The sequence below is a fragment of the Meleagris gallopavo genome, chromosome Z (genome assembly GCF_905368555.1).
Source record: "Meleagris gallopavo chromosome Z, MGAL_WU_HG_1.1, whole genome shotgun sequence".
Taxonomy (NCBI): Eukaryota; Metazoa; Chordata; class Aves; order Galliformes; family Phasianidae; genus Meleagris; species Meleagris gallopavo.
The window spans coordinates 21,826,235-21,962,982 of NC_139435.1; the positions used below are offsets into that span (position 1 = coordinate 21,826,235).

Consider the following 136,748-nt stretch of genomic DNA (forward strand, 5'->3'; position numbering starts at 1 on the left):
GGCTTTGGAAATTCAATACTTTCCATGAACTTTATTTCATCTTTACTAACATTATTGGTGTCAAACGACCAGCAAATGAACTCAGACACAGTTAACAGAGTAACTTAAAGAAAGAGCATAAATACTGAAGTAAGGCTAACAATAAGGATTCATAAGCACAAAAAACTAAAAATGGTATATTCTTTGCCTCCGTTTTTTCATCAAATTCAGAAAGAAGGCATGAAAAGAGTTTTGCTTAGCAGGGAAAAGATCTGCGACATTTTCCACTGAAACGAAAAAAAAAATCAGGCAAAAGGGAATTTCTTATATGTTATACATTCAAAGCAATACTATTTGAGAACTGCTGTCACTCCACAACGAGTAAGAGTGAAACCTCAGTACTTCTCTTCTGCTCAGTGAAGCAGCATCAATGTGATATCTGATGCATGTCCAGTTAACACATTTGTACTTGAACATCTATATATAGCAGCCTATTAGCAGTTTAACACCATTTCAAATTACTATGAGTCTGAATGAAGCTGTTTATTTTCAGTCAGTGACTAAATACTTTGTATAGAAGTCAATGAAACCAGTTTAGACTTGCTGAGAATTTGCCCTAAAACTTCTAAGTCTCAGCTACTCTGTAGCTATTTTCAGCAACAAGTAGGCTGAAAAACATAATAAATAAATAACCCTTGCAGTAACTATGTTTAATCCGAAACACAAATAAGGTAACTTCCCAAAATTGCATAATTAATTACAAAGGCAAAGATATGTCATTTTTTTCACAAAGTAATCCAGACTCCTAATATGGACCCAGCATATTTCCTTCCTGCCAAGCTTCTTGCAGAGGTAAGCCCATTATAATACTAATTTCAAAACTGTTCCTGGTTTCTGCAACACAAAGCCTCACCAGAGCTTACCAGATCCTTGGAAAACAGGGTAATAAGAGCAAGCTATAAGGAAGAAAAAGTTCTCTTCACAAAAAGGAGTAGGAGTAACTCTGTTTACCTCAGCACTGCTGTGTTGCTGGGAGTAGGCAGGCCCAGAGACCACCTTTTTAAAGGGATCTGTAGCTTTGAACAAATGCAATACACATTTTATCTGTCCATCTGCAGGATAATGCCTGAAGCTGATCTGCACTTGATGTGCAAATGGTAGGTCTAGCATTTGCATGCACAAGTGATATGCTGGGACCCGTTTGCACTTACATATGTAGAAGATGACATTTGAAAAACTGGCTCCTAGAATCATTCCTTCTGTGAATGTTATGCAGCCATCTGTACAAAAGTTAGCAACCAAATACTTTGCCATCAGCAGAGTGTTACCCTTTCAGATAGACTAGTTAAGAGCTGTTTTTTGGTTTTTTTTTTGTTGGGTTTGGTTTTTTTTTGTTTTTTTTGGGGGGTTTTTTTTGGTCTAAACTTCTTTTCAACAGAAAATAGTTTTTTCAACTAATACAATTTTCCAACATAATATAAATATGTTGTTAGTTTTCAGCTGAATCATTCCTTTTCACACCATTGCCAAATTTGATTGATCTGATAGCTGCTAAGCTTGACTATGCCCTGGAACTTTAGCTTTCTCTGTTGTACCCTGATCAGAGATTCTCGAGTCAAATCGTAGCATCTCAGCAACAGAAGTGTGATCTAATGAGGGGCTGCAGCTTGCAGAAAGAAACATTACCTCAGATAGCACCAAAGCATTTTGGTGGGTGGTGAGGATTAAAAGGTGAGGAGGCAGAAATCAACATTTTTTTTCTTACCCCACTTCCACAAGTGTAAAAAAATCCAACATGGAAAGAATTATTTCCCCAGCTTATTTTCAGTGATTCTGAAAACCCTAACTTGCCACAAAATGGTCCATTGCTCTTCCAGGAGTGAACTATTCAAGGACAAAGGTCTTTTCTACAGGAATTACTGGGACAATCTGTCAAATAGATTCCTTTACATTAAGATCAGTGTAAAGGCAGCTGCTCACAGCCAGTGCTCTGTTTTCAATGAAATATGCTGCCTCTTGATCAATGGTGTGGGTGGACAAAGTGTGCAGCAGTGGGAGAGGCATGAAGGCCAGGGCCTCGAATGATGAGAACCACACGTGGAATCCATGGGTCATGCACTGTGCAAAATGCTCAGTATGTTAAATCTATCAGGAGACTCTGCAGCATGCCCAGTTACAGATATTAAATACGCGTGTTGCATGTTAGATTACATCTGACTCAAATAACCTAGACACAGGTGATAGCCAATGACAGAACCCATCATAGAGTCATGAAAACAACAGTGTGGCAGTTTTCCAAGATATGCTGAAACTGCACACATGCTAGGACAGGTGTTCTCTACTTCCACACTACGCCTGAGAAATTAATTAGGAAAGTGGAAGAGCAGCCTTTATTTGCCTTGTGTTAATCTTTGTAAATACTCACTCCGTTTTCGCCTTCCTTAGTACTTCAGTATTTTGTATGAGACCGAAGTCGTGTGTGCCCACATGCACACAGGTCAGAGAGAATGACTGTCAGCTTTATACTTTTTTCCAATTTCTTCTGGAAAAAAAAAAAAGGGGAGGGGGGGGGGTAGGAAGTGCGTAGGGGGGGGTGAGAAGCCTGTTTCACTGTATCTATGTATTTAGGACAAATTTTGCTTGCATTTACATGAGAGCAAAATTGGCATCTATTAAATCAAACAGAATTTTAACCACAAAACTGAATAAAAATAAAAAAAATTCCTCCCCCAAAAGCAAAGCAACATCCTTTCCTCACTTGTAAAGCCTCTGAAGATCCAAGGTGCCTGACAACATTTATCCTCTTCTTATGAGGAGATGTTTTTAAATTCCCTTTTTTCTTTCAAAGTCCTTTTCTATACAAGAATACTTAATGTGGGAGTAAAGTCATCTTACCTCAGTTTGGTAGTGCTTTATCTTCCCATCCTATTCTCATATAAGCTACGTACAGTGTAGTATTACACAGGAAAAAAGACAATGACAAACTGTGATCTAAAAGCCAATGGACTTGGTATTTTGTTTTGGATTTGTTTGAAAAATGAATGTTGGTGCCCAATGCTCTACTAACAATTGAAACCAGTTGGCAGTGCTTTGTTGTTTCTACCAGAAAATTTTCTGAATCACAGAAAAAAAGACATTAGATAGTTGACAGCTTTTATGAAATACTTAAAACCATTTCCCTCTCACTACTGACGTCCATTTCCATAGGTGGAAATGGAGTCAACTTAAGTTATTCATACTTAAGTGGTCAATTTCTATCACTGAAAAAGACGCTGAATTAGTGAAAACGGGAGTTCTAAAATGACCCCTAAAACAATCTTTCCATGTATTTTTCAGTACTAACCAGGCTCAAACTTTATGGAACAGAGCAACAAAGGCACTTGTACCAAGCAGGGAAGCAGAGGATGAGGCTGAGTATTCCACATCACATACAACAGCTGGAAAAATAAAACAAAACAAAACAAAAGGCAGCTGACATGTTGGGGTTCTAAAGCCCCTAAATTGAATTGGGGCTTTCAATTCATTTAAAATTGCATAGACATGTTTTTTAAATAGTGGCTATTTCATAATTTTGTTTATTAAAACAAATTCTTGACTTCCTTTAACAAGTGCAACTAGACTCTTCAGGAAGCCACTGTCCCTGGAAAGGTGCAATTATGAGAGAGAATCAGGTATATAGGTAATGAGGATGTCTTGTTATAATCATATATTCTCTCATACGTTGTTTTTACCAGTGCAAGCCATTCCTGATTACATAAAAGAAGCAATTCCAAAGCATCTTGTGGTATATACGTAATACATAATTGTGAATGCTGACCTATAAGAATGTTCGACTTGTAGCATGGTACAGATAGAGAACATAACTTTTTTTTTTTTTTTTTTAGTGCAGCACCACTGCAATTAATGACATTGCTCCTGCTTTCTAAACATGAGAAGCTTACTTTGTGAGAAATCAAGGCAATCAAAACCAGTTTTGCAGTGGTTACTTTCAAGCCTAAGTGTGCATACGTTGTGCTCTATTTGCACATTACATCAACCACAACATTCAACTGCCATTTTTGCTCATGTCTGTCTATGCAGTTAACAGTTTATGTGTTCTTCCGAGAGCTGAAAGGCACCTCACAAAACTTTAAAAGCATCAACTAGGAGTCTGTGCTGTAAAATTATGCTTCTACCTGAAAACAGAACAGCAACATTTCAGCATGGCAGTTTGGATGCCTGGAGTTTAGTAGCTTTGCATCTCCTTGGACGAGTTTCACCCCCCTCCCCCCCCACAGATGGTTAAAGGATGAAAATTACAGGCTTAGTTTTTTTTCTTCAGAAATTCTGTCTGATTTCTACAGTGCATTGATATAAAGGTCAAATTCCATCAGCTTCTGCCAGAGAATTCTCTGAATTTTGTTATTTTTTTCCCAAGACACATAATAAAGTAAAACACTTGCCTTAAAAATGCTTCAACTTTGAGGGTTCTGTCAATTTCTTGTCTTATAAAAGAAATTACCTCTGTATACTATTTGTTAATTTCAGTATTTAGCTCCTTTACTTCAGTATTTAGTCTTCAGCATTGGGTTGAGTCCTTTTTTTTCTGTCTCCATAGCTCTCAGAAGTGAGAAAGAACATCGTGTTCCTGCAGATTGCCCAGGACACATGCTTCACAGCTGTGCCAAGTTTGCAGCTGACCAATTGGCCTACGTTGCAAGAAGACTCATTTTCAAAATTTACAATCGTTTTTTTTAATGTGTGCCAGATAGGCCAATTCACTGTGAGACTTCTTTGATTTTATTGACGTTGAGAGCCTCATCCAGTTCCCAGTGAAGTCAATGGATGTCTTTCCAGTCCTTATAGCAGGACTTGGATGAATCCCTAAGTGGGCAGAACCGTTTCCTGTCACCTATTTTGCCCACTGAGACATTCAAAAGATCACTGACCGCCCCATTCTGTAAGACTGGATAAAGGCATCTATCCTGAAATTTAAGGGAAATTCATGATCGTCAAAGGTAGCTACCGAATTAAAGGTTGCAAGTCACTTAAACTAGCACATTCACCAACATTAAAGCTTTCATGGAAATGGCAATACTTATGGCATTACTTTATTTGATCTGTTACAGAAATAATATGTACCTTTTAGAGTTCCAAGCCCTGTTTGCTGGAAATGGCAGCTTGTCCAGGTGAAGGAAATGCATGAACAAGCAAACGTCTAAAATTATATTACTATTTCATTAGTAGAAATTTTATAACAGTGGAAGCAGGCATAATTCAACCATAAAATGTTTTGATTAAGAGTTTAATGTCTGAAACTATTTCAGACTGAACATTTCAGTTTACAGAGCATATAAACAGACTTCTGAAATTCAGCATTTGCAGAGATGAAATCATAAGCTGGAAGACTCCAAATCCAGATGACATTTGAGTCTGTAGCCAACAATAGCATCCACTCTGCAAAGTAAAACCAACAGGGGAGCAGTGATGTTAGTATATGCACCTTAAGCACAAGAAACTTGTGTACTATACTGGCCTGATGCGACTTCCCTGCTAAGTGCAAAAAGAAACAGAAAAAGTACCAAAAGAGCTGTGCAGTTTAAGGCTTTACATTGCATTCACCAAAGTATTAGGAGGAAATGAAAGAAAATGAAGCTGATTAATTCTTTTCTCTATTTGATGCAGAAATTCTAGCACCTTCAAACAGCACCTTATCAGTACAGTGTACATAGGAAGAAAGGAGGGAGGCAAGACAGTTCACTTGCTAAAAGAATAGAGTATTTGTAGCCCCCTTTTCTCTCCCCTCCTGGCTTTCATCTTCTTTTTCTTCTAGTCATTATAAGAAAACATAAAGAGTCATAAACTGAAAAGATCAATTCTTACAAGAAACTACAAGAATATTTGTCCTTTAAAGAGTTTGTGTATAAAGCTCCTCCTCCTTCTGCTGAAAGATCATAAAGATCCAGCACAGATGAAGTTATCACTTCGTGGTGTCTGAATTCAGGGTTGCTTCAGGCCCTAGATTCCTTGAAATTCTAGATCTTCATGCATGCCAATTTGGCACAGGAGAAGCACTCCTGAAGAAAATAACCAAAATCAGAAAGTGGCCTATCGTAGGCACAAACGGACATGGCTTGTCTGAAATTGAGCTAAATTACGGTGAAATATTAAGAAAAGTTTTTAGTAGTAATGTCTAAAAGAAGATTAAATGCTACTCCAGATGTAAGAGTAGGAGAAACACGGAGTCAGAGAATCATAGATTGGTTTGGGTTGGAAGGGACCTTTAAGATCATCTAGTTCCAACGCCCTGCTATAGGCAGGGACACCTACCTCTAGTACAGGTTGCTCGAAGCCCCATCCATCCTGGCCTTGAGCACCTCCTGGGAGGGGACATTCACAAGGGCAACCTGTTCCAGTGTCTCACCACCCACGCAGTAAAGAATTTCTTCCTAATATATAGCCTAAATCTACCCTCTTCCAGTTTAAAACCATTTCCCCTTGTTCTGTTGCTACATGCCCTTATAAAACATCCCTCCCCAGCTTTCCTGTAGGCTCCCTTCAAGTACTCCCAATGCTATTGCTCAAGGTGCTTGAGAACATGCCACAGGGAATCATTTTGGTATGGAAAGCATAAATTGGAAATATAATCTTTTTCATCCCTACTTTCTCTACATTCTAACATAATTGAAAGTACACTGTTAGAATGTCTGGCAGAACGTACGGAAATGATTTTCTACTCTTCAGTAGAAAGAAATTGCTATGAAGTCAATTAAGAGAAGAACTGGAGCTAAAAACAAGCAATTATGGAAGAGGAGATATTTGAATGCAAGAATAAAAAAATCTTCCCCCAAAAGACAAGCAAAGACAGGATAAAAATCTACGTCACTGTAATTGTTAACATTTTCACTCTAAAATTGTTTTCATTTCCAATTGTATTATTCCCTAAAGAAAACAAAGAGGTCAGTCATAGAAAATTGATGAGAACATGCTGTCTCTAATAAAATGTCAAGTCCAAAATTAGAAAAAGCAAAAGCGTAAGATACCTGGACATGTTTCTTCTAAGACAGTTTAGAGTCATACAAGGACATTAAACCAATTTTCCCATTCCCTTTGCCTTTGCTGTCACGGCTCGCAACACACCTATCTCCATTCCCATCTTTGCCCTTACGTAGGAAAAAGAAGATGAATATAAAGAGAAGTATCAAGAAATTACTTTTCATGAGCCAGTACATCTGGGGCTCTGGATTTTGTCATTAGAACAAGAATGCAAAATATGAAAAGAAAGGAAATCTGCCTCAGCTACTGGAATTAGTCCAGTGGCTAGCTAAGGTAGCAGTCATTGTTTATTTATACTACAATATCACTCAGCAGGCTTGTTCAGACTGAAGTTTTGTAATCTAAAGTGTTATATAAGCACAAAGAAGGGTACCCTTTCCCAGGACAGGAACTGTAAGGCAAAATTAGTGCCCTGAGGATTTGGTAACCAGTAAGGCACAAGAGAAGAATGAGGAGGCAGCAGCTACAACACATGCCAAAGAAGGGGCTAGCAGGACTCAAGGCACTATTTCTGCCTAAGATGATAATAACTATTTCTCTTTGACAGCTGATACTGTACATGGGTCTCACAGCACACTCTGGCATTCAGCCTCCTTGTCTGAACAAAAGAGGCTTACACAATGAGTGAATCTGAGCACAAGAGCTGCAGAGTGTGAAAGCAATGCAGCACTGAACCTGGGGAATAAGGCAGGTGCCAGAAGAGGTTGTGTGTGCATTGTGCACGTGTACACGTAGTGTGGGAGAAGCCATGTCATCATCCTTCTTGTGTTCTGTTACAAAAGTTTCTTTGCTTTTTCTTCCATTTCTTTACTAATAGCTCACCAACAATTGTACCAATCGCCTATGAGGCACAGCACAGTAGTTTAAGAGTAAGTTAGGTTCATAGATCCTGTACCACATGCTTTGCCTATTTTTTGAAAGGGCTGCACATCTGGATAAGACAGCTAAGACTGCTGGAGCTGACCAGGGCTTCATACCTCTTTTCTTTCTCTACATCTACAAAAAGGAAGGACACATTCAAATAGCCTCAGAGTGTGCTACTGGTCAGCTTCCATTTGACCCTACAGTCACCAAGTGTGCACTTAAACCACTGATCTTTAAACAGAAGCATGAACTGAACTGCAGAACACAAGAAAATGGCCCCAAAACCAGCTCCTCTGAAGCTCTAGCTGAAGCAGCCATGATGCTACCACTCATGAAATCCCCTTTTTAGAAATATTTTTAAAAGATGAGACAGAATTTCCCACTTAGCTTATTTGTAGCAATGGTCTTCTGAATACTATAAGCAGATAAATGTACAAAGAATAAATGGTCGCATTTTGGAAATGATGCTAGATTTCATATGGGCTAACAATTTGCTTGGAAAGTGGCTGATAAAAGTCCTAGACGCAGGAGGGGAAATCGTAACTTGTTCCCTACTCAATTATTTTTACTTTCAACACTGCCTCAGATAATATGCATACATTGCCCACTGAACAATTCCAGCTCTCCTCAAAGATAAGCATACCCGCAGCCAAGATGTTCTCATAAAAGATTAAAATTCCTTCCCATATCAACAACAAATAGTCATTCATTTTCACAGTATTGCACTCTGGAATCTGAAAAAAAATATAAATTATTAAATGTTCTTGTCTTCCATTTACAAAAGCAACTATTTTAGTTAATTGCTAATTTGGGCATGGCTTAAAAACAAATGAGAAAATATATTGTAAATGTTAGCACTCAAATATATAAGGTGAGTTCTACCAGGATTATGCCAGCTCTATTATCAGAGCTTACCTGGGAAATCTGGTGGAATAATCCTTCAGAGGAATGACTGCTAATGTAAAAAAGAGAGATTTGCAGACTATACTTGGTAGTATAAAAATGGATCAAGATACTTAAGATACTATTTAAGTTAAATATGGCTTAGAACAAAGATTGTGTTTTCTTTCTTCCTATAGCAGAGTTATTTTTATTGGCAGATACAGGAATATGGTTACATGCACTTGTGACTATTTCAGAAACTTGTGTGGTAACCCAGGGATAAACTCCAATGAAATCTTATCTATTGACAAGATGAATAATTATGACAAGACACTTCTCAAAGTAACACTTTAACTTCATAACATTCCTGAAAGGAAATTCTTCAGACATCTATCTGCATCACACCCTTTTACTAGCAATGAACCCAGATACATAAATCACCTACTGGCATAAATAAAAGTTGGTTCACCTCAGGTGAGGACTGACAAGTAGGCTTCATCAGGACTTGACACCAGGACATCAAACTATGTGATTTGGTTCTTTTGTCCAAGTCGCTATTACAGTGGTGCTCTAAGGAAAAAAATGTCCTGTCACACAGAGGATACATCCTGAAATTGCAAGTAATGTTCACTGGAATGTATTCCATCCACAGTTATCATCCAAAGCAGTGGACATGTTAAAAAAAATAAAAATAAAAAATACTAGGCAGCAACTTTGTGGCTTGACATGAAAGGCTCTTAAAACAATCTGTTCTATGAATTAAACAAATATATTCAAACATCAAAGCAATCCCAGCGAGTGTGTTTTTTTTTTTTATGCCACTCTATGCAAACTGCTACTGTACTGAACTGGGTATCTGTCACTGTACCACTGCCCTCCTGCAGATGAGAAGGCTCTGCTACACAGGCTATGACCAGGCAGGATGAGCAGAACAGTCTGCAAGCACCATCCATTGTACTCCCCCAGAAATACTGAGGCTTCAGAGTGAATACTGGCAAGGGAAGTGAAATCTATTTCAGAAAACCTCCAAAAATTGCCTCCCTTCAGCTTTTTCTTGCCAAGACTCACTAAGATTCCACGCAGTGCTGATACTGCATGAAATATAGCACTCTGCAGGAAATAGGCTCACCACATTTATGGGAATGACTTAATTATCACTTTAGCTGTTACATTATTATATGGGACTCAGACATACATTAATCAGACATCTATCCAGCCCGTTCTTGCTCCCACTACAAGTGGTGGAAGAAAATCAACTTTGTATCACAGTTCTTAAACAGAAATGACATTTATTAAAAATCCAGAGTATGCAACTCTCACTAAGGTAGGACTCCCAACCCACAGTGTATCCATAGGCTCCTTGATTTTTCTTTTACAGGCTTTTCTTTTCAGCTCACTACTCAACAGTACAAGAACTGAAATGATAATTTAAATAGTCCCTGAATCATTTTGCAAAACAAGAGCAAACATGGGAAAAAGAAAGAAAGGAAGGAAGGAAGGAAGGAAGGAAGGAAGGAAGGAGAAGGAAGGAGAGAAGGAAGGAAAGGAAGAAAGAGAGAAAGAGAGAAAGAGAGAAAGAAGAAAGAAAGAAAGAAAGAAAGAAAGAAAGAAAGAAAGAAAGAAAGAAAGAAAGAAAGAAAGAAAGAAAAGAAAGAAAGAAAGAAAGAAAGAAAGAAAGAAAGAAAGAAAGAAAGAAAGAAAGAAAGAAAGAAAGAAAGAAAGAAAGAAAGGAAGGAAGGAAGAAAGAGAGAAAGAAAGGAAGAAAGAAAGAAAGAAAGGAAGAAAGAAAAAGAAAAAGAAAAGAAAGAAGGAAATAGAACACAGGGAAAACTTCCAGTGATTGAATAGTGTGACAGTGGGACAGTGGACTGTGAATTCCCGAGGCCGTGCCTTCTTGCATCTTTTCTGAGCACAGCACATGCACAACACAGCACATGGCTCACCCATGCCTCCTCTGCCTTTCCTTGTTGAAAGCAGAAACACTAAGAACAACTGCTTGCAGCTTATCTCACAGGTGAATCTACCACATGTGCTGCTATAACTCATTTTCCACATAGTTTACATTAGCTCTCCAGCTTCTTTCATTTAGCCATTACCAAAAGCAACCGGTAGCCAGCTGTGTCTATAGCACAGTACCTAACTGAGGCAAAGCCTGTCCTGGAATCGCCCAGCTTGGAGATTCTCCGGGCGACACTGAAGACATGAGTATCTGAGTTACTGTGGCATGTAAAAGTCTGTGCCAACTGTACAAAGGCTGAGAAAAGCCACCCTTGCTCTCTCTGGATCCCCATTTTCTGCCTTACCACCTCAAATTGGATGCAGGGACTGTCTTCAAGTGGGTGATCTAAGATGGGGGTTTTCTTCCCACAATCCGTTCTCCTTGGCAGTTTTCAGTTACCCCATACAAGGCAGATGTAGTTTCTGAAAACGTCACAGTGCTCTAAAAGCACTTCCTCCCATGAGCTCCCAAGAAAAGGTTTGCTGTACCAGCAATTCTTATGTTCTGCATCTTACTGTGATGCCCATTACAGTGTACCTAACCCACACTCCGCTTACAGCCTATACACTTTGGTTTTTATTTCCCATAGTCAAACTATCAGCAGCTTCTGTATCTTCTTTAATTTTACCTCTAGAAAGATCTATGAAAGTCAAACAATTTTTTGTGTCACATTCATGACTTTTTTTATGTTGGCTGCTTTCTTAATCCATTTTTATACTGACTTCAGGCTATTTCACCTTCAAGGCTGTCACAAGATCCCTGTTAGATTTGACTTATGATATGACACAGCTCATGAATTCAAGTTCCCCAAATTCCTTTACTTTAAAAAGTGATGCTTCAGGAAACAGGCCAGAGGGCAGTCCCGTCTCTTATGACGCTGGTGACCCTACCACAAGCCACAGTTGCATCATATGAAAGGATCTCTTTTCAGCAGCAAGTTACATCAATAAACTGCACTTTATAACACAGCTTCTGCTTTGGGGAACACGCACAGGCAAACAAGGACTGTGACAGAGCAAACTCAATGCCAGACAACATAACTCACTTCTGTCATGATCTGAAGACGACCCTGGTATCTTGGCACCAGCCAACTACTTTATTTTGCCATTCCAATCCATGCCCATCCAATAAAAAACCCCAGCACCAGTAATAAATATTCCCAGAGACTATACCGCTCTGTTACACGTTCATTTCCCTCTCTCGTAAATGTTATTGGCAAGTTCTCCTTTTCCAAAATGCACTGCATTGCCAAACTGATGTGGAAGAGAAACGCTTGCTTTCATATGAAACATGCTACCACAATGTACAAATTGCTGGGTTCTGGGCAAAGACTACCACCTCTACTTTTGAACTTTCATTCTTTTCCTTAGACCCCAAAACTTTACTTTGAAACTGTAGCATTCTCTCTCCCCACCCCTTTTCTTTGTGGTTTAACAGATAAAGTCAGAAAAGGAGGAGGTTTCACCACTTTTGCTACCTACAAAAACATAACATTATTCTGTTTTTCTGACACTTGCTGATAGGATGAATACGACAACTGAACTCCAAGGATAGCATTTTTTTGTTCTGCTAGTAACAGAGTTACTTTCACTGTGGGCTTTGGTTTTATTGCATTGGGTTTTTGTTTGTTTGTTTGTTTGTTTCAGTTTGCAATTTGATAGCAGTTCTATGAATTTTTAGCTCCAAACTTTTCCAACAATATTTTTTCTATTATTTTTGCAAATAAAGTAATTTCTATTGAAATATACTAACTCAAATGAATGTCAAATATTATTCTTATATTACAATGATGTCTCAATAGCATTTACCAAGTAAGTATTCTTATAGAAATATCACATATAGTACACTGACTATTACATTTCAGATTAGAATAAAGCCAATTCAACTTTTGTAGAATCATAGACTTGTAGAAGCAACCAGGTTGGAAAGGATCTCTAATGATCTCTCTAGTCCAGTCTTTCCAATTTGCTCCAAGCAGGGCTACTTAAAAGTTAAATCACATAAATGATAAAGAGTTCCAAACACCAACTTGTCAAATAATTGCATGTTGTACACTGACATTCATTTAAGAACAGTTAAAAAGAATTGCTAATTGCATGTGCATGTGTGTTAGTATACATGTGCACTGAGGACTGCCATGATAAATCACTCCGTCCTGCAGCAACATGGTGGGACTGGCATTGTCAGTATCCTTCTGCTGTTCCTACCACAGAAGAGATAGGAAGAAGGTAAGAATAGTAAAAGCAACTAGCCACTATGCATTCTCACTTAAAAAAAACGTGAGAGGCAGATGTTCTCAGCCTTCTCAATTCTTGGAGAATTAATGAAGCATCTCTTTCTAAGGTGCAACACAGCATTTACATGATTATTTCATGATTGCTAGAATGACAGCTGTCATGATGTGATGTTACAACAAGTGGAAGCTTTGTTGCTGTGCAGTCAGTTGGCAACAAAATACCATCAAACAACTAATTAATCATATTTAAATTTCACCCCAAAAATATAAAAACAACTCTCGCCCATTAGATTAAACAACAAAGATTCATTTGTTCATTGCTGCAATAAAAAAATAAGTACCTTCCTTACCCAACCACAAAAGAAACTGAATATGCTTTTCTTTTGGTCCTGCTAGCATCACAGGATGAGACCTAGTTTTATATTTGCTTCCCAGTACTGTAATTGTTAGAGATGTCACTCAAGATGTATTTTATGTAGGAGCAACAGCACATGTTCCTGCCTGGCACAATTTGGATTATTCATGCCCATATTGCAGTGAATTTTGCAGGCTCTACAGAAACACATTGAAATTGGCAAGCTTTTCAAGGCTTGATCTTACATTTTTTGCTCTTTGCAAAAGAAGGGAAGGTACCCATACTGAGACATCATGAACAGTGACAGTTATGAATAATTGATGTAATGGTCCAAGATATTCCAGATAATCGGCAATAACGAGTTATCTCTTCTACTCTGATGTTACTGGAAGAAATTAGGACAACTCTTCCTCTATACAAACTGATGCAAAATGACTAGATGATCTCAGCTTAATTTAAACTTCTGCTTCTCAGACTGAGCTCACTACAGCAGGATGCAAATTTCCCTGTGATGTCAGTACTGAAATCTGCAAATGGCTTCTTTAGGGAAACAAATCTCAATAGAATACACATCTACAGATAGCCATGAAAACTGTGATTGATTATTACTCATGGGAGTCTTATTACTACTGTTGGTCATATTCAGAGAGTGCTGATAAATATTGGGTGCACAAACAATACAGCACACATGAGAACTTCTAAGATTTCTGTTCATGCTGCTTCACTCGTCTACACAGAAGACATGAGTCTTGCACGGCTGTCAAGCCTAGACTTTTCTATCACTTAGCATACAAGCACTGAGAGAGCGAGGAGGAATTACTCATAGATTTCATAAAAAGCAGAATCTATGTTTATGTAATTTTATATGGTTGAAAGATAAACACAGATGTTGCATTTGCAGATATCATATTTATAACACTATTTTTATCAATTACACTGTGCTTCAAAGATAGAAAAACATTGTCTAATTATTTGCCTTAATACCCTGTAGATCTGAAAAAAAAAAAATTCTTTTTAATTTAAAAAGGATTCTCCACAAATGTAAATTTTCATGCAAGCAAAAATTATCAGACCAGAGAAGAAGATTACATAAAAAGTCAACTTTCAGATGATTAAAAATAGTTTGGTTTTTAAGCCAAATATTTTGAAGACTTTCAATGAATACAAAATACTTTCAGGCTGTCATCTGTGCACAGAAATCTTGTTTTCCACTAGTTCTGTGTTTTGGATGTGTTCCAAAGCAAACCGGATAGACTCCTTTCTAACTGATGCAATGGAATGACCCTCAGCTTTTTCATCTATGGTAATCTGGTGTTTTAATATCATCTGGGGGACAGAGGAATCGTTTAGAACCCACCTCAGTTGCTGGTGAGAAAGCTTACCTCAGTGAAAGTAAGATTTGGTACAGTTTGTGTCTTCTTCAGAAAATTACTGTGCACAAGCACTTCCAGAACCATGGAGGACTCCAGTGATCATCTATTCCCAAGGCAGCTCAACCAGAATCTAAGCTAGGCAGCTGCTTGACCAGTTTGTTCCTAAAAGCCTTCAGAGATTCTACCATCTTCTTAGTTGCCCTATACGCTGAAAAATAAATGAAAGCCTTAGATGTTCACCACAGCATGAAGTGAATAATAAATTGACAATAAATTGGAAATATCTGTAAATGGAGATTTGGCTGATTAGCTCAGATACAGACATCTGTTGCTGATGTTAGCTTTTTTGGTCAAACAGAATCCATTCTAACGTTCCTACAGAAATGAAATAAAATACAAATCAAATTGCTCTGCTATGCCTAGCATGACCAGCACACAGTTAATCTGTTTTCTTCCAGCTCTAAAATAAAGGTTGTCAGGCTTATTTCCCTGATACTTAACTGATTCAAGGTTTGTCTCCTTCTTTCCTGGATTCCTCTATTTTTAGCTAATTCTTCTCCTTCATATGCTAAAATTCTTCTAGGCAGTGAAATAACTTGTATTTCATGCTAATATTTTGTCTTCTAAAGCACACTTGAAACCACAGTTCTAAGCAGTAACATTTTATTTGTCCTGGCTATGACAGAAGAATATCACACTTTTCAAGCACTGGTATTTATGCTTCTTGTGATCTATTTCATTTATTTTGTATCTAATTCGACTCTACAATAACTATGGACATTTTTTTTCCCCGCTGTTTTCCTTACTCCCCACTATGGTCATTCCTTTGGGAATTCTACATGAGTAGTTTGGCAATGTGCTAATAGAACTTACTCTGTGTGAATTCATTTTCATCTTTAGGAATATGAAATACTCCTAATACAAAATACTCCTAAAGATAAAGAAAGATACATTAATTTTCAGCTGGCTGAAACTGCGCTGCTGCAAGACATTATGGTATTATGTCAAGAGTGACAGGAATGTTCTGACTCATCTATGACATAAGTCATTAGCATTCATCACATGTAAGGTATATTCCAATAAAGATCTCTGTACTGCCTTGTCTACCTTTGCCCATACTACTACAGGAAATCAGATTCTGCAATGAGAAAATCCACTAATCTAGGTATATTATTTTTCACATGGATTTGCCTTGACAGATCTTAGAAAAAACAGAAGGAATCTCCCTGCTTAACATGCCAATAAAGAAGAAAAAGTGGGTTTGCCAGTGCTAGTGACACAAATCCAAATTTTGGAGAACTGTGCTTTCCCCACAGATTCTCTTTGATGCCTGTTTGCAGTTTTTCCTCTCTACTCAATTTCTATATTTTAATTTTTTTATTTCTGAAAATCAAGCTGAACACTTTTGGTAGAGGGAAGAGAATTTTCAAGATATTTTATCTCTAGTGCTGACGACCTTTACTACAGAAAGCCTGCTCAGAGGTCATATGTAAAAGCTCAAATCACCTAACCTCTACTAGTACTAAACAAAAGACCTGCTCATTTTTATATTGCGTTCCCCAATGCAGTCTGTGTCAGAAATGTTCCTCAAGCTATCCTGATGGATAGACACAAAAGTTGTTTTCCTTGGCAAGCATAAGAATTTGTCTTGTTGCCCAATAATCCCACACTCTACCTGTATTTTACCTGTTTTCATTTATCTCCATAGATTTACAAGCAGTCCTATTTATGTGTTGCCACAATGACTTTCTGTTGGCCAAAAAATAGCCTTTTCAAGAAACATGTATCCAAATCAGGCATATGTATGTGTCTTACTTCAACTACAAGCTTTATATAGAAAAGCTTTACACAGCCCTAGGACTTTCACAAAAGTAGCTGATTGAAAAAGGACACAGCTTTTGAATCTGTGCATCTTCCTCTCTGCCTGGTGAGATTTACACTATAGTACTGGTTCATAACATTGCCAGAGCAAACCTCACTGCACAGCCTTCACCTACCAAGATTAAACTTGGGAAATGGTGTCTGAAGACACTGGCATAATGATGAGGTTTGTGGGAAAGGAAGGTGAGGGAGCTGGAGACATCTTAGGAAAGGAATCACAGCAGACCTAGAATGACAGCCAGCAAGCAGTGTGACAAAGCAGGCTACTGCTACCACCTGTTTTCTCCTCTTGGGTTCCTTTCTCTCTGCAGTCAACAGAAAAAGAAGCAAGCCATGTGCCTGTGGTGAACTCAAAAGAAAAATTCAGGGAGGAATTGTGGCAAAGAAAACAGATTTCAAGATGCTCTGTTGCTGCAGAAAGGAAGCAGGCAGGAGGTCTATCTGACCCTGCTCTGGGGAGGGAGTGCAGCCATTAGCTCCAGCTCTGCATTTCACCTGTGAGACACATCTAGTTGCACCGGTCAGGATCCATTATTCCAAAGGTTTATAGTTCCCTTAAATACCCACTGTCAGGCCAGTGCCCAGGACTGGCATTCCAACCAGCTAGTCTGTCTAATCCTCTCCAAAATCCATGCTGTTTTTGCCCTCAGCAACAGCAAATGCAAGAGACAGTAGTCTGGACAGAAGAAATGGAACACTTTCTCAACTTTGCTTCTGCCTGCATTTTAAATGCAATTTAAATCACAAGAGAAACAGTAAGAGATGAGAGCCAGCATTTCCCTCAGCCTTCCACTTTACTATACAGTAATTAAATCACACTGATACTTTTGCTTGCATAAAAACACCAGTCTTTATTCCAAAAGGAGTGTTTAGTTTAAAAGTTACTCTGTGTGCTTGGATTGTCAGACCATGACATGAGAGCATTTTTTGTTTTCCAGGGACTGAACTCCGCAACCTCATGGCTGCAGCCTTGCCCTGCTATCACACCTTTGTGTAGTCAGATCTGCGTTCCTGCTCCAAGAGGTGCTGGGAGCTCTCATCTTCTCTCATCTGAGTTCTGAAGGGAAGCAAGTCCTAATAAATCAATGCAGAAAGGGTTAATGGGTGTCAGGAAGCATGCCAGTGCATCATAGAGGCTTGCAAGTCATTGTGGGGAAAAAAAATTGCCTCCAAAGTAAAAGGAAGAAGTTGTGGAAGAATATGCTTTACAGAAATTATAACTGATAAGAGATTTCAACTTCTTCCCAACACTCCAAATTTCTTGTTTCAGAACATTTTTCAGCAAAAATACCTCCAAAACCTGAAGATTCCAGAAACATGCATATTACCTCTACTGCACTTCATCAAAACATGTCAACACCATGTTGCAGTAGAGCTGTTCTTGCTTTTTTTGTTACCAGACCATAAGCTAACTTGCTGTCTAAGAACACCCGGCCACCAACTAAAGCCAGGCAGACTCTTCCTTTCCCCCCAGCCAAACTGTGCTTCTTTTTCCATTGTAAGGTTCTCTTAAGACTTCACCAGTCTTAGCATCCTATATGGTATTTAAGGAACTGATAGATACTTGTGTCCTGCCTCTACAATCGGAATCAATTTTATTCACACCTCTCTAACACATAAAGTGCCCTCCTAAAACTCGCACTAAACACAGCAGAGAAAGATAACTCTGCAGTGCAATAGAAAGTCTGACCCCATCTTTTTCTAACACTCCACCACAGCTGCACCCATTTGTACCACCACTGCAGGCACAAATACTTTACTTTTCAAGGCCTATACATCTCTCATCCTTATTTAGCTACTGTCAATTAGGACACACTTGTATCCACCATCCCATGGCACTGGTCTGGATGGCTCCTTAGCTTGCTTCTGGCACCCACCTTCCATTTCTGTGTGCCATGTACTTGTGCCTACTGCGCTTCTTCCTCTTTCACAGCAATATCTACAAGAACTGACTCACAGTAACATATGTACCAGTATTTATTACCTAAAGACAAATAGAGACCTGTCCAGACACAGTACACACATCTCAAAAGCATGATTCTTTTGCTGCAGCCTCGTAGTGTCATGTCACACCCTCGTGTTGGCAGAACCATCTCGGGTTGTGAGCTCCTTGGGGCAGGGAATATGTCACTTCACTCTGCACTGCACAGAGCTTAGCACGCTCCGACACCCTAAGAGACGGTACTTTATGGCGTCAAACGAATATCGCGGCTACTTCAGACAGCCGCCACCTTCACCCAGCGCACTGGGTTTAGCTGTGAGGCCGGGACTGACAGCACCGAGGGGAGACGCGGGACTCCAGACGGCCAAACCGAGGGGAGCGCAGGGCCGGGCTGGCAGCCCCGGGTGGCACCACACGAGCTGCTGGGGCTCTGCTGCCGCCTGGGTAGGGCCCGACCCGTCCTTGCCGCAGCGGGCAGCACAACCCCCCAGTCCCGCATCACGCGAGTCTCGTCCTGGGACCCACCGCACTGCTAAGTGGGGTAGGCGGCGACGGGCACCTCCCCTGATCTGTCAGCGGGCGGGGCTCGGGGACGGGGAAGGGGGCGGCCGCCGACAGGGTTGGAGCCCGCGCCGGAGGCGGGGCCGAGGCAGCGCCGGCGGCGGGCACCGCACCGCCTTAGCACTGGGTCGGGGAGCGCGGCCGGGGGAAGCGGAGCTTGGGCGCTCGGCGGAGAGCGGAGTCGAGGCAGCAGCGTGGAGGGAGGCGGCAGCGCCGCCGCTGAGGTAAAGCGGGTGCCGCTGCAGCCGCCTCGCGTGGAACTGCCCGGGGGGAGCGCGGCGCTGCTCGCGGGCGGAGGACAGAGCAGTGCAGGGCCGTGTGCGGCCGGGCGCCGGCGGGGGACTGGCCGAGCGGGAGCCGTCCCCGCAACTTTTTTCCCCGTCCGAAGCACCGGGTTGCCGCCGAGCCCCGCGGCGCCGCAGGCGCAGGGCAGGGCGGGCGGACGGACGGCGCCGTGTCCCGGCGGCGGCGGCTCTTCTCCCCCCGCGGCTCCGCGCTTCCTGGTTGAGCTCTGCCGGCGGTGCCGGGGCGCGGGGTGAGGCCGGGCCCTCCCGCGGCTCCGGGTGCCGGCAGGAAGCGGCCGGGAGGTCAAGCCGGTGGCGCCGAGCGCAGCGCCGGCCCGGCGTTCGGCGGCAGTCTCCGCGCCGGGGACAGGCGGCCCCTGCAGAGGGCCGTCCTGCGACGGGGCTGCCCCGCGGCTGCACGAACCGCGGCGGCGTTGCCCTCCTGCCCGGTGTTGCTGCTGTTGTGAACGGGTTCCCTGAAGCGGTCTTTACGCTGCCCGCTTTCTCGCGCAGCTTTGTAGCCCCTTTGGCGGCTTTGAGATGCTTCAGAGTGGGACATGCTTTGTAGGATCCTGTGTTAAGTTAATGCCTTAGTTGTCTGCATGTTGTTCAGCGGTAGGGTCTCCACGGGCTTTAAAGCTGTATTTAAAAGGCTGGAATTTGCTTACGGAGTTACGTGTGTATTTTTCCTAACACTTCACTGGCTGTCTCGGGCATCATTTTCTTGAAGAGAATGCTGCTCGCTGTGGCATTGCCGTTGTTACCTCCTTTTGGAGAGCGGCAGCATCGCTAGAGATAGCCGCGGTGTTACAGGTGTGTAGACACCTAGTGGGGAGAGCAGGCGGGCTCCAAGCGCGGCGGCAGCAGCTGCTACTCCAGTGCCTCCTCTAGCATGCTAGTACGTAGTCTTAATTTAAACCATGTAATAGCTTTGGAAGGAAAGTTTCTACTTTCCTGGAAGTGTTTGGAGTAGGTATTAGGGGACCAACAATGAAGAATGAGAGACGACAGTACAGCTAGGTATTGATCATTAAATGTGATAATTGAAAAGTAGAGAAAGTCCTTACTGCCTTACCAGCGGTGCACAGTCTGTGGCACGCACACCCCTCTGGCTGGACAGCAGTAGTGTGGATCCATGGAGCAGAAGCTGTTTTTCTTCTCTGTCCCCAAATGAATGCTAGTGTGGGAGGAAATGCTTGGGTACCAGCCAGGTGGGAGCCAAACATCATCTTAACAGGGAGAGAACCTTTTGCATCTTGTTCCTTTTCTACTTGAATTTACACAAACCTCTTGCAGCTTTCTGGTGAATGTTAAAGACTCTGTCTGTCAGCACGCATGACATAAATCATTTCATTGTGACCAGAATTCTGCCTGAAGTTGGGAATCTTTCACTGAGATCAAGCTCTTAGTAAATAGAAACCAAATGAACACTTGATTCTTTTACAATGCTTCCTCCTCCTTTTCGATTCCACCCGCCAACTGGAAATCCAGTAATACATCATCTCAAATATAACAATGTTTCTTGCCTAAAGTGTTTGGGTTTTTGTTTTTTTTTTGGTTTTTTTTTTTTGTGCTCTACTTAGGATGGTCTCCAAGCTATTTATTTTAAGAGTAATTAGCTTAAATCAGTTTGAGTCAAAATGTCTGAGGGCAAAGACCGTGTAAGCCCACTCGGAGTAAAGAGAATCTGTTTATACAGAGTCTTAGCAGAGCAGAAGAGAACAGGAAGAACTTTCCAACAGGGATTTTTGGAGACACTACAGCGTTATTGCTGGAGGAATGCTCCTTATCCATCCATGTACCATAGGGCTGTCTGCAAGGTTCTCAGAGACACCAAACTTCACAGGCGCTGATAATATAAAAGAGTGCATGAGCACTGGATCAGTCAGAGGTTGGGATGTGGGGACCCTGTACCTGGGGCAGTGCTGAGCAGTGTGTATGGACCAGAGCTGTGGCTCTGACTCTTTGGTTTGCTGGATTTGGGGAAGCTTTGCTGCCATCATTGCATGGAGTTGTTCTGCCATGCAAGTACGTCATGCCTTTTGTTCTCATAGTTTTTGAATTTTTAAAAATATGCTTTAAAAATGTCATAAGCTCTTTCTTCTGTTATTACAGCATTTCAAATTCTGCATCGTCAGACCAAATGCAAGACATACAAGTATTCATTTTAAATATCTGTCCGTAAAGTTGCTATGATACATTTGATAATAAAAGATCAGAGGAGTAAGTCAAGTCAGTTAAATTATGCAGTGTTTAGACGACGTATTTGGTTAGCAGCCAGAACGCCTGTAGGCAGTAGGAGTAAAATGAGTACTTGTAGCAGGGCACTTGTTGAACCCTTCTTAAAAAGAAAATATTTCAGAATATTTAGCATAGTAGAATAAGTAACTTTCCAGCAGGTCTTGCTGTGCGTTGTTGGTTTTGATTGGAAACATTTGCATTAGTTCCAGCATTTAAATCTGAGGGGAGAAAGTGTTTTTTGTTTCTTTGCTTTACGGGAGGAATTTGTGCTTTTGAAAAGATTTCTGTACAATTTAATTGATACTTGTGCTGTTGATTTTTGTTCTTCCTCCTTCCACTCTTTTTTCCTTTTTTTTTTTTTTCTTCCTAATTCATGCCTATTCACTTTCTCCTAGTAGGAAAAGCTAAAATTAAATATCAGTGAAGCTCTCCTCATGTTAATTTCAGAGTCTGTGATGTGTGGTGGTATGTGCTAAGGCACATAGTTTGGGTTTTCAGAAGTGGCTACAGAAATTTCTCATTAAAATTTTGGTGGGAACTGGAGGCCTGATTCATGTGACTAGATATGCAGAATTTTAAAACAAGTACTTGTGTGTAGGCTTTTTTAAAATGAGAAGTCTAATTGAGACTCATGTAATTCTTCCCTATAGCAAAACTGGTTGCAGTGGATGATAAGGAAGTTCTTCAAGAACTTGCAATAGTTTCTTATGTGTTCTCTTACAAGAGATGTTGTGCAATAAGCTGCATGGAATTATATTTAGACTCAACAGACTTAAGAGAAGCCACATACAAGCTAGGGATCGGACCATACACTGAAAAAGGAAGCCCGTGTGCATTCTTATAAACACTTCTTAGCTTTTTCAGACAGTGTTCCTAGAACCTGCTGACTGAGACTTTAGAGAAAATGGTGTGGAAAAGAGAGGTCAGAGGTTCCCTTTTCCATTCCTGTCTGTTGTTGTCCACGTGCAATGTGAAGAGAAGTGCTACACAAAGAACTCCAGCTTTCTGTAGCATTAAGCATACAGTATGCAGTTAATATTTTACCTACTGGTATTGCATAGTTCCCTCAGGTCCTCTATTCAGCTGTAGTTCAGGAGTTTCGATGCACTTTTGAATAGTTAGCACTTTCTGGTTCCCAGTGTAGCATTTCAAATTATGTGTGGGCTTGACTTTTCAAGGAGAGGAAAATGAGTGGTCAAAATGATGTTTAGAGAACTTTGACTGTGTGCTTTTTCTGTGTGCCTTTAAGGTACTGTTTCCTAAATTTAATTTTTTAGTCATATTTTTCCTCTAAGTCAGGCAACCTTGAGTCAAACAGGCCTGTAGTCTCTTGCCTGTAGTGTAATTTAAGCGTACACCCTGGTACCTTTTTCCTCTAGTGCTGCTTAGGTGGTCCGGGCGTGTCTGTTTCAGTTGCTGGTTATTTTTCCAATATTATACTATAAACACATTAAAGAACATCTGGATGATGGGGGAGTGGTAAAGCCCGTCTTTTGTAAGAAAGTATAAGTATTGTATCCATCAAGTAAAATAATTTCAGATGTATTGTTGCTCCTGTATATTAGAGAAAAGTACTTCCCTCCAAGAGCTTTTGGGGATATAGGTTTTGGGTTGTGAGGTGATGCTTGCTTTCTGCATAAACAGCAAGAGATTGAAAAGCCCAGCGCTGAGTTCTGAGTGCATCAGCACTAATTACAGTGAGCTCCACCTCTGTCCTGACCTTTTGGCATGGGGTTGTGGCGTTGTGTCTTCAGGGAGATAACTAGTAAAATCTTGCCGAGTTAGATGCTGCATTGACAGGATGCCTTATGGGCTTAGACCTCTCTCTGTCAGAGCCATCAGCCACAGAGAAGAAAGACAGTACATAGCAGCTTGTTTAATACTGTAGAAATAGAGATTTGGTTCGATACATTGGACGTATCTTTTACAAAAGCACAGATTCCTGTATGTGTGTATTTATGTATGTATTTGAGGTTGCCTTCTTTTGTGGGATACACTATCTCTGCCGGGGTTACAGAAAGCTTAAATCATAACCAGAATCCCAAGTTCACAAATGACTGTATCATTTTTCTCTTTTCTTTCCAGGAAGAGCATGCGTGCAGTGTTCAGTGACAGAATATTTAAGGTACGTGCACGTCTATGGCAAGTTCATCAGATGATGTGACTGGCTATGAGCATCAGCTGAAGTTGAGCATGGAGATTGGGAAGTTACAGCAAGCTGAGAAAAGGAACTATTTGGAAGAGTTCTGCTAGACATAGAAGAAGTGGAACACATTCTTCCGCAACAGTCACTGACTCAGAATAAATACACGAATTAAAAATCATCAGCAGTGAAATGATAGACCCTGGTGCTTTTTGATTCTCTGGTGGATTTTATTACTTAGGCATTGCTATTGACATTTTAATTATCCCATTTAGAACATCTTGAATCTGTCTGTAAATTAGAATATAACTGGACAATTGCATTTTGATTCTGTTTAATAACACTTTGAATGTTAAATAATTTGCCAAGATGAGTGCTGAAGGATATCAGTACAGAGCTTTGTATGACTACAAAAAAGAGCGAGAGGAAGACATTGACTTACACTTCGGAGATATATTAACTGTGAATAAAGGTACCTTACTAGCCCTTGGATTCAGTGAAGGGGAAGAAGCAAAGCCTGAGGAAATCGGTTGGTTAAACGGCTTTAATGAAACCACAGGGGAGAGGGGGGATTTTCCAGGAACTTATGTAGAATACATTGGAAGAAAAAAAATATCCCCCCCAACCCCGAAGCCTCGTCCTCCTCGACCCCTTCCTGTAGCACCAAGTCCTGCAAAAGCTGAAGCAGAGAGTGAGCAACAAGGTTAGTACTGACTTCAGAGGGTGTGTGTGTGTGTGTGTGTGTGTGTGTGTGTGTGTGTGTGTGTGTGTGTTTGTGTGTACATGCCTGTGTCATATTTTTCAGATATTCTTGCTTCATTGCTTATATGACTATGTGTTTGCATGTCTAACACATATTGGTCAGTTTTTTTTAGTGCCTACATCCAATCAGACAATTAAGAATTATGTGTGCTTAAAATAGTTAGCTGGTAAAATCTGTGGTCTCATGTGCTTTGTCTCAGTTACTTGTCACTGCGGTGCCTTACCGTAAAGTACATCTTTTGGGTTTAAAGATATACTTAAAATTCACAACCACAAAGGCTAAAACAGAGAACGAATGAGCAGGATAGCATTTATTTAAGATTTCGAAGATGCTGATTGAAGTGGTTCCTTCAGTTGTTCATCAAACTCACTATTAAAAATTTTCTTGGTCAATCTGATGGTACAAACTGCATATAAACATCAAATTCATATCATATTATCTGCTGTTAGCAAGAGACTTATGAACTTTGTCACAGAGGTTTTCATCTGGCACTAAAGTAAGAGCAGGTGTTTAAAAATGAACTGTAGAGTGATGAAGAGAAATTTGGATTTAATTTCTATTTCAGGGTAGGGCATGCAGTAGAAAAAATAACCCTTATATAAACAAGGGAAATAACTTCCTTTGTATAAACATAATTTGCTTTCTGACCTACATTTGCTAAGTATATTGGGCAGAGCTCAGGCAGGATTTGATTGGAATTCTTTTGCTAGTAGAAGAAAGTCTTAAGAATTGCAAAAGCGGTAGATTTAAAAACAAAATGAGAAAGCCTTCATCAGTCTACTTACATTCAGATATTAGAACTTTACACAGAAACAAGCCACATCTATCTGAATATGAGTTGTACATTGGTCTCTCACTTCCCAGAACTCTAGAACGTTTTGTATTGCTTCAGCATCTAATACTTTAAATTCTCAGAGTTTGTAACCTTTGGGAATAAAAGTTGAAGTATGTGATCCTGACTTTCACACTGTCCTGAATAGTATTGTTGCATTCTACCTTCTTCAAAAAACAATTGCAACATTTTGCAAAGCTCTGTTGTCAGTTTATCAGCTTCCATCCCAATTTACTTACTGTGGTGTTATATTCAGCTGTACTGATAATCAGCAAAGATAAAAGTAGCATTTTTAAAAATTGTGTGTGGCAACCAAGCGGAAGCCTGGAAGAGCATTTTAGGTTGGTGAGGGATTAATAATGAGTAGACCAGAATTGTTTTGCATAGCAGTAGCCTTAAGTACTGAAGAAATGCTACTTAGTGTATAGTATCTACATATACATCATCATTAGAGCAGAGGGAGGGGTCAGCTGGGTGTGTGGCTACATCTTAGGTCGCACCTCCCTGAGCACACAGCCTCTAGTCACACAAGTCTCATGGTTTCTCATTCAGTTACTTCTGAATGTGAGGTCCTTGCACTGGAATGATTTTTTTTTTCTTCTTTGATAATTCCTTTCTTTAGATGCTACTATAGATTCTTTCTCTAGATGCTAAGATATTTCTTTTCTGTCTTAAGCCACTGGGATAGATGCTGAGATAGTTGTCTTCATCACATATAGCTGCAGAATAACCACTGCTTTATGTGTAGACACCTTGGTGTTAACAGGTTATTCTGAGAGGCAGAGAGCGGATGGAAAATCTGATTGTTCACATGTGCGCTGCGGTGAAGTAACCATCACCCAAGGCTCTGATGCACTTAATGCTTTAAACATCATTAGTGCTTTTAACTGGCTTGATCTCTGTGCTCATGCTTCCTTGATGCTCGTGTGCCACAGCTCTGTGTTGAGAAGTCTTGGTGTTAATCTTGCAGTTTCTGAGCTCCTGAGGATTGTGTTTGTAACAGGCTGAGTTCGAGGCTCTGGCTGCTGAAGTCTGAAATCCTGGTGCAGGTTTGGGGGAGGCTGTGCTGAAACGCTCTTCTGATTCCTTGGGTTTAGATCATGCCCCCAGCCTTAGAGACAAGGTCTCTCCTAATGTGAAGTTTATTCCTTCAGAACAGATTAGTGTTTTCATGCAATATGTTTATTTTTTAATAACTCTACAGAGTTTTGAAACAAGAAAGTGTTCTAATTTACCTGAAATTTTTAACCTTAAAGTCCGTCTGGAGACATCATTGTGTTATGCACTGATGTTTTTAAGGATGAGCTTACAATCTAAACACATATTTTTCTGATTTAAAAAAAAAAAAAGTTCCTATACTCTTTTTATGTTCAGCACCAGGAATTAGAGAGAAACACTGAAATTTGAACTCCAAATGGCTGAAGAGATGGAGTAGATTGTTTCTAAGATTGTGAATACTGCAAAGAAATTGGGAAAACTTAATTTTACCTGTGTCCTTTCACGGTTCTTTTTGCAGGAAAGAACCAAGGCAGAGAGTGTTCCAAATACTATAAACAAGTGTGGCAAGTACAATGAAAGAATACTATAAAAAACTCAAAGAAGGTGGAGTCTTTAAGTAAGAATGGTAATAATAATAAAAAAAAGATACCTACAATAGCAGAAGTGCAGGAGGAAATACAGTTCAGTTAAAGATAAGAATAATACAGAAATGCGCATCTGACTTTCAAAGAGCTTTGCTGTTTCTGCATTTGAAACTTGGTGCAGGGATCAGCACAGTTAATATTGTCTGGCAGTCAGTGTCATGGGCAGTGCGCCAGAAGATTCTTCCCGGGATGTTACTTGCCTCTACACCCCAAAAGTGTATTTCAAGTGAATTAATGAGTAGTATGAAACTTGCTTGACCAAATACAGTCAAATTTACATTTACAGCATGTAATGATTTGAAACTGCTGTGTATGAAAATGACAAATTAATGGGAAACTGGAAACAGACTCCTTAAATATATCTCAGTTATTTGTAATCCTTATACCTTTTTCCTTCTGTGAGAAGACGATACTGTACATACCATGTGTGCATATTTTGAATAAGAACATTAGGAAATGAATTGGGATTTTAAAGATTTTGTATACAATTCTGTGAGCTTTTTTAAATTTTACCATGTGCATAGATTTTTTTTTTAATTATTTTCTAATCATTTCAATCTCCAGGACTTCAGTTATTCTGAATGTTTCTTCCCAGCCTTGTTAATTGTGGTTACTTGCTCATCAGTATGCAGATTCTTTAGTGTTAGATCAAACTTGCAGTACTTATCACCGCACAGCCAGGTGCTGCAGATACTGGGATACAAATAACAGTAGGTATCTAAACATCAGTGGGGCTGGCAGAGCTGTCCATCAGGCTAGTGTCCTGTGTAGTCATAGTCCTACTTACAAATTGGAAGGTCTTTTAAACATTGAAAGCTAATTTGAAAACAAATAAAACTGCTAGTCAAGTTATGTTAAAGCATTTCCTTATTACAGCACCTAGGTCAAATCTTTGTCTATGCTTCTATTTTATCAGTAACACATTTAAATTGCTAGAACCACTGATCGAGACCATAGCAGAGAACATTTGAATGATATTCAAGAGCTGTTGCGTTTTGTCCATTTTTCTTCTACGTTTCTGAGTGAAGAATTAGAGATCATCTGAGTTTGTTTTGGTTTTCCTTGCTGTTTTGTGTGATGATTGCATCTGAAAATACATGAAAAAGCAGGGGTTTCGGTTTCAGACGTTGATCAGGGCAGAGCTATCGAGAGGCGGACTTAACCCACAGTTGGTGCGAGGCCATTGGCGCCTGGCTTGCCGTTTCTTCCCAGGCTGCTGCCTGCACAGACAGACACCCAGCATAGGATCATCTCTGCATCTCCTCCAGACCCCCGGAGTTTATGTAAAGCAGAACTCAGACTTGATGTGGAAAAACTCTTCATCTCTTTTTTTTCTTTCTTCTTTTTCCCCACATTGCAGCTGCGTAGTTCTGATTCTTGTTTCCTCTGAGTTCAGCTAAGCCTTCTGAACTTTGATTAAGCTGATCTGGTACAACTGTGTACTTTGGTTCATACAGTGGTGCTTCTCTACCAGGTGGATTTTAATTATTGGATTTTATATATATATATATATATATATATATATATATATATATATAAATATAATGATTTAATTAGTGGATTTTAACCAGACTTCAGTGTATAAAGCTTTCATTGACAAATATTTTTCTTCACTTGAAATGCTAAATTCCCACTTGCAAGTGAAGGTCATTTTTGCAGACCAGAAATTTATGAGTAATTTGTATGTTCAGATGTTTTGGAGCTTTCTGCTACTTCCTGTGTAACTTAAGATGATTGTTTATGTTGACAATACAATTTCAGCTGTTTTAGAGCCTAAAAATAATCAGAAGTTCTTCCTTCTTATGATGAAAAATAAACTTTAAAAAAAGAAAATGACAAAACCACCAAAAAACAGCAGGTTTCCTTACCTTTCTCCTTGAACAGATACGGATCAGCAACTTAGACAAAGATAATGACAGAACATTTGGAAACTCTTTTCTATCAGAGACCAGGTTGTGCAATGTCTGACAAGGATCCAAACTGACAGAGAGGAGAAAACCATTTGTGCATGCTTGAAGTGAATGCGCTGTAGAATTTGTTTCTATATTTAATTTTCCTATAAAATCAGTATAGAGATGGAGTTTATGAAAAATTATTTAATTTGTTAAGTAGGGGATATAATAACAAGTGGAATGTAGCAAGCTGGGAGACTTAGCTGGGAATGGAAGAGTCATCATCTCTCCTGATTCAAGCAAATGGAAAAGGAAATCAGGGGGTGAAGTGATGAGTCGCTATCTCATTTGGTGAATATATTTGCCACTCAATGCAGAGCCTTGGCTTGTTCTAAAAGCCCAGTTCGAGAGCAAGTCTTCATTTGGATAGTGTCATCAGAACGCCCTGCAGTCACTAACTCTCAAGGCTGGTTGATTTTTGCTTGCAGTGAGAAAAGGGGCAAATTAATGCCAGAAATCCTCACTATCTACTTCATTGTAATGTTTCTCAGTGTATGAGGCAAATTTATAACTGCCAAATTACCACATTTCTGAAAACAAAACTCTCACCACTTGCTTTTACCACTAATGGAAAAAAAAAAAAAAAAAAAAAAAAAAGATTTTGCAAGCTGTATTGAAGTGAGAAAGAGCTCTTTTTTGTTTTGCAGTGGTAAGTAGCAATTAAAATACTTTTTTTGTGAACGCTATGCAGAGCACAGGGTGATGCATACAAATGCTAGTTTGTGCTGCACTTTTGAGACCTGGGCAAGTTCTTGGCTGATGCTTGTCCCCATCTGCTGGTGGAGGAGAAGGGAAGCAAGAGGAAGGAAGGAGCTTTACAGCCTTTGTCTTCCATACCGAAAATTGTGATGGAATACCATGTGAGAGAGAGTTTTTAGGAAAAATGTTTTATTTTACTTTGACAGTTGTTATTTCTGAAGAAAAACATACCACTTGGATAGCAGAGAAGCTCCTGCTGGTCCTTGAGGATGATCAGATCTGGAACTGCTTTGTGTGGCTGATGCATCTTTTTTTTTTCCTTCAGTTGTATCAATTAGTCTCAAAAAAAAACCCCAAACCCACCTTTCTCCACACACTTTAAGAAACTTGAAGCAATACACTGTATAATTTTGTTGCTATAAGAAATGTTTGTCTGTTTTACATTACGCTCATTTTGATGCACTTTTCTATAGTTACAACAGAAGCATCATGTTGAGTGATTTCGTTTGCGCTTCTTTAGCCTTCTGTAATACAGACGAAGTATTTTAATATATCTTACTGACATGAATGATCCTGGGGCAAGATGCAGAACAAAGCAAAGGTAAAATAGCCTGCTCCTCTCAACTGGATTTATCTTGATCTTTCTTTTCACTGTGATCCAGGAACATCTGAAAAAAAGTAACTGGCTAGCAAATAGTTCTTACTTAAATTTGCATATGATAACATCAGTTTGTGAGTTTCAGTAACACATGGTGCTTTGTATTTGCCAAGAATGGATCACTCTGCACCCTGAGCAAACAGCCATGCCCACTTAAATAGTTGTGTGATGCCATATAAACATACAGATTTTCTTGTGTGAAAGAACACAGGTGTTGTAACTACAGCTGGCTGTGTTCTCTTTCACATCTGTGTCTTGCTGCAAAGCTGCTTTCCATGATGAACATCCATGAAATCAATCTGAAGGCTTCAATACAAAGAACTGCTTTATTTTAATAGCTAAGAATGATGAGGGGAATTACAGGATTTTAAAAAAGAATTCAACTGGAAAAGGATGTTAAGTCCTGAGAACAATTTGGTGAGACTCTAGATACTTATGAGAATTTAAAGAGAGAATATTTGGCTGTATAAAAAAAAATGACCAAGGATAAAGCTTAACTTCTACTCAAGCTTTCAGCAAAATACACTTCTAAAATCAATTCTAGGTTGTCTTTTCATCCATGAAAGTACTGATTTTTTTTTTTTCCATGTTATATATGCATTTATTATTTATACTTTGTTGTAGAAATTCTCACATTCCTGACCATCACTTGGAGTGCTGACAAGGGTAAATTTTTATGCTTACATATCTCCTTTTTCTTGTTGTATTTTAATGCTGTCTGAAATGGTCTAGAAACAATATTCTTTATATTCTATTTTATAAAGAGTTTGCGTGGTTTACCTATAAGACAGCGTCTGATAATAGTAAGTAGGTTCACACCTTTTTAGGTAATAAAGATGTACAATCAAAGTCCTCAGGACAGTTTTCAAAACACACTACAGCTCTAAGCCAGGGAAAGATGTGATTGCGTATGGTTTGTACTCTTAAGTATCCTTTAGGACTATCTTGTATGTCAAAACTACTGTGTAAAATGTAGCATGAATGATGAAAAAGGTCTTTAACAGTTCAGCTAGCTGTCAGGCAGTGTGCTTTTATGATTCTCTGCATTCATTCATACGTGCTTGGCATTATTTGCAGTAGGCAGACCTGGAGGCCAACTGCTAGTTCTATGCTCTGTGATCCAGCTCAGAACCCTTTCTGGTTCACCCATTTTCCACTAGTTCTTCAGCAGCTATTACATGTTTCAGTAAATAAGCAAGGCCTAACCTAGGTTGATTTTTCTGCAATTTTTATTGTGTATATGATGTGACATTGCACTGGAAGACCAGATGTAAAATTAACTTTTGTTACCTTTTGAGACTTCCGTCTTTAAAACAAAAAACAAAAAACAAAAAAAAACCACACACACCCAAAAATACAAAGATGTTGCTCAGTTTCACTAATTTCAATTTAGAACATCATGTTGGTAGTTCAGGAGTTTCTTCCTTGCTCTCTTGGAATTGCCTGATGCAGCATGTCCCAGCATTACTGTGCCATGGCTGGACTGGGAAGGGAAGAGAGCGGTACAAGGTGAGCTCTGTGGTGCAAGGAGGGAATACACCTTCCCAGAGTCTTGACTACTTGAGTTTTCTAAGTCTTGTTAACAACTATAAGTGCAAAATTTATTTTAGGGAGTAGGAGAGAAAAGTTTAGCATCTTCACTGATTGCATCCTAGTTCTGTTCATCCCATCTGATGATGAGCTGATGAGCATGGAGGATTAATCTTGGTGTAGGGCTTCTAAATGTTATTGAACACTGCAGATCTGCGTTTCAAAGCACACCATGCTTGCTTCTCAAGCAGTCTGTGTCAAAGGTGGGGCTTTTAGTTTGTGTGGTTACCTTTTAATTTCCAAGCCCTCATCCTAAGCTGCTTCTTGCTCAAGGTAGACCAAAGCACTTAAGTTATAAAATTAATGAAAGAAACCACTAACTATGCACAGTGGTAGATAAGATTTCACAGCTGTGGGGCTTCATTATCTCTCTATGCAGAACCATTCCAGAAATATGCACTGAAAGGCAAAGATTTGCACTAATTTTCCTACTTTGACATGGTTTTTAGCACTTTGAAGACACATTCCAGTCCTCTGTTGCTGACTTTTTTTATTTTTATTTTTTAATTTTTTAATAATCTGTGCTTGAATGGAGAAGTGAAAAAGTCTGTTGCGTTTATGAACACAGCAGTGAATTGTTTCCTGGCTGCTACACAGCTGTTTGGTGCAGGTGAGGGCTGGCAGAGGCAATTGCAAAGCCTGCTGTGGTTTCCTGCTTCTCTCCCAATTGACTGGTGTGCAGTTGAGGGCTGTCTAACCTGCCTTAGTCTTAGAGCTGAAAGACACCGGGGCGGGATGCAGTAAGGTGTATTCTGTGCACTGTTCTGTTGCCTCTGTCAAGCACAGGTCCCAGAACGGCATATGTGGGTGATGCATGGGTCTTCAGTGATGACTTAGTGACATTTGGGAGCTCCTCTGCAGTACAAATTCTTGGCTGACCAGACTTGATTACTTTGTGACTTTAGTAGTAGAACAGTCGTTTATTCTGTGTCTTGTATTCATTGCATTGTTTGCAATATATTCTTTCTCTTGAGAGAAATGTCAGAAAATGTTATCCCTTGACATTCTGAAATGACTTATTTTGAGTGTGTTGGAGTTGAATCCATACAGATGTTCAAGTACAGTAGAGAATATATTTTTGCCAGTCCAAATCTATTCAGTTGTTCTGAAGCCATAATAATGTAGTTGCTCAATAGCCTACATAAGCAATTTTCTTACAGAGGGCAAGTTCCACTGTAAGCTACTTCTGAGACCAAAAGTTTGTTTTTTTTTTTACTGGATCTCACATCTGGCTTCTTCCGTAGAGAAAGTGTTAAGGAACTCATACTCAAAACAGTAAGTAGCAAAATCTTCATATCAAATATCTGCAGATAAAGGACTTTTGTTTACTTAGTTAGGAGTCTGCAAGAGCACAGCAGGATGAATGTTTGAATTCTCCTTGCTCTGCTGAATTTATAATTTATTACTGTTTGTTGAAAGATCAGTGTGCATTCCCCACTTTCAACTGCTTTTTCTAACTTCCTCTTGAGTTCAAACTTAGTGTGGACAACTCCAAGACCCTTTTGTTAGCCTATGTAAGCTGCAACCTTATCTCTAAAACAGGAGACTTTTACAATCCAGTACTATCGAAACATTTTTTTTGTTACAGTAAATCACCTGGAGTGACTAGCATGAAGTCCTTCTGGCTTTTGGTAGAATTCTGACCGTCTGCTAGAGGAACATTTGGCACTCATCTGTTGCATATAATGCTAATAATTGCTTCAAACTGCGCTGGTCTCTGTGCTAGTGAAATATCTTTTATATCCCCGATGTTAAAACTTGCACTGACAAGGATACTGGTCTGGGGGTTCATTTTCAGTGATTTAAGATTCAGGACTATTGAGTTCAGCAGTTTAGCAAAAAAGGGGAAGACAGTTACCAACTGTTGTTTTTTTTCTCCAGATGTTTCCTCTAAGACAAATATCTAGGGTTTTATTATGACACAGAAAAAAAACATGCCAGTAAGATGAGAATGGTTTGGGTTGTTTTTTTTTTTTTTTGTTCATTGTTAGATCTAACAGCTAGTCAATCAAAAACTGTGGTAGATCGTCTGGTAGTTCAGATGGGACATGCCTGTGCTTGTTAATGTGAGCTGCTCTCTTCTAAGCAGAGTTTTAAAGAGTTTTATTCTTGCATCTTTGGATGCAAAGTAAAAAAAATAAGATTATTTTAAAGTAATCTTCTTGTAAAGTACTCTTGTAAATATTATACATAGGATTTTTGTTTACTTAAAAGACTTGTTCATACAAGAAGCAGCAGGCTTTTCTTCTGTTTTCCCTAAAATTGGTGGCAAAACACATTCTGACTTGAGAAGGTCAGGATCAGACCTATAGTCAGGATTTAGCAGCAGTGGGACAAATCCCACAGCTGTTATTCTCATTTCTCTCAGGCAAAATTCCCATTGCCCTCAGGGTCGGGAGTAGAAAGGCTATAATTACTCCCAGCTCTGTTCTGAAAAGATTCTCCCTTTTGAGTATACCAAATTGCATTTAATATAAATGTGTGTAAAATGCCACACGTTAAAGGCTGATGTAAAGTAGCACAATCTCTGTTTCTTTTCATGGATGTTGAAGACATGGAAATGAAATACTGTTAGGATCATCTTGTGTGAGCGCAATCACAGGGCATGGAATTTCACTCCATGATTCCTGGGTTAAGCTTATAACATCTAGATTATTTTAGGCATGTTTCTAATTTGTCCAAACTTCTCTCTTTAGTATGTACTTAATGGAGGAGACTTAAGTTTTACCTACTTACATGTCTGTTATAAAATAAGACTTGCAAATTTTGTAGCAGAAATGTCTTAATTGGGGGTGGAGGGACAGACATTTTGTAGTATTTGGTTAGGACAGTACTGAGATTATTTTCACCAGGTTATTTTCTGCCATTAAATTCAGTCATCATCCCTAGTGCAAATGAAAGATTAATTCCATGCTGCTTGGCAAAGATGATTTTTTTTCCAGAACTGCCAGTTTGGCTATCTAGTGCGATGATAATTAGCGTCTTATAAGTGAGAAAATGATATGGTGACAATTTTAATTTGATATTCTGTTATTGTAACAAATTACTACACTTAAGATAAATATAGAGTTTTATAACCCTAATATATGGGCATACATACACACTTTATTAGCCAATCATTAAGATTACAAAGCTATGCATTTAGAACTTATGTTTGTAGATGTAATTACACCTTCTCACAGTGTACAAAGTCAGATTCAGTTGACCTGTTTTCCCTCATGTTTGCTCATTTTAGAGGTCTTTGTTGCTTAGTTTGACGGCTTAGACCACCTTCACAGCATTTAGATTCACCTTTGGAAGCAGAGTTCCTCATTACCTCTTGTGCTTGGTAGTGGTTTTGCTGATGGTACCTTCAAAGAGCCTCACAATTATTGTCATCGTCAAGACACTGTTGTGACCTTCGTGATTCCTGTGAGGAACAAATTGGCCCAAAAATACAATGACAAAGCAATTAAAATTTTAAGATAGCTTAAGGTTGGTCTCTTTGTAATAGGGAGATCATGTGGAAAACAATTACAGAAAGCTGAATCTGAAGACAGAACTCAAAATTTCAGTTAAATGTTCACAGAGGTAACTAAAACCAAGAACCAGAATTGCTTTAGATTTGATGGTTTGAGTCTTTGTCACAAGCAGTGCATACCATCTGCTTTTTCTACCACTGGCTTCAGCTGCTGAGTATTGGAAGTCCAAGACGATTCTGTTTAGAGTAGGCACATCTTACTGTCATACCTCTGCCTGCATCATACAGCTTCACCAGCTGGAATCCAGCTATGAACATCAAAAGCAAAAAAAAAATATTAGAATGTGAGTGCATGCATTGAACAGATGTGATATTTAATCTTTTTCCCCAATACTGAGAATTTATAGTTTCAGATTCTCCTTTGTTGTTAGTGTGTTATAATAGAAATATACATATTAGAGGGATGCGTACTTTAAGTATTTTTTTTCTTTATAATTTTATGATGCATCTCTAATAGTTTCTTTCATTGTGTTGTAGTTGTGATTTTCTGAAGGACCACAGGGAGTTTTCTAAATTATGGAAAATTATGATCGGAAATTACAGTACTTGAAACTTGATGGTAGTTGTCTGATACCAATTAGTAACTTGTTTACTTAAAAGATGCTTTTGCTACCATCTTTATTCTGCCATGCCATAAACTGTATTTTTATTTCACTCAGAGGTGTGGCAGTGCAATTTCATCCCAGTGTGACAGACAAGAGATTTTTTTTTTTTTTTTTCTGGATTATTCTATTGCAAGATTTCTGTCTAGGAATATAATAGCTTAAAAGTTTGAATTTAAGAAAGTGTCAATATGGATGATAGATCAGTACTGGGGGAGATAGGAAAAAGGCTCTTGACACTGGAACAATAATTCAGTAACTTACCAGGCACACAAGGAACATGGGAAGGCTGTTCTGCTATGGAAGAATCTGTGCTGTCTTGCACCAGACCTCTCTGCCAAATTTGAAAAATTGAAAAATGTACTCCATACATTTCCATATGAAGTTGCCTGTTCACCTTTTGTATTCTTTTTTTTTTTTTTTTTTAATTTCCACATGTCTTCTATATAGTAATATGTAAACTGTGGGACCATTACTGTCTTAAGTACAAACAACTCACAGGACTCTGATGAACCGTGGCATTTGATCTTTGAAAACCGAGGGTATATGAATGCATGCTCCTATGAAAACCTCAAATTGCAAAAATCATTTGTAGTGGGCTGTAAAAGCAGTTGACAGATTACGTGCAAGTATATACATGTGTGTTTCATTATTTGATTGCCTTAGGAGACTGGTGTTTTAGTTGGCAGATCTACTTATTAAAAGCAAAGCTCGTCAGTTGGCAGGATTACAGAATGCCAGAAGGAAAGGGAGAACAAATGCTGAGAGTAAGAGAATAAGTAATGCACATAAAGCATTGAGAAGCTGTAAAGACAGGATAAAGTGGGCTTCGATGTGGTTCTGATTTGTTCTTTTGGGCTCAAGTTGATAGCTGGTATGAAGTAAAAGCATGAAGTTATCTAATTTGAAGACAAATTCAGTTTTTTGGAAAATCTAGAGTTTTCTGTCACTGTAAGTACAATTTGGTCACCTGTTTGTGGCCTGTCAGAAATCTTTCATCCTTGCTTCTTTTTTTGGCTGTCTCAAATGAAAACGAGGGCAGCTTCCTCTGAAACTTTACAGAGTGCTGTCAGATGATGGTGTAAGTGGACACTTTAAAGCTTCGAAACTTTGCTCTTAGTGTTGATTAGTTTGATTCAGAACTGCAGTATTGATTCCCAGTATATGTTAAGCTTCTGCATGTAATTTGATGATACGTAATTTGTAGCTGTTCTGCAAGGAAAGAAGCAACAACAGCAACAACAAAAAAGCCACCACAGCCTTTTTACATAGCAGTTTAGAATATTCCAGGGTTTTGGAGACCAAACAAGCAAATTACGTGCATCTCCAGAGGAGTCTGGACCTGTGGCTTACCACTTGCTCCTTCCAGTCACATCCCTTCACATACTCCTGCAGCACAATCAGAATATTCACTTAGTGCTTCGCATTTTTTGTTCTTGACTGGATGCTGTTAGAATAACCAGTAGCTTTGCTTTGTCTCTTAAGACTTCTCAGTTTGAGAGCGATGTTTGAAACGTGGGAAGCTGACTGGTGGAAAATTGACTTGACTGGTGGAGCGAAACACAACAAAAAGAGAAGCAGAAGGGCTGTCTCCCCTGAGAAAGTAAGAAAAAAACAAAGTGTTTCCCTTTAAACTGGATCTAGGTTTTGATGATTGCTCAAATTGTTCTATCTAAAAGAGGCAATTAGTGGCACATTTATGGCAGGTTTACTGTGAAATATTACAGTGCTTTGTGAGGCTGCTATGTAGGGGTTCTGCAGGAATTACATACGTGCAGGGAGTAGTGTTCAGGTGAGAAAAACCAGTTGTCAATTGTATTTACTGTTTCTGAAGAGTTTTGCATTGTCTCAGTAAAGTTTAGTGAAAGTGGCTGAGCTAATTAGGACACGAGTCTTCACTGATGTAAGCACTAGTTTAGAAGGGTAAAGCTAGAAGGAGGAATAAGTAGAAAGGTGCTGATTCTGATGTATCAGGCAAGTCATGTGAAGTACCCTCAAAAACAGGGAGTCATAAGGCTATTACAAAAATCAGGTCAGTTTAAAATTTATTCATTCCTCTTCCTTCTGTTCTCGGTAGGGAGCTAGCTTCTGGAAGGATTCTCCATCTGGGAATCAAGTGAGCCATCCTTATGCTTCTTGGCATGGCCCACATTAACAAAAAAAAAAAAAAAGAGAAGGAAAGAAAGATATTCTTCTAAAATGTCAAATAAAAAAGGAGAGAGGTCTATTTTTCTGTTGGGCTCAAGTAGAGGTAACTGTAACTCTGTTCTTTCTTTTGGCATGATGAAGATGGAGGTATTCCTCTGGAAAAGGATAATAGAACAGACATGTAAGAGTTCATTTGTTTTGTTTTATTTTAATTTTATTCTTTCTACCCCAGCAGCATAGCAGGAAAACAACCAGTATGATATACCTGGCCTTTGGACAGAATAGCAACCAGTTCCCAGTCCTTGCTGGCCAGCGCTAAAGGCAGCATACTCCTTCCAGCCTTTCAGCCTCCACCCATTCCTTACTGAATCATAGCTGGAAGACTTTTTTTTTTTTTTTATCACATCTTGTGCAACTTAGGCAAGTATTTTTACTTCTTTGTTGTGTCCCATAATCAATGTACTGGAACAACTGAGTGATTACAGCTTTAAGCGTTCTCTGTGACTATGTAGAAAAACAGATTTATTGGAAGCATCATCATATTTTCAAATGCAGATAGCTTGTCTTCTAACTAACCTGACTTCTTGTCAGGAGCAGAGTGGTGGACAAACTGTTTTGTTGTTTTTTGGAGGTGGTGGCCTTTAGAAATGCAGTATACTTGTAGCACTTAAATACACAGCATGTTAGTGGCATGTTCATTTATTCATTCAGTACTGCCCCAGGTTTGAAGAGTCAGCTCGAGGCTCAATCCTTCAAATTTCTTCAGTGAAGTTGGAGTATACCCACATCAGCTCCACGGTTTCGCTTGTTACAGAAAAGGCTAGAGCTGGGTGGCTGCAGGGAAGCAAAGGGAAGCAGTTGCTCAGGGTGCAGCTAGCTCACATCTGAGTATTTGCAGAGGATAAAATGAGCTGCTGCCTGCCTGGCACAGCTTTGATTTGATTACCTTGGATGATAAACACTGGGAACATGTCAGTTCTCAATCACGTGCATTCATTTTTTTCTATGCACAGCTCTTCTTCGGCTTAGGTATTCCAAGTTCTTGTACAGAATATTTTTTGCAGTTAGCTCAGCCTCTTCTGTTCATCCTCACTCCTTCACACCATACTTATTTTCAAGAGGGATATATTATTTTTTTATTATTTAAATCTTAAGAAATGCCTTAATGCTGTAGGGTTGCATGGAATTTGCAAAAGGATTCATCTGATTCAAGTGCTTTGTTAATTCTACAGGTTTTCTTACAGAGATGCTTTGCCTGTTTCTTTTCGTTTATTTGCAAATGACAACTACCAATGCAAATTGAAATCCTGCACTGTACCTCGTTACCCTTGACTTAAGTTAGTCTTTGACTTGCAGATGAAAAGGTAAAACCATAGTAAGGTTTTCGTGCCAGCTTTTCATTTACACCATCTTTGTTGTTCTTCTCAGTTAAAAAAAAAAAAAAAACAAAAAAAAAACTTCCTATAAACGCATTTTTTACTGTATGTACTGTATTTTTTTTCCACAGCACAGTGTGCTAGGCAGTACAAAAATAAAGTTCTTTGTCTCCCTATAGCCAGTTGAGTCTCTGGCTGCTTTGTAAAGGTCCATGAAATTAGTTCACCACTTTAACTGCTAGGATCTAAATTATAGTTACTTTAACAGTACAGTGTGAATAAAGTTTGATTTATAGAAAAGAGGCCTATAAGTTCATCCATAAAGCATCTATACTGCATATTCCATAACATCTTTTTTGTATCTTGATTGCATGAACTAATGGGATAAGAAATCAACACTGGCATTACTATGCAGAGAAATATAGACAGGTGTATGACATGGGTCAGAAAATCTATTATGAACAGACTGAGAGTTCTCTTCTTTATACGAAATTAAAGATGATGGTGGGATTAATTCTCTGTAGCTCCAGTTCAGGAATTTCCAAGTAATGTTGTTGTTTCTGTATCTGTGTCAAATCATTGAATGGTTTAATGGCAGTAAGGATTAACCCAGTTTTACTTTCTTACAAGATTACATTTCATCTAGATCCTTTTTCTTTTTTTTTTTTTTTTTTTTTTAAGGAGGAAAAAAATACTTGATTTGAAATATTTTAGTTTCCAGAAGTAAAAGAATTCCTTTTGATGCTGGATTACTGTTACCATTGTTTGCTTTTTTCTTTTTTTTTTTTTTTCCCCTGGGTGACAGCTATGCACTCATTATTTTTAACTTTGTGTACTTATGAATGTTTCCCATAATTCCCAAAAGATGAAGGAACTGTTTTGGCTTTTATCTGTCAACAGCTTCTGCCAGTACTTTTATGTAAATCTTCCAGATCTAAACGACTTCTCAAGCACGGTAATACATACTATCTTTTTCTTGCCGTAATGAAGAGCTTATTCTTTCCTTCTAGACAGCTTTCCAGCAGATAGTTTGAGAGTGTTCTGTATCCCCACCACCTTAGTTTCTCCACAGCAAAAAAAAAAAAGTAGCAAAATAAAATACTATTTCAAAGCAAAAAACATACTGTCCTGAAATTTATTGTATTTGATTACTGTATAAAAATAAAATTAAAAGATGCTTCTCAGACAGAATCATTATTACAAACCAGTGACAGCCTTGCACAAGAAAAAATACTGACGGTATTAAAAAAAAAAAAAGTAGGAAAGAGTAAGAAACAAGGATCTGGTAAAGGTGGGATAGGTTTTTTTGGAGAGAATTCCAGCTTCTTCACTGAATGTCCATCCAGCAGCTGTATTCCTGTTACAAGGAAAAGATGCTGCAGGAGTACTGATATTAACCATCACTGTGATATGTGAAAAGGGAACGGAGATGGTAATTTTGGTAGGTTTGTACTCAGGTGTTCAGAAGAGATTAGGGCAATGCTTTTTAGGTGAAGAGGGTGAAATGTCTGAAAATAGGGGAACCTGGCATTATCATTGAAGCTTTCCACATGGAGGTCTTTGATGTAGTCTTACCATTACATTCTCAACAGTCTTGCCCAGAAGAGGTCAAAGGTGATACTGGCTGGACAGAGAATTTTCAATTGCTTCTTGACATGGACCTCAACATTCCTTCCCTTAAAAGATAGGCAGCAGTCTCCTGTGACAGGAACAGACAAGTACCTATTTCCTTTTCCACTTGCTATGAAGAGCTAGAGAAGAAGGTGTGGAACTAAGTGCTCTTGCATGATGTTGAACGTGAAATAATGGAGGACTCGGTTTTGAAGAGGTTTTGAACAGGAGAATAGGTGCTATCTAGGAGACCGTATGTCTGTATATAATCTAGTTAATGCTCAAGATAGAAAATACCTCAGTTATTCAAGTGGGCTCTATGCCTTGAGAGCACTAGACTCTGCATTTTCAAGCGGAATATGTTCATAGGAAAAATGCTGAATCTTGATGTGGAAAGAAGAACTGGAATTTCACATGAAACCTTGCTTCATAGCTGTCTTAAGTTTTGAGTTCTTGACATTATGATACATATGCTTCTTTCGTGTAGTTTTGTTTCTGCCTGTGCGGTATAAAAGACAGAAAACAGGGAGTTATCTTGTGGAGTGACTGAAGTAAAATACTGGGTGAATCTGTGAACTTAACATATTGTTTAAAATAAAGCACCCTTTTACTATAGTCTAACCTTTTTTAAATAGAGAATGCATAAGTTACTAGAATACTACAGCTTTATATCTTTGTGAAAGTTTGTAGAAGTCAGTAGAGCAGCTGGTATGAGTTCTCAGAGATTTCTTAGTTAATCGTAAGACCAGTAAAGTAGGCTGAATGATCACAAGTTTGTTCGTGTTTTGATAAGGGTTTCCAAGCACTCCCATTATAGTACAGTATTATACCAGTTTTGCAATCTAGGTGCTTACTGACAATGATAAACCTGAAAGTTGTATGAAGAGCCTATTAAGTAGGTTCCAGGTGCAGATGTCAGTGGAACATGCTATCTCCCCTCACACCTGTGCTGTCCACAGTACACCTGACTATTCAGTGCTTTATTTTTTCCTTCTTGATGTTGTGTACGGTTTCATATGAAATCATTACCGTAAGCTGGAATGCTAGGTTTTTCATTGCCAGTTACAATCTTTGAGGAGAATTTGGCAGAACTACTCAAATTCTTCTGGAGCTCAGCTGTTTTCTAGCTATGGAGCTACTGTCCTGAAAGACAAAGGAATGTACACAACCTTCCTTTGACAATAAAGACGGTGTTTGGAGCTTTGCTGGGTCTAAATTCTTGGCTGTCCTTGTACCTTCCTCTCCTTGCTGTCCCCTGATCTTACCCTGCCTTGTAGGGGTGCAGTAACTGAGTACTGTTCTCTCTAACTACAGACTGCTGGCCTGGAACCTGAAGATACCCACAGGACGCAAACTGTGTGTGTTGTTTTTTTAAAATGTTTTCTCTGTTTTCAGAATCATGCTGTGCCTCTCTCACACTGGCAGTAAGGAAGGTCCAGTGCCTGTACACAGCTCCCACAGTGCTTGATCCTGGCTTCCTGGCTTATGGTGTGCTCTGTGCTTAGAAGCAGGAAGGCAGCTTATATTACTGCATTCTTATTTACTTCATATATTACTGTTTCTGTTTATCTGACAACACTTTAAAAGGCAGTTTAATAAACAGGTATTTCTCCCATCCTGTTCTTCAGTTGCTAGGGGGTTTGCTTTTGCAGAGCATTTCAAACATTGTGTGTGGCATTACAATGCAATCTTCTGCATGCCAGGAGATACTGCACGTAGTATTTTTTTCATAAGCTGTGCAGTTTTTCTTCAGCATAGGCTTCTTGTTTCTCTAATTTTGCAAATACAAATTGGAAATAGTTGCCACCATTTTAAATCTTGAAGGCGGTTTGAAAAGAAGTACTGCAAAAGCTCACCAGTAGAGGGAAACAAAGTACTGTCTTATAGAACAGTGCTAACTACTGGCTTTTTAAAAATTATCTGTGCTTCAGTTGAAGCCAACAAAGAACATCTGTTGCCTTATTTATAGCTCCAATTTCTAAGAAGTATATTCTGTGGCAGATGAGAAAAGTGCTTGACAGCTCATAATTCATAAATTTACTGAGGTTTAATCTGATAGAATATTATGTACAGAATTCCTGCCCAGTACAAGCAGTATCACTTCCCTTTCAACAGATGATAGAAATAGGGCTTTATGAAACATTAAATTAATGGGTGTGAAACATGATTAGCAGTCAGTGTTAGATGTATAAACTGTTGTGAAGGAGTAAAGTATTCTGTACTTCAGTTACTTGGTGGTTTTATATTTTCCACTTACTTATGCAGCTGAACCAGTCAGATGTAGCTTTTTTTCTTTCCTTTCTTTCTGAGCTTTCATTTTGTTTTATCTTATATGAATCTTTTCAATTATCAGAGCAGTGAGTATTTATTTTCTTGTGTCAGAGGAGGGTAAGGAGACCTCAGATTTCTCATGAGAGATCAGCTAAAGTATGAATTTTTATGTCAAATCAAAGTTTTGTGCTGTCTAGTTCTGCCATCTACTGTTTACAGATAACTTTATTGTACTAATCTGAAAGTGCCTTCGGCTATTTCCCCCTGGTTCCAGTAGTTTCCCCTTGTTCTCCTTACCTCTGAGAGTGTGGTTGGTTTGACATTACAAGAAAGGGATGAGGAGAGAAATTTATTTTTCCAGCTCCCCGAACTTCTTGCATAATCACCATGCATATGGTATTTTTATCAGTCAGATCATTGCTTGTATGTACGTGCTGATAAACCTAGAAGGTATCTAAGTATGTGACTTGTCTAGGCTAATGCTCTGATTTATACTACTGACTATGTATTTTTCCACATATTTTGTTTGAAGTGAGGTAACATTGCGTTTTTATTCCAGCGTTTGTAGATTCAGTGGGTTGAATTATAAGTGGCCTTGATCGCAATATACATACATTTGTCTTCCTGGAGAAATGACTGCCTCATTCTGTTAAGTGCTAAGTGCTTTGTAACAAATCACACACATTTCTCTACAAGAATTGGTTTGAAATGTCCTTTTTCAGGCTTGTAAATGGTGTTTTCAGTACCTGCCTCACACACACGATTCTGCAGATGCTAGATTTGTATTTTGATTGGTGTATTGGGATTGGCTGAAGTTCAGAGTCATGTTAGGAAGAATTCCTGCTGTTACCTTTTGGAATAAAACCCTTCAAAAAAATCTCAACCCTGTATGTTAGTCATGTAGGACCACAGAGGAAATAGGAATGTTTTTAAAAGTGATTTAGAGTCCAGAAGCATATTAATGAGTATTGTTTCTCCATAGAAGTTTATTGTTATCATTGAGATGCCCAGAAAATATATTCTGCTTTTTTGGTATTTCTTCTTTGCAGATGAAAGAAAAAGAGGACTGACCGCAGATATGATAAACTATTTTTCCAGCACCAATCTGTATTTTTTGCAGTGGCTAAAATCTCCATTAGCATACCACTAGTATTCCATTAGCAGAGAACATCTGAATTAAGTTGTCACTCCATCTTCTGACACATGATGAATGCTTGCCAACCAATGGAAGAAGAAAACTGGGCAGGCAATATCTTTTAGATGAATTTTCTGACAAGTTTTAGCATCAGTATTTTTATCACTTTTCCTAGTTGTACTCCAGTCATGTAAGGTCAACAGCAGACATTTTCTCCATTTGTTTTCATAGCTTTATGATCATATTTACAGTAATAAGTCTTGCAGACATTTTTCTGTCTATATAAAAAATGAGCTTCTTGTGAGCCTGTGGGCTAATAGTTCTACTGGGTCAGAGCTTTTCTTTTTCTAGTGCTGGGATAGCCTTCATCTCTCTGCGTTTCTCCTGGATCTAGTCACCTCTAGCAGTGTTGGCTTCTGTGGTATTCTGAGTCCACAGAGTCTGCCTGGTTGATTGCATCTGATAAAAATAAAAGACAAGTAACAGTAGGCAGGCTTACTAAGCTACTCATAAAAACATGCAAAATTCACCAAAGCCTAAAACTTTATTTCATATTTTGCTCTGAATATTGTTATTTAAAAAAAATATATCTAATTGTATAAGTACTGGAAGAGATGGCTGAGCACTCCTGCCATTTTCAGTCATGTGTTCAGCACCTAGAGTAATTGTAGTCAAACTTGAACTATCTCAGGTCACATGGAGCATGAAGAGAGGTCTTTTTCTCCTCCAACAGTTGCGGCTGAATTTACTGTCTATTACAGTGCTTGATTTATCTGTGACACACAGTGACATAAAATTCCTGGTCTTCACTATCACTTTCTTTCATCCTTCTTCAACAAAAAACTTTTCACTAGTAGCAAATAGACAGTTCTAAATACTGTATCTGTTTGCTCTTTTGATAAATGTCAAAATTATAGGTACCAAATCCAGATTACAGTCATCAAATCGCAGAGTGAATTTCTCTGTGGTATTTGTAATTTGTAATACCAGACTTGTCTTTTCCTGTCTTGGTTGAACCCAAAGCTCAGATCCATATGAAAACTTTCTCTATAGCATTTAGATTGGTAATTTTTTTTCTCCTACATGTTCTACCAAAAATTTCTGCAGAGGCAGTTGTTTCCTAAGACTATAACCAAACATATAGAGGACTGTGAAATGCCCCCATGCTAAACATTAAGTGTTTTGTATCCCTGAGTTACGTTTCATTCCCTTTGGAATCTTCCCATAGGAAGCCATGTCTGTGCTTCCTGTGCTGATGAAGGCAGATGCTGAGGAAGGGGTAGAGCACACTGTGGCCCTGTGTTGGACATCTGTGTGAAGCATCGAGCTTCCCCATCAGCCTTTCAAAGGCACCTTCTGGTGCTTCCTAGGACTACAGGATCTTCGTGGTTGTTTCCCGAAATAACAGCTTTTCAGTCAAGAAAGTAAGCTCGTACCTACCCCAAAATTTTCAGTTGTGAGTATGGGTACTGACTGTCCTCATCTTGCTGTACGTTATGCCATAGACAGTGCGGCCAGAAAAGGTATTTCATGTTTTTGATAAGCCATTTTTTCCTTGTTTGCTAATTGATCTCACTGAAGGACGTGGTCACAACTTGCTCGATGATGGCTGTTACTTCTGCATTTCTTATTCTATGCTAATTTTGCAGTTCTTTTTTTCCAGTTCAGTGCTGGTCAAAGCATTCATATTTGGACGAATCTGTGATTTGCAAACAGGACAAGTGAAAATCTTATGAATGTATACTTTAGTTTGTTAGTGAATACAGTTGCACACATATAAGCCGTTTATGATCATCTGAAGACCTGTGCTCTGAAATGTTAGACTTTTATGGACAGCTATGTTGTCATCAAATTCAATGTGTACAAATAGCTTTAAATGCCATCTCTTGAAAAATAACATACATGGAGTAATCTTGAGTCAGCGCTAAATTCAAATGTGTTAGTATATAGTTTCTGTAAAATATCCAGAAATTGAACTCCAGCTCTTTATCTGGTATTCATATTATTACATTTTAAGTTATCATTTCTGTGGTGTTTTTATTATTGTACTTAAGCCGTATATATTCTTTAAATGTATTCATTTTCATTTTTCTTTCAGCGGTAATGAAGGATTTGGCTCAGAAACTTCTAAAGCCAAATTCCAGCTTTAAATTTCCACTTGCCATTGCCAGGTACTAATGCTAAAATATCTCTTTTTACTGAGGACCCTTCCAAAAGGTGCAGCTGTGGGCTGGTTTCATCTTGCACTTTGTAGCTGTGTTGGCAACCCTTGAATGTTAGGTATGTTCTCATCTCCCACACATTGCGATAGCCTTAATGCTGTTCAAGCCTGTCTGTATCAAGGAGAGTGTAGAGTTCACAGATTGGAGAGAACCCTGGCTTGTGGTTCCTTTCATTGGTTCTCACTATGGCAAGGTAAAAATAGAGCAAGTGGAAAATCCAGCTTTTATCATGTGTCATCAGAAGCTTCCTTACTATCTGGAGACATACTACTGGACTTGTGACTAGAAGGAAGACATGAAAAGTGTATGACAGCTTTTTGGAACCCTAATATTTTGAAGAAAAAAAAATAATAAAGTAGTTGATTACAGGATTTGAGGAGGAAAAAAAAAAAATGTTTGCTTTAAGTGAAAAACTGATACTGGATTGTAGTAAAGGGATCTACAAAATTGCTCAGATTCTTAAGAGTGGATTTGGTTCTCCAAACCTCTGCGCTGTGCTACAGCATGCTTCAAAGCAGAAGATACTTTTGAAATCAGGTACTGACTGCAGGTTGCACGTTGGATTTATTTCCTTGCCTTTTACTAGAAGTGACTTATGTGAAAAATTTCTTTTCCAGCTGTAAATCTTCAAATATGCTGTATTTTCTTCATCTAGTCTACTTTAAAAGTTTCTTGTATTCTGACTATAAGATTCAAATTCTTTTTACAAAACTAGTGTAGTTTTCTTCACTTTAATCTCTGCCATTTCCTGTTGACATTTTGAAAATGAAGGGCATTTCCCAAATTTGGCTGTATTTTATGTAGATGTTGTAAATTGACTTCAGTTCTACAAATTCTAGGTCTTTTTTTTTCCTGTCAGATCTGTGTTTTGTGAGATCTTCCAACTTGAACATCATTTTCAATTTTCTTCTAAGTTGTGGAGTTTAGAGTAGAAATCTGTGTGATGCAATAACTTAGTTATATGGGCAATGACAGTAATGAGTAGGAAATCCTAGAGTAGGTAGGAGATTAGGTAGTATTCATTCATTAATAGCCTACATGCTTACAAGGAGAAAGTTTATTCATTGCTGTTGAGCAGTGTAATTGTATCTTTAGATGCATTGTTCTGACATTGCAGTGCTGAAGGTGACTAGATTGAGGTTTGTTTGTATGTGTTTGTGTCCTTTTGCTACTGAGCTTTTAGTCATCAACTTAGTATTACAGGGAGGTGAATATCCTGGATTTTTAGTAAAATATGTAAAATTTGTAAATATTTTATGCTTCATTTATTTATGGAATAGATTTTCTTTATTTTAAAAGCTCTCTTAATGTCTAAAATTTCAGCAACATCCCTGACGGATAAAAATTTCCAGTTTTGGAGAAAATGGATGGGATATAGGAAAGAAGAGAAGAAATCAGAAATCTTGAGTTCTATTTTAAAGTTTTACTGCTACTTGAATATTTTGATAGGTGTGTATTCTAGGGTGGCAGTAGGAAATTCTTAATTTTAACCAATGTGTTTACTCCATATTCATGTCCTTGTAGACAAACTGTAGATTTTACATAAATATGAAGGTAAATGTTTCCAAAAGCTTTTCATTGTCATCTAAGAATATTATTTAAGAATACTGTGCAATAGAGGGATTCAGTAGCAGATGATGTATATGAAAACACAGGGATGCAGAGGCACCCCAAGATCTGTATTCGCACCATTCTTTATATCCCGTGGAGACACACAGTATTGTGTGGCATCTTTCTTCACCCTGCAGTGACTTCCTCCCATGGGAGGAACTTCACCTGGGATTAGATCCTCATTCTGGTTTCCTTCAGTGATTAAACTTCATTTATCAGTCATAGCCCACCCCTCATGTGAAAAAAAACCAAAACCTTAAATCTAGTGGCAAATGGAATTATCTTTCTAAATACATCTTGTTTATGTCTACTTGCACAGTATCTCTTGCCATCTTTTCAAGGCATGTTTTGCTACATGTGAGAAAGGATAGTTCTCCCTGCTGCCTGAAAGGAAGGGCAGCAGCTGATTATGCAGGACAGACCATCCTTGAGCTGCCATGCTGTCACCTGAAAGGTTTCAAGTATCTGTCAGACTGATTTCCATTCAGTGCAAGTCGCTCTTTCTCCTTATTTTTCTCTACTTTCTTTTTGCAGTTTCAGTTTAGACTGAAATTCCTTCAGCTGGAATTATGAGATGTGCATCTTTGTCCAGAGATGATGCAATTTCTTTGCTGTTACTTAACAAGTAGTAGAGTACTTACTGTAACTGGCTACCTATGAGAGCAGAAAGTTAAGTAAAAGTATATAAACTGTTCTTGAATCCTTGCTTTGCTGCCATGTAAGGATGTATTTTATGCCCTTAGCATTTTGCAGTGTATTAATACGTGTCATCCTTCAAATATTTTCTTAGAATACCCTTTGATATGATTCTGATCTTTCAGTATTATTTCAGTAGATTTGCCCTTACCATAAGGTAACTTATGGTACTTTCATAGTTTGGGGTAGAAAAGAATTCTGTGATCTGATCAAATGATCTTTCAGTATTACAGTATGCCTCAGGAGAGGCTGCTTGGACTGCAGAGTCTTGCATTTGAGACCAGCTTGTGTTTGATGAAGAAGATAAGACGCTAAGCTAAAGGGAGGCACCTGAAAGTGGTTTGAAGATATGAAGAGATGTATACATCATCTCCTTCCCTGAGTAGTTTGCTCTATATTAATTACTACATTTGGAGGTCTTCTGATCAGCTACACTTATATAACGCGTGCTTTATTTTTTGTAGGTTTTAATTGTAAGGTTATACTAACTCAGCTATCTGACACAGCTTAAGAGTTTATGTCAACTCATTTGCATGTTTAAAATAACTGTAGCATCATAAGGAAGGAAGTAGTGTGGTTTTTAACAGAACCTATTCTCTACAAGGTATGCAGACAATCCTTAGTTACGCTGCTGCCTTTTATTGTTTTATCATAGGAATCTAATATCAACTTTTCCTTTATTTTGCTCAAGGCTCTTCGCGTAACTAGTGTGTAATCATCAGGGTTGTTTTACTTGTCTTTCCAGGCTACAAAAAAAGCAGACGAAGTCCTTTGAACCCCAGGGTCTGCTCTGATTTTCCATGAGTGATTGAAAAGTAACATCAGCAGGCCAGAGATCTCCATAGGCAACTCTTTTGAGATTCTTGAATTCACATTTTCTAGGCTTTCTAAGTTAAAAAAATTTATGATTTACAGATGTTTTTCTCTAGTCCTTCTCAGTTATGAATGGACAGGAAAGTAATTCATGATTGTTATTCAGGCATTCTGCTGTATGTTGCAAGGGTCGCCTTCTTCTATTATAAATTTGTAAATAAGTTATTATCTTTCATTCTACTCTTCAGTTTTCTTTGCTTCCAAAGTTCTTCAGTAATTTCTGTCTTTTCCACTTGCAATTTTTAGAAAGATATGTAATTACTGTTCCAAAACAGGGTAAGTTCTCAGTGAAAATTGCCTGCTGTTTCAGTTCTGTTAATTTAATTTTTGCTTATTTAAAAGATATTAACTTAAAACTTTATATTCATATTTTGCTGACATTTCTTTTTTTCTTTCCTACTTAGTTATTGTAATAGTTCTATTGAATCATGTGCATGCATGCAAATGGATATGTGCATGTGTGCATTTAAGAAGTGCACCATTTGCTTTTGATGAATTTAATTGAGCAGAGATCACCATTGTTTAGGCAACTGACAAATTTTACCTCAATGATTAAGTCTGTTTATCAGTCAAAACCCATCAAAGTATGCCGGATGTTTCTGGCAGCTGTTTAATAATATCTTTATGTAAACGTTCTTGTGTTCTAGGAATTCAACAAGATTTCTTTAAAACTTTTTAAATTATTCTTTTGGCAAAAACAGTGCATTGAGAGATTGATCGTCTCTCACACTACAGTGCTAGAACATTTGTTTATATGGTATGTTCTCTCAGCAAAGAAACTATTACATGAAAGCTGTATGGAGATGTTATGCAGGTTTATTTGGATCTGCAAAATTTTCCTTTCTGATTAGCTCACTATTCTTAACCAATAATTGTAGAAAAGAAAATTATTGCTTCAAAAACACCTACACTGTTAATACTGCTAGGCTTGAAGAATGAGCATATCTATGTATCTATGTAATTGAGCGTTTTTTGTGAATATGAACCTGTTTTTACTGCTATTCCCAACTTTTTTATCTAGTGGATCCTCAGCTCCCATATGGTGATGTTTCTCCCTCACCTGGTATACACTGGATGTAAATATTCTAGGAGTATTTTTTTCTTTCCTTTCTTGCTTTGTGTTGCTATCCTCCCATAGGTGGCAGAGTTTTATTGCATTTTTTCTTCCTGTGTTAGATGGAAGGTGATTTTAGGACTGATGGAATTTTCTGAAAGAAAATGCTGTAAAAATACAATCCTCATAATTTTTTACAACTTTCTGATAAGTTTTGGAGCGTTTGTACTTAGGCCTGACTAGTGAGATGTTTGCACAGCTTTTTACAGCTGATAAGATGAACTGTTTACTACTTAAAAATGAACTGGTTTCATTTTATGTCACAATTTTCATAACTGATGGTTGAATTCACATGTAGCTTGGCTTATTTTTATTTTTCTTCTTTTACAGCTTTTTCACTTCCGGATCTTACGGAGCAGTTTTCACCTCCTGATGTTGCTCCACCAATCCTCATCAAGATAATAGAGACAATTGAAAACAAAGGTAGGCTGAAGAGTTATCTCCCACAAGCTTTTTATTTCTTGTATGAGCCAAGACTGCAGAATTAAATCCAGAATTGACATCTCCCTGTCCTAGAGCTGCTAAGGCATCACATTATTCAACTGATATAAAAATAATCTCGTTTAAGGTTTGTTGCGTTGGTATCTACTGAGAGGCTATTCAGACCTGAGCAAAGATAGAAGAAGGGATTAGATTTATCTTTTTTTTTTTTTTTTCCTAACCCGCTAAACTCCTAAGTTGATTGTGGAAGAAGCATCATGACATTTCATTGGATACAAGGCCAAATAAGTAATTTGTTCCTCCAAATCAGAAAAAAAAAAACAAACACTGAATATGAAAAGGTTAGAACTGTTTTTATACTTCAGAAGGCAGATCTTTATTACTGCTGTGTTCTGAGACAGTCAGTGATAATTTTTATGGTTTTTTTGCTCTCCAACTTGTTTTTGTTGTGCCTCTCTGTCCCTTAGAGGCTTTCACCTTTATGTCTCCATCTTCTACTTGTTTTGCCCTCTCACTCTTTTCCTGGCTTCTCTGTGGTACTTCCTTCATAGTGCTGGTGTGATTAGGAGCAGCCTTGCTCCTTCAGTGGCCTTGGAAGTGAGGAGATATATGGTATTCTTACTGATACAGACTGCTGTCCCTGGGGATGTGGGTTCTCACATAGTGCTGTGACACTGGAAGACAGTAATCTTTTACTGAATGAGGAAGAGTTTGCTAATGTCAGTGAGAAGGGCCAGTGTTCAGCAACAGTTAGCATAAACAGTGACTGCTTCCAGGAAGCACCAGTGATAATATTAGATTGCTGGTGTTCTGCATCCTTGGGTACTGTCTCATTTCTTGTGTTGTCTGTATTTTCCCTGAATTAGCAAAATTGTAAACAGAATCTTTCACGTGCAAGCATTGCACTGATGTCCTTTATTCAGGTGCATTCTGAGGCATACTGTATGATGCGTATGTCCTCTCTTGCAGAAGTGATGTGACATACCTTGTTTACACACTGAGATTTCGGGCTCTACAGACTGTCAGTGGTAGCCCAAGACTTGCCTGTGCCTTAGAAAAGACTGTACGTCTCTGTTAACTGCATAGAGTACCAAGGGGTGAGCTTGCTTGTAACTTAGAAGTCTCAGTTAAGTCTATTTAGGCTTACTGCTAATTAAGATGTGTCAGAATTTCTGCCCTGTCCCATTCCTGAGGTAGTATACCTCAGGCTTCTTACTTATTAAATAGGCCTGGTAAAGGAAGATCTGTCTCCATTGTTGCTCCTGTGGGTTGTTCTGTTTGCTGTGTGTGCTGCCAAATCCTGAGCTTCTGTGGTCATCACATGGAGCGCTGCACTGAGAGGGTCTGCTGGGATCTTGGATCTTTTATGGCCAGTTCTATTTGCAGAACTTACGGTTTGTATGTACAAAGAAGTACATTATAGCTTTAAAAATCAGTTGTATTTAGCAGGAGGATAGTGATGGTAGAATGTTGCCAGTTTGTTCTATATATACTTATTTGAAGAATACAGAAGTATGTTGTTACATGGCAGCAGTCACTGGAATATTAATACATCCCATCAATTTTGTTTTGAAGGTCTGGAGTGCTCAACTTTGTATGTAACACAAAGCTCAAGCAGCTCAGCAGAATTAAGACAAATTCTTGAGTGTGGTAAGTACAGCTTTCTTCCCTGAAGAGCTAGGTGGATTTTAGGGTCACGCTGATCCTGTTTTCTTTGCTCCCCTGCTCAGCTTACATATAACTTGATTCTGAATAATACAGTAAATCAAATATAAATAAAAAAGATTTGTAAAGTTTACGCTTAATATGGAAAAGTTGTTAGATCTTTTTTTTTACTCTTGCAGGTTATCTTTTCACTGCATCAGTTCCTCTTCCATGAATAATATTTTAGTCATTTGCTGGCCACCTGTTTGTTCAAGGGCTAAAAGTTCAGCTGCATGGGGGAAAAAAATAAAAAGGAAAGGGAGGTTTTGTGTATGGTTTTCTTCTTGTTGAAGCAAGGGAAAGATGCATCATTCCTATAGCGCTGCGCTATTGGTTAATATTTTGTAAACAAATGGCCAATTGTTTACATACAGTTCTGTGCATATATATTTGTGGCATGAGAAGCAATAGCTGAATGTTCCCTGTCTGGTACAGAGATGATGATGGAAGAGAAAGAAAACAATTTGAACCAATGTTGCTGCAAAAGTTTGGGTTCTCAGGTTTTGGGCATTGAAGATGCAGTTACACCGCTAATACCACATACACATTCAACTTCTCTGACATGTGCTTCCTTCTCTTTTGGTATTACGGTTTTTATACCTTATGCCAGAATGTATAGGTGTGGCAAAAGTTAGCTGCACTATGAGAGATGAGGAGCTATTGTAGCAGCAGTGCTTTACTATGCTTTTGCAAACTGGTGTGCAGCATAGCTTGCTTCTTGCATGAAGAGGCACAAAAATACTAGAGGTAGAAAATGAAACTGATTACATGCTGTGGTGCCAAATGAACTAAGCAAGGAACTCATACTCCTCTCTTCATTTTTAGTAATATCAAGTATTAGCAAAATAAACAAGAAGTGATGCTATGAGTTGACTGTTCCTTCAGATCAAAAGAGCATCTGCTCCTCTGTTGACTCTGGTGGGAGAGAGGAGGTACATGCATGAAAGCAGAGAGAGAATATACGCATGTGGTGCTAACAGCCTACGCCCTATTTTTAGCATTGTAATTATATTTCAGTCCGTATAAATCCACATTTTTACAGCACAATATGAGTGCAGATCTTAATTTATTGAAATCCCATGTTAAGTCTTTAAACTGGTGTATACTTTTATGAAAGATTTGTTTACCTCTTAAGATCAAGAACTTGTGGTTTACATTTGTTCTTTTTTAAAATGTAATTAGGTTTGAGGAAAGGAAATCAGAACTTTACTTGTTAGTAACGGAGTCTCATTAAGGTATTATTAGGGTCTTCCAGGACAGGTCCATTGTGGTGGGTGTGCAGACTCATGGATACAGAGAGATTGGATCTTTGCTGCCTACTGTCTTGATTTAACAGTGTGCAAGTCAGCTTTATTCACAAAGCTGTGAAGAGCATTAATGTGCTGTTCTGCTTATGGCTAAAGTACTTTGCATTTTAATTTGGATAACTGCCTGTTAGTTTCAACACAATGCTGTTTAGCTCCAAAATCAAAGCTGTCTTGCAGCTGGCCAGCTCAGTAGACAGAATAGTTAAGGTTTGTTAATGACTTTATGCTCAAAAAGCTGCAGAGTAGCTCAAGTTAACTCTTACTCACACATTCATGTATAGGAATGGGTCAACGCTGAGAGAACCAGGACTTAAACTATGGAATAAACATTCTGGGAGAAACAGAACTGTTGAAAACTATTATGAATTTGTAGTTGGTTAGATTTCTCGATGCTTACTTGCTTTTGTAGAATTCATAGCCACACTGCAAGTTTTTTCATTATTTTCTTGAAAGGATTCTTTGGGATTAAACTCTGCTGCAAGCTTTCCTTTGGGGAAAACAGGAAGAATGAGAAAGAACACTGGGTGTCTCACTAATGTCTTTTGACTTTTTTCACAGAGTGTGTAGGCACACCATATAGCTGAGTTCTCTACATCCCAGTAGAATTTCTTTCAAGCTGGCTAAGTATTTTCTTGAGTTGGTTTAGAGGAGACTTGACTAGCCTAAAAAGTTGTTCAGCACTGGTATCTCTAGATTCTTGTCCCAGATGTGTCTTTCCGTAAATTTTTGGGACTATACTGCACCAGACTTTCATGTTTTAAGAGGAAAATCAAACTTGCTTGCACTATTTCTATGTTTTCCTATTTTTAATTTTGCTGCTGATATCCCTTGCTCCAGCACTAAGAAATAGTGGTACTCTCAGACCTTAGTTTGAATCATAATACTGGAAGGATACCAGGTTTTACAAGATAAATCCCAACTGCTAGACAAAACATTCAGCACCTAGTTCTGCACATGTGTATTTGTTTGCACTTACTCACATAAATATTTACAGACATGGAGCTCCAAGTTGTTAATTAGTCATAATAGCACTAGCTGTCAGTAGAGAGCCTGCATTTGGATAAAGCCTTGATTAATACTTACTTCTTACACAAAATATTTATAGGTAAGACAAAGATCTGTTAAAAATATTCTGATATTCCATAACATTACCAGCATAAAGCAAATTATTATCATGAGTTCAGCCTAGCAGTGTGTATGACTGAAGGCCGCACAGCAGTGGAAGCTATTTGTTTCATTAGATGTGAAAGGCCTGGGCACAGCATCGAGCACTATATATTCAAGTCTTAACAATGTGTTTTGATGTTTTAGATTGATTATTTCTTTTGAGTTCTTAGTTATAAACCAGATATTAATTAGCAGTTCTGGCTTGTTATGAGGGGGTAATATCATAAGTCTACATTTTTCTTCTAATTGCTAATGTCTTAGAACTATGTTGTTCTTTCCTTCCAGATGCCTCTTCATTGGATTTAGAAACTTTTGATGTACACACTTTATCAGATGCTCTCAAGAGGTATCTCCTAGATCTGCCAAATCCCATAATTCCAGCAACTGTTTACAGTGATGTAATTTCTGTTGCTCAAGGTATGAATACCAGATTATTTCAAAGGTCAAACAAAAAGCTTTTTTTAGGATTTTGAGTTCTCGGTGATCCGGTACGTAACCCATAGAACAAGGAAAATTCTGCACAACTTGGCAGTATCTCAGAAAAAAATTGACACTTTTCCTGTTTTTGATGGGAGCTGTTTCAGTTCAGATCTAGATCTGCATTATTTACTTATGTGTTTAGGTAAACATAATAGAAAATACATGGGGTAATGTAATTCTTTGCATTTTAGTAGGTAGAATGACTATAGAAAAACTGGGGGGAGGAATCAAGGACTTATCTGTGTGCAGAAAGCTAATTTTTAACTTTTTATCAGTGCTGACAAAGTAAACGTATTAGAGGTCGTGGTGTTCTGCAGTATGTTGGAATTAAGATTATGAAGTGACAAATACATGCATGTAAGATTCATCATCTACGGTGCCGATTTCAAACAAACAGCTTACAGGCTTTCAGCTCATCAGCAAAGTACTCTGTTGTATGTCTCAGGACAGGATATTGTTACTGGTAACCTTCAAAGTTAGAACGGCACCTGTGAGGCTTATCTAGTGCATCTCAGAATTACCCAATCATGTGTGACGCTAAACACAAGACAGACTTCTACCAGTACGCTCTGAACACATTGTGGTTTTTACCAAAATGCATATCTGTTTCCATTTGACTTCTGAATACTTGTTCTTTACTTTTCCTCAAGCATTTCACTTCTTTTTCAAAGAAGAAACAAATCTTGCAGCATTAATGAAGGACTGAATTTTTATTATTCTTTTGCAAAATTGATGCTTCCAAAGGAGGGACATATTTTTACATTTTATTCGCTGAATATTCACATGCTGATATCGAGGTCATTTTATCTGTTTACTTGCAGATGTGCAGAGCTCAGAAGAATACGCACAGTTGCTGAAGAAACTCATTAGATCTCCAAATATACCTCACCAATACTGGCTCACGCTCCAGTATTTGCTCAAACATTTCCTCAGACTTTGTCAAGCCTCCAGCAAAAATCTCTTGAATGCAAGGTCTCTAGCTGAAATTTTCAGCCCTCTCCTTTTTAAATACCAGATAGCAAGGTATGTAGGACATCTTTGTTATATTCGGTACCATAACTTGGGTTAACTGTATACAAAAGTAATTGTAATGAATTCATTTTGTGACCTGACTTCCAGTGGGGAGAGTATTCTGGTAAATTTTTCCAATTCTTTGGAATAATACTAGGGTAAAACGTTTGTATTTTTCCTGTTTCTTACTGTCTAATCCATCTCCTACAGCTCTGATAATACTGAACACCACATAAAGATTCTAGAGACTTTAATTACAAGTGAATGGAATGAGAGACAGCCTGTACCAGGTAAAAGTTATTTCTAATATTTAAAGCTATGTAGTATCATTTTTTAATAGTAAAATTCAACTTAAGGACAATAAATGTTTGTTGCTTTTCTTTATGTTCAAAGAATGTAAAATGCATAGTTACAGAACTAAGTTATTTATATTTTTCATAGTGATGTGTAACATCTGTTTTATAAGAAATTATCTTTTTCATTAAATCAGCCTAGTATCCATAGTTTTTACAGCCTTACGATTTTCATTCCTTTTTCATCAATGAGAGAACATTAATTTTGTAATTTTAAGATGTGTAAACCAATAAAATGTGTATCATGCAGTGGAGGTGGGAAGAGTAAATTCTGGAGATTTTGTTTAATAGTTCTAAAACTTTCTTAGAACTGCAGTAGCTCAGAGATCATCTGAAGAAGTCAAGGTTTTCCCTATATGTTATACATATATATATATGTATATATATATATGTGTGTGTGTGTATATATATATATGTATATATATTTTAATCCAGAGACTTAAAAGATTCATTTATCAATAAACTGCAGAGAATATTAAAAACACATTCAAGAAAATTAGATGATAATTGTTTTGGTGCTGTGAGTTAGCATCTAATTTAGTCAATAAACTAAAAAACCTTTCTCATTTATACAGAAATCCCTCTTTTGAAATCAAATACTTGGTAGAAGCAAGGCAGAATTGCGTACTGTGTACAAAGAAATTATTAACATAGGGACACTGTATGTGTTAGACTGAAGTAATTCCTTTTACAGCTTATTAACAGTATCTGAGCAAAGGATAGGATCACAGTGAATAGAACATTGGGCATGATATAGCTCTCCCACCTCTATTCACAGTTCAAGGTAGTGTTTATGACAGTTGGATTTGTAGGGCTGCTTCAAGTTTCAAAGAGCTGGAACACATCAGCAGAAAAAGAGAAGCAAAAACTACCCTATTGCTAGTATTACACATATGCACATTCTGTAATCCCGTCCTTCAATAAATGATTAATTTAAAAATGTCTAAAGGAAACGTTTTTGTTCCTACTGCTTTGATTGGAAGGTTTTTCCAACCTTCCCAGCTCTATTAATTTGGAACATTTCCCTAGCAGCTAGTGTAAATGTATTTTCGGGTAATTTATAGTTCCTTGGTTTGTTTTCTTCGCTTTCCTCAAAATAGTTTAACAAGCATTTCCAGAACCATTCTGCATTTCTGTTCCTAATGTTTCATTAAAACCATAGAGTTCAAACTTTAATGACTGCTTGTATTTCCTTATTAAAAATCTGCAAATAACTTACTTTTCTTTGCTACAACTTTAAAGTATTAAGAAGGAAAATGCATTATTGAATCCTCTGTGTTTGACAGAGTTTGATAATAGCAGTTTTTGAAATTGTGTTTGCAGATACTTTAGGATATATCCGTTTACGTGGCTTGAGACAATGATGTGTGGGATTGTCAGTTTTGTTTCTTAAGTTGCAAAGTGAGAGTTACTGAAGTTGCACTGAAGAGATCACTTAGTTGCATATAGTCCTTAGTTGCTTCATATGAGGATCATACAAAAGTGAAAGGTATTAGTGTTAGAACTACTGTTGAGGAAACAGTCATCCTGAGAGTAACATTAGAGCGCTTGAAGAAATATGGCTGTATTCATCAGATTTAGAGTTTGATGCTATATTAATAATTAAGCATTAGTCATTAAAAACAAATACTTGTTTTTAATATTGCTTTTGGGTTAATTAATGTTTTGTAGTGCAGTTGTTTATTTTGAGGATCCTTTTGGGATTTCTCACAGGACAAAAATAGACCTCCTTTTCTTTGTGCGTGACAGTTCATCCTGAACAATGGAATATTTTCAGTAGAACATTTGCACACCTATTAATATGCTGAAAAAAAGCTTAGGTACAAATTTTCGAACTTTGCAATCTGTGGTTAGCTACTCTGCTCTTATAAAGCACTTGAATAAGTTCTGAAAGTTGAATCTTTACTGAATGCTAAATGAGTCTCCAGGATTAGAACACAAGTCTGTGCTCAGCACCAAAATCTTTTGGTGACCTGATTGTTTGCAGTGCTGTGTTTTTATTGTTCTCACAGAACTCTGTAAGATGCATTTTTCCAAATTGTGAACTTCAAGATAATGATTGCAGTGGCTTGAATTTCCATAAAAATGTTTAGAGGCATTGTAATAAAGGAAGACCTTTAGCAAAGAGAATTTATTTGTCACATAAGCGTTCAAAAAATGACCATCTATAATAGAATTTTAAAATTTCAGAAGTTTTAAACAGAAAGAATCTTACTTGTTGAAAATAGCGTAATGACAATTAAGCAATTACAAGTAAGCCAGTGCTGCCTGTTTCTTTTTCACAGGCTGAAGGATTAGCATTCCCCTTTCTTTTTTCTTTCTGTTATGCTAAAGCATGGATGAAAACATTCCATCTAAAATGAATTGTGCATGAAATTCTAGTTGTATCTTAGGCAGTGAATAGATACAGAAAATCTTGGCCTGGAGATGACTGATCGGAGTAGGGAGGAGACCTTCACAGAACTGTTGGTCTTTTTCATACCACTTCACCCACTAATTGTGGTTCTAGCTTCAGCACATTAGAAAGCATACTATTTGGAATGCTATCATATATTGGGCATCCTGTAGCAAAAGTGATGCCTGCACAGCGTAGCACAAAAACAAGCGTTCCTGCTAGGCAATTATTGGATTATTATTATTTTTTATTAAACAATAAGTATGGTCTGAATTTCCCTGTAACTGCAGCAAAGTGTATTTTGCTATTGTTGTTACAGTAATGTTTAGCCCTCTGCAAAGTTAAAACAGTGAACCTAGAATACATCTTATGCCTATGTTTGTAGTATATGAAGACACAGAAGCGTTGCTGACATGACAAGCAACCCTCTGTTTGACAAAGGGCAATGAGAGGTAAGGAGTAGGTTTGCGAGGAGAATGTGGAGCAGTCAGGGTCCTTCTGAAGTGGAAGAGTGTAGAGTGGCTATGGGTGTGTGAGGGGAAGGTGTATCCTAGGGCAGGGAAGTGAAGGGGAAGGAGGAAGAGGGGACAGAAAGGGACATAGCCAATGGTGGCACTGTGGGCAGGGGTTGGACGGAGCTGCCATGTGGCAGCCACCTTGAGACCGCCTGTCCCCTTTTACTGTTGTAAAATAAGCATGGAGAAGTGGGTTTTACTATTTCATGAGGCCACAGTTAAGAAGAAGTGAGATAATGAGAGCGCCTTACACCTAACTGCTGGGGATTCAGTGAGAATCCTGGCAGTATCACCAAGGTGCAGGCACTTTGCTTTTAGCTGTACAAAAGATCAGCAAGATTAGCAGATGGTAATCAATGCAGGAGAGGTTATAGAGGCTCTTCTTTTTTTTTTTTTTTTTATGGAAATCTGTCTCAAAGCTGCCCTGAACTATGCTGGTCAGGTTCAGCTCAGTTCTGTCTGTAGAGTCTGAGGGCACAATGGGGAATGTATGAATTCTGTCCCTTGTCTGGACTTTTCATCATAATGTCACAGGTTTTGCTAGGCTGTCGGCTATGCAGAACATGGGAGAACATCCCCTGGGAGAACTTTGTACCTGCTGCTGTGCATTGGCTTCTCACCCAGCAGAGGGCTCCCCTTCTAAGCGAATGGAAGTCAGGCTTCATAACTGGTGTAGCAAAGAGCAAAATGCATTGATAATGTCAGCCCTAGCATTGCTGATTTCTTGCATTAGATTTTGACAGTAAGACATACCTTATACTTCTCGATACCAAGTTGAATGTATTTGGTAAAACTGAAATATTTGGTATTGTAAGAATTGTTTACAGATTAATGTGTGTTAATTCATATTCATACGTAAGTGTATGCAAACCTGTCAGACTTTTCTGCTTTATGCATCATTTATAGAAACAAATTGGTTATTGATATTGATAGGTGAGCACTGTGCTTAAGACTGCAAAAAGAAGTATGCTGTTGCTTTCTGAAAATGCACATCTATTGATTCAGTGGGCACCACTGAGTGTGTTGAAATTTTAATTTGAATAAAAGTTAAAAAGAGTCAGTTGTGTGAAAATGCTGGAGTGTGCATGTAAGAATTTATTTTTTTGAAAATGTATGTGGTTCCTTCTGCAGGATGATTAGACGTTCATTTTTGCACAAGACAGGGGAATTAAAAAAAAAAAAAAAAAAAGCCTGGACTTAGGAACAGAGTCTTATCTTTCATCTCTACCTGTGTACCCATGCTTTTTAAAATGATAATCAATTAAGTGAACCAACTTTGGGTTGTCTTATCTTCTTTAAAAATATGCATCTGTATCTTGGCCCTTTAAAACAAAAAGTGTTATCAAGCTCTTTTGTAATTTTTACTAATAAATAGGAGGCAAATCAGTTACTAGCAGGAGCTGCACTAGTCTTGTGCTGCGGCTGTGCAATGCTATGCTTTAAGAAACACTGGTTATGTCTTCATTTGCAGTAGGCTGTTCTTTTATGATGGCACTGCTTTAAATTATATGTATAACTGATAATTGTTCAAGTAGGCAAAGGCTAGAATTTGAAAAATTGAGTGATTTTTATAGGTGAAGTTAATCTATGAGCTGTAAAACATTAAAATTGTACTGAAGATATTTGGAATTTAACAGTATAATGAAGCATAAGTGAATTTTGGTAGATACAGTATTTTGTAGCACAGAGGGATTTGGATAGGGGGAGTATTTGTGGAGTGACAATTTCAGTGCTATTTGACTGCCAGAACTGCAAGCACATCTCACGGGACCTGCTACCAGAAGTTCTCAATTGTTTCCAAAAAGTGGGAGGAAAATACTCATCCTCATCCCCTTCCTCCTTTCTCTGAATTGAACCCTGTGGTCTGCTGCTTCTCCTTTCACTTTGGATTTACTTCTTTATAAAGGTATAGCTAGCAAAGAAGTTAACTTTCATGCACAAAACAGAACAGGTTCTTCAATTGCTGTTCCATTCATTAAAAGGACAGATCTCCATCAAACAGTAAGGCAAGGAAGATAGTTTTGACCTGGACTGCTCCCTCTCTGGATAGTCCCTTTTCCCACCTGCCTGCATGAAGTGAGTAAAGTGAGTAACTCTGCCTTGCTGGCAAACAACATGGATACGGATAGGTGTTTTCTCTGCTTTTTCCACTTTACAAGAACTGGATAAAATGCCTCGCAGCTTCATACTGAGGGAGGGTTTTCATGCAACACCTGTATTTGTGATCCAAAGCAGGAGGTGATGCTGTGGTTGCAAGCACGCTATTTAGCTTGCACAGGGCTGACCTGTGAAATGCAGCTCTTTTCAAGGAAGATTTCGATTGTTTTATTTTTCTGCAGAAAGCAAGCCACTTCCTGTAGTTAGCTTGTTCTTAGTGTGTCTCTTCAATACTGCACTCAGCAGCAAGCTGCAGAGCCTATTTAGGGCCTCTTACAATGGACTTAGCTAAAATGAGAAAGTTAGCCCTGCATTGACCACTTGTTGGCTGATGACAACTTTTACTTTGAATTTGGCTCCCCTCCCCCACCTGAAATCCCTGGCTCAGCAAATATTTGAACCTGCCCAAGTTAATCATGAAACTGAGATCTTTATCTCTGAGAGACATGCAAGCTACTGAGGGTGGTGGTTTCTTTTTTTTTTTTTTTTTTTTTTTTTTTTTTTTTTTTAAAAACAGTACTAAAGTCAGGTTCACTTTTTAATGATGAACCAGAGTAAGAGGATACCTTCTGCAGAGCACAGAGCTGTAAACACTTGAGAAGAAGCAGAAGGCAGGGATTTTCTCATTGCATATTGCAGAGATTTTGGTGGAACAGTGGTTGGAAAGCAGAGTCTTCTTTTTCAGAATTATCTTCTGCTTCACAGAAGTTTCCTCAAAGAAGTTTTTTGTTTTGCTTTTTTTTTTTTTTTAAGGAAGACTTTTATAAGAGGAAGCCAATTTTTCAGGTTGTTGGATTATCTTTTCAGACTGTATAACAAGGGCAAGCATTTGCGATGCATAATTTACAAAGTAAGTGATTCTGAATTTCTTTGTGTTTTCTTCATCACCTTATGGAACTATTTTACTGTAACTGATTACCAAGTAGGGATTTAATAGTCTTAAAATACAGGAGTGAAGGTCAGCTACCTGTCGGTTACACAGGGAAACGCCTGTCTGCCTCCTGTCTTTCCCTGCCCGCGAGCGAGCCTGCCTTGGCTGAGCAGCAGCCCGCTTGTGCAGCACAGCAGACTCATTTCAGCCAGAGCTGAATCCCAGGAGAAGTAATTTCTCCTGAAAGGCTTCATTCAACAGAACAAAAAACATTGCTGATCCAACATTTGACCTAAGTGCAGCCACGTTGTCTTTGCAGGAGCTCTTTGTAACCTAATTTAAATAATGACCTTGGTAACTCAATGTTTAGGTAGCAGGTGGGCAAACCTCGGAGCGCGGTGTCAGGACTTGTGCATGGGATGAGTTCAAGTATCCTGTTTCACTTTGGAAATGGAAGGAATCTTTGGAGCATGTCTACCTAAGCAGGGAGGGGAGTCTGCTTCCCAATGAGTTTAAGCTCGTTAACGTATAAAGCGGAGCAGCATGCGTTTTTTGTAACTGTTGGTACTCCAGACATGTTCTGATGTGTTAATGCTTGTGAGAAGGCGGTGGGCTGGTGAGGGGAGATATGTGTGAAATGCTTGGAAAGGGTAGAAATTGTCTTAATTTTTTAATGAGTGTGAGATGGAGCACGTTTCAGCTGCGGCAGGATTCCTTATGATGAGGGACAGATAGTTGCTACAGTTACTCTTTGTTGTGGTTATTTTTGGTATCTGATTTTCTGCTGCCATAGAGGATAGCGAGGATGAAGCACTCGGATTGCTTTCCACAGCACTCTGCTCTGAAATCAGTAGTCTGTTCTGTGCGTGTTTCCCAAAGAGGTCTGACAGAGCGGCAGTCCGTGATGTGGGGTTAGAAGGAATATTTCTGAGCACCAGGAGTATACGGGAGGTGTAAAGTCAAGTTTGGTTTGGAAGAAGATGCTGACAAGGACTCTTGCTTTTAAAAACAGTCAACTTGGTATCTGAGTGAGAACAGGGTGAAGAAACTGTGTGAAAAGGTAAACTAAATCCTGACAGACTGGCATTCTATATTCAGCAAAATCATTTTTCAAGATCTTAACTCAGTTTTTTTACTTTATTCCACAGCGTTGGAGAGTCTGGTGAATGTAATGTTACAATATTTGATGTTTAGATTTCGAAATGAGTTAGTCCAGATCAATTGGAATTGTGTTTTATTATAAAGTGATACTGGGGGGAGGCATCTATTGCAGTGCGTCCACTTTATATAGTAATTCTAGGAGCATCAGATCTGTGTGCCCATTAAAATACAGAAATCTGTACAGTTTGAAAACGTATTTCGTATATACATATTTCATTTTGTGGATACGTACATGCTTAAGAACAAGTGTGTGTAACGGGCACATAATGGATACTGACACACACAAACACGCATGCAGAGTCATGCTCTTATTCCCTTCCACATCATTAACATGTGCAGAAACCCTCCAAAGCCTTTTCAGCGATAAACTCCCGGCATCCGAGTAGGAAAATGAATCTGAGTGGTGACCTACCTATCCAAAAGGGAGCCGTGCTGAGTGTGAGCGTGCATGTGTTGTGTGCGTGTGGTGTGAGAGCTGCGTGCTGCAGCATATCAGCCTTTTGTCATCCTGCCTGCCTTGGACTGTACCATGCTGCAAAGTCAGGAAAATGAAATGGAAACAAGGGTGTGTGAGGAGAGCCCGCTCTGTCTTTTTGCTCGCAATACCAGGTTTATATTGCGGTTCTGCTGAATGCGGGTTCCTTCTGAAACTGAAATCGTTTTAAGATTAATGTAGAACAAAATGATGAAACAGGAGTGGTCTGGTGACATTATTTTGACATGATTGGCTGAGGATTATGATGTAATAGGTTACAGTGCAGCCCCTTATAGGTTTTAAAATGAATTCCAAGGCACCATTACAAAGAGAGCCTGACTCTTTCCTTGTATCTGAGCTTACTCAGTGAAACTCATACAAATGTACAATACTGTTTGGAATATGGAAGAACTGGATATAGAATATCCTAAGACAGATATAAACTGTGGCACAGACTTGATGTTTTACATAGAAATGGATCCACCAGGTAAAACTGCAGTCTTATTATGGAAGACTTAATTCTTTTTTATCGATATGGTAGATGCTGAAAAATTCTTAGTGGATATGTACGATTTATTTATATTGTCATTGATACAAATACTTTTTCCTTTTTTTCCTTAATAAGAATTGTGATTCAGTGCTTGGTTATAGTAACTAGTATCATAACCTGTAGAAATACCTGCCTGCTTACTTACTTGATTTTTTTTCTGTATTGACTTATTTCTATTTTGACTTTTTTTTTCTGTCTGTCGTGAAAAATTTTATTTCTTTTGTAATTATTTTTTGCTATATTTGTTCAACGCTGTGACTAAAAGGAGATGCTGTAATAACATTTTTATTTTCTGAAGCAGTGATTACAAATTGTTGGTTTGGATTGTTTTAGGAAGAACTGACTTTTGAAATCTAACAATATTAATTGAATGCTTGATATCACATCATCTTTTCATATCATATAAAAATACTTTGCTCTCTTTATTTTCATTGCATCATCTTTCGTAGCCAGTATAATATATGTACAAGGATGTTCGTAAGGAGTGTTGTACTTACTAAGAAACTAAAAGAGCTGGGATGATTTTTTATTCCTGACCCCAATATAGTCCCCCTTGCTAGTAAGTCAGGAGTGCTGCAGTGTCTTCCTCTGGCTGCCACTGGTATACGTATGCATCTTTGACATTGAGGAAAGGGGATGTGGTTTTTAATCAGCCCTGGCATTTGGAAGACAATTTATTCTGAAGAATTCTAAGATTAACACAAGAGATATTTGGGTCACAGATGGGTTTCTTAAAGTGTTTTTTGGCAAATAATTGCACAGAATGGAGAGGATCATGGAAAACCAGTTCACAATATTAAAACGTACAGTACTGCTGTGGGTTTGCATCTTATATTACTCAGCTTCTACGTGAGAAAACAGCAACATTGCTATAAGATCACTGTGTAGGAGAAAAGAAAATTAATTTCTGCATGTTTTATTATTTATGGTTACCGGAGATAGTGGAAGAAGGTAAAAGCAAACTTCAGAATATTTTTTTTCAAATGCTTTTATCAGAGTAGGAAGAGATGAGATGTTATATTTTGCTTAAAATACGTTATTGGAAGACTAACAAACTTTTTTTTTTTTTTTTTTGAAATAGTACATCTATCTTATTGAATTGTATTGTTTTCAGAAAAATATCTTCATTCCTTTCGTTACTTTTAAATACTGCTGGAGGTGGAATACTCCATAACTATTTCTTTTCTCATTCATGTAATAATACGTAATTTCAAAGGATATGTGGTCATGTTTTCAATGAGTTATAATGAACTTTTCTCCCCTTTATTTGTAGCTCTGCCTCCTAAGCCACCAAAACCTAATACTGTAACTAACAACGGCATGAATAACAACATGTCATTACAAGATGCTGAATGGTACTGGGGAGATATATCAAGGTAAATCAGCTCAAGACATATAGTTCTCATGTTTGACTTTATGTTCTTGCTCTGTTATTCTTTGTTTATGTACTCTGCATAAGTACAGAAAAATTACAGTAATAAGAGCTATTTCTAGGGTATTTTCCAACACAATCATATCACATTTGGTTTTATTCCAGACTTCACTAAAAAGTTACTGGCAGTCCATTAGAATGTAATGCGTGAAATGATTTGGTGATTGTTCTGTTATTTTAAGATAGCTGTATGAAATACTAGCATGAAAGGACAACACTGAGAAATAAGTATTTTTTATCCTGTTTTTCATCCAGAACCACAACTGTAGGCACAGTACTTAACAAGCCAGACTAACAAGTGCTATGTATTAGCAACATTTTTAACTGTACTATATATAGGTACATTAGACCAGCACTGGCTGCTCCAATTGCTCAGGCTTGTATGAACAAGCAGAAGAACTCTGCAAGAATATCATTTTGTTTCAGCAGTGAGAGGACATAGAATATACTGTTTTTGTATTCCAGTTGTTCTACAGTAATAGAAAATACGCTATTAAGTAACTGTGTTTATATGGAGATCAAGGAGGCTTATAAAATAGTTCTCTTAAAAGAAGAATTTAGAGCACAGAGAGATGATAAAGGAGTGAGAAGTAACTGGAGTGATTAGTTACTTTTGCTTTCATTTTAGAGAAGAAGTAAATGAGAAACTTCGAGACACTGCTGATGGTACCTTTTTGGTACGAGATGCTTCAACCAAAATGCATGGGGACTACACACTTACTCTAAGGTAAGATGCGAGGTAATACATGACAGCAAAATGCAGTACTGCATTGAAAATAAATGTTCTTTAGGAAATACTCCAAGTATGCTTAACTTTTTATCAAACTTTATTTGCAGGAAAGGAGGAAATAACAAATTAATCAAAATATTTCACCGAGATGGGAAATACGGCTTTTCTGACCCACTGACTTTCAACTCTGTGGTTGAGCTAATAAACCACTACCGGAATGAATCTCTAGCTCAGTACAATCCCAAACTTGATGTAAAATTACTGTATCCAGTGTCTAAGTACCAACAGGTAATTTGCTCTATTTTCTTTGTGTTCCACTTAAATAACAGAGAAATTATCGCGGACTGTTACAAAGAATTTCAGCTCTGTTAATATTTTAAAAAATAAAATGAATATGAAAGTGGGTATTTTTGTTTAAAACCAACTCCAGAAGCTGCTTATAAATAATTAAAACTTTAAATACTGCAGATACATTATTAAGAAATAAACTTATATAAATAATAAATAGCCCACTCATTGCGGATGAAATATACTATTTCTAGTATAAACTGCACACTTGTTATGCAAAACTGCTTTTTGTCATTAATTTCATTTGTATTTGCAGATGGTGCATATAGTGCATCTTACCTTTACCATGTAAATATTTGGACTTTTTTAAGCAGTTCCAAAAATCTGTGCAGTGTATTGTTGATTTATGAAATATTTTTTTCTTCTTTCCCAGGATCAAGTTGTAAAAGAGGATAGCATTGAAGCAGTGGGTAAGAAATTACATGAGTATAACACCCAGTTCCAAGAAAAAAGCCGAGAATATGACAGACTCTATGAAGACTACACACGAACATCTCAGGTAGGACATATTTGAATCCGAAAGACTAATGTGTGTTGAGAAGAATGTTACTGTAAATTCATACTGCCATCTTTTTTCTTTCTCCTTCTCCCTTTCACTGTCTTTACTGTGGCCCAAAAACAGGAAAACAGCATATTTGATGTGCTAACTCAGTGCAGTGGAATTGCTTACTTGTATTTGAACAATCACCATCTGCAACCTAACACTCTGCTCAAGACTGACACATGCATCCAAAGCAATCACAAAGCTAATTTGATCTACCAGCACTTCTGCATACTGTCCTCTTCTGTCCAAGTTATGGTTTTCAAGACACATATGCAAGGAAGCATTCTATTTTATCGCCAGTTTTGAAAAGATCTGCTTTCACCTATGCAGGCTGGAGAGATGGCGTGTAGATACACTGATAGAAAGAAAAGCTGCTTCTATCCACCTTTCATTTTAAACAATTACTAGCCAAGTCTTGAAGCATCAGTGAATTAGTGCTGTTTTACACCACTGGAATCCAGACTGCTCCTTAAAGTTAGCAGAAAATAAGACTGAAAGTAATAGAAGAAGGATAGAGATGTGCAGGCAACTTTCATTTAATCACTTCAAAGACTTAGCTATTGACTAGCTACGTAGAGGCAGGAGGATGGACTAGGTGACTTCTGGAGATCTGTCCATTCCACTGGCTTGTCGTTTTCTTTATTTCAGAAAGTCAGCTGTACTTCTAAGGACTTCGGCTTGATACGAGGGAAAAATGGATTGCCACAGGGCTTTAATCCTCAGAAATAAAACTTATTTATACAAAACAGAGATTGCATCCAACTCTTTGTCTAGCTATTTTTCTTTCCTGGAAAGCCTTATCATGATAGCCTGTTGCACAGGTCTGATTTCTCTATTTTGTACTGCAGACAGAATACATTCTGGTAATTGGATATTGAAGTCATTGTTAAAACATGCTCAAGTGTTTCTGTGATACAAGCCAGTAAATTATCCATCTGTTTGATAACCACTATAATTTAAACAACTATTTTATTTCCAGGAAATTCAAATGAAAAGAACAGCTATTGAAGCATTTAATGAAACAATAAAAATATTTGAAGAGCAGTGCCAGACGCAAGAGAGATACAGTAAGGAATACATTGAAAAATTTAAACGAGAAGGAAATGAAAAGGAAATACAAAGGTCAGTATTTGTATTTGCAAAACTAAAGTAAGACTGCAAAGTTAAAGTAGATCAGTTGTAAGGAAAGAAGATGTCAAATAGATGTGAACGGCAGAACATGAAGCTACATTTAGAGAAATGATCTGTTCTTTAGTTGTCTTGATGAGAAAACAGAAGGTATAAAGGTCAAAATAAAACACAATGAGAATATAACCTATCACATTGTTCTATTCAGAATTATGCACAACTATGAAAAACTGAAGTCTCGAATAAGTGAAATTGTGGACAGCAGGCGTAGATTAGAAGAGGACTTAAAGAAGCAAGCGGCTGAATATAGAGAGATAGACAAGAGAATGAACAGCATTAAGCCAGACCTCATACAGCTGAGAAAGACAAGAGACCAGTACTTGATGTAAGTATCATTATGAATTAACAAGTTCTTCTTTTTTTTTTTTTTTTTTAAACTGGCATCCAACTTCTGTGACTAATAATTTCATTTGCAATTATTGTCCAGGTGGCTGACTCAAAAAGGTGTTCGGCAAAAGAAGCTAAATGAATGGCTTGGAAATGAAAACACAGAAGAGTGAGTATTCTGAGATTTAAATATTCTTGATGTTTCAAATCATCTTGCAGAGAAGTGAGGTAGAATATATTTGATTCCAGGACCTCAAAAAGGGAATCTCGAGCTTAGATCTCTTGTAACAGTGAATACAATTAACACATGGCAGCAGGTCTAATGTGTCTTTATTCTTGTGAATGAAGTGAAGATTATAAGGTGTTAGTATCTTAGAGAGATGTCATATGAATGGATAAATTGTTCAGAAGGTCTTTTAGGTGCAAACAGACTGTTTCCAAATTGCAGTTGCTGATATTATGGTGTTATCCTATACTAGGTAACATCAAAATAGTAAGTGAAGTTGTTTAAAGAAAATCTTCATTTCCTTCATCACCGAGACTGTCCTTGTCAGTGAATCTGTTAAGTGCTTAGATTTCTGCTGACAAATTAAATTTTTAGCACTTGACTTTTTTTCTGAAGTTGCGATGCAGAGAAAATGAGTATAATAAGCAGCTGTAAAAACCAGAGGGACAGAAAACAAGGGAAACCCTTCTTTCTCAATGAATTATGTCCATGTGAGGTTGCTTATCTTAGTGGACTACTTGGAGATTCTTCAGAAAGATTGATTGTAAACAGAGTGGGAGAAGCAGTGCCCACCACTGCAGGCTGCTGGCAAATAGGCAGCTCTTAAACTGTAAAATGTTGAAGTGGTGGTGTCCACATGGCTGAAGCAGAGGCACCTTCTTTCTCAATGGGTTTAGCTCAGAGAATTCTTTAAAAGTCTGAATCAGCTTTGTAGAGCTGACTGTTCTGGTAGTGAAGGTCCTATTATGTATTATTACATGTTTCCTTCATAATCTGGTAATAAGAAAAGAGAATACTGTTTAACCCTTTCTGCAAAGCTATCTTTCATATGAATAATTTATCTACCTGTACTACTGCTTGTAGCTTTCACAAGCAGCAGATGTAATCAATATGTTGCATGATTTTTCACTGCTGACCAAGTGTTTGATCTTTGGAAATAAAGCTGACTCGGTGGATATTGATTTCACTGGGCTTGCTGTGTACCAAAACATGGGGCAATGGTAGAGGTACTGAAGCGCTCGCAGCATATTCTGAAAGATAAGACAGCATCCTTTTTATGTCCTTCTTCAGATCCATATGAGTATTTTTAAAAGAAATAAGGTCTGTAAGTTCTATTTTTATTCAGCAAGTGAAATATATTACATGATTCACACCCCTCGTTCTGTCTGGGAGGTGACCTTCTAACCAGCAACTTAGTGTTTTCCCAAGTAATACGAAAGGCGGTCTACCTTATTCCTGCAGCACATTGCATGTAGCACTGCAGTATGTTTCACAAATGTATTTTGTCATATTTTGACAGCCAATACTCTATGGTGGATGATGATGAAGACTTGCCGCATCATGATGAGAGAACATGGAATGTGGGAAATATCAATAGAAGCCAAGCTGAAAATCTCCTGCGAGGAAAGCGAGATGGAACATTCCTTGTTCGAGAGAGCAGCAAACAAGGCTGCTATGCCTGCTCTGTTGTGTATGTACTCTAACCTGTGAATGATTTGAACAGCCTTTGAGGCAGCTCAAATGCTGAGCCTTGAGCAAGGGGTGCAGATATATATTTGCATACGCATGGTTTCCATTGGATCTTTAGGCTTAGAAGCAGATCAGCAAGTCTTGAGGCCATGAAGAAAGGAACATAAGGCCCAGGATAACTCATTTATCTGCAGCTACTAAATCCTGCCTATCTCCTGTGTCCCTAGACTAGCACAGCACCTGGGAATTCAGCTTAAACCTATCCTTTTACCAGTATCCTACTGTAGAAGAGAAGAGTGCTATGTAGTGATGAGCATTTTAAGGTTTCTTGTCAACACCTTAGTTTCCAGCTTAGTTTTACGGTATTGGGAAACTAAAAACTGATTGTTTATTTTCCTCTTTAGGGTGGATGGAGAAGTGAAGCACTGTGTGATAAACAAAACACCTACTGGGTATGGATTTGCAGAGCCATACAACTTGTACAACTCTCTCAAAGAACTGGTGCTACATTATCAACACACATCCCTCGTGCAGCACAATGACTCTCTCAATGTCACACTAGCCTACCCAGTATATGCACAGCAGAGGCGATGAAGATCTTAATACTCTGGGTTGTTTGGTTTTTTTCTAAAGAAGAGATTTGACAACACTGAGGCCTCTGGAGTGAGAAGGCTCCTTTCAGCCTTACTCAAGAATTTGAGCTGCAGTGTCAAAGCTGTCTGTCTTCTGATGGGACTAGAGCTTTCCTTCACAACTGCAGTGGGAGAGATCACAGTGTTAAACTGTGAATGTATGTTTCTAATCTGAAGTGCTTTTTTTTTTTCCTTCCCAATTGAGAAACGGAAAACACAAGAATGAGAAATCCTAACCTGATCTCCCTGCAGGGACATAGAGGCCTTTAACCATGGTGCTTGTTTACGACCACTTCTGAAGCTTTACCAGCTAGAACATTGGATTCTGCAAACATAAGATTTAAGAGGTCTTTTCATTCACTTATTGAAATTTCTTGGTCGCGACCTGGCTGGAATTTGGTGTTGCCGCACTAAGTGGATCCAGACACACAGCATTGTGGATTTTTTGGTTTCTGGTGAATGACATGTAGCAGAATGGCACTTTCATTTATAAGGGACACTTTAAAGGACTTCAGTTACAGTATGCTGTTAAGAGAAATCGTGATAGTGAAGTGCCAGAAAGTGTTTTGCTTAGACGTTTAAAAATCCTGTTTTAAGAAAACAGGTCTTTCAGTGGCATACAGTCTATAATAGTGTACATAGTATTGGATGGCTAACTATCATTTATGGAAACTATCAATACCAAACTGCTTCTCTTTTCCCCTTTGTTTGCTGAAAGCTGAATTCTTAGACCATGCTATGCAATACTGAATTTTCTTTAGGCTGTAGTCTTCACTTGAGCATGTCTACACGTTAAGCTTGTTTTTCTTTCTTCTTTCCTTGCTTTCTTTTTACTTTTTTTTTTTGCCTGATATTTTTTTTTTTTTTTTAATGTACAGGAAGCCACCAAGAGTTGGCTTAATAATTAAAACTATGAAATATTTTAGTTTTCTTTGTACAGAATATTGAGCTACTAGCTCCACGTTTGAAAAGTTCGTAATTTTTTTTTTTGACTAAATATTTTGTTGGGCAGTGCCTGATAAGCTTCAAAGCTGCTTTATTCAATAAAAAATATACGAACCTTACAAAATATCAAGGACTCCAACAATATTGTTTCAGAGACATCTTTAGAATACGGTACCACGCTATGTTTGCTTTTTGAAGCATTTTGAACTTCTGTCATGATTGTCTTTGTATTTAGAAGCTAAAAAATTGTGTATCCTTCTCTGATAATGACTGCAGAAAAACAGGAAAATTTGGCTACTGGATTAGATAGGTTGGATTTCGTAATGAAATCATGCTTCATAGTAAATAAATGACATCTTGATCTATTGCGGCAGAATTCTTGTCAGCATGTCAAGGTATTTTCATTTCATATGAAGGAAGTTTCTCTTAACTGTTGCCGAAGTTTGTTTTTTCATATCAATATTCTGAAAAAAGTTCCCATCTTTAGGTAGAACAAACGGATACAACATGAGCGAATTACAACTGGAAAACCTCTGTTTTGACAATGATAAGGCTTTCCTAATTAACACTTTGCATTTGTTTTCATAACTTTGTAGACTGAGGGAATATCAAAGTGAACACTTTCATAATTTCAAGCTCCAGAGATTTTCAGAGTTATGGTTCAGTTAAAGGAAATTTAAAAAATTCAACTAAACTAAACTTATTAGTAATTCTGGGGCAATTTACTGTGGATGGTTTGTGATGGCCATGTTTTGCCATCAAGTTGTCTCATGATAGTTCTGCTTTAGAGATACATGTGATTTGATTCCAAGTATGCAGTGCTTCTTAAGCTATTGGAAATAATAAGAAATTTGCAGGTCTCCAGTAGTTATTATATTCTATTTTTTACATTATCCCTTCATTTATGAGGCTGTAAATCTTTTAATCTTATTTGGATTTTGTGCTTTTTTTGGTAGGTTGTTTTTGCTTTCCTATAGATGTATTTTCTTGCTAGAATCTATATCGGGAAACAAGATTCAACCAACAGTCATGTGTCGGGATAGTTACCACTTGCAAAATTATTCTGAATTTTTTTTTTCTGAATAGAGTTTTAGTCTTCATGCTTTCCCTTCTGCATTCCACTCTCTTTTCAGGCCTCTCAGAGTAGAACCATGTAAATTTGGCATTCTAATAACTGTTTTTTACTATGAAGAACACCAACAATTGCTCTAGCATGACAGTCATACTACTGGGCTTGAAGTTACAAATTAGCTCAATACACAACTTAACACTTGTAGCAATCCGAGGTATTCTTCAGACATATATTAATTTTTGAATGTTAAATATTTTACAAGTAAAATAGTATTTTTTTTTTTCCTCTGTAAGCAAAATAATGTGTAATCTGAATGGATGTTTCACTTTGTATTTCTCAAGAAACTTCATGGGAGTTAAGGCATTTGGATTTTCCTCATATTAAGTAAACCTCTGCTGTGTCAGTGGGCCATATCCTTAGCATGCCCAGCCCGGTAAGGGATGTCATTTGTTCCTGTTGTGCTGTACTACTTCACTTCATCTGTGGTTCTAGCAGAGAAAAAATAGTGTGTGTGCAAATTTGGCACTTGCTTTTATTGCACAAGCAACAATGAGAAATAAGCACTATGTTGTGGGGATAAATGCTTAGGGCTTCGTTAAGGGAAGTTCTGCCTACACAGGGTCTGTGCAATTCACAAGCATCACTTGCGCCCTCCAAGTGGGCGTGAGTGGGATTACTTTGGTACCTGGATATTGTGTGCCCTCTGTATTTCCCTCCCTCCTTAATGCATGGAGTTGCATCCTGCCAAAGGCCCTATTCACTGCAGAGTTTGTCCTTAATATTCCATACTGTTCACTCCAGTTTTGATTTGATCTCAGACTAATAAACTGAAGGAAAAAAAAAAAAAAAAGCATGTGGATGTAACCGAAGAAACACATTGCTTCTGTGTTTCTATTGACGTGTACTTTTTCCACCTAATATGACTGAAAGGTGGGAATTGTTTTGGTTCTTTTTACCGGTTGTTCGGGGAATTTTTAATTTCATTTTAAATCCCTGAATTATGCTGCACTGCAGCAGCGGTTGTGCAAGGCTTTTGAAAGGTATGAGGCAAAACACAGAGAACCAACACCCACAAGCAAAATTAGGAGTTTCTGTTTGGGGATATTGCATGTGTGCATCTTGTGCATATGCGCACACACTTGCTGTGTTTATATATGAATAGATCTCAGTATAGGTGCATTTTCACCAAATGTGATCATTTTGCTGAATTCAGTAAGTGATATCATTAATTTTGTGTAAGACACAAACGCACTAGACCTTCGTGGGTGCAGCATGTTTCCAAATGCAGTTTCTGTGTTGTTGTTTTTTCTAAAAAAAAAAAAAAAAAAAAAAGCTTGTCTGTATAGTTCAGTTATCTAAAAAATCTTGTCAAAATATCTGTAAAATCAAATCTTCAAATTTTCTATTTGGTGTCAGCTGTTCTGTAGTAAAGAAATGGCTTTGTCTTGTAATTGGCAATGAAATAATGCTTGCGAAAACATGCAGATGCTTCTAATGGGGAAAACTTACGCCAATTTTCACACAGTGCTTTTGCTATGCATGGTATTAAGTTGGGAAAGTGAATCCTGGTAGTATTTTTTTCAGGGTCACTTTTAGAAATGGGCAGCTCAAAACACAATGCCTCCCATAGGACAGGATTCCAAAATGTGACATTTTATGTAGAATTGTGTTGTGTTTGCTGAGTGGAAGGCTAAACTGGACTGGGGGAGTTGGTAACGTTACATTGCGCTTGTCCTAATGAGACTGCATTAGCTGCCCAAGATGCTGCTATTTTTTTTATTATTATTATTCTTGTTTTTAAAAATAAAGCTCTGTTCTGTTAAATGTCTTTAAAACATTAAGAATGCTTTGTTTTAAAATGGTCTTCAAGGGGGTGGAGGGTAAAGTGGGTTGTAAATTGCCTTCACAAGGCAATAGTGAAAACATGCCTCCTTGAAATTCTGTTCAAGCTATAGAGTTGATGGAGCTGTGTCTTGTTTTTAAGTTGCTTTAAAAATTGTAATAAGTCTTCAAGCAGAATAAAAGTTGTTTTGAAAAAGCATTTTAGTTGTTGAGACTTCAATAAAGACTGAGATGTCTGTTTACCAGAACTGAATAAAGTAGCTGACTAGCTCCAAAATAGTCTTGTGCCAGAATGATGGTTCTACTAGTTTCATACTCTTGCAAGAGCAGTGCCTCTGCCTTTTCCACTGAAAGCAAAGTCCTGTTTCTTCTGAAATTCGAATGAGTGTGGTTATTGATATCCATCAAGTTAGTCTAACAACCCGTTACCTAGAGGTAACTCACCACTTATGCCTCCCCCTGCCTGTGAAAACCAAGGAGACAGTGAAGAAAAGGGAGAAGTTAGAGGGTGAAATACGGTGTTAGAATTTTTCAAGCACATCCACATCTTGCCTTTAGAAATTCCCTGGGGAAGCCAGCCAATCCCTCTGGAAGAATAAGGAGATTCCTGTTCCCAAGTTTTCCATTCCAAAATCTGCCCATTTGTTGCTCACTGTAGCCACAATAATATCAGCCAACTGAGGTACTCAGGTACCACGGGTAGAAATCAGTAGTTTTTACAACATAATCACTGGCCCTTACAGTTTCTTAGAAGAAACAGATGAAAGGCCGTACTGGATTTTTCAATTCACTCAATACAGAGTGGGGTTAGATCTCTGGCAAACATGTGCATTGCAGTTTTTGTCAATTAGTAAGCTGATTCTTTTAAATAGACACCACACTTATCTTTTTCCTGCTCACAAAGCATATATTAATCAACACAAGCTCTTCTGTAAGCCAGAGAGATCCACATCTAAAAATAAGGTTATGGTTGTGAATCACACATCTCCAATCATCAGCTCCTTAGAGACGTTATGATTGGTTGATCATAATCTGCAGAAATGTACAGACCAGTGGCTTTCTGGCCTTTGTCATATGCTGTATAGAAATCACACTTGGCAGACTGAATAGTTTTCAAAAATGTCATTCTATTTTTGTTGTCTGCAGACAAACACACTCCCACTTTTCCTAAGACTTGATGGTCATTTTTTCTTAAGGAATGTGAAAAACTGTTTGAATTTATCTTTGTGCTACAAGTTGGTGTAATTTTTTAAAAAGATTGGGAATATTTTCCAACTTCTGTCTGTCCCCAAGCTACTTGACTCACATGAAGTTCCAAGCACAGGTAACTTCTCCCACGTCCCTTTGAGTCAAAGAGAGAAGAGAAGATTGTAGACTTCTTGCTGTCCTGTGAAGGAATAGGTGATGCCTCCTCTCTCAGAAGGAACACGGGACAAATGAAGACCCTGTGGAGATGTCTGTAGAGATTCAGGCACAAAATGGCAAGGATAAGCAAACTTCTGTGGCACAGCTCCAGGTGCTGTGATGCCCACCTGCATTTGCAGCCCTCCTTTGCTTCTCCACAGGAAAGGGCACCTCTGTTTTGCAGGGGTGCTTAGAGGGACTCTGACATCTCTGGAGTGTTGAGGAGACAGCTAATGCTTACAATAGCCTACAATGTCCTGTACAAGTCCAAACAGGGCTGCATCTGCTTCTACCTGGAAAACAAGTTGATTCCCTTCACTTTCCTCCCCTCCGTGTCCTGAGTGCCCAAGGCTGAGACTGGCACCAGCTACGATGGGTTATGCCAGTCCCATGAAGATTGCCCTCAGTTAGAGGATGGAAACTAAGGAAACTGTAAATGCTGAGGTCCTGACAGCATCCCTGATTGGAAATGAGGAAGAAAATTACTAGTTCTGCTTTGCCTACTGGGATGTGGGGTCAGACATGCAGAGTGAAGTTGTACAAAAGTCACTGCACCCATTTTTAATGCAGCTGAAAAAAGAAGCATTAACTATGGGAGCTCAGCAGAAGATGCGACTCTGACCTGTCTTCCTTTTTTTTCTTTCATTTTCTTTCTTCTTTCTTTTTCTTTTTTCCTTCCTTTCTTTCTTTTTATGCTCTTCCTTTCTTTCTCTCTTTCTCTCTTTCTCTCTTTCTTGTCTGTCTGTCTCTGTCTCTCTTTATGTCTGTCTCTTTCAAACTTCCCTTGGAGGACCTATGTCCTCAAATATATAGACTGCCAAAAATAGAAACTCTGTTGGGGCTTTTTGGGTAAACAAGTATTAGTCAATCAGCAGCTATTCAAACACTGATAATCTTTGTAGGGACCAGCACTTTAACCTCTGCACAGCAATCAGATGAACAGAAACATCCTGATAATTCTTTGAAAAAACAGGGTTTTATCCATGGCTCTGTCAGTCTCTTCCAGAAGACTATTGTACAAACATATCGCTCCACTCTTTCTTGCATATTAAGAAAGGAGGAGTACGGGCCATCAGTTTAGATATGTGCAAATATTGACAGAAGAAAAATTTGACAGGTAGCACACAAAAGAATCTAAAACCTGCTGTTCTCAGGACCTTAAGCAAACAGTATTGACAACAGCAGACATGAATATAGTTAAGTCAGATAATGATTTCACTTTCATGTGTCTGGTTTTCCTAAATCCTTAAAAGACTGTAGGTTCAGAAGAAAATGAATTCACACAAGAGAAGATTTGTTCCTCTATGAATGTTTATTTCCTTACACAGTTTACTTTATTTTCCCACAAATTTTGTGCTTGTTGTAAAACAAATGTTTTGTGAAGGTTGCTGGATTAATTCTTCTTCACCTATCAAGAAACCTGAGTACTTCAGCAGGTTTCTCCTTAGGGCGCTGAGTGGAAGAACAACACTAAAAGTGAACATTATGTGACCTATGTGAAGGGAAACGTGTCTGGTTTGCATGGCAGAATGGTACACCACACCAGCCTCTCGAGCACCCATAGCAGCGCTTTAAACTGTTGCTGGCTTTGGGCCTCCTGCTTTACTGATCTGAAAGACAGGTAAAGAAAGTTAGAGCAATTTTTATGTTGCAAGGCTGAATGTAAAGACCAGAGAGAGCACGAGATGAAAATATGACAGGAATGCAACTCCAGCAGCTGTGGCCAGACAAAGGGAATGGCCTTCTGCTCTCATCATGTCCTCTGGACAGGACATTGGCTGCACTGTGCTGCAATAGGGGCACAAGTGCCTTCCCCCTTCTCTGTCCATGCAGGGTTATTTTTCTGTTGGGTAAAGGCTGCCAGTTAAACATGGTGGCAATTTGCGTGCCTGTGCAGCTTGCAGCACTCGCTCTGGCTCTTCCCTGTTTCAGGAAAGCAGTGAGGCTGAATATTTTGAGATGGAATTCACTTCTAATTTTAAGCGCCTGAAAGAAAGGCTTGTCATCAAAGTCATCTGGCAAAGCTCTCATCACAGGGAGAGACAGGCAATTCCCCAGGGTGATTCACCCCACCTACCTCCAGCTCTATTCTTAGGATGTGGTGAATCATGCTCTGGAGTCACTCCATTGACTGGAGGGGGAGCCCATGAAATGGTTGATGGCAGACATGCAACTTGAAGGCAGCTGAAGTTAGATGAACACAGTCTCTTCCCCGCTGATAGGAGGTTCAGTTTGTATCTTTCCAGTACCATCTGTGGTATCTTCTGCTCCTAGGCACAATGATAAGGCATAATCAGGGGCGGGAAGATCAGTTGGTTTCTAGAATTTTGGTCTTTTACAATAACAGTGAAAGTGACAAGTTCAAAAACATGCCAGGCCATATCCTCCCTGGACCTGTAATGCTGGGCTCCATGCAGAGGAAGGATACTGCCCTGCCAACTTCTCTGCCATCTCCAGAGGAAGTCCTGACACTGCCTCAGGCCTGGCTTATCCGCACCTGCCACTGGCATCCTAGTGCTTACCAATAGCCTGTGTGTGACAGCTGCAGACCTATCTCCTGATCTCTTGCCAGCCATGTGGTCAGCTGAAACAGCATGGGTGAAGATAATGCAGGTATTCCCAAGTGAGATACTTTCTTGTTACTGTGCTTGCATTTTCTTTCTTACCCAGGGGAAACTTATGGAACTTAACTTTCTTTCCTCCCAGTTGATCCATTGTTGGGATGATGGGCTCTGATATTTTGATGAAAAATCTAAAAGACAAATTACTTCAGTCAAATTACTTCTAAGACACATGAGCCCTGCCACAGGCCAGGAGAGGTGGGGGAGATCCTCCATTTCTCCAGCCATATGGAAAACTCAAGGTGGAGGCATAACCTACGCTTTTTTTGGGTACAGCTTGCAGACCCCAGTTAAACCAAGTCTTTCAGTAGAGAAAAGGCTAGCACAGAGAGTCTCCCTGCTCAGTGAAATGGAAGACCTGGCTTCAGGTATATCAGACTAGCTCCAGTGGTTTCAGCAGTTGCAGTGACATGTGGGATTAGAGTCAATGCCGGAACAACGTTCTGAGGAGAAGCTTCAGGAAACTTGAGATGGAAGAGGACAAGCTGTTATGCAAAATGCTGTTGCTGTACTGATAACAGGCAATGTAAACAAGAAGTCTCCAGACTGTCAAACAAACTATGAGCACCAGGAGTCCTCAAGGCTTGTGAGTAAGACCCACAGAATGGGTTCACAGTATTATATATACTTACGGTAAGTGCTGGAGGCTTCTGAACAAGAGAACAATCCAGCTAGGTGAGGACAGACTGGGATGGCAGGTGAATACCTGTGCACAGCCACCCTCCTGCAGAGTTGTGTGTATTTCAGAGGGGAAAAGGGGATAAACTGATTTTAAAAAATGCCAGCTGGTACACAAAGACACACAACTAAATGACGATGCAGTTTCAAAATGTGTCTTACTAATAATAGTATTTCTAAAACCAAAACCTTGTCATAGTCTGCTTCCCACAGTATGCTTGGCAGTTCAGCAAGGCCTTGTCTTGGAGAAAATGCCTGTTATCTGGGTGGGACACATGGGCTTCCAGCAGGGTGCGGCCACGGCCTGGGTTCACCTAATCTTTGCCAGGACAAGTCACTGTGGTGTATGCGCACTGTGTTGTTCAGATCTGTGTGATGGCTCCTGGGTAAAGGAGATTCAAAACAACTGACCATGTAGGAGTGGAGGGGATTGCTATTAATGCCTTGCTAAGAACTTGTTCTCACAAGAATTTTCCTTTTGCTGTCATATATGGAAGAGTACATCCTCAGACAAAGCCCTTCTAGAACCCTCCTTCATTGTTTTTTTCTTAGAGAAAACAATGAGCTGTGGCAATTCAAAAATTGTTATTCCCCCTTACTTTCATATTATTTACAGCAGTATGAGTGTTCTTGCACCCTCAGCATGTCTGTGTTAGCATGTATCTGTGGCACAACTGGGCTCACCTGCTATCATTTAGCTGTTACATGGCCTCAGCTCTGAAGATAAGCTGACTACTAAGGCAGGCTACACCACTGATAGTCCTTGTTTCCAAATGCTCCCTCCGCACATTTTAAGCATTCATTTGTCCCTTGAAAATGGTAAAAAAAATAATACATTGAAAAACAACAACTGCCACAGGCTTCTTCGGAAGCCTGGGAAGTCCATGTCAATGATTCAGTAAAGTAACAAGCTGCGCAAGTGAAACAGACTGATGTAGGAGTTTCCCAGAAAAGATGTGCTGGAGCTTTGAAAGTGAATCTATCCGAACTTTATCACTGTGTCCCATCATTATTGCATGTAACTGGAATTCCCAGATCAGGTTTTCTTGGTTCATCTCCAGTCAGAAACAAAGAGTGAAGCCTTTCTGACTGTATTCAAATCTTCATATTCCATTTGGTCACAGGGGAGCTAGTTGAAGCTCGCCAAAGCTGCCCTACTCATACACCCGACTTATTCTGCAGTGAGTCTGCAAGAGGAGGTGGTTTTATGCCCTGAAACACAATCAGCACATACCTGAGGAACATGTCTGAATTCAGAATCTCAAAGAATGTGCTCCCATACTTGGTAATACATACCTTGGTTTATGTGCATCTAAGTGCATGAAAATGCATGTTCTTTTCTTTGAGCAGCCACCTTCAAATCCTCCTAGCTCACAAGAAAACATTATCAGAATTTTGGTAGCTGGTCTTCTCTGATCTCTTTAAATATCAGCTCTGCTCTGTACAATCTTCGGATTGGACTGGCTGACGGTAGGCTTCTCACCAACAAATATGGATGCCTGCATCCATTAGTCCCTGCATGTTTGAATCTGGCATCTGTCTGCAAGCTTTCACCTGTGTAGCTTCTGTAGCAAACCTGGTCTGAAGCATAGCAAACTGGTTCCCACTGAGAGACACTGGATTTATTTATCTTTCTAATTTTGATTTAGAAAGCATTAAGAACCTAATTTCCCAGCCCAGCATCTTTACCAGTTTAAAGTGATCAGTGTATTTGTTAGTACTGATGCATCTGATATTACATAGCTACTTTCCCATGTCAGATAAATGGTCCACTCTGCAATCGAATGCTGTCATTTTCCATCCATTCTTAGCAAATAATCTAATCGTGAACCTTGAAAGAGGCCAGGAATGTAAGGCTCAGCATACACACGGTATGGTTGATCTCCATAGGAGAGTTCTCCAAGGACAGTTCTCCTTCAAAAACCCTGTCCTGTTTGACATGAAATCTCTGCAAGGAGCTAAAGTTTCAGCAGACATTTTTCAGTGTTTGAAATAAAACAGGACATTTAAGGGAGCTTCATTTAATTTTGCTGCCACTAGCTTCCATGGAAAACCTATGTACTGATGTCATGGAAACCTGTTTCCCTGTGTACCTGATTGCAAGTACCCAGTATAACCTCTGACAGTTAGAGGACTTGACAATTCTTACAGATGCCTAGGTTTCTGGATCTGTTTGCACACTTTATCTGAGCTATCAACTTGGAATATTGTTCCCATCATGATGTTCTCAGCTTTTGAGTTTACGGACTTTTTTTTTTTTAATTTAAACATTCTTCTGCATATTCATCTCCCTGCCTAAATATTCTCTAGGGGAGGGAGGCCTGGTGCAAATTATCAGTCTGATCAGCTTCTTGGCTTACCTTGTTGTCAGCATTCACTTTCAGGCTGAGACAAAATGTTGATAGGAGAGCAGAGTCACAGAGTCTGGTGAAAACATACTCTTGTGATGGCTACCTGCATCAGGAAGGTTTCTCTATTTCTGTCTCTGTTATGCTGCAGAGACCTCTGGAAGTTGGTGAAGAGGAGGCAGCATCTTTGTTAGTGGTAAGGGCAAAGGCAGGTTTTCACATTTCCTCTTGTAAAATGCAGTGTATAAAGACTTTTATTATTAATAATAATAACAATAATATTATTAATATTATTAATATTGTATTTAATATAATACAATACAATATTATATAAATATTATCACTATTACTGTAGACAGTCATCGAGGACAATCCACTAGGTTACTCTCACTGCTGCTGCACGAGCCTGCACCACAAGCACTATGACAGAAGTCCTGCACCTACATATTTTTCTCATGTTGGCAGTGAAAATTCACAGCTCAGTCTGTTGCTTTATCACACAATAACTGTGAGAAAGCCCGCTTCTCACAAGTACCCAACCCAAAGAAGATCAGTTCAGAAATTGGTAAGTAACATAGCTGTTTCAAAGGTAGCGGAAATCTGAGGCTATGTTTGGTTGTGGTTTCCACTCACCTAGAAAAGGGGACCTTTGACATAGGCACTCACATCTTTCTCTCTAAATTGATTTGAAAGATGGACTGTTTGGTGGATTAAGAACTGGTTGGCTGGTTGCAGCCAAAGGGTTGTGATCAATGATTCTGCGTCAGGGTGTAGGCCGGTCACAAGCTGTGTCCCCAAAGGGTATGTCTTGGGACCAGTGCTCTTCAACATCTTCATCAATGACACAGACGATGGCATCAAGTGCACCCTCAGCAGGTTTGCAGACAGCACCAAGCTGAGCGGTGCAGTCGATACACTGGAGAGAAGGGAAGTCATCCAGAGGGACCTGGACAGGCTGGAGAAGTCGGCCCATGAGAATATAATGAGGTTCAATAAGGCCAAGTGCAGGGTGCTGCACTTGGGTCAGGGCAATGCCAGGTATTTATACAAAATAGGGGGGAGATCTCCTTGAGAGCAGCCCTACACAGGGTCCTGGTGGATGAGAAGCTGGACATGAGCCAGCAGTGTGCATTTGCAGCCTGGAGGGCCAACTGTGTTCTGGGCTGCATTAAAAAAGGGGTGGCCAGCAGGGAGAGGGAGGTGATTGTCCCCCTCTACTCAGCTCTTGTGAGGCCCCATCTGCAGTACTGCGCCCAGGCCTGGGGTCCCCAACTCAGGAAGGACGTGGAGCTCTTGGAGTGGGTCCAAAGGAGGGCCACTAAGATGGTCAGAGGGATGGAGCACCTCTCCTATGAGGAAAGGTTGAGGGAACTGGGCTTCTTTAGATTGGAGAAGAGAGAGCTCCGAGGAGACCTCATTGTGGCCTTCCAGTACTTGAAGGGAGCAGGGGGGGGGACCGGCTGTTTACATGGGTTGATAGTGATAGGACAAGGGGGGAATGGTTTTAAACTAAGATTGAAGAGATTTAGGTTAGCTATCAGGAGGAAGTTTTTCACACAGAGGGTGTGTGTTCCGGACGCACTGGAACAGGTTGCCCAAGGAGGTTCTGGATGCCCCATCCCTGAGACATTCAAGGTTAGGCTGGATGTGGCTCTGGGCAGCGTGGTTTGGTGATTGGTGACCCTGCACATAGCAGGGGGGTTGAAACCAGGTGATCATTGTCGTCCTTTTCAAGCAGGTCATTTTATAATTCTATGATTGTATGAAAAGCAGATAATAAAACTAGTAAAGGAAACAAATGAGATGGCAAAAGTTGTTGAAGACTAGCTGGCTTCACTGAGCAGGGAGACAAGCTAGTCTGGGATGCTCTAGTTCAGTAAAAAGGTTATTGAGGAAGTGTGGCAGAAGTACTACTGCTTCTGAAGGACAGAGAAGGCAAACAGAAACTTTTTTTTGCTTCTCAAAACACAAGTCCATGGACATCAAACCAACTTAACAGGTGGCTGATACAAAACAAGTGAATGCAAATAATACATTGCTGAACTGTGAAATTCTAAGACCCAGAGAATAGTAAATACCAATTCATGGCAATCAAATCCATGCGAGCTCAAAAATGCTGCTACAACTGCCAGACAGTGAAATTCTTAAACTGGGGGAAGGTGGAATACAATCTAGACAAGTGTTAGCGTACACAATATTTATACTAATTTTTCAAGTAGTCTGCTACTAGTCATAGTTACAAATACTAAGACACAGTGACCAATAATTCAATCATATACAGCTCTGTTTTTATGTTGGGTATCTCTATGCTTTTTGAGAACAAAAGCAATATTTTATCAAGAAAGATATTGTTAAGAGAACTAGAAGAGCATCTGAAAAAAAAAAGTTATTGAAATAACACAGGTATGGATTGTTGAGGATTTGGGGGTTAGTTTCAGTATAGCTTCAGCTGAATGTTCAGCTCCACTTGTTTACTTGGATTCCTGCCTTCAAAAAAAATGTATGTGTGGAGGGGGGGGGGGTGAGGGGGTGTATTCTCCTTTTGATTTTTTCCAGAAATTTGATTCTAACTCATATTTCATGTATGTTACTTTACTGTTTTTTTTTTGTTGTTGTTTGGTTGGTTTTTTTTTTTGGAAGTCTGCAGGAGCTCATGACTGGTCTAGCAAAAGTTCTGGACAATCTGGCAGAATTCCATCTCCACAGAAAGATGTGAGACTCACATTTAAATTCTGGAGTGAACAGCACCATAGTTACATATTCTAAAGTTACACCAAGTAATTGCGAACACAAATCTTTTTTGATCTTTTGCTTAAGAGGTAAATGGAAGCTTAATTTCTAGTATTTCTCAGCTTTTGCAGAGACATTCTAGGAGGCTCAATTTTAAACAAGATTAAACATGTTCACAGCTGAAATCTAAATGGGTTCTGCATCCCTGTTGAAATGTTCTGCTAATGTTTGATCCTTAATACAGTCTACACTCTGCCCACAGCAAATGTTCCTCCCAGCTGCTGTTCTTTCCAATTAACAGAAAGGGGAAGAAGAATTGAGGTACTGTTCTATCCAAACATGTTGAAGCCAAGAGTACATAGCTGCCATTCAAATGCAGTGGCCTATAATAGATTGGGTAATTGCCTGCCCATATATTCAGAACTCATTTTGCATGAAAATAACATCCACATTTTTAGAAATATTTTCCTGATCATTGAGTGCTTCTAATTTCCAGTCACTCAAATAAGCTTTCTCCTCCTTTCCATTTTGGAGAATTCACTCTGAAAAAGATGAAAAAATGAGGATTTTTTTCCATCATTGTCCACTGTTCAATCATAAGTATGAGTTTCATCTTGAAGTGAAACAGGGAATGCAAAAGCCCTACTATCATGCCAGAATCAATCTGCTCATCCACAAATTACCATAGGTAGGTCCTTACATTTCCATCTGATGCATTTCAAAATTTCTATTACCTCTTGCCATTTGCCTATTTCATCATTCTGCATTACTTGAACAATTAGGAGTAGAATGGAATCTCTGTTTCCAAACACTGAAAAAAACACCAAAACTCTTTCAAATCAAGTTCGTAATAAATCAGTTTTTCCTTCAGCTTTTAGCTGCATTTTCAAAACTTCAAAACCAGCCATTTTCAAACTAAATTCTTTCCATACGGTTGTACATGAGAAAACATCTAGAACTCATCAATGTCACTAGCTGAAACTGTAATAGGAGAGACAACATAACAATGTTTGATCAACTTTGTCCTATCTGATTTTTCAATTTCACTCAGTAGCCTTGCAGACATTTCTACTTCATTTTTGGCCTTGTGAGTTAATAGGAACAAATTTTCAGAAGGCTAGGCAAAAGCTTTTTGCCTTTCAGACCAGGGTCTTTTCTTGTGGCCATTTGAGCAGTACAATTGACCAATGCAGTGTAGTAGGCAAGCATGAATTCCTCTGAGTGTGTTCTAAATTACCCAGTGCAAGCTTGTGATTGCAATTTGTCAACACTCAATCTATAAAAGTGAAAAACTATAAATACAGGCATAAGGAAAAAGAAAAAGAAAAAAAAGAAAAAAAAATGAAAAGAAAACCTCTGAGTGTTAACAAGAACATTTCTATAGGCTCTATAATCAGCAAGCATCTACTTTTAGTATCTGGGAGAAATGATCAAGGATGTTTCTGAAAGAATATTCTAATATTATCACTGTACTATTAGTTCAGCAAACCAGTATCCCCACCAGACCCATCAATACTAATCTATTTGCATTTATAGAAGTAAGCAAACGTTCACAGGTCCAGAGCAAGCACAGGCAATTAGGAAAGATATGATGTCCCTGTGGCTAGAACTCTCACCAGGGATACAGGAGAACAAGGTTCAAGATCCTACTCAGGCATCCATTTAATTATTTATATACCCTAAAAGACACTATTTATCTGTTTAAATAGCTAGCAAGAATCTAACTTTAAAAAGTCCTATTCCAAGTATCTATTAGCATCATGGTAAGAGTATATCGCTGCATTGTTAAAAAGATGCTTTTTATTCTTAAACTGACTTGATGAAAGAAACTCATTAGCAATTAGATATTCTATTGGCAGAAGATTGGTCTCCGTTCCCCTCGAGTTTTCTCCTATCAAAAAACAGGACATTATTCATATTTTGTTTACTTTCATGAAAGAAGGAAGATGTTGCTTGTCCCTTACCTAGCAAAATAAGTCACATCCCAGCTGGGAGGTTACCTTGACTGAGTGCATACCTCTCCAATGATCTCTGGGGTATAAGCCAAAAACTGTTCCATGGGAATTTGAAGTCACATGAAGCAGGCAACATTTGGGAAACTATTCAGCAGTGTGGCATCACCTTGTCTTATCTAACCAAGGCAAAAAACAAACAAACAAACAACAACAACAACAACAAATACCAACAAGAGAAAATGTTTATGATTTTAAAATCTCAGGGTCAGTGGGGAGGAACAAAGAGCTCTGGCCCCAGATTTGAGCTTGTGAAGGAAAATTTATTACAAATCAGCTTAGCTAAGTAATAATTTTGTGAGGATTACTGATGGAACAGCTAACAGAAGGATAATTTGATTAGAGGCATGGAATTAGATCAAGAGGCAGCTTAAAATAAACTGCTTAGATATTTTAAAGCTATGAGGAAGAGGAAAGATTGGGAGAGTCTTTGCTCTGTACATTTTTTTTAGATTTTCAACAAAATATTTGAAGAAGATTCTCAGCAGTAGAAGCTGCATAGAGGAGGAATTTGTGTGAGTGAGCATGAACATAAGGATTGGAGCAGAGGTAACAGACCTCAAAAGTTGGTCTGGCAGAAAAATATGTTCTATGGAAGAAGATGTTTCATGAGACATGGTTGGAGAACTGCCCTGCGCACATGGGTGTTATTCAAGAAATTGTTTTCTTAGCATTAACATTGTGTTACTGATGCTGATTACTTCAGACTGAACCACTGCAGCAAGAAACAGAAGGCTGTAGCTGCATTATCATTGCTGTATAGTTGGGATGGTCTTACAGCAATAACAATACCTCAGTCCACCTGTATGTTTAGAAACCCTGTGTCTGAATCAGTAACAGTCCACTATGCCACCATCTCTTTCTTGAACTCAATCTAAACACATGAAAAAACTGAGGCTTAGTTTTCAGTCTGAGTTTGAAATCATCACCCAGGAGGCAAAAGTTGCATTCATTTATCTGTATCAAGATGCCACGTGCATTAGGAATGATAGGAAAATATATTTCTTGTACAAGTTTATTCAAGTAAAACAAAAATATTATTCCTATTCAGTTTGACTACTCAGAAAAATCTCATTCACTGGAAGTCAGAGATTCAGAAAATATGTCTTTGATCATATACTTTTGATTCTTCTTTAGAAGCATAAAAGGTGCAACTAAGATAACTTAAGATGACTGAAAAGCACAGTACAGTAAATATATAGCTAAAGTCTTACAAAATTTTGAGTAGTTGTCAATTAGGCCTTTATTTCACTGGTTTGAATGCCACTGCAAAACTTCTCAAGAAGCTAGATAGTGAAGCTGTATGAATATCTATCTGCATACATATCAGTGATGGAAATGTCTGTTAGGAATCCAATTATGCCTGTGTGGTTTCCTGTCATTGATACCAGTATGTGAAGAGCAAAACAAAGTTTGAAGGTGTGTTAGTCCTTTGTAGCCTAAACTTCTCTGGACTAAGAATGGGCAGCCAACAAGTTTTTGAGTGTATTAATCTGAAAACAAACATAGTTTCTGAACTGCATGAAGTGCACTACTTGAGCAAATGTTAGTGAGAAATGATGCTTTTTAACCTACTGAGACAAGATCTCTAAGGAAGCATGAATTGAGTTCAAAATGGAAGGAGAAGTTTGTGTTGAGGTTTGGGTTTTTTTCTGCCCAATAAAACAATCAAGCACATTCCTGAATGGCTGCGAATGTTGCCATAGCTGTGGTACAAGCATGGTGCAAAAGCTTCTTGCTCTCCCCAGCGGAGGTTTTAGCCCAGCACTCAGCTATAACCATAAACAATCACTGAAGCACAACAGCCTTTGTAGTACTGCAGTGTAGAAAAGCATAGAAAGCTGCTGTTTTGTTATCTGACATTTATAGGATCAATATGGATGGATGGTGCTTCCAGTGGGAACTTCTTGTCTAGCCAAGCCTAGCTCTCTGTTGTAGGAGGCCAAACTGGAGCATTTTCTAAGCACTGCAAATGAGCCTGCCTGGGATGATGTTTTTCACACTGTAGACCTTTCAACTTCTGCCCAACAGCAGATATGCACTTCTCTGTCTGCACTGTTTTAGGACTCGATTTGCAATAAGCCTATTGGCTCAGCCTCCCCAGAGGAGACATGCTGAGCACCTTCTGATCTTGCTGAGTTCTTCAGATTCAAACACATTTATCTCCACTGGGAACTATAAACATTTGCCAAGCCCTAAAAGACAAAACACTGAATGGATGTATTTCTATTACATCTCTGCTAATAGCTATGCATAATGTCAGGCCAAGAACAAGTCTGCTGTACAATTAGTGACTGAAAACCACTGCTAGGTTTTAGAAACCTAACAGTATACAGTTGTCAGCTCTCTGCTCCCTCTCTGCACTCAGAATTCATCATCCACAATACAGACAACGCTTCCACTTAACATTTCATCTTGAAGGAGAAAAAGTTTTGCATTTCAAACTGCCTAAGAAATTTTATTAGACACTTCAGAGCCTCTTTGAGGTTTCTTCCATTATGCCTAGAATAATGTAGGTAAAAAAACAGGTGAAGAAAGTTGTTCCTCTTTTACGGCCAATCTGTTCAGTAGGCCTCATTAGTCCTTGGGTACACTGATACTCATCACAACATCAAATGCTGGAAATATTTTCTGAATATGGACCATTACTCTGTAACTGTAGAGACAACACTTTATTATATTCTGTAATTTCTCTGCACCCACTCCTACTCCACCTCAGCTACATGAGTATGACAGCACATATCTGCGTAGAAAAGAAAGACAGAGGTACTTTTAATTATCTTTAAAGCAAAACCTGATTTATGTTTTCTAGAAAAGAAGAAATTGCTACTGTTCATTACAGTGCTTAACTCTCCTCTTTTGTTTTGTGGAATATCAAACACCTGATAGCGTGCTTAATCTCCTGAAAATCCAGAGAGAGCCAACAATTTCTTCTTGGACAGTGTGGACTTTCTTAAATGCCCCTTTCAGACCATAGAATCATAAAATCCTTAGAGTTGGAAGGGACATTTGAACATCTCATTCAACTCCCTTCAATGAATTGGGAAATGAACAGCTAGATCAAGTTACCCAGGGACTGATGCAACCTCACCTTGAAAGTCTTCAGGGACAGAACATCAATCACATCTCTGGGCAACCTCTTCCTGTGTCTCACCACCCTCACTGTAAAAGATTTTTTCCTTATATCCAATCTAAATATACCCTCTTACAGCTTGAAACCATATCTCCTTCTTTTATCACCACAACCCTGCTTAAGACTCTGCCCCTTCTTTCCTGTAGCCTCCTTTTAGATACTGAAAGGCTGCTCTCAGGTCACCTCGGAGCTTTCTCTTCTCCAGGCTGAACAGCCCCAGCTCTCTCCAGCTGTCCTCATAGGAGAAGTGTTCTATTCCTTGGATTGTTTTTGCGGCCCTTCTCCGGACACGCTCCAACAGGTCCATGTCTCTCCTGTACCGAGGACTTCACATCCGGATGCAGTACTCCAGCTGAGGTCTCCCCAGCCCAGAGTAGAGGGACAGGATCAGCTCCCTCACCCTGCTGGTTACACTTCTTTTGATGCAGCACAGGGATACGGTTGGCTTTCTGGGCTGCAAGGGCACATTGCTGGCTCATGTCCAGCTTCCCATCCACCAATATATCCTGGCCTTTTTCAGCAGGGCTATACTCAATCCCCAGCTTCTATTGGTAGTGAGGATTGCTTTGACCCCTGGGCATGTTCAACTTCATGAGGTTCACCTGGTCCCATTGCTCATTCTTGTCTAGGTCCTTCTGGATGGCAGTGTCATCTCCATTCAGAAATGTCCAGCATTAATTAAAGTAGTAATCCTTTCCTCTATCTCTTGCAATAGCCTCATAAGCAGTAAGAGTCTTAAGTTATCTTCTCATTAAAACCAGTTTTGTAGCTACAGATCTCATCCAAGCCACCAGTCTGCTGTCACCTACTTCTTTTTCATTCCGGTCCTCATCATGTAAGGAAATGTTCAGAAGGATTGAGCCAGGTGTTGGGAGTATCAGCTCACTGAAGATGAGATTTGGGTCTTCACATATGAAGGAGAAACGCCTATAAAGACTTTGAAGAATGCTTCTATGCATATATTTTCACAACTGTGCTTATCTTTTAGACCACTTTCCATTTTTTTCTTATCAACGCACCTTGTCAATTTGCTTTATCTCAAGGCTTTAGAAGATTTGGAGAGCTTAGTGTCTTTTTGTTGTATACTCAATGCCATTTCAGAACTGTATTCTTTATTTCGAGCCCCTAAGATCTCACCTCTAGCAGCTCATTCAGAGGTACTTGATATTCCTGAGCGGTTTGTTCATCTTCAGTAGGCTATTCCATGAACTCATAGTGAAGATGTTTCTTATGGCATAGGTTCACAATGGTACAGGGACCAGCAGATGTGGGCCCTCCCAGAGCTGCTTGGACTAGCAGAACTATCTGAATGATCTTTTAGGCTGTTGAACTTTGAAATTAGGAAACTTATTTGCTGAGATTAAATTAATTCAAACTTAGACAAGGTTTAATTTCTTTAGGAATTCATATGTACTCATAAGACAGGTCTTTCTATAGTCATTTGGCTTCGTTAATCTCCAGGGAGGTTATACTACTGCAAATCACACTTATAGAACAAGACTAAGTATTAAGGTTCTGCTCTTTGAGACATTTTATGTATGTGGCTTACTATATGCAATGAATTCTATAGAACACATTTAAATATTTGTAAAGATCAGATGTAGATCTGTAAAATTATGGTCTAATTTATGTACTGTAGAATGTATATTGTCACTGACATTACTAATCTCTCTTAAGTAATTTTGCCAGAGTGCAATGTGACAGAATCTAGCTTCTCCTTTAAAGATCCAAGAGAGAGTTAGAAATCTCTGGGATGGAGTTAATTGCCGGAAGGACTGTCTATGCCAAATAATATCCTGTGTAAACAGGTGATCCTACTGGTCTATTCCCCCTTGCTGTGCTGACATCAACATTTCAATTTCCAGGTTAGTTGATAGATGAGAGTTCACAGATCAAAACCCTCCAGACAGTCAGAACAGGGAGGTCAAAGGTTAAGCAAAATGTTTGTAAGTATAGAGAATCCACACACCAGTCATCTCAGTTCTGAAATACTTTCTTCCTGTTTAGATTGCATAGAAATGCAACTCGGGGCAAATTAGCACCTCTATCCGATAAGACAAATTTCCTTTGAGAGCATGGATACTGTGTCAAGAGTTAGCTGCTCAGAGTCCAAATGTTCTTTCCAAAGGGTTCCAGGAATTCAAATCTTTCCAAACCTGTCTGGAGAATGTAGGTATTTGATTAATCTTTGCTTGTTCTGCTGAAGATAATGCACAACTCAGAAAAAAGCTGGTTCTACCTTTATTTGAGGAGTAGGCACATCCCTAAGATTTCTTACTGCCCAAGTCCACGTTTTTTTGTTGTGTTGGTTTTGTTTGTTTTTGTTGTTTTTAAATTTTATCTTGCAGCTCATACAAACTTGAAGGGCTTAGCTCTTGCAGACAGGAATAATGACTCTGTACCTCAGTATTCCTAAATCCCTCATCTCTACATCTCTAGGAGTTCATACAGACAGTACACTGTGCCCAGTGCCAGGACAAGAGGCAGCAGGCACAAACTGGAACATAGGAGGTTCTCTCTGAACATCAGACAGTACTTCTGTGATATATGGGTGACAGACCACTGGCCAGGTTTTCCAGAGGCTGTGGAGTCTCCTCCTTAGACATCTTCCTCAACATAGGCCTGGGCACCTTGTTCTGGGTGTCCCTAATGAACATGGGATTGGACAAGGTGGACTCAGAAGTCCTTTCCCATCTCAATCATTCTGGGATTTGGTTCCATCATTGTCTGGGAGTCAATTATGACACATTTCTACACCAAAACACCACTTCACATATTGATTTCATGATCATTTGTTAAAGTCATGGAGCAGAGATGAAAGCAAGCCTAATAGATGAGACACATAGAAATTGAAAAGAATAATCATCTGCATTTGTCCTGCCTACTACAAGGGCAGCGATGCTACAGACAGGGCCTAAAACATCCCAAAGTCACTGCACTGATGAATTTCATGAACCCTAATAAATTACCTGACTCCCTCTCGTGTGCTTTTCCTCATCATCCCAGACAAGCAGTCTGCAAAAATAACCTCATAAAAACTTGGTTGCTTGTTCTTCTGCTACAAGAAAGTACTAGTTATCCAGCTCCAAAGTCTTATTTTTTGGTCCCCACCCTGAGTCTTCAATTGCAATTTCTATAGCAAACTTTCAGGCATAGGATAAGCCACATTATTCAATTGATGGTCTTCATCACTGATTTTCCCAAACAGCTTTTACAGTAACTGGTTTTACTTGCATAGTAAAAGCTAAAATAAAAGGTTGCATTTATAGCTCATTGCATCACCAGCCATAGCAAAAGGCCCCATTAACAGCCACCTAGCTCAGGGAGAGCTGCAGTCCCGAATGCAAATCAGTTAAATGAGAAGGACTGCATCTAATGGTAGATAAAATTATTTGACATTGTCGAGGTCACAACTGCCTGTTTTTGAAAGATACTGCTATCAAATTTAAAAGACTTAAAAGGTCAACTGTATCTTTTTAGGAAACACAAGGTTAGGGGGAGAACAAGAGAAGGTGATTTAGCTCTGTGCTTCTTAGATTATGATTTTCATAGATTATTCTAGCAATAGCTCACAGAACAGGCAAGAAATAACAGTGCCTGTTTGTTTTCCCCATACAGCTGGCTTTCTCTACTGCCACACTGCAGGCTATAATCAAGCTTCAGGAAAACAAACCTGGCATACTACTGGTGGGACCAAAATTTTATAGGCCTCTATGGTGAAGGGGAGCAAAGTTTAGAAGGTTCTCACTAGGAATGAGTCAGCCGTGAAAATCTTTTTCCCTAGACACAAAAAGCTTTGTTTGAACCATTATCAGAGAACAATGCCAATGTTATATTTCAAGTGCAGAACAGCAGTTAATCCCTTATCGAGGAATTATAGCAGTTGCAAAAACAAGGAGCCTCCAAGCGAGACTGGTGCACTTCTTACAAGTGGGGAATGAGAAGATTAATTTCTTACATAGTCCACTTTTCAGTATGAAACAAGAGGCTGAGAGCCTGTCTGGAGATACATTTCCTTTGAATTAGCTCAAAAATGAGCTGCTTTTCAGTGAAACACACAACAAGCTTTCCGAGGCAGGGCTTTGTGTTCTTTTCTTTTAGGGATTAGTTCAAAATCATCCATGCAGTAACTTCACGTTTGCTCTATTTTGGGAGAAAATAATGGCACGAACAACAGAATGTTAGCTACACCTACAGATAAATTAGACCACTGGAAAAAAAAAAAAAAAAAAAAGTTGTTTCCTTTTTAGAAATGTGTTCTGACAGGGACAGACTGATTAGCTGATTCCTATCTGCAGCAACATGATTTAAAAATTCTTCCTTTGACTTTGAGTTTGCTAGTATGTTTTATAGCTATCTGGCTCAATCTCTGCTGACATAGAGACTGCTGAAGATTGAGCCTATGAACTGTCTCAGTTGCTTCTCAGCACCTTCCAGTATGGTTAAGGCTGTTGGGGCTCAGCTTCCAGCAAAATAGAAAGTCCAGATCTAATCTTCAACAGCATCTTGAAACCATTCCCACTAGTGACAGAGCTCTGATCTTTATGCTGTGAGGGCTGTTTTCAGGATGCTGATCACAGTGCCTATACAGATGTGCTTGAGATGCATTGCCTGCTTGCAGCTGAGCGGGAACAAGCTGCCAGAGCACATTAGGCATGATAACTGGTAGGATGTAGTTTATGTGTTTTCAAAAGACCCTACCCTAAAGAATGTGCCCCTTCTATCTTACTAGCACATTTCAAGATAGCCAGCTAAGCAAAAATAATAATAAATTTCAGGAAGCCACACACACAAGTGCAGTTAAAAGAGTTAAAAGAAAAGTCATTGAAAAAAAATTTGTACAAACCACAAAGCAAACAGAATTTTACCACAAAAGAGAAAAGTATCTGAGTGCTGCAAGATTTTACTATTACCATTCATTTTACCTGATGGGCTTTCAGGTACTCGGTTAATAGATGGCTACAGAAAATCCCAAGACAAAGGTAAATGTGTCTCTCAGTGAAGGAACTGCTTTTTCCTCTTGTATTGTGTCTCTATATCACCACTTCAGAGTGTGAAATTACCAAACCTGTAGATATCTGTAGTCACATAAACTGGGCCCAGCTTCCTTAAAGAGTGCTGTCTTGAACCAGGAAGTTCAAATGCATGAAGAGCTTAAGATAGCAGATCAGATCTTTCTTTTCCCTTTAAAAAATCCAGAAAAAAAAAAAAATCCAGAAAGTCTTTTACATAACAAACGCTTCCATTTCCCCACAGTAAAGCAATCCACCATGTATTGACTTCTATTTCTTCGTTACAGTAACCAAAACAGCTAAATAAGGCAAAAGCAAGAACTGTTCTGGTTTTCTCTTGCTCAAAACAGGTACCAAAAAATCCCTATGAAAATCATCCCTCAATGGCTGATAAAAATAAAACTGCAATTTATGCTCCCAAATACTACCTTTATCTTAAGGCTCTTAAGGAGCATTTTCAGTAATGATGGCTGATTTAGATGGATTCCCAGGGTGCTGGATCATTGCAGATGACATTAATGGTTTAAGGCTCCCTGAATTTTGATTGATTGCTGTAATCTGCAGAAACTATATCAGGACATAGATTTATTATTATTAAGCCTATAAAATGGTGTCAGGGTCAAAGCAAGCTGGTGATTTGTGTTATGATGCAAACATTACACAGGAGAAGATGAAATCTTTTAATAAACATGAAATTCAAGAGCGAATAGTGTTTCATCTTCTTTGAAAAATCTGTAGCCAACTAATACAGATTACAGCAGCAGGGTCTAGGTTGAGCTGAAAAAAATAACCTTCAGCATCATGCTGAGCCACTGAGTGTTATTCTACCCAGTGACTTACGTGCTTCACTACGTTAAATCACACTTACCTCTCCTTCCTCATAATCTATCAATATAATCTCATTTTATAATCTTGATTTTATGAAACATTGTAGACCAAAATCCATCTAATGACATGCAGAATTTTAAACTTGTCTTTCATAGAGATTATTCCCCAACTGGGTTCCTTGTCAGAGAGGAGGCTGAACTATGCTCTAACTGAATTAGAACATAATCAAGAGGCTACAAATGATGTGGAGACCACTGTTTTTTTCCTGACTTCGTGTATACTCACAAGCAGAAACAGAGCAGCTGGTTTCTTACATAAAGTAGAAGCAGGGTTATCAGAAGGTAATTCATTGAATTTCATGGAAGAGATGAATGTCCTTGTTTGCTTTTCTACTTATCACTGGATTGAAGAAAAAAAGATTAGATGTGGGACTAGTAGTACAGTCAAGAAGAATGGAAGAAAGATATGCCCTCAGTAATGAGGAGTCACATGGATATTTCACCTTGGCCCAGTCTGCATGCTTGATGGGATAATAGGTTATTTATGTAACTGAATATCTTCAGGCAAAAATATTTTTTCTGCAAGTGACAGGACATCTACAGAACTTCCAAAAAATGCACAAAATTTAATAATACAATTATTCTGATGGTTCTAATCAATTAAAGAATAGAGTAGGACACTACTGGCAAGTTAATAAAAATCATTATGCTTATTTCATGGTTTAATTTTTTTGTGTCCTATTATGTAAAAAACCATTGCCATGTCACTGTTATTAGCTGTTATTATTTAATATCCCACAGCTCACTGTGATAAACATGATGAGAAAAATACAGAAGGAAAAAGCCACCTTGATCCCTGTAAGCTCACAAATGTAATTTAAGAAGTAGAGAGAACTAAAGAAACTTGATATAGGAAAAAAAAAGTAAAGTACTTGCACTTTGCAGTTGCCATACTGTTTTATTTCCACTATAGATTGTGCTTTCATGTGAATATTTATATCTTCTATGTTTTATGTCATTAGAACAGTGTCCTCCGAAGCTGAGGCAAGCTAGTAGAGGAGGACAGGAGAGAAATAAGCAAGGCAGGAAGTACAAAGGTTAATACAGTATATGGTGATGATCAGCAGCCCTCATAGCACGTAAGCAGCCTTCTGGAGGAAAAAGCAATGCCAGAGCACCACGGTTTAGAAAATGGTGAGCTGAGGAAGCCCAGCCTGAAGATCGGGCTGAGGATGAGTGTGTAGACAACCACAACTATGTTTGTTTGACAGTGAGTCACATGGAGGTGGAATGTAGAATTGAAAGGAAGGGAATGGTTGTCTGGGTAGGTTGCATCTGCACTAGTTAGCTTGGTTCAGAGGTCACAAGAAAAGGGAACCTGTTAAAAATGGCTATATGTACCTTCAATTCTTAATCAAAACCTCAAAAAGGTTATACAAAACTGAAGTGTTAGAGAAAATAAAATCAATTTCAGGAATGTGTAAACTTTTAGGAGGCTATTTTAAATGATAACATTCTTTTGGAGCGTTAGTATCAGTTGCACCATCTTCAGGAGTCTGTTCAGAGGGTGTCTTTTATCCCCTGAAAGCACTCAAAGTTAACTGGTCCTTCCAAATGCAAACAAAGTCTTTTTGGTTCCTTGGGCCAAGTCCTGCTTATTTAGCTCTGTGTTCCTTCTGTTTTCTCTAATACTGCTGGAGTCAGGCTGGAGCACTTGGAAGGATAATGCTCAGGAGTATCTGAGGATCACAAGCAGCTTGTTTGTAGAAGTTTGGTCCAGCACCTCTGCACTCTCACATTTGAGAGTCTTGTCTGTTAGATCTAGAGAATTACAATGCTGAAACTGCTTGGATAGGATTTGTTAGCAGTCTGAGGTCAGAAAGGTGAGAAAACAGCACCGATTCCCTTCACAAAAAGTCTAAGAAAAACTTAGGAGGAGCTTCCATGGAGAAAATGAACATCTGTGTTCTTCAGAACAAGCTTCATGTCCCATGTAGATGATAATGCAAAACAGCTATGTAATAACGACTAATTTGAAAGAATAAGCACTCTATGTCAAAATTAAAGAGTAAGTATTATTAGCAGTTGATGGTATTGCCAGGCTCTCTAGGAATCAGGACTTCTGGGATAAAGAGAGGAAAGGAACAAAGGTATTTGTATTGACTGAAGGATTACTGAGAAGGTGTCATTTAAAACTGAGTCTTGTGTCAGCCAATGTTACCAAAACTGAAATGCCAGTTTTGATGTAATGCTGTGGATGTATAGGTTGAATGCAGGGTTTCAGGACACAGATATGAATACTCCAAATGCTTAGATACTCAGGACGTGAGTATGGATGCAACTACAGCTCAGAGTCTCAGGACACAGCCCATCCGCTGAAACACTAGAAAATACATGAAGTCACTTTGAAACCAGACATATCGGCTGGCAATCAGCAACCAGCCAGCTGGAGAGAGCCAATATGAAGTTGACTAGTAGTGAAAAGCTGAATGAAGTTACTGCTAACCTGAGTCTGGGACTACGCAGACTTCTGCCTGTCTCTTTCATAAGTTGCTTTCAACAAGAAAAGGGAAAGAAGCAGAAAGCAGAAAGAAAAACCAAATAAATAATTCATTAAAATTAGACTGTAAATAGGTAAGTACACTAATACAAAAGGACATTAATACAAATAAAGACATTTGAAAATTATTTATGTTAATTAGATTGGTATCATATGAGCACTATGGAAATCTAAGCTAAATGCTAAGCTTCATTTTCAGCCTGGTTTTCTAAGGCAATGAAGAAAATACCATTAAAACTCTGTACTGTCAATGGCTTTTGAATAGATTGTTTGATTTCTATCAAATTTGGAAGAGTAGATAACCATGAGCTGAATTTGTGCAGTTTTTTTGGTTTTCTTTTCAAGAGCAACCCTATCTGTAGTTCTGTAGTGGGACTGATCTTCACTTTCTCTTTAAACCAGAAAAAATACTTATGTTTCTCTGAAAAAGGTTTCTTACAACATACTGGATAAGGAGTTGGCTGGATGATCACACTCAGAGAGTTGTAGTCAACAGCTCAACATCCAAGTGGAGACCAGTGACAAGTGGCTTATGTCCAGCACATACATCCAGTACAAATGGATGTACAGCATCCAGTGAGACTGTGGATGCTCTCCTCCCTGGAATCATTCAAGGCCAGGCTGGATGGGGCTTTGAGCAGCCTGGTCTAGAGGGCTATAGCTGTCTATAGCGAGGGTTTGGAACTAGGTGATCTTAAGTGTGCCTTCCAACTCAAACCATTCTATGATTCTACAAAGTAGAGCTTCCTATTTATTTCCATGAAAATTACTATGTGCTCACATGCACTGTTTGGTCTCCATCAATATTCAGAAAACATCAATGAATGTTACAGGGTGCCATTGTTTGTGCATGGAGGAATTCAGTTCCACCCCTTTGCTTCATTCACACTTCTATGTCAGACTCCATCTTGTCAGACTGCCCCTCTGCTGCCATCTGTCACACAGGAACAGAATGTAATGTAATAATTAATCTGTCACCTACATATGAAATTATATATACATATCCCATTAAAACTATGTATAGCTAAATATGCCAATACATACACATACACTTGATTATTTTTGTATAAACTCTACTATTAGCCTAATTAACTGTTCTGACCTGATAAATGCAAAAGTGTTTCCAGAGCCTTCACGTGGCTGCAGGGCTGGCTTGAACTTTTTAGAAGCTAATTTCTTCCTTCTCTCATCTCTAGGGTGATATGTTGAGTCTGTGCAGACCTGGCTGTAGAGCCAGTGTTTTCCACTGGCTCCTTTTCTTCTCAGAATGCTCAGGGATTATGGTAACTTCTGCATCTGAATGAGCAAAGCATTACTTAAAAAAAATCTGCACTTCACTGTTTGTTCACCCGTCTGCATTACAGCCAGAAAAAGAAATCTTCTCATGCCTGCAGATGGACTTAGTAGTAGAGCATTGAACAGATGCCAGATCTTTTGAGTCACAACCCAACTAAATAGCTACTTTGGCAATTTAGCTCAACGCAAAAACCATTCAGCATTGCTGATAAGTTTGTTGAAGAATGTTTGGAAGCAAAAGGTAATATTTGCAAAAATTAAGTGTATTTTCAAGGTTACATTCCCCACCACATCAGCAGCAAAGGCAAAGCAAGCAGGTTGCTGTTATCTCTTTAAGGAGCCAGATATCCCACACCTGTGTTCTCCCTAGCATCTGGTAGCAGGTCATAACCAGTGGTTCCCGGGAGCTGTATCCCAACAGTAGCACACCACATGCACCAAGTATCCTGGAGGCACTGTGATACAGTGGAGTTAGCTGCAGCATATGAGAGAGAAACAGCTCTAAAAGTAGCTCCTAAAACCTAGGGTTAAACAGGACTGTCGCAATAAGTTGGTAGTTCCCTCGTAAGAAGGTCCAAAGGGTTTTCAGTAGACAAGACATCCACAGCCTCACTGGGCAACCTGTTCCAGTGTCTCACCACCCTCACAGTAAATAATTTCTTCCCAATATCTAGTCTAAATCTATCCTCTTCCAGATTAAAACCATTTCCCCTCATCTTGTCATTACATGCCCTAATAAAAAGTCCCTCCCCAGCTTTCCTGTAGGCCCCCTTCAGATACTGGAAGGTCGCTATAAGGTCTCCTTGGAGCTTTCTCCTCTCCAGAATGAACAGCCTCAGCTCTATCAGCCTGTTCTCACGGTGGTGCTCCAGCCCTCTCATTATCTTTGTGGCTCTCCTCTGGACCCACTTCAAGAGCTCCATGTCTTTCTTGTGTTGGGAACCCCAGAACTGGATGCAGTGCTCCAGGTGAGATCTCACGAGAGCAGAGTAGAGGGGCAGAATCACTTCCCTCGACCTGATGGTCACACTCCTCTTGATGCAACCCAGGATACGATTTGCCTTCGGGCTGAAAGCACACATTGCTGGCTCATGTTGAATCTTTCATCAGTCAACATCCCCAAATCCATCTCTTCAGGGCTGCTCTCAAGCCATTCTCCACCTAACGTGCATCTGTGCTTGAGATTGTCCAAACCCAGTTGCAGGACCTTGCACTTGGCTTTGTTGAATTTCATGAGACTGGCTCACCTCTGAAGCCTGTCCATGTCCCTCTGGGTGGCATCCCTTCCGTCTAGCATGTCAACGGCATCATTCAGCTTGGTGTTGTCCGCATACTTTCTGACACTGCACTTAATCCCACTGTCCTTGTTGCCTACAGAGATGTTAAATAACTCCAGCCCCAGCACCAATCCCAAACGAAAGCCACTCATCACTGGTCTCCACATGAACATTGAGCTGTTGACCACCAATCTCTGAGTGTGACCATCCAGCCAATTCCTTATCCAGCGAGTGGTCCATCCATCAAATTCATTTTTCTCTAATTTGGCAACCAGGATGTCATGCGGGACAATGTCAAATGCTCTGCACATCTCCATGTAGATGATAACAGTTCCTCTTCCTATATTTCCTGCAGGACTGTCTCTGAACTGTCAGTGGAAAAAATAGTCCATGCTTCCCTGAAACAGAGTAGAGGCATTAGTGTCCAGATCTGGACATAAACTTCTGTCCATTAAACTACCCTAAGGGGGAAATGGGCTCTTAATAGAGGACATCAGCCTTTCTCCTTATAGAATCTGCCTCTTTGTGCCCACTTCTAAGGCAGACAGAGTGCAAGTCAAAAGAACCACTGGTCTGCAAAGCAGAGAAGAGTTTAACATGAAGGTAGGGTTTTAACAGGAAGATGAGGGTCATGATAGATGAAAAGCTGCACATGAGCCAGCAGTGTGCACCAGCAGCCCAGAAGGCCTGTTGTACCCTGGACTGCAGGAAAAAAAGGGTGGCCATCAGGGAACAGGAGGTGATTGCCTCACACCTGCAGTACTGCATCCAGGCCTGAGGCCCCAACACAAGAAAGACAAGGAATGTTGGAGTGGGTCCATAGGAGGGCCATGAAGATGATTAGAGCGCTGGAGCATCTTTTCTACATAGAAAGGCTGAGGGAGTTGTGCTTATTCCACTTGGAAAATAAAAGACTCCAGAAAGATCTCCAGTATTTAAAGGCAGTTTATAAGAAGGAGAGAGAGTGGCTTTTTCCATGGTCTGGTAGTGATAGGAAAAGGGAGGAATTACTTTAAACTAAGAGAGGGGAGACTTAGTTTAGCTGTTGGGAAGAAATTCTTTACTCAGAGGGCGGTGAAGCACTGGCACAGGCTGCCCAGAGAAGCTGTGGAGCTTAATCCCTGGAGGCACTCAAGACCAGATTGGATGGGTTCTGGGCAGCCTCAACCAGTGGGTGGCCACCCTGCGCATGGCAGAATGCTGGATGTGGGGGCCTTCAGTGTTCCTTCCAACCCAAGCTATTCTATGATTCCATGATTCTTGGATTCTATGGACAGAGCAAAGAATGGTTAGGCTGGGAAGAAAGAGAAGCTACTAGCAGTTACATACCCTCATCCATCATTTATGAAGAATTTTTGATTCCAGACTGAAATTATGCTGATAAGCAAATTAAGAGTCCTGTTGCTGTTGATGATAGGATTTACATATAGCAGAGATGTGCCATGTGAGTTACAGGGAACAAAAGAAACACACCTGGAACAGAGTGGTATCGAGATCTGCAAGCATGTCCTTGACCACAAGGCGAGATTCCATGTGAGTCACACCTTCACAGAGGCAGTAGTGGTCAAGCAGGCCCAGAGCAGATGCCCTGGCTTGTGGGTCTATTTCCATCAGACAAGGAAAATGTCTGTCAGGATTGCTGTGATCTTGCTTTACTGAAAAGTTGGATGGGGCAGAAAGCAGAACTTTTTAAAATACTTCAAACAGGAAGTGAGCTTACTCCTACCAGGCTTGTCCCAACTGTTCTGTAGTCCCAGAAACGTGGGTTCTCCCAGAACAGCAATTCTCTTTCCATGCAATATCTGCAGATAAATAAATTAGGCAGTGAGTAAGATAGTTCCTGTGTTCCTTTGCTGGAGTATAAGAACAATATCATTTCACAGTTTTTTTTCAGTCTGCCAGAACATTTACCCATACGGATACTTTACTTTAGTCCAAACTCAGACTTCTCCAAGTTCAAGGAGAATATACTGATTCTACTAATGCAAAAGTGAAGTAGAAACATATCAATTGCACATGTAAACAATTAACAGGGTTTCTAATAAAGCTTCAGTGGGAGTCATGTGGTTGTTTCGGAGTCACATCTGAATTATGTCTTTGTGTAATATAATCTGTGTCAAGTGCCCTTGGGCAGGAAGCCATTGTAAGCAAGCTGACTAGCTGTTTACCTTGTTCCTTTATCAAAACGCCTTACCAAAGTAACCGATTCTTCATTTACCTGCAAGATCTGTAAAGAAATACAAAATGGGCTACAGGAATAAATAGACTTGTTAATCATAGAATCATAGAATCACAAGGTTGGAAAAGACCTATAAGATCATCTAGTCCAACCATCTTCTCACTACCACTGCTACCACAAGCTACTAAAGCATATCTTGCAACTCCTCGTCCAGATGCCTCTTGAACACTGCCAGGGACGGTGACTCCACCACCTCTCTGGGCAGGCCATTCCAGTGCCTGACCACTCTCCGAGAGAAAAAGTTTTTCCTCGTGTCTAACTTAAACCTCCTCTGATACAACTTGCAGCCATTTCCCCGGGTCCTGTTCGTTGCCTGGGAGAAGAGGCCAAACCCCTCTTCACCCCAACCTCCCTTCAGGAAGCTGTAGAGTGCAATGAGGTCTCTGAGCCTCCTCTTCTCTAGACTAAACAATCCCAGCTCCCTCAGCCACTCCTCATCAGACTTGTGCTCCAGACCCCTCACCAGTTTCATTGCCCTTCTCTGGACACGCGCCAGGGTATCAACATCTTTCCTGTAGTGGGGGGCCCAAAACTGAACACAGTGCTCAAGGTGTGGCCTCACCAGTGCAGAGAACAGGGGGATGATCACTCCCTGCTCCTTCTGGCCACACTACTTCCAATGCAGGCCAGGATGCCGTTGGCCCTCTCAGCCACCTTGGCATGCTGTCGGCTCATGTTCAGCCGAGCATCAACCAACATCCCCAGGTCTCTTTCTTCTTCACAATCATCTAGCCACTCATCCCCAAGCCTATAATGCTGCTTGGGGTTATTGCGGCCAAAGTAAGGACCCGACACTTGGCCTTGTTGAACCTCATCCCATTCATCTCAGCCCAGCAATCCAGCTTATCTAGATCCCTCTGTAGGGCCTCCCTACCCTCAAGCAGATCCACACCACCTCCCAGCTTGGTGTCATCTGCAAACTCACTGAGGGTGCACTCAATCCCCTCATCTAGGTCGTCAATAAATATATTAAACAAGATGGGCTCCAGTACTGACCCCTGGAGGACACCACTTGTAACAGGTCGCCAGCTGGACTTAACTCCATTAATCACTACCCATTGGGCATGGCCCTCTAGCCAGTTCCTTACCCAAAGAAGTGTATATCTGTCCAGACCACGGGCAGCCAGTTTCCCCAGCAGAAGCCTGTGAGAGACCATGTCAAAGGCTTTGCTGAAGTCTAGGTAGACTACATCAACAGCCCTTCCCTCATCTACCAGACTGGTCACCCAGTCATAGAAGGAGATGAGGTTGGTCAAGCACGACCTGCCCTTCATGAACCCGTGCTGGCTGGGCCTGATCCCGTAGACACCACGCACATGCCATGCAATCTCACCCAAGATAATTCGCTCCATTACTTTCCCCGGTATCGAGGTCAGGCTAACAGGCCTATAGTTCTCCGGATCTTCCTTACAGCCCTTCTTAAAGATGGGAGTTACATCAGCAAGCCTCCAATCCTCCAGGACCTCTCCAGTTAACCAGGAGCACTGCTAGATGGCTGAGAGGGGCTCGGCAATCACCTCCGCCAGCTCCCTCAGCACCCGAGGTTGTAGCCCATCCGGTCCCATGGACTTGTGACAGTCCAGATGGAGGAGAAGCTCTCTGACTGTCTCCACCTGAATAACCGGGGGTATATGCTGAGTAGGATCCCAGACTTCCAGATCAAGGCATAAAATGCCCAGTGGATGACTAGTCTGGCTATTAAAGGCAGTTGTAAAGAAGGCAGTTGTAAAGAAGACATTGAGGACCTCAGCCTTATCCTTGTCCTCAGTGACCACATTCCCTGCTGCATCAAGTATAGGATGAGAAATATCCTTGGTTCTTCTTTTGCCATTGATATATTTATAAAAGGATTTTTTATTGTCTTTTACTGCAGTGGCCAATCTGAGTTCAAGTTGGGCTTTTGCCTTCCTAACTTCCTCCCTGCATACCTTAGCTACTCCCTTGTAATCCCCCCAAGTAGCCTGCCCCTTCTTCCAGAGGACATAGACAGTCTTTTTCTCCCTGAGTCTCAACAATAGTCCCCAGCTCATCCACACTGGTCGTCTTCCCCTGCAGCTCGCCTTGCGGTACTCAGGGACAGCCTGTTCTTGCGCCTTTAAGATTTCTGTCTTGAGGAGCGTCCAGGCTTCCTGGACCCCTTTACCCTTGAGAAGCAACTCCCAAGAGATCCACACTACAAGCGCCCCAAACAGATCAAAGTCCACCCTCTGGAAGTTCAAGAAAGTAGTTTTACTGGTCACTCTTTTGACTTCTCCAAGAACAGAGAATTCTACGATTTCACGGTCGCTCTGCCCAAGACAGTCCCCAACTTTCATTTCTCCCACCAGTCTTTCTCTGTTAGCGAAAACCTGGTCTAGTAGGGCATCACCTCTGCTAGGCTCTCCTATCAGTTGCATAAGGAAGCTATCTTCCACGCAGTCTAGGAACCTCCTGGACTGCTTCCTCTGTGCTGTATTATATTTCCAACATATATCAAGGAAGTTAAAGTCTCCCATGAGAACAAGCGCTGGCAATCACGCGACTTCTGCAAGCTGCTCATAGAATGCCTCGTTCAATGCTTCATCCAGATTAGGCGGTCTATAACAGACTCCCACCAAGATGCCGCCCTTACAAGCCTCCCCCCTGATCCTTACCCATAGACACTCCACTCTGTCATTCCCAACCCCAAGCTCTTCAGCATCGAAACAGTCCTTAATATAAAGGGCCACACCACCACCCTTCTTGCCTCATCTGTCCCTTCTGAAGAGCTTGTAGCCATCTATCACAGCACTCCAGTCATGGGAGTGGTCCCACCAGGTTTCGATGATAGCAACAAGGTCATAATTAACCTGACACACAATCGCTTCCAACTCTTCCTGCTTGTTGCTCATGCTGCGTGCATTGGTATAAATGCACTGCAGTCAAGTCATCTACCTCACCCCCAGCTCAAGCAAAGTTCCCCTAAGCTCATCTCTTGAGAGGCCTATTTTGTTCCCTTCTCCCTTTTCCCCCATCCAGGAGGAATGAATAAATTCCCAATTAATAATTTTCCCAATTAAATCAGCCTATGTGTCTGCTTCCAGACTATCCATAAGAAGACCACAATTACCCCTCATTTACCCTTTTCTTTGCATTTTACCAATAAGTATGTTGGAATATTCTGTGAACTGCTTCCCTGGCACCATCCTGCTGACAGGACTTCTGTAAGTTCTTCTTTCTCCAGAAGTCTCTCCCCCTCTCCTGTCAGCAGCACTCCCCTTTGCACACTGAAATCCTTCCATCTCCCTTTCTGTGCTACTTCAGGTATTTTAACAGGAGCTTTCAGCAGCTGGCTGCTGCTGGCTACAGGGCATTTTTCGCTTCTTTGACTCCCTGGCCCATAGTGAGGGCACAGAAGAGTCTGAAGTAGCTCTGAAGCAGCTCTAATGAAGAATTATAGCATCTTGTAAAGTTTCTGTGTAGGCTTCTTGCTCTAGGAGACTTATCTATGAGTGAGCTCTGTTGAACCAGGTGAGGCCCTAGTAGTCAGCATCCTCCTTTTGCTTCAGTATATACCCAGATGCTTGTCTGGAGGATACACTTCATTTAGGAGGATGCCATTTGAAGTTTCCTGATTGATTTGCCCTGCAGTGTGATATCCGCAGGCCAATTTCCAATCCCAGGCAGACCTCTACAACTGTCAGTCTGTGCAGTCATGTTCCCTCATGCACATAGACTTGCAGGACCACCACCATGCTGTGATGGCAGCTAATACCTCTAGAAACCTCTTTTCCCGAGTTTTAGTTGAATCCATTAAAAATTTTCCAGCTGCATATTACAGATTGCTCTGGAATTTTCTGTCATCACTCCTGTTACTGACTCAAAATATGTGTCTGAGTGTGTGCGTGGTGTGTGTGAACACACCATTACCACTTTGTATCATCTCTCTGTCAAAGAAGAGGGAAAGATGGAAATCTACAACCTGGGGAACCTACATCTCAAGTCTGCTTCCTTATGTGGATGTGTTTATGCTCATACAAACTTTCACTGAATCATAGAATATGGAGAGTTGGAAGGGACAATTAAAGGTCATTTAGTCCACCCCTCCTGCAATGACAGGGAAATCAACAACTAGATCAGGTTACCCAGGGACTGATGCAACCTCACCTTGAAAGTCTCCAGGGACAGAGCATCAATCACATCTCTGGGCAACCTCTTCCTGTGTCTCACCACCCTCACTGTAAAAGATTTTTTCCTTATATCCAATCTAAATATACCCTCTTACAGCTTGAAGCCATATCTCCTTCCTTTATCACCACAGACCCTGCTAAAGACTCTGCCCCTTCTTTCCTGTAGCCTCCTTTTAGATACTGAAAGGATACTCAGGTCACCTCGGAGCTTTCTCTTCTCCAGGCTGAACAGCCCCAGCTCTCTCCAGCTGTCCTCATAGGAGAGGTGTTCTATTCCTTGGATTGTTTTTGCGTCCCTTCTCCGGACACGCTCCAACAGGTCCATGTCTCTCCTGTACTGAGGACTTCACATCCGGATGCAGTACTCCAGCTGAGGTCTCCCCAGCCCAGAGTAGAAGGACAGGATCAGCTCCCTCACCCTGCTGGTTACACTTCTTTTGATGCAGCACAGGGATACGGTTGGCTTTCTGGGCTGCAAGGGCACATTGCTGGCTCATGTCCAGCTTCCCATCCACCATATACCTTGGCCTTTTTCAGCAGGGCTGTACTCAATTCTTTCATCCCCAGTTTCTTTTGGTAGTGAGAACTGCTTTGACCCCTGAGCAAGTTCTCACATTTGGATTTGTTCAACTTCATGAGGTTCACCTGGTCCCATTGCTCATTCTTGTCTATGTCCTTTTGGACAGCACTGCATCCCTCTGGTGTGTCAACCACACCTCACAGGTTGGTGTCATCCACAAACTTGCTGAGGTTGCACTTGACCCCACTGTCAAGGTCATTGATGAAGATATTAAAGAGTATTGGTCCCAGCATTGACCCCTGTGGGACACCACTTGTCACTGATCTCCATCCAGACACTGAGCCATTGACCACCACTCTCTGGACTCAATCCTGCAGCCAGTTCTTCTTCCTTTGAACAGTCCACTGATCAAATCTGTACTTTCCAATTTGGAGAGAAGGATGTTGTAGGAGACTGTGTTAAAGGCTTTACTGAAGTCCAAATAGATTACATCAGTAATCTATTTGGCTCTTCTCTTGTCCATTGATGCAGTGACACCATCATAGAAGGCCACTAAGTTGGTTAAGCAGGATTTGCCATTGGTGAAACTATGTTGGTGCGCCAGTATCACCTTGCTTCTTCCATGTGCATTAGCATAGCTTCCAGAAGGTTCTGAGGAGGATTATTCAAGGTAAGTATAACAAATACCCACAGGAAAAGTGCTATTGAGCTGTGGTACTACTGAGAATGAATAATGTCATTCACTACAATGCTTGCATCACTCCTGAAAGCAAAGAAAAATCATATGGGAGCTGGCATACGAAATGAGTGCAACATGCTTGGCCCATTGCAAATACAGGACTGCACCTATGATCCAAATGTGGATTGAGAGTGTGCCTAAGACTTCTTTTAATACTTTGGTGCTCGTAAGCACCAGTTCCATTGCATTTGTTCCATACAGACTCAAGCCATGACCGAGAACTTAGCTGAGGAAACCTATGAATAATATTATATATATATATATATATATATATATATATATAATATAATAATAGTTTACTGTGATATGAATGTTGTGAGATGTGACCAGCTGGTGAAGATTCAGACTGGGGGAGATCCACCTTCAGATATTTATCTGATTTCAGATTTCCCTGCTGAAAATGCCCCTAACCTGAAGCTGGAGGCTGTTAGTGAGAATTATAACATATTCTTGCCTAACTATCCTCTATCTCATTCTACTGCATTTTTTTCTACTGTTTCCATGGAAATGGGAGGGAGGAGGTCAGACATATGGTATGGGCAATTGTTTTAAAAGGTGCCTGAAAGGCTTTGTTATTCCCTGATCTCATTTTTCTCAAAATGGAAATGGGAATTAAAGCCAGATACTCAATTTTTTATATTTTTTGTGATATTCAATTTAAATCAGTAATTTCAGGAAGCCAAGTCCTTTTGCTTTCTTTTACATCTCGAAAGAACATAGCTTTTGAAGGAAAGTTATGAGACATGAAGCCCTAGGGTCCACTCCTAAACATGTTATGGTTTTGTCATATGTACATCACTACTACGCAGGGCGTAAAAATCCCAATCTAGAACAAAGATTCTGTATGCACCTGGGAAAGGAGATTCAAGCCTAAAAAGTCTACTTGCCCGCTGTAAATTGGGAGTAATATTTATCTTATGTTTTTTTAAGATAAAACTACAGTTATACTTCTAAAGCACTTTACAAGTTCCCACCAACTGGAAATAGCTCTAAATAGAAAGCATTTACCTTTTGCTAATAGTAAGCAGAAGATAAAGGTATTATACTGCTTTTTTTAATTATTTTTTCTTCTTTTACAGTCATGCTACTAGCTTCCATTTCCATGGAAACAGGGCTAGAGACATTTTGTAGCAACGTGCAAACTGTATTTGAAAATGCCACCTAGATTTTAGCTGCTGGATGTCAGCTGATAGGTGTAAAAATCAAGACATTATGCAAGAGAAAGAGGGAAAGGAATGGACAAAGGGAAGGAGAACCAGAGATTTCAAAGCACTTGAGTACTCCTCCTTCCTAATGTAGGCCACTAGCACTTCGTGTTTTCCCTCTCCATTACCACCTTCATTTTCCAGGCCTTTCAAAAAGCAGCCGGTGTCTGTTCTTGTACCTAACCTGTTTTCTATTATTTCCATTATAATTAGGCAATATTTTGTTGCCATGGTGCTTCAAGGCCCCAGAAAACTAGAGGCTCTCCTATGCAAGGAACCATGCAAACTTGGAGAATGAAATATTTCCATAATGTAAAGCAGAAAAAAAGCACAGAAAAGGTAAAATGATTTGTCTGTCACATAGGCAGGCTTGTGTCAAAGTCAAAATCGGCTCTATTAAACCTGGTGCAAAAGAGCCATATTTTCCTCTTCCCATTGTATGTAGATCGCTCTGAATTTGAGCCCCTATTTATTTCCATGGAAACTACAACCAAGACAAAGAGCACAATAACACTACTTGAATGTGAAAATTTCCAGATGACTATTTTTTCAACATAATCATTAACCAGTTCATGCAGATGAGCTGATTGAGACACTCTTCATTTCACGGTATGGCAGCTGTGCATAGCTGTCCAGAGCATGGCTTGTCTTTCTCACTGCTATCACCACTTCTGAAACACACCACCACCCACCTCACTGTGCTCACACCCACTGTTTGGTCTCCATCAACACTGAGCAAGCATCAGTGAATGTCAGGGGATAACATTTTTTCCACACCTTTGCTCCATACACACTTCCATATCAGACATCATTTTGTCAGACTGTCATCTGTCACACAACAACAAAGTATAATGAGATATTGCTGGTAAGGTCCAACCTCTACTGCCGTACCAACAACAGCCACCTCCTACGTCATGGGCTGACATAATAAAATAGGAGGCAGTACTTTTTGAGTACTCATGCTAAACCCTCACCTGTCTGCCCAATAACTCCTTACAGATACATTCCTCCTTCAAATTTGTTTTTCTTGGAAGTTCATGATCTTGGAAGATCATGATTCCTTCCCTTAAAAACAACGAGGCTTACTGAATACAGGGTAATTATATAATCTCGGACTAAATGTTACGGATGTTTCATCTTTAAATCTCTCTGCCTGACAACACTTAGGCTGCTCCACCTTTCCACTGAATTCCCTATTCGCTCACCTTTGCCATCAAAGACATCTGAGTTTTCTTTGTTGTCACACAGCCTGGTTAGAAAGCTACATGTCTTATAACCACACAGCTATTTCTGAATGAAAACGCGTGATTGAATCATTACAGTTTAATTAGTTAATTAAACTGTAATTAAATACTGCCTTCCATGTAAAATCTATGATATGCAACACAACATAACTTTTGCAGCTCACAAGGCAGCAGTACATGTTGCAGACTTGTGCATCACTTTATTGGCAGTTATTGATTACACTGAGGAAGGTATATAGACCTAATTCAGCTGGGTCCCTGAGATATGGCACCTTTAACTCATCTGCATTATGGTAAGCAAAGAGCATTTGCAGGAGAGAAGATATATAATGAACAGCCCAAAGGCAAGTCTGATAAAGGAGAAATATCCTAATCTTTCTGATCATATGAGAAAGGATTATATTTGGGCCTTGAAGGTAGGAATAGCTTTTTGGAGACTTTAGTCATATGCTGAAGGCTTGATCAGACTCAGGAGATACAAACTACAAATTACAGCATTACATTGTCTGTCTAGAGCCTCCACTACAAGAGCACAGGAATAGCAGGATGGGAAGCATTACCGTGAAAGCCGCTATTTAGTGAAATGTGTATTAAAGGTTGTGTTTAGGGGGAGAAACACAAACTCATTAATTGCAGTCAGTGTGTTTGTTCAGCTTTTCTGTTTGGGTACTCTTAAACTTAAGTAAGCTCCAAATCTCATTTGTAATATGTCTCTCACACACACACTTTATCCTTCCATTAAACTCTTGTTGTCTATGTACAGACCATTTCAGGCTACAAATGGAAACCTGAAGCACCCTAAATGTTTAGTCAAAGCCATAACCTTATTATTCTGTAGGTACTCGAACAAGTAGGTACCCAGCATTTCTCTGTGTGCTCAAAAAGGATTGATATTTGTCCTACTGTGGCAGGCATTAAATTTCCTAACGTCAAATAGGTAAGATCCTTACTTCTCAATACATCATACTAAACAATTATTTGTTTTCTCACATAAAATTCTAACAAGTATACATATATATATATATATATATATGCATATATATATGGTTATTTATTTAGTGCTCCAGGGCTCTTATAATCATTTGATGTTCTTCTTCATATACTTGCTAATAAGAAGAGAAGCACAGAGACATTCAGGGTATTTGATACTACAGGAAGAATGATTGAGGGGACCTAAATTCATTTTATGATGTAGTACTATCACCTTCGTTTCCCTAAAACTAAGCACAGCAACATATCTTTTCCATATTTTAACCACTTCATCCTTCTTCACCCTAACACAAATGCCTTCACTGCTGCACAGCTGAAGTGCACCCTCTGGGAATGGCACGCTCCTCTTTGGACCACAGCACCTAAAAGTTGATAAGGAATTATAGAGAAATACCAGGATTACTATCACTGGAGAGCTATACTAAAATCAATCCTGCAGAAAGAAAAATCAGGCTAATTCACAAGAAAGGAAAATAGAACAGAGGGCATGGAAAAGATTACCAGGATCAGACGTCCTTCAAATGTTCTCCAAATCCTCCCTGGTGGATATGTTGAACGAAAGATGTCTCTGTTCTGCCTTTGCAGCAGTTAAATTCATTCTTACTCTAGACTATCAAGACCTCCGCATTCATTCCATAACCCTCCCCATTCTTTCTGGAAATCAGCTTTGCACTATTGTGGACTGTTAAGCAAATACACCAGGCATCCCTGGCATCACAAAAGCCCTCTCCACATAGCAGCAACCACCCAGAAAGCACACCAAAGATGTTCTTCCTTCTCCCAGACTTCAGCACATTAACAGAGAACAGAATTATAGAAGTGCTGAAAGAAAGTAGAGTCACCACATGTAAATTAAACCCATCCCAGCCATAGCTGATGAAAAATACCAACAAGCACCATTACTGACAGAGTTTGTCGACACTGCCTTGAGGTACTTCTCAACAGAAGTTTGACACTTCCTGGCAGTACTTTTTGGACCTGACTTATCCTACAAATTATGCTTGGATCCAAAGCACTTCTGAGTTTCATGATTATGAAGTAACCAGAAAAATACTTTATTCTACATCTTTTGACAACTAGACAAGTCCCTGAGGCTAACTTATGGTGTTATTACACTTTTGGTAGCAATTACAGGTTAGCATCTGCATATAGTCCAAAAGCCATACTTTCTTGTGGGATTTAATACTCATCACGATTCAGGAACTGTTCAAAGGGTGGAAGATGAAACTTTTGAAAGAAATAATGGGAAATGGGTGATCTGAACAAAGGCAAAGTGGAAGTAATAAAAAAATACCTAAGTGACAAACACAAAGAAAACAACCATACCACCTGCCTGTTCATCAACAGAGTTTGCTCCAGCAGCTTCAGAATAGATTACAATTCAGCAGGATGTCTGATTCCTCAAGGCCATTTTGTTTGCCTAAATACGGAAAAGGATAGAAAAGGAGGAGGTTCAGTCAAAGAGCTGCAAGTTCTGAGTGCTTAGCTTCTAATGGCAGCCCCAAAATGCATTTAACATCCCCTATCTAGAAGCAGGCAAAGAAAAATGAGCCTCCTAGATGAACAGAAGTATTCCTACTGCAGCATAGACAAGACTTTCTTCCAATGGTGCCAACTGTTCCTTGCCATCTCACTGTGCAGTGGATGTTCCAAAGGGTGGTAAAGAAAAAAGTTCGGGGAAATACGGATGACTTCATCATTTTGCATATGTCTAATGTAGATGACTTCATCCCCTAAAATAACCAGCCATAGCAAATATTTTTAGCAAGTAAGGAATGTTCCTGAATACAGTAATTACAAGACAAATGGCATTATATTTAATATATAGGTTATGTCATTTCTGCTTCCTTAAAATCTTTCATCTTACAGCACAAAGACTTACACAGAAAAACACACAAGAATGAGAACTATTCTTCTAGGAAACTTACACCTTCTTGGGATGATTATTCTGATGGTACAAAGATATGACATTGCACTCCTTTTACTAGCTTGGGATCACATCTGAATTTCTCTTTCTTAAGCTGCAGAAATTTAAAAAAAAAAAACAAATTTCTTCTCAGAACACATATGTATGTGTGAATAAAAGGCATTATCTGAAATCAAATGGTGTTCATTTTTTCAGAATGAGAAATCAAAACAAAACATGAAGAAGACAGCGTGTCCAAAGTGGAAAGTTCCTTTGCCCTTACTTCTTGTGCCAGTGCATCTTCAGAGTATGACATCTCATCATCAATTTAGTCCCAGCAACTGCTGTTATAACCTCTTCTGCAAAGTGACTCCATTCTCAGGAGCATCTAATATACCCTGGCATGAATGTCCACTTTGTGAATTACCTGTGAAAGTCTCATCCTCTTGTTCCTTGCCTACCCCTTATCTGAACAGCTAAATGTGCAGAGATTTCCACAGCACCCATGGCATAGTCAGGTGTACTTACTCCATGAAAACAGCATTATTCAATTCCAGGATCTGTTCCCTCTGAGTACAGGGTAACAGTTCTAATCTTCATCTCTTAGGAGCCCTTGGGAACTACAATGAATTTTGAAGACTTAAGTTTCTGAAGAACACTGCCCTCTTTCTGCAAGGAGATAACAGAGAAGGGGAAGTTAAAAAAAAAAAAAAAGAGAGAGAAGAGAAATCCCAAAGAGCAAATAAAAGGCAGGGTTCAGCTTACAAACCAAAATCATTTTTCTTTGCTATGAAAATCAGATATCTATTACGATCTATATACAAAGCACAGGTCTGGCTAGCTCATCCAAGAAAAGCAACACTGTCCCTGATGTATTCTGTCTCTTCTGTTTAGGATGGCAACAGCTCCCCAAAGTTGACAGCTCCCCAAAGCTGACAGCTCCCCAAAGCTGACAGCCTGCCGCTGCCACCTCAGTAGCTTTCATGACCCAACATGCTCACTGCTAATGCTAAAAGTACAGCTGGCAACAGAACTAGAAGTGGGATCCAGGAAGTGTGGGAAGGTCCCGGAAGGAGCCAGGAGCCTACTATGAATCCTTCACTATTCTGGGTTTAAATCATTCCAACTTTCCACTGAACTCACAACTCTGGTAATGTTGTTTTTATAATGGAATAAATTATCTGAAATGTTTCCTACAGTAGATTTCCTAGTTTAAATATTTAAAAATTGATTAAGCTTCTTTCTGCTTGAAGAACTGGATCCTTGCATTATTAAAAACATTCCTTACACTCCTTATTTGTCTTCACTTCCTTATTTAGGTCATTGGTTTGGGATTCTTTTTTATCTCCCTCAGCCTTCTTTGTTTTAATCTGACTCAAATTGAGCATTTAGGGATGAAAGATGACAGCAGATTCTATGCAGTCTATCAGATTTTATCAAAGGATTTGGCTAGCCAAATCTTGGTCTTCATGAGGAGAGCATGCCCCATCATGCTGATATATGACAGGTTCTGTAGGCAGTCAGAAGCACTTAGAGAGTAAGAACTAAACAGTGTGTTTATTCTTTACAACCCTGAAAAAATATTTTATTTAAAATAAGAAATCTACCTACAGAGCATGTGATAAAAATCCTTAGAGAGAAAAATGTTGGAGTTTCAGAAAGGCACAGAGGATCACAGTGGGGATACCAATACCAAGAAGAATGGAGACTGGAACAATCATTTCATGATGATAACTCACATACAGTTAGCCTCTTAAAATTGCCTTAATGATTTATAAACACCAGTTACTAGCAGTCTTACAATCTAACCGATGCTGGAGCAACAAGAACCTATTATTGAAAAAGCTGCATGTTTCCTTTATCAGAAGAAACTGTCATCTGATGGCTGATGAGCCAGGAAGATGAATCAGATGTTCCTGCAGTCTGTTTCTATCCTTGTGTGACTGAGGGAAAACCACTCAGCCTCTCTGTGATGTGATTTTCTCAGCCATGGAAAAAGCAGAACTTTTTGTGAAACCTGTTTGTGGAGGGACAGACAGTGCAGATGTATATTTTGCAAAGTGCAAAGTAGCAGAATGGGGAGCTGCTTTCATCAATGCATTTCTGTAAAGATTCATTCTGTTACTTTACCACTAGCAACCTTATCTGCCAAGTTCTGAAACTGATCACATCAAACCTTCTGTGACCGTAAGCACATCCTTATGAAGATAAGCTTGGGGCATGCTTCCAATGGAAGGAGAGACAAGCTCACCTTCAATTGCATGCCCTAGATCTATCTTTTTAGGTCTCTTACTAGCAATTTTAAATTGCAGTTATTCCTAGAGAAAGGTAAAATGCTCTTCCCTGCTAGGCTGCATATGCCGTAGCCCAAATGGATGCACTGACCTCCACACCCATCCTTTAGTAGTGCAACTACAAGTATCTGTGTCTCACTCAGCCCATCCTTCAGCCAGCCCCTGCCCCGCACTATCATTGCTGTAGTTCTGCCCTGCCAAGCAGCCCAGCCCAGCCCCATTGCTCACAACAGCCAAACAGCAGTGTGTGACCAGCACTGCTTGGGCTCAAATCAGGGCACAGGAAGAGCACATTGCAGTGCCAACTCAAGTTATGGCAAATTATTCTAAACACTAGCTAAACATAGTCTTGTGAACAGCAAAAAATGTACAGTTTTGCTTCCCATTCTGATAAAGGAATTTGACAGTAGCTTTCAAGATTGCAAATAAAAAAAATAAAAAAAAATAGAGGGTATATTTGTGACTCTTTTTATTCGACATAAATACACTACGTGCACATTTTCAAACTGAATGTATAGAGTTACAGATATTCAACTCAAAAATATTATCTTATCTCTTTCCCAAATTTCTATAATCCCTCTTGCCAGAGAGAAATATCCCTCACTTCACAATCACGCTTCATTCATGTCACCACTTTTGGCAGTATGTACATTTATGAAATACTGTTTTCAAGGATGAAGCACAGGAAGAGTAAAATTTCATCAAAAGTCTCTGACCAACACTTTAAGACGTCACTAGGAGTTGCAACCTACTTTAGTTGAACTGTATCATATACTTATGTGTGGCCCAATTTCTCTTCACTAAGTGCACCCCAAGCACGCCAAAAGGTTGAACACCCGTGGGTTACACTTATTGGGACCCAGTTTCAAAAGGCCTCTCAATGCATCAGTTACCTCTGGGGCAATGCTGGCAGTTGTGGATGGTGCATACTGAGCTGGAGGCTGTTTGACATGCAAAATGAAGGAAGTCAGTCTGGTGTAAAGTAAACACAGGTTAGATTAACATAATTTACTGCTTATGTACTAAGGCTTTCCATAACATCTTCTCTTGGTTAAAAAGAATAGATACTCAAACAGATCAAGGCTTATCAGGCCTTCTAATGCCTTGTGGTAGGAGGATGTACATCCAGGAGAGGTACACCAGATAACCTGCTCTTCCCACATATGTCTGGCTGCCAGAGCAGCAGGGAGGGGACCGTGGGCATTGTCTGTTAAGCTGCTTCGTCTCCATTAGCACTGCAGTTTGCAACTAGCCCTGTTGTCCTGTGTCTTCTAACTGCCCATCAGCAACTGACTGTCTTAACTGTTATTGCTAGGACCTCTTGAAGCTGCAACAGCAATCCTGAAGAGAAATGCAGGCACAAAAGAGCAGATGAAAGTTTTCATGCGGAAAGGAAATGAATAATTGCTCTTGCATAAAAACAAAGCAAGCTATAAATCATACCTACAAGGCAAGCAAGAGAATTTGCAGAACAAAATACCCCCCAGAACAAACAAACCAAAATCTTACAATCACCTGGAAGTACAGCCAATTTAAAGAGCATCTCGTCAAGCAGATGCAAGAATTCTTCACATCATGACCATCAGCTGTCTAGCAAGAGGTACAAGAAAGAGGAAAGCCGATCTGCCCATAGAAATGTAGGCAGTAGCAGAGGGCTGCAGAGCTACTTTGACCTTGAGAAGTTGCCCCCTTTCTCTAGTGCTGCAAGAGCAGGAAGAATAAATTGTCTTGTTGGCTTATCCAGCTGAAAAATTTAAAGGATCACTGCTCCTTTTTTTCTACATGTTATTTTAGCCACTGTAAAGCAAGAAACATACAGATACACTCTCTGATACATACCTCTTAGCTATATGTATAACATACATATGGCAAACAAACATACTACATAGAGCAACATATTTCATTTCAGGTTGCTTCCTCTAAAATGGGATGTCTTTGTGAAAGTTTGTTGTTCAGAACAAGGTGTAATGGGCACAAACTGAAAGACAGAAAGTTCCATACGAACATGAGAAAAACTGTTCTGTGAGGGTGACAAAGAAAGCACTGAAACAGGCTACCCAGAGTTTCCTTCTCTGGAGATACTTAAAATCCACCTGGACGCTTTCCCCACCGTAAAGAACCTCCTGTTTTAGCAGGAGTTAGACAAGAAGATCTCCAGAAATCCCGTCCAATCTCTATGATTCTGTGAGAGAGGGGGTCATAGTACGTACCTGGAAATGTGCCTCATTTAACTCTGCCAAGGAAAACCTGCCCAGTTACACACAACCCTGGCAATGCTATATCAAATGTCTCCCCTTCACTTGTCCTTTCTCTTTTTATTTTTCTAGTGATTTCATCTGACTGTGGTGACTTACAGACACCAGCTAACCACTTACTCCTTTGTGTCCACTATTCACTTTCACTGAACCACATTTATTGCTGTTCTCTGCCTATAAGAACATCACGGTCTGACCCTTTGAGCTCATATTTTGTTTCAAGTTTTTATTAATTTGAATAAAAGATGTATTTTACTTTCTGGGTTATTGATCAGTTGTGTACAGTTCTTGTCTTGGGATAACAGGATGTTCAGTGAAAACTGCACTGCCTCTTCTCACACAGAAAAGGACGGAGCCTGTAATTGCACATGACACTATATGCTTCTGTGATTCCTCAGTGACAACAAAAATAAATCTAAGTAGATACAGATATTAATAATATTGCAGCCTATCTATTCTCAGTCTTATTGAAGCAAATCATTCGCCATTCACAGGGTCCTCCTTCTCACCAGCATTTCTGGAGAGGCAATTCTGTGCAGCATAGCCATGTGCTTTCACTTCACATGGAACTGACTGGCAGCTAAAATGGGTCATCTTGTTACCACTGGGTTCATGGGAATTCTTCTTCCACAGATGGATCATTATATAATGGCTTTACTGCAGAGTAATGTATGATTACTATTCTTGAGACACTAAAAAAATCAGATAATACTGCTTAGTCCTAACCAGTTATCAGGCTCTGCTTCAGTATGTTGGAAATCCTTTACATAGCAGGTGTATAGGACACTTGTATATATAATATAGATTGTATCTGACATCAAAAATGCTGAAAGAAATCTGCTCATGATGGCAATGAGTCACAGAGGATTTAGAAGCAAAGCTGTAGACACTTTTTAAGGAGGAAATTGTCTCCTTTTAAAGGAGAAGTAAGGGATCCCAGGAAGAAGCAGATGCACTCAGTGGGATGACAGGGGGTGCTTTCTGAAGGTCTGGAAGGGAAGGATGCTGAGATGTCACAGGGTCATGCCAGGAGGGACCTTGCAGGAGCTTGGTCTCCCCAGGACTGCCTCAGCGCAGGCAGCACACTGAGGACCACAGCTGAGAAGCCGCACGACTCTGTGCTGGGAGACCCAGCCCACTGAGTCAGGAAGGGGAACAAGGCCTGAAGCCCTGCCAGCAGCTTGCTGCCATCAGTGCTGCAGCACATGCTGCACCTCAGTAGCACAGTGTGCGCATGAAAGATGCAGAGAGAGCAGGAGGCTTCTGCGTCACCACTGTTTGGTGCAGGGCTTGAATTCGCATCCCTATGCAAGCACTGTGGTTGCTGAGAGCTGGTAGAGAGCCCATCCTGACCACAGATGTTATGCAACCAGAAAATGCTATCTTTTTTTGTTCCAAGCCAAAGCTAATGCAGTCACCAGTGCTGCATTTTTAATGTGGAGAGCAGTCTGACCCTGTCCTGTACTGCTATCCTTTACTTGTTTAGTTTCAAAAACATGCTTGGATTGGAGCTCTGCAACTGGAAAAATAAATGTAATCCCTGAGGCTATGATTTTACATTCACAGGACCTCCACAAAAACCTTACTGCCAGAAATTGTATGTAAGAGGAGCTTGTTTACCTAGGAGGTTGAAAACAGCCAGTGGGGCTGCAGAGAGATCACAAGGCAGCACAGTTATCACCCTAAGCTCTCACCTTTTCTGAGTCTAAAAAACATTCACTTTTTGAGATGAAAATTTTCATCTCTGCTTTCTAGCCACAAACAAATTTCTTTGGTGAGCTTCATCCCTTCCATTGTTATTGAATTATGGAAAAATAGAAAACATATATCTTTTTTTGTGAAGTAAATTCTTGCAATACTATTGGTTGGGGTTTCTTTTTTTTTTTTCTTTTTTTTTCTTTTCTTTTTTTTTTGTTGTTTGTGTGTGTGTGTTTTTACCTAAACAACAGCAAAAAAATAGCTGAGCTCTTAAAAATAAAAGCTGGCATAGCCCCGGTTCAGCTCAGGATCGATTCTTCTGCCAATCTTTGTTTGGGAAAATAACTCAGTGTGAACTGCAAGTTGAGTCTGTGCTCACAGATCCTTTAGGTCAGTGCTAGAGTTATGGTTAAGTATGTAGTGATATGTTGTGTGGGATAGAGGTGGCTTACTGAATTGTGACACAGCTGTTTTTCTCATCTAGAAACATACTGGCTACGGGGAGGAAAAGAATTTCTAAGCTAGCTTCCTGGGACACCAAAGGAGTAGGCTTACTCTGCAGCATCACACTTAAACACAGAGGCTTAGAGTCCCAGTACTGGCAATAGCATTAGTAGAGAGACTGCCCCAAGTTCTGGTTGCAGATTTTAGAAGGGAAAGATGGGACAGTGACCCTGTTGCCCATGGGTATGAGATGGTTTTCAGTCTTCAGGCCTCTTTCTCACCCTGTGCTGATGACCAGGCTCTGTAACAGACCAGCGAACAAGGGAGCTGCTTTGCAGGGACATTTCATAACCTTGCACCTGGCACCAGCCCAGCAGCCAGCTCCACACTGCATCAGGCATGACCAAGAAATCACAAAACAATCCTAAATTACTGAAATAACAATTTGATATTTTCTACACAAATCTAGCATATCCGGTGCTATTATGCCTCCTATCTCTATTTCATTTTTTAATATTTAGTACCAACAAATGACAACACTGAGCTAATGTATTTCTCTTATTTATATCTTTAAAAACAAATCACATTAACATACTATCTAGAAACACTACAGTGCATAATGTCTACTTTCCCACTTGATTATTTTATGGAAGAAGGCTGCTACTGAGGGCTTGTAGGTACAGTGATGGCAGAGTCTGTTTTCTCAGGCAAGCAATCTGTTTCATTCTTTTTTCATTCCTGTATAGGAAATTGGAAATAGTTTTGTCCATCTCATGCATATTTCAGAATTTTCTCAGTCTGTAAAATTCTCGTTCCAGTATGGTCCTCTTCATTTGGAAACCACAAGTCGTGCTTAACAAGCTAAACATCGGACCTGATGTGAACTCATTAACTAATGTGACCTAAGTGGGGGTGGCATTGTGTTCCCTCCAGAGCTGGCAGCAGCAGGTCACATTGAGTCTGCAGAGGTCTGCGGAGCCCAAAAGCGACGTGAGCAAAGCTTTCCTGTAAAACAGGGACACATTAACTCAAGGTTCAGAGTACAGAGCAACCGTATGAATGGAAACCTCTGATTAGGGATTGCAAAAAAAAGAGGTTAATGTTTAGCCAGCTTACCTGCTGACAAAACATTGCCAAAGATCTTCTTTAGGTTGTGATTTCTACATGGTACATAGCACGCATCTCAGGACAATTTTGGCCAGGCCTTTCTGAGCTGAGCAGGAGCATAACAGATACACTGTCAAGTATACTTTGCTCTAACTTGGCTTATTTCAATTCTATCCCTGTCTTCAGTGTTCAATAATGCATATGAGATATCTCTTCTTTCAACTTCAAGATGAAACATGGAGATGGAAATGGCTTAAAATGTTTTAAACTGCTGAAACCTTGTGTGTGTAAGGTTAAAAAAAATGTAGATAAATAGTTCTGAGCAAACAAATTAAAACTCAGCTGAGGTTGGAGGTGAGTGCCTTTGGAGACAAAGGTGTACTGCTTCAGGTAGCCAGGGCTGCAAGATCCCAGCAACTAAGCCACAGCACACAGCCCAGGCATCAGAAGCACAGCATTAGGCCATTTTGGGTCTAACAGGATTTCACTGCATCTCCAATTACTGTCATTTTATTTTGCTGCCATCCTTTTTTTCTTATCTCACAGAGTGTTGCAGGAATGGAGCTGGATTAAAAACTTGCCCATGTCAATTCACAAAAATCACTTCTTGCTTCTGGATCAGCTGGTTGGGCCTGTCATGCCAGACTGAACCAGGCCATGGGAAGTGGATAAATGCTGCTTTGTCTGAAACAAAAGTGGGCTCATTCCATCTATGTGCATTTATTCTACATTGCATTAGCAGGTGAGATTCTGGACCAAGGCTGAGCACGGTTCCCAGTGACAAGCTGTCCAGAACTGCAGGGTGTTCAGAACATCTATACTCAATTGTTCCCATCTCTTCATTTGTAATTGAGTTACTTGCCTAGAAATGTTTGGAGAAGCCTTTTTACATTGCACAGACTTGTCATTCAATTTTTATTATTTTTTTTTAATTAAAATTGTTAACCATTTGCTGTGTCATGCTGAGTGGGCGCTATGGTAGCAGTTAGAGGCAAGGTGCTGAGGGGCCCACACCAGCTAGGCATCAGAGTTCACAGGGAGGTGGCAAAAAGGCCCATCCCGAGCTGCAAGCATTTACTGGGGTTGCTTCTGCAGGACAGTGGGGAGGAGAGGGCAGATCAAGGATGGCACGTGAGAGAGATGGGGGTTCTTTTAAAAGCGTAAGTGAAAAAAAGAGGAAAAAGACATTGAGAATTGAAAATCACTTCAGGAAACATCGTCTAGAAAGAAGTGAAATAGCTTTTGGTTAGACTTTCAATATTTCATCTTTCTGCCTTGATATGAAATAGAGAAGACTGTGAAGACTTAGAAATTCCCAGAGATCGGGATGAAAACGTGGTTTTTAATATCTCTTTGTCATGACCTTAGACCAGTGCTACTTATCTATGATGGCAGCTGGTTATGGCATCTTAAGTTTTTGAGTCAGGCCTGTATCCCTTGGCAAAATCTGATCCCTATGCCCTTGGGGCTGGCCTGTAAGGTGGCAGGAGGAACGTGCCCCACTGTCAGCTCCAAGGGAATGTGGCATCACTTCCCCCTACATAGCAGTGAGGGAAGCATTGGACTTTCCTTCAGGCAAATTTAGGGAAAGGTTCATGTGCCAGTATGTGGTGAGTGGTGTCAGTGTAAACAGGCACTTCCAACCTGATAGCATTCAGGACTTCCCAGGAAGATGTGGTATGGAGCACATGATCAGAAGCACTGCAGAAATTCCTTAAAAAGCTACTAAATTTGTTTTTACATCCTCTTGAATATAATTTTCTGTTCAGTATATACAATTTTAAATCTTTATTTGGTAGGGATAGGACCTAAGGCTGAAGTGATGCTGCTGGTATAATAATCTGATAAAATGAAAAATCTAGATTATTTTATTTTTCACGTTATCAGCAAATATTTTCTATGAATTAATGCATCTATAGTACATGCACTGTGAGCCACTTCAAGAATTATAAAAAACATTTTCCTTACACCCAGACCCTGCTGAAGACCCCTTATTTCTTACAGACTTCCTTTAAATACTCAAAGACTGCTCTCAGGTCTTCCAGGAGCTTTCTCTTCTCCATTTTCATAGAATCATAGAGACATAGAATGATCTGGCTTGGAAAGGACCACAATGATCATCTAGTTTCAACCTCCTTGCTATGGGTAGAATTGCCAGTCACTAGATCAGGCTGCCCAGAGCCACATCCAGCCTGGCCTTGAATGCCTCCAGGGATGGAGCATCCACAACCTCCTTGGGAACCTGTTCCAGTGCGGCACCACCATCTGTGTGAAAAACTTCTTCCTGGTATCTAACCTAAATCTCCCCTGCCTCAACTTAAAATCATTCTCCCTTGTCCTATCACTATCAACCCATGTTCCCTGTTCCAGGCTGAACAGCCCCAGTTCTCTCAGCCTGTCCTCAAAGGGGAGATGTTCCTCCCCTTGGATCATTTTTGTGGCTCTCCTCTGGATGTGCTCCAACAGGTCCATGTCTCTCTTGTACTGAAGACTCCACATTTGGATGTGGTATTCCAGGTGATGTCACATCAGCACAGAGTGGAGGAAAAGGATCACTCCCCTCCAGCAGGATCTGTTTGGCTGGCTGCAAGGGCACATTGCTGACTCATGTCCAGCTTCCCATCCTCCAGTACCCCCAGGTCCTTTTCAGCAGGGCTGTGCTCCATCCTTACATCTCCCAGCTTGTATTGATAGTGAGGGTTGCCTCAGCCCAGGTGAAAGGCCTTGCACTTGGATTAGTTCAACCTCGTGAGACTCTCCTGGACCCACTGCTCAAGCCTGTCTAGGTCTCTCTGGATGGCATCCTGTTCTTCCTCACATGTGTCAACTTCACCACACAGCTTAGTGTCATTAGCAAACTTGCTGAGGGCACACATGTTCCCACTGGCAGTGTCACTGATGAAGATACTGAAGAGCACCAGTCCTAGTACTGACCCTTGAGGGACACTACTCATCACTGATTTCCATCAAGTCCACTTCCAGTTGGCTCTGGCCTCCCTGATCCTCTCCCTACACAGCTTAGCAGCATCCCCATACTCCTCCCACAGTACTTGTCCTTACTTCTTCTGCCTGTGCATTTCCTTCTTGCCCTCCAGTTTGACCAGTATGTGTCACTGAGATGACTTTTGCAGTGATATGGCTGCTTTTACCTGTGATGTTGTCATGGTCCATTCATGTCATATTACCAGTCTCCAGAGGCAGACTATGCCTCATCCTGAGCATTCACTTTCAACAGAATGACTGACACAAGCACTGGCAATTAGTTGTTTTATGTAACTTATTCTAAGACTCTTTATAACCTCTATCTTGAAACTGCCTCATAATTATTTTGATAGATGTTTTCTATGTCATTCAGTTGCCCGTGTTTCTTTCAATTTTATGATGTCATATTTTTGGTGAGCTGCCATGCTTCCTGTTGCAACGTTCCTTCAGAAAAGAAGCCAGCTATGTGCATCTCAGTCCTCTGAAGTATATGTTTAAATGCCACCCTTTCAATACGAATAGCATATGCTGAAATCTCTCAGAAGCTTATAATAATGGCTTTTTAAAAATCTAGTGAATCGTTCTTGGTCACCTCCTTGAAGGCTTCCCATACTTGAACACACTGGAGGTACTTGTCAAGTAGCTTCCACACACAGGCATTCTTGCCAGCCCTTGTTCAAGTTTGACTTCCAATATAGAAGCCACTTACTGTTACTTCTGCAGCATCTGTCACATATTTCTGTACACATGTCAGTAATTTGAGGTGGGTAAACCATATCTGAAGTATGAGCTAGCTATATCATGTGGATGTTACCATACATCAAAACTGAATAACAGTATGAAAGATTCCTTACGCAGAGTTTTGAGGAAGGGGAAGGTGATTTGCAAATTCTAAGCCCTAAACTACTGAATCCCTTTTGTTTGGATATTCGTTTTAATACTTCTGTCTTCCCAACGTTGGGTCACAGACCATGAATAATCAGAAGACTTCTGCATGTGACACCACTCCAAACTGCAGTTCTGCTGCCCTGGATGGTCTCTCACAGCAACCTTCACCAAGCTGTCATTGCATCTGTGTCACCAGAACATCATCCACTATGATGCAACTTCTTAAGAATCCTGTTTGTGCCTCATTCTGGTAACACTGAAAGTCTTACCCTCAGTTTTTACCCCAAATGTCATTCTTTGCCATTTCTCTCAACCTGATGACATCCCAAATATGGTGAAGTAGCTCCCATGACATTTATTAATATCCACTGTTGGCTCTGGTTGACAACATGTTTTGTTGATGTCAAGTCAGTTTATGTTTCTCCTTTTGCAGGTCTTTGATGCTGAGCTCTTTTTAGTGTTTTGTTTGAAGCAACTGAGTTTGAAGCAACTCTTGTAAATAGCTTGCCTAGTCTCTCAGTGAGTACCATGCTACTTGTTCAGCTCTTGGCTTCTTTGACAATACTGTCTCCTTTTCCATTCTCTATATGGCTCCCATTGTTAGCTGTTTTGTTCATGTCCGGAAAACGATTTTCTCAGAGTCCGACCCTATAACAGCCAAATTGTTTTATTGCATGTAACAAGTCTGGAAGTTATCCTAGTCCTTGAAAAAAAAATAAAAATAAAAAAAAATATATGGTAATTTACTAGCCTTTTTGCTGCCTGGATGGAACAGAAGATTTAGTTCCTCCTGCTACTCCTTCTGTTTGTCAGTTGTCTACAAGAGAAGCATTTCTTTTGGTTTCAGAGGTTGCTAGGGCAATACATTTTAATAAAAGCAGAGACTCCTTTGTTCTTGTTCTTGACCTGAAATTTCAGCTCATCTCTTTCTCTTCAGTATTCTGCTTTTAAGTTACACTTTGCTTCTGGTTTTGTGAGCATCCCATCGTATGATTTTGATTTGCTTTGTCTTGCTGCAATTTCACTTTCTTTCCTTGCAAAAGGCATAGGATGCCTTTGTGACATAACATATTGAGCCAGTGTCTGGTTTTGGCTTCAAGTCTATTCATAAATCCTACCCTTCTCTTGTATCTGGCACTCTACCAATTTTTACAGATATCTTCTTTTCATTTGTGGGTTTTATGGTTGATAGTTTCCTTCTCCATTTTCATAGAATCATAGAAACATAGAATAACCTAGCTTGAAAAGGACCACAATGATCACATGGTTTCAACGCCCTTGCTATGTGCAGGGTCGCCAACCACCAGACCAGGCTGCTCAGAGTCACATCCAGCCTATCCTTGAATGCCTCCAGGGATGGGGCATCCACAACATCCTTGTTGTGGGCAAGGTACTTGTGTAAGGTACTGCTGTGCTATTGAAGTCAGCAGGCTCAGCAGTCCAATGAAATCACCCATGCTCTAAGGAGTCATCAACACAGCAGAACATCTCAAGGAAACACTCTCTTTTTTGCCTATATGAAACTCTAAATACCATCAGTCCCTTCTGAGTTCCGAAAGCATGTGTTTTCTTCCTGGGCTAAACTCCTCATCTCCTTACAGAAGCCCTAATCTTCTTGCTAAGCATGACTGTAACCTGGTGCAGTCTTGCTGGCTGCTCATGAATCATCCCACCAGGCATGCTCTCTCCACACTACCTAAGCCCAGTGAACAGATAAGCACATTTGTGTGCGACTGCATTGTATGGTCGCCTAGTGCAGCAGAGAGGTTTCCGAGGCTGGTTCATTTTTGATTTAATGTTATTTTGATTACTTATGTCATGACGCTGTTGTTTCAGCTGCACAGGAAGGAGAAGTTGGGACATCTTCCCACCAATATCTAGCATCCTTGTCAGAGCAGAAGTCCACGGTGGAACAAACCTTACTCTTCCTTCTGAGAGTACTTCCCTTGTACTGGAGACTATCAGCATTCACCTTCTGCTTAACAGCAGGAAAAAAAACGTTGGGGTACTTAGGGCATGCAATTCTACGTAAAATTTGATCTCAACAGTCTACAGGCTGGATTACAAATGCCAAATAATAATATCTCTACTACTTTTAGATATTGATCCTTTAATCTACCCTGTAAAGAAAATAACAATTACTGTAAAGAATATTGGAGATTACAGCTAAGCCTCAGGAGTCTTCTAGCTACAGCAGCCAATTGGGAGACACGCTTATATTCTGACTCATAACCCAAACAAGCTCCTGAATGTGCATTGTGCATGGGAATGGATGAGAACGCTCTGGAGGAACAGAGCCAGGAAGAACAGTACTGGAGGTAGATAAGGTCAGACCAATTCTGGTAATATAGGCTAATTAGTAAATCAGAAATGGAGTGTTTCAATAATGTAGGCTGCATTGCATCAGAAAAAGGAGAGACAGTGTATCACGTGTCTTAGGGGATGGAAAAAGCCCAAAGGGATGAAGTCAGTACTACTGAAGAATATTAACTGTTGAGGGGCTGGGAATGTGATCTGTCTTAGACAGTTTTATTAATTCAGCACTTTTTCACTGTGGAGACCAAAAAGATTCTGAGTGGAGTTTATCTGGAAAAAGAGGAGTTGAATGATGTTCTCTGTTAAAAGAACATAGCTGATGTTGGACAAAAGATTAGTCAGGAAGTTAATACCACAGCTAAAGCTCTAGGTTCACTTAGAAGAGATTTTTCAAGTCTAAAGAAAGAAAGAGGACATTTAAGCATTTGTAAATGCAAGCTGACATGTTCTAATGAAGAGGATAAATATTAATGTCATTGTCTGAAGAAAGATAAATTATACAAGTTATATCATGAATCCATATCAGATATGGAACTGTATTGGAATTCCAAGGTCACAGCCTGAACCAATGGGTGAGCTACGTGAGAACATGACTGCCTGGAGTGGGCAGGGGGGGTCTAGAGCCACTCCTTCTGTCTCTGCAATACTTCCCATGCCATCTGAGTCTGCGCAGGTCCCCCTTTTCCCCCACCCTTCTCTGCTGTGGCGCGATGGTACAAACAGAGGAGGGTCATACTCCTCAGCTTGTTCCTTTCTCCAAACTGTTACCAGGAGGGGTGAATTAATTCCTCTTGGATATCTTTTCCTATTTCTCAAAGAAAGGTTCTGTCATTGCCTTTGTTTGCTCTACTGAACCAAACATTTTAAAGAGTAAAAATATACTACTAAAAGAGGATTTCCAACAAAAGTTAAATTAAATAAAATAGTAATTAAAAAATCATTTGTCTTTGCCTTGCATATCAACAGGCTTGACTTTGCAGAGAATAGCAAAATTTCCTTTGCTTTAGATTGCAGTGGCATTTTTGCAAAGCCCTCACATGTGAATGATCCCTGTCACACAGCTCCTCAGACCCATGTCTGTAAAGTAAGAAAGACATTTCTTAGGCTTCCATTAAGAGATGACTCTTACATATGTATGGAGCTATTGGGAGAGGCTGATTTCACCATGATATTACCTGTTTTGAGTTCTTGCAGCATCACAGACATGCAGCGGTGCTCATTCTTCATGTCACTGCCACTGGGTGAGAGTTGCAGGTCCTGTTTCTAGTTCAAGATCCCATTGGCTGAGCAACTTTGTGCTAAGGAAGAGTAAAATGTCTGCCTCTTCTCCTAGAAATTCATATTTTTTTCTCATCAGAAAGACAGATAGAAAGCCCTGGAGACAAGGAGGACCATGCTGAGTGAAGAGCTAATGGTGAGATTACAAAGGGTGGAAGGAGCTCAGTAGGAACAGGTGGGAATGACAGGATTTTAGAATGGTTTGTTCAAAGCTTTTTGTTTTGGGGGGTTTTGATTTTGTTTTTCTTGGGTTTTTGTTTTCCTTTTGCTCTTTGCTTTTAGTAGTACCTGTGTAACATCAATTATTAATAAAAAGGTGAAATAAGGAAACTACTTCATAAAGATCCTCAGCCTTCATTCTCAAACCACTGAACATTCCTGAGACTTCTCCTTCTGCTCCAGCTATCCCAGAAAGTCAAAACAGAGTTCCCAGTGTTTTTAGTACAGTAAATCTGCAGGCCCTTTTTAAGCTACTCCTTACCTCTTCTCCCTCTCTTCTTGCTCATAGCAATGCTACATGGTCTTTCCCTTAAAATTTATGGGCAGTTTAGACCTATATAAATCAAATAGATACTATCTAAAGCAGCCTTGGTTTGAATTTTTTGTTGCAAAATGTGAACAGGCTGGACCCATATTTAATATAGAAACATGAATTGAGAGGAATTGTTTTACAGTATTGACCTAATGTTGATCTATATTAGAGTTGGCAGAGAGGGTTTTTTTGATAAGTTTTTTGAGCAAAATGGATGATTTATTGTCTCATGGACACTGTCCTGAGCTTAGTAGACTATTCATTCAAATAACTAGTGTGGAGAAAATGTGTCATTCTCATTTTGCAAGGAGGCAATAAAAGATTTCAGTGGAAAAGCCTGTTTTTCAGAATGTCCAGAGTGACATTATTTGGGCAGCAGCTAATCTAATCAGCCACAAGCTCTTGACTGTAATAGGTGCTCCAAACCGGGCCCTAGGGTTTTCCAGCTGTAAGAATGCCTTTTTCTTAATCCTTTTTGAAGAAGTACTCACTAGCAGGTGAAAGGAGGTAATGTGACAACCAGGCTCTCTCCCTTTTTTCCACGTACATTTTGTATTCAGGATGCTAAGAATAAACGTGACAAAAAGCTGCAATGTGGAATTAGTAGGAAGATGTAAATTTTATGAATTCCAGGAAGTCTGAGTCATAAGTTTCTCCCTGGGCAGCACTATCATTTGGATGTCTACCTGCCAGCAAAAAGAAAAGCACAGATTTAGAGCTGGAAAATCAGATTCAAAAGAACTGCTCTTCTCAAATGATAAGTTGAGAGTAATAGCTGTTCCTGACAGTTGAGTTCTGATGCTTACGGACACATTTTGGGTAGATCGGTAGAGCCTTTAGGGATTCATAAAGGGAGCCTTTGGCCTCTGATCAGCTGTTGAGGAATGACTCATGCCACTCCTCAAGACCAGAGCTGACTGGCTGCAGCAGTACTTAAAACAAACCTTGTCTTGGTCTCAATCCCTGAGCCCCTTGTATTTAGTCATCTTTATGTCCCTGAAGCACCAACTCCTTCACCATCGTTACCGCACTCTGCACAGAACCATGACAGAGCACTTAAAAAAATAGTCCTATACTCCCTATAGAACTGATCACCAGCCTATTGTCATCTCATCTGTACCTGCAGTTCTTGGCACATGATGGTGGAAGACCTTCATGGGGATGACTTCACTTTGATTGTCCCCTGCTGTGATAGGACAGTCCTGGGTGAGAATCACCACCTGAGAGGAGGCAATTCTGGATCCTAGATCACTCCTGCTTTTAGTTTTTTTCCCAGCACCTTCTGATCTGCTAAACACCCTGTTCTGTGACTGCAACCTACGACAGTCCTTTCCTCAGATGAGGGAGGTTTAAGGTTATGGACATTAGTGTCTGTCATTGTTGATAGTGAATATATGAATTAGCTAGCCTTGAATGCAAAATTTAGAAGGCTATATAGCCACCTCTGTGGTGCCTGGTTTGAAGCTTAGAGTCCCTTGTGTCTCACATCACCACACATCAACAACTCCCTTCTGGAGGTGTTGGACTTAATTAGGACAATGGTTTAAGAACTGAAAATATTTGTAGATATTTGTTATTTGCAATGCTGCTTTGCAGAGGCTTTGTGCTCACATAGTCCACATTTGATAGAGTATATCAAAGAACTACAGTTCCCTTTTTTTTTTCTTCTTTTTTTCTTACATTTCACTGATCAGCTTCATGTCCATGCTCCAATCAGTTGGCCATAGAAAGACAGCTCTGTCTGGTTGCTATTTGTAACTCTGCCCTAGCAACAAACTGAGCCTGACTCACCAAGCCTGAGCTCCCATATGCTCTAAAAGTTTCACTCTCCCTCCGGAGCACTCTCTCGGTGGGGTTGTGAGAAAATGAAGATCCAATGGTGAGGTGACCCGACTGTTTCCTCAATTCCCAGTCTTTAAGAGTTGAGGACAAAGAGATAGCTGGACTCCTAGGTCTGAAGTCACAGGCCCAGTCCCAGATCAGAGGAACACTGAACTTAAATGTAGGAGAGATGAGCGAATGAAGACCTTCTCAAGAAAGAAAGAATGCTACTTGCACATTTAGGTGCAGTTGCACCATAATTTTTGATATTCAACTTTGGATAGGCAATATGGCATAGCTCATTGCAGCACTTCCATACTGCGCCGAGCTGCCACATTACCTGATGAGAGCCACCATAAAAGTAGTATCTGCAGAGAATCTGGAATGTTTTTGGCCTTCTGTGCCATTGCAGTAGTGCTAGCTGTTCTTAGCATATCAAACCAAGAGAAAACAGATTATTTAGCAAGAGAGGCCTGACAATAACCCACAAGCATGATAGTTTTATCTCAGGAAGGCAGCATTGTGTCATAAACACAATGAATGTAGAGGAGCACAAGACTCCTAGAGATAATGTTGGAAGATTTTTGGACAGAATGGTGAAACCTTGCACAGCCCACACCCAACTGGCTGTGTGGACAGTTTGGGGAGTGAAGTCTTTCTCATCAGCCACTTTTGAGTTTTCACTTGGGATGAACTAGTTGGTCCACAAGAAAAAGATGATTAGGTGCAAATTAGCTTGTACACTGGGTGGACAGTCATAAGGGCAGGGCTAGTTCCAGAGTAATTCATGCAGACATGCCTCCTTTAATACCCTTCACCCTTGGAAAATCTGGAGTTTCCAGTCTCTCAAAAGCAAGCAATACCATAACTGGAAAAATACCTTAGCCATTCCTCCTTTGAATGTTCTTGCACAAGGAGTAAGGTGGAAATATTCCTTTTAACTGTGACCCAAGACTATGTACATATATGGTGCCCTTCTCCTGAAGAGCTAGTAGAAGTATTACCCCCTCCCTGCACATATTCAGCTGGGGATTTCCAGGAGAACTAAGACTTCTCCTTTCAGTCTCTGTTATGAGTCCACCCAGTAATGTCACAGTTTCCCTATGATTCAACTGCATTCCTGCTACCCTCCTGACTGGACCTTGGGGCATTCATTAGCCCCTTCTGCACTTCCTGGTGCAGCTGCAGTGGCTCAGTAACAGTGTTCCCAAGCTAACTCACTTTCCAGCAGTTGATTAACTTCCCAGAAGCCTATGTGGCTATAATAGACTAAGTGACACAGGCCCTCACCAAGGCTGCTTCGTGTCCTCTGATCCTGACTTTTCTATAATTACATTTCCCATCTAATTTCTTACTGTTTCATTCGCAACAATGAGAGTTGCTCTCGAGTCCAGCATCTGCACCTGAAGACTCTCCAGCACTGCACAGCGAGGTGCTTGTCTCCCATGTCAGCTACAGCCAGACCCTGCCCTTAATTGTTTCCTGACTCTGTACACTTGGCTGTATTTGTTATATTGGAGGTTATTATTCAGAACCACATGGGGTATGCCAATCATTACATTCTAAAAAAAAGCAAGTACAAGGTATTCAAATGTAAGAACAAAAACCTTTGTTAAAAAAGGAAGCATAGCTGGAGCTGTTCTTCCAATTAAAGGACTTGTAGTAAAATTCAGCTGCTGGTTGGAAAGTGCAGGTGGCATTTTCTGAGTCATTACTGAGCCAGTTTCCCAGCATGATGTGAAGGGGTCACTGCACTTTATCACACAGAAGAGAGATAAAACTGATATCTTGATCACATGATACTCATTAGTTTTGAAGTAAAAATGATAGTTATTTTCTTGGATGAACTCTGTAGATTTTTTATTGACTTTACCTTTGTTTCTAGTAGAAACTACATCTCAGCCTAAGTTGTAACTCTGATTTTGAACATAGAAGGTTGAGGTAGTATGTCCAATACTGCCGTTACCTGCAGCAGTCACCACTTAATGCACAACTTTCACTGCAGGAAGTGGAGAATTCTGTTTGCTGGTGCACCAGAGGAGATACCGCATTACTGCAATTACTGCAAAGTGGCAAATGTTATTTTAATGACACCCTAGTAGTTTCCCACGGGTCAAATCAATATCTTGATGATTAAAATGAAATTACTGCTATATAACTGAGAACATATATATGACTTCACAGACAATACTCAGAATATTGAGTTGAAAAAGGGAAATCTCCCTGATGAAGTGCTACAGACTTCCAAATTCATCCGCAATACAGAAAAGGTACATTCATTTAGGTAATGCTAGAAAACAGCAATGAAATGGAGATAGCTAAATATTCATTATACTCAAGGTTCCTTCTGCTGCTTTTTAGCATAAGCAGTAAAAGGTCACTCTGTCTCTAATTGAATTGCTCTGTATTGTGCTAATCAACCTAATGTCCTGTTTGCAAATATAGCATCATCTTAGACTCTTTGCACTGTGTGAGCTAACATTCAAATTGTGTTCTTTATTGCACTTGTGCATTTTGTAATTAAGTAACTGTGATAGCAGAAAACCATTGTTCCATTTATAGCTTTACATTCCTATGAATGGACTATTTTTTCTAAGATCTTGCCTAAAGCCTTATGTTTCTCTCACATCTTCAGAATTTTTACTTGCAAAAACTCTCCATTTGAATCTGGAGAGGATCTCTTGTTGATGGTGTTAGGGACTTTTGAGAATAAGAGTCCATTTTTGTTCCTTCATCTCAGAGCAGGCATTATATTTACGAAGTACTTCCAGAACCATGCACAGGCTACACTTTGATCAGCTGCCCCTGCTCTGTCCGGAGAAGAGAGAGCTATGTTGTGGGTTAAGATGGGATTGTTTCTTACCTGTTCATTATTTTTTACAGAATATATCCTTAGGAGCAATGTTGTTTTTGCAGATGTCTATCTGTTTTAGTTCTTTCTAGCCTTTTCAGTTTTTTTCACCTCACTCTAGCGGCATTTCTGGCCACTGAGGAATCTAAGATTTCTGTAGTGCGGAAAATATTAGTTAGCATCCATACGAATGCCAGCCAGGGACCCACAAAAATAGGCTTGCTCCATCCAGGAGAACGACAGGTACCTGCTACTGAGCTTGGTTTATGATCATTTCTGAAGAGTGAGGACTTGTGTGTAGAAGATGCTCCTGCTGTGAGATGCTCATGCAATTTGTCACCATCATTTTAACAGTTCTAACATCACTTTTTGCCGGATCTTTTCCCTAAGGACTCCCCAGATTTTTCACCTCTGTGAAGATCAGTAGTCTACAATACAGTCTTGTTCTTATAACTGAAAGGCAATGCTTCACCAGTTTGCTGCCTCATGGGAAATTACTTTGATCAGGCATGTTGTCAAGAAAAGGCAGGAAATCAACAGGCAAATGAACATGCATTTCTGGAAAATAATTATTAACAACATCTTTACTTATATCTGTTCAGAACACAATGAAATGACTGGAAGCACTTTGAAGACCACACTACATCATGTTCAAAGCTGGAAAAGCATTCTAATGTAGCAGAAGAAAGACAAACCTACACCACTAATCCGCTCATATGAATAAACAGACAAAAGTAATCTTCAGGTCAGGACCTGCATTTCAGTGTTCATTACATAGGATAGATTAGAAGTAGCTCATTAAACTGGCCTTGGGTTTACACTAAAATTATTAAGGTCATGGCCAAATCTTACTGATTTTTTTTATAATTTCATGGTTTATAATTTCATTAAGAGCTGGAAAAAAATAACTTTTTCAATGCCTATAGAGTTATTCTTGCAGACTGGAGTCTCTCATCAAC

General features: G+C 39.6%; 1 protein-coding gene across 1 annotated transcript; it reads left to right on the plus strand.

Moving 5' to 3' along the window:
- Positions 1-19,169: 19,169 nt before the first annotated feature.
- Positions 19,170-76,633, plus strand: PIK3R1 (phosphoinositide-3-kinase regulatory subunit 1). Its single transcript, XM_085212884.1, has 16 exons — positions 19,170-19,331; positions 23,718-24,478; positions 51,422-51,514; positions 53,108-53,182; positions 55,996-56,127; positions 57,012-57,213; positions 57,412-57,491; positions 66,952-67,054; positions 67,739-67,837; positions 67,948-68,128; positions 68,562-68,687; positions 69,712-69,854; positions 70,069-70,245; positions 70,348-70,416; positions 71,774-71,944; positions 72,348-76,633. The coding sequence occupies exons 2-16, from the start codon at positions 24,145-24,147 to the stop codon at positions 72,535-72,537; spliced, it is 2,175 nt and encodes a 724-aa protein (XP_085069010.1). The 5' UTR covers positions 19,170-19,331; positions 23,718-24,144; the 3' UTR covers positions 72,538-76,633.
- Positions 76,634-136,748: the final 60,115 nt, after the last annotated feature.

Excerpts from the sequence above, each read along its gene's own strand:
- PIK3R1 (XM_085212884.1), top strand. The coding sequence starts at position 24,145 with ATGAGTGCTGAAGGATATCAGTACAGAGCTTTGTATGACTACAAAAAA. Across the intron at positions 57,492-66,951 it reads TGAGAGACAGCCTGTACCAG|CTCTGCCTCCTAAGCCACCA; the intron begins GTAAAAGTTATT and ends CTTTATTTGTAG. Across the intron at positions 70,246-70,347 it reads ACAAGAGACCAGTACTTGAT|GTGGCTGACTCAAAAAGGTG; the intron begins GTAAGTATCATT and ends ATTATTGTCCAG.